Here is a 144,179-nt window from a genome sequence, read left to right as displayed (position 1 = left end):
ATTCGCATAGGAATAGTCCCGCTATCGAATTAAATTATTTAACTATATTTTTTAACAAAAAATAAAATAATAAACTGAACTGGGGTCCCTTTTTGTCACCTACATTGACAAAAAAGGGTCGATTTTTGCCGTTAAACCGCCCCATTTTTTCACGACATTTACATGACTGAAAGGGCTTAATTTTTTTTGTACTAACTTTTTCCAAAAATTTTTCTCCATAACGGGGGTTCTACTACTTTCAAAACACTTCTCGTAGCTACAATATTGTGTACAACAGTTTTGTATTTAAAGGGCTTTGCTTTTACTAATATAAAATAAAAATACAATCATAGTGGATTTTCCTTTTTGAAACCCCAAATTTGGGTTTTTTCAAAATTTTTTCATGAAATGCACATTTTGTAATTCTTTCATCAAAACCTGTGAAAAAATTTTACCTATTTTTAAATAAACAAACACCTCTATATTTATTGGGGTCTCTATTCCCCCCCTTAAAAACGTACTAAAATCCCCTTCCCCAAAATCTTGGGATATTCCCGCTTAAAAAGGGGTTAAAGTTTTTTAAAAATAAAATGGGGTGCAAAAGTTCAAATGAACACAAAGATTTCTGCATTAAGTTCGCCCTAACCCACACTTTATTTTTTTTTGGAAAACACGCATTTTTTATTTCATCATAACTAAACTGTATCCAAAAGTCAAAAATTTGGGGCAAACCCCTTTTTTGTCTTACTTGCATTACATCGTCCCATAGATTAGGGAAAGGTCAAAAAATTTTCAGGGGAAAGATTTTCCGATGAACAGAACTTTTTTTTATATTGCTTTTTTATTTTTTTCCTACGCGCTGCCATTTTCAACCTAAAAGGAAAAAATTTTTCCAACGTCATTGATTTTTTTTCCAACCGATAATCTAACTTCCATGTCCGAAAATTTTAACTTTTAAACTTTAAACATTTTTTTCAACTTTATCAGATGAAATTTTAAATTTTTAATGTCACCAAAAATTTTTTTTGAAACCCAGCTGGCGCCCCGGATTGTACTGGGCCACCGACGCCGGGGGTGAACCATACATAAATGGGGATGTTCTTTCCAAAGGGGTATTCATACTGGCATGGATTCTTTTCCCAATTTTGCTAAACAAGGGCGTAACTAAAAACTTCTGTCTTATCTGTGTTTCCGATAAAACCCCTTGGCAATTTTCAAAAATACACTTTCTTTTGTTAAACGGTTAGTAACTCGTCCCTTTTAAAATCCTGTTTGTCCCGTGCATAACCCACACTTTTCTCTTCATTTGAAATTGGTTTTTTGGGTTTTCGTTTTTTCTATTTTTTTTTGCCAAATTTTGATTTAGTTTTTTTCCGTACATAACGTTTTTTATTTTTCCCAGGGTTATCCAAAAATGCAAAAAAATAAGTCACCACAAATCACTTAAAAATCCTTTTAATTTCCCCCAAAAAATTTCATGTCTTCTCTCCCTAACATCCGTACCCAGAAAAAACAGTTCAAAAAGCAAAAATAATTTCTAACTCATAAATTTCGAAAAATATTGATATTATAAATACCCCACCCACTGCAGTAACCTGTGACATTTTTTTTCTTTAACCCCATGAATTTTTTTTTTTTCTTTTTTTCGACTAAGAAAATTTTTTTTTTGGTTTACCCCTTTTAACTTCAATGCCACTGTCTGTTTCAAATAAATGTATAAATTTTTGGTAGAAATTTGTTGACACAAATTTTTCTAACGACCCCCAAAAACCATTTTTAAAAAAGGGGGGTCAATACAAAAGGACACCGTAAGTGTTAGAGATTTTTAAAATATAATATTTTTAAACCAAAAACACGTTTATTTTAACTAGTAAAAAACAATACAGCTATGCTCCACATAACCCACAAAATAGTAGAGTACACGTTACTTCAAAATTCCCGATGCAATATCTCAGAATGTGCTTTGATATTTTTGATCGTTTTTTTTTTCTATGTTTTATTTCCTTACATACTACCTGTTCCACATCAAAACGTTTATGCTGGAATTAGTTCAACACCAAAAGTTAAAATAACCAGTCGATAAGACTTTCATTTTGGCTCAGTGCTAGCATCTGTCACATTTCACACGTACAGTTGTATGTTTCTTCTATTGATATTTGTCCAGAAGAAGATCTTAAGAAAGCACAGAATGGAAAGGACAATAACAGGCAAATTACGTTTGTTCATTGTAGTTAGTGAGATGTGCATTCTGCTCACGCTCATAGCACTGACTTAAGCATATTTCTAATACAAAACAAAATTTGGTGAAAATTTGATATAAGTCATCATATGGCGAAGAAAGCTTAAATTTAAAAATAAAGGGAATTTCGAAGAAAAAATCAAAAGGGCCTAAATTTATTGAAAAGGGGCACCATTCCAAAAATAACCGTATTTTTGTTTATTATATGTTTGACGTCGCAGGAATTTAATAAAGCCATTAAATAAAAAAGTAAAGACAGGTAAAAAAACAAAGAAAAAAAAAGGCCTTCGGGATTTAACCCCCGGGGTAACCCCGTGGATCAATTCCTACGCATGCATCTAACTCAAACCGGGGTAAATTAACAAAAACCAAAAAGGGTTTGTTTGTTTTCTTCTGACATGCTCTTTGACTATTTTAATAAATTTTATGTTTGTTTTATTTACCTGGGAGTATGTATGGGGCCTAAAAAAAAGCGGAAATTTTTGACATCAAATTGACGTCTAATGCCGCTTACCGGACCGCGCGCAACCATTTTTACGCAAAAAACGATTGTTTTCCTTCTTCTTTTTACGGAAATCAAATCGAACAGTAAAAAAAAGTTTTTTTTTGGGGGGCGCGCTTTTAAGTATAGGAACCTTGCAAATGAACATATTATATAGTAAAAGAAAATAAATTTTTTCATTTCCAACAGGAAAGGCAACATGTGATAAAAAGAATATTATTTTTCACAAAAATTTATTAAACACGTTAAATAAAATTGCATTTTATTTTTTTCTTCAATTTATTTAAAAAATTTTAAATATAAAAAGCACTCATGTAAATCCTTTTTTTTCCCAAGAAAGGTCACAGGAGGTGTATTGTCACTTACGGTAAACTTCATCTTTTGCCATTTGACTCATTTGTATAAATCGCCGACTAAAGTTTGGGGCTTTTTGGATATAAGAATAAAACCTTTTTTGAATTTTTCCGGTCCGGGGTCGAAATTATTGCGTCTGCCCTTTCAAAACCGGGGCAAAAATTTTGATTATTTTTTAATCTATTTTTTTTTTTTTTTTGCCCTTTCCTTTGATCTAATTATCACAAAAAAATCATAAAAAGCTATTGACTGGGAGGCGGAGCCAAAACCTATTACCTCCACGGGCGCCTAACGGTTTGGACGAAAAAACAATGCGACTCGTCCCAAAATTTTACCAAAAAAATGCCAAAAGCGCAGAATTGTGTTTAATTTTATATTTTATAAGTGGCGGTTTTAATAATAAAAAAGAATTATTGTTTTTTTGGGTTGGGGTCGATAGGGGTTTTTAACGACCTATAAAAGCGAATTAACCTGGGGCTGCCACATTCGCCCTTTATAAAAAGGCAAAAATTGTAAAAAATTTTGTGAAAAAACGCAATTTTTTCGGTTGGGCTAAACCTGCAAATCCCGGGGAAATTGTTGGAGCCTACCAACGTTTCCCAAGGTTTTCCGAAGATTTTATAAACAAAAAAAACATGCCTAACGCTTTTCACATAAAACACAAAAAACCAAGAAAATGAATATAATTTTTTGCCCCTCAACACATTAATTTCCATGAAATGGGGGTTTGTTTTTTCCTTTGAGTCATTTTTTTTTGAATTACCCTTTTTTTGGGCCCCGTAATACTTTACGCTTTGCCACGGAACCCATTTTTAAAAAAGGGTTTGTATAGTAACAGCACGAGCGCGAAATCTCTCTTTTTAACCACGTTTTCTCTCCTGTTAAAATACCCCCGAAAAGTGACAATAAAGCAGTTTTATGCTAGAATGACCGCAGGTCATTCAAAAAGTGTATAATTATTGCATACAAAAAGATTGGTAGTTACAAAACCTGTAATTATCAACAATCACCATATTTTATTTGATCAAACAGAATTATATATGCATTATAAGTCCACACCCCCCGTGTTTTTTAAGTACATCGAAATCTTGATACTTCTCTTTTACAACAGAAATTTTAAAATAATAGTTTTTTAACAAAAAAAATTGCTGATAAAAAATTTTTGTGAAAAAAATTTTATTCTAACTTTTTTATTTAATCAAATTATTAAAAGTATGTTCAAAGGGAAGTTATAATTTACTTCGTAACCATACCCCGGCGGTGACCTGCCTTTGAAACTAGCAGTACAAGATCACCACATATCCGGCGCTGATCATGGTCTGCACTTTTTTACCATTCATCAGTATTTTTTTCGTAAACCTCCTTTAACATTAAATGCAGGGTTCTCCCCAACTTTAAAGTGGCCAATTTTCATTATAAAATTTTAGCGGGGACGAGTAACTGCAGAAAATTTTTGCAGATCATTTCAGAACAAAATCGAAAAACATTCAGATTCGTTGAAACTTTTCGATAATTTTAAACATGTAAAAAAGATATTCTTTGTTTTGGCAGTCTTAAAGATCTGTATGAGGAAAAGTTAAAAACTTATAAACCAACTACTGATGAAATCAGTGAACTTGATATTCTCCCCAAAAAAGGTAAAATCGTACTTTAGATGAACTTTTCCTTTATTACTAAAAGGTAAAGCGTTGCGTCAGCTTTTTTAAAACAAAAGGGAAAACAGGCAAGTAGACCTTTTGAAGAAAGTGGAACTTGAACTTAATTTGCAAACACAGGCCTGTTAAAACCCCCTTTCGTTTTTGTAAAAACTAATTGAAAAACACTCTTTCAGACAACTAAACGTCATGTAAATGAACACAACTTCTCCCAAAAAAAAACCGTTTTGCTTACAAAAAAAAATTTTTTGCGACCCTTTGAACGTCTAAAAATGATTTAGGGGTGGAAAAAAAAATTACGGCCTAATTGCCAGGGGTCCAGGCCGCCTTTGATACTATAACCCTTCATTCCGTTGATGTGCTAAACAAGCAGTATGGCCAGATGGTTGACCTGTCTGCCCCGAATTTCGTAAGTGTAAATTCAACCTTTTCCTTTCCACGCCAGTTATAGTAGCGCCAAAAAGGGGAGTTGCTTAGCTGTGGCTCTATTGACAAGGGGGAACACGTTGATGTTTTTCCGAAACGATTTCATTTAGGGCTTTGCGGATGACCACACGCAATAAACGCAAACCATCACTTCAATGAAAAGAATCCCGGGCAACAGAAGGGGAACAATGTGCATAAAAAATTCAACAACTGGATAAAGGGAAAATAACTCAAAAGAAAACTTCCAAAACCGATTCACAATTCGGCCGAGCAACAGCCCAAAGCGTGTAACTGACAAAATATGCATTGGTGATGAGTAAAATCGGGAGCTTTTTTCGAATCAGTGCAACCGGGATAAAAACTTGAATCTAAAATACTTTTAAACGAAAGTAAGAACAGCGATGCCAACTACTTAAATAAAATGTACCAAAATATCTAACAAAGAGGCTGCCAAACTCCTTCTGTCATTGTGATATCCCATTTAGAATTGCAATTCTTTTTGTGGGTTTTGTTAAAAGCGAGGAAACAAAATGAAAAAGAATTCAGAAATGTGCAAAACTGTCCAAACGAAGAAAATATGACTGTTCCAAAAAACGCCTATAAACTTCTTTGGGCACCCACAAACCCAAAATCACATTCAAACCACCTACATGTATAATTTTTTCTCTAAATTCCCAATTCTTCAGAACTTCCATAAAAAAAACTTAAAAAGGAACTTGCGTTTTTAAAATTCCGTTACTTGGTTTCGTTTTCCTTTCAACAAGCGCAAAACTTCAGCGCAAAATTTTTTAGTACTGTTGGACCTAAACTCTGGAACGAATTGCCACTCGAAATAGGGAACTCAGCACATTTAGAGTTAACTAAAAGAAGTTGAAAATCATTATTTTAGAAATTACTTTTGGCACTTTTTAGACCCGGGGACTGGATTTCGAAGATATTGTGGTAACATAAACTGGATGATTTTTACCCATTCGAATATAACAATGATATCACAAAACAAAAAATACAGTTTTTGGAATAACTTTTTGACATGTCACAAAACCCTTTACTCACAACTAACAAACTAGCTTCTTACTTACTTAATATTCTAATATTTTTTTAAATCTTATCTGACCAATCTTTTTTAAATACTACTAAAAGTTTTTTTCACAATGATATTTTTCTCATTATTCAACATCTTTAAAGGCAGCTTTTTCTTTGTAAAACGCCATTGAATAGTTTCACGTAAAATGGGCTTTTAATCAAATAAAACATTTCATTTTAGGAAAGGGGTTTATTCCCTAATAACTGAAAATCGAAATACTCATCGCAAGTACAAACTTTTAAAACAATTATCAGTCTCAAAATTTAAGTCTAATTGTTGCACCAAAAAAGGGAGTACAAATTTCATGTTGTTGTTTTTTTTTCGTTTTTTTTTTCTTTGTTTTTTTTTTTTGAAAACATGAATAATTATTAAGTTTGTGTAGGCATAAAAAAACGGGTTTTATATTATAAACTCCTATTAAAATTTTAAATTTGGTCAACTTATCATAAAAAAAAACCAAAGAAAAAATTTCAATTTAAAGGTACAAAATTTTTTTAGGCACACTAATAATTATCTAATGATCATCGTCAACCATTTTCCACATTAGGTACATTTCATGCGCAAATTTTTTTCGCATAATTAATGGTCCAAGGGGTTTTTATTTTCAAATTAAACATGCCCAAAGTAACGAAAATATCTAGTTGTTTCAAAAATTTGCTATAGGCCTATTTCATTGTTTGCAAATACTATGTTCTTCAAAAAATGGGGAAAAAAAAAATCAATCAACAACCCCTCGTTTTTTAGAAAAGGGCGCGTTCAGTCAAGAGTCGCCCAATTAGAAAAGAATAATTTTTTTCAAAGGGCACAGTTTGATTGGGCCATTTGTAGGTTAAGTTTTTCGAGTTCAGTTGCCATCAAGTCAGACGTACTAAATTTAAAAGGGTTTTCCTTTTAAAGAGAATGAAAAATTACTGTACTCCCCTGAATTTTACGTCTGGAGGGGGCTGCGTATTCATTACTTTGATTGAACCCCAGTCTGCTATTATTTTGATTGCTTTTCACTATTTGTTTCCAAAAGACTTTTTTTAAACTTACTGACTAACAGCAGTATCTGTTAGTGCAATTTACGGCCAAAATTCCGCGCGTAAGTTGCTCTATGTTCTAATTTTTACTCTGTAAAAGGGGAGTACAACTTTCAGCAAACATCTTTAAAAACTGGTGTTAGCTGGGTTTGTAGGGACCAGAAATGTTTTCACGTTTTAAAACCTCAAGCAAAACATATGTTATCATTTTTCTTTTCGCACTCTTTTTTTCCCAAAGGGTTTTTCGTACAGCCGGGAACGGGGGTTTAAATTATTTTATGAAACGTTTTTCTCATACATCAAATTTTCAACTAGTAGATTTTAAAACAACATAATTTTTAAAGGGCAACTGCTGCATTTAACGAGTCAGAGAATAGATACATGTTTTTTAAAAAAAAAAAAAAAAAAAAAAAAAATTAATGAAAAATATTTAAAATTTAAACGAGCGAGCACTGAGAAGCGGGTTGGGCGGTTCTTGATAAATAAAAGTTCAATAAAGTGTTTTTCCCTTTAGTATAAAGAAAACCCTTTTTAAAATAAAAAAATACGAAACTTTCAACAGATACAGCCCAAAAATGTGATAAAATCTTTGCTGTAGATACAATAAAATATGTGAGATCCATGGCAACGAATACAATATGAAATATTTATCTGTCTATACTTAATACGAGCTTCCGGATTCTGATAAAAATTAGTTATGTCAAAATAAACTGATAAAATAATTAAATATTCACGACAACGTGTTTTAAATAACCATTTAAGCCCTAATAAATTGAAGGAAAATTAACATTTTGTCTCGTTTTGTTTTCATTTGTTTTTAATTGGCCAAGTAAAGCCACAAACAAGCCAAATTTTAGGGAAATAAAAATTAACCTACATTCGATGATCACAGAACCCCTCATTCTTTTAAAAAAGTAAGTATTAATTGAGGTTTAAAGGGGGATGTGTTTTAGCACAGATTTTACTGTCTCAATTTTTTTTCTTTTTTCTTTAAAGTTTAAATTTTTACCCTTTTTTTACATCGTGGATTCAAAACGAAAGAATGCCCATTTAAAGAAGAACGAAATTAAACTTTCCGGGGGAATGGTTTCTATAGATTGTCTCAGGTGTCTTTGCTTGGTAAGCGACTTTCGTTTATTGTCAAAAAGAATTTAAAGGTCCATAAATTATACGGAAAAAAAATTTTCCATGACCGTTTCTTTTATACCTCCCGCTAAATGGGTTTTTTCAGAGTTGACTCGACGAAAGATTTACAGAGTAAATTGCTTGGGGTAAAATATAAAACTAGGCACGCAATCATGTTACAAATTTCGTTGAAATTGACGTTTATTACAGAACAGTCCAAATGTAAGCCATTCGGAGGAAATGGGAAAATGCTTTTTTTAAATGTGGGTACTTTTAAAATACCAACAAAATGGATAATTGTGGGAAAGCTTTGGGTTTGGTAACTCTTCTAAGAAATTGCTTAGAAAAGCTCTCGGTAGTAGCTAGTGCTGTGTGAGTGAGTGTGTGTGTGTGTTAGTGTGTGTGTGTGTGTGTATGTGCGTGCGTGCGTGCGTGCGTGCGTGTGTATGCTCTCTCTCTTTCTCTCTCCCCCTCTTTCTCTCTCTTTCTCTCTCTCTCTCTCTCTCTCTCTCCCTCTTAAGGTAGCACACCATTAAGCTTCGCTCAATGTAAAGATGCATAATTTTTTAAAAGACACCAAAAAAAATCAAATCTTTTCATACTGAGTATTAGAAAATCGAATATTTTCGGTCTTCCCAATCCTGGGGGGGGTGTTACCTTAACTGTGCATTTAAAATAGTTCCAAATAGGGGAAAAAAATGAATAAGTTCCCCGGAAAAATTGCCCTTTTCCAAAAACACGCGGGAGTGTGTAAGTTTTTTGGGGTAGACGCAAAATCTCTGGAACGTTTTTTTATTTTTTTTGGGCCCTTTTCTTCTTTTCATCAAACAACTTCAACACAAGCAATATGAAAGCCTTTCTTATTTAACATTAAAGCAAGATTTCAAAATTTCAGACTGGAAGAAGTGTGCAAATGATATCACGTGCTCTTCACAGTGTGTACAGAATTACATGAAAAGATATGCCCAGCATAACAACTGTCCGCTGAAATGTAACGGATACATCGGGAGCTGTTTTTAGGTCCCAAATGGGGGCAATAAAACCAGGGCATCCCTCGGGAAAGCGTGCAAATGACCCGGGTGTAAAGGGCGTTGAATAAAATTAAAAGTGTTCAGATATTGTCAACATGTTGAATCCAAAACGTTTCTTTCAAGCGGGATTCCCTATCTCGAAAGAAAGATATTGAAATCTTAAATGGTTGATAAACTTAGGTTTTTCCCTCTGGAATTTGAAGATACATACCCTTTCAAGAACAAACAAAGGTTTAAAAAACATAAATCTTGTCTCCCCCGCTAGCCAACGTAACTTACAAAATATGTTTGCCGCCCAGTTATTATGCTTTTTTTTTCAATATCGTTTTTTTAACTTAAATTTTGACTTAAACCCATACTGTACATATTTTTTACAAGCATGAGATATTAACATTCTAATTGAAAATTTCTTCTGTTTTTTTAAGTTCGGCTTTTTAAAATTTGATTTTAGTGCACTACCATCAGACACTTCATCGGTAAAGTTAATAAAGGGGCAAAAATTCACATCACTTTACTAGCGCTACATCGGGTTTAAATTTGGAAAATTACGTCACAAAAAGAAATGTTCGTCTAACCGTTTAATCCCTCACAAGAAAATAATCTAAATTATGAAAACACAACACGATTAAAAAGACCTGCAGAATAAAAAAAGAAAAGTTTTGAGTGGGTCCTTAGATACATTTACACGGCAACATAGCCATAATCACCAAGGAGGAATAAAAACCTAGTTTGATCACCTTATAAATAAACGCTAAAGCTCAAAAGGGTTTAACCCTTTTGATATGCGTTAAAAATTATAATCAAGAAAAACAAAAGTACATTTTTTCTGGGAAAAGTGGTAGTAGCCCTTTACTTTAAAAAACTGGGGATAAAGGAAGAATGAATTATTCGCCGGGTATGCCCCCGGGTCTACTCAACTGTAGTCCATATTAATAATAGTCAATTTTCCCGACTAGTAAAGGCTATTTTCCAAAGCAATATCAACTTTTTTGATGCCGTTGTAAAGAAAATTCGCTGATGTTTTTAAGCTACTTTTTATCTTTAAAAAGTTTGTCGAAACTGTTTGGTAAAATAAAGTAAAAGATGTAAATTTTTGAGTCTACCTAACAATATACGTTACATCACGTTACAGTCACTGACCATGGCTTACTCCCATATAGTCAGTGCTCTCCCAGACTTTTCTACACAAAGCTAGTTTAACATGAATGAAGTAGTAAAAATACTTTTATATCGATCTAGAATCGACAGACGATTAAAGAGAAAAAAAAGGGGAAGTCAATGCTGGCACCCCGAACAATGAAACAAAGGAGAGTAGGGCAACGCACCTAAAACAAAGCACTGGTACGGGGCTCCTTTGGGATGACTTAACAGTAGCAACATGTTTCAAAACCCTTTTATTTTAACAGTAAATACAAAAACGTTACAAAAGCGCTCTCGGTGTTTTTTAAAATGCGATATCATTTTAGAAAGAAAAAAAACAAAAGTCTTGTGGTCCTACGCCATAAGGTTATCAGACATTCTCCAAGTAATCAGATCTCAAAAATTCAAACCCCGTTTATTTATGTTTTCTATGGGGTCAAGTTTTTTTTTAAAATTTTAATTGAAACTTTTCCAAAAATTACAAACTGTGGGAAATTAGTAAAAACAAAAGAATTATCAACGTAAATTAAAAGGAAAAGAAAATAAATCGAGAATCAACGACACAGCAATGCCCAACGTACGTACCCGAATGCACTTACCACCCAACACCCAAAAAAGTTTCAACTCCAAGAAAATTTAACACCTCAAAAGTTCAAATCCAAAGGGTTCTCAAAGAAAACAGACCCAAAGATTAAAAATTTTCTCCCAAGACTACAAAGTTTGCCAGGGTTTTAAGTTGTATGATAGCGTTTCGAAAAATAACGAAAAAAATTACAGTTGGGAGGGGCTACCAAAAAACAAAAAAAATAATATATTTTGACGTAATCAAAGCTACTTTCACGTTTTTACCACTATTTTCATTAATTTCTGATAAATTTTTCTTTTCGAAACGTTATTTTTTTAAAAAATAATAAAGCACACTTTAAGAATAGCCATGTGCCGACTTTCCCCAAAAAAAAACCAATTTTCAGAAAAATAGAAAATTTTTGACAAAAAAGGTCTGGGTCCCTTTTCCTTTTTCCCTTTAAATATAAGCTAGAAAACATAATTTTTAAAAATATTTCCCCTGAGCAGGGTTTCAAATATCGATAGAAAAAGAAAAATCTATTTTTTTTTTTCAAAAATTTAACCGATATCACATAAACACCAAATTTCACAATTTTTGGAGCACGGCTGAAAAATTCACCATTTTATGCGAAATCAACTTCTAGTTTTGCCGACCCTAGAAATCAATGTATTGTGCTGGGGTTCGTTTTTAGGAGGGGTGCGCTTTTGGTCGGGCATCCCTTTTGATATTTTTTCTTTGTTTGATTCACGACTTAAACTACACCAAAACATTAAAAGTGTTGCAAAACCCCCTTCTTTTAAATTCATGGGCTTTTGCCTTTTTAACTCCGCTACCTTGTTAAGAAAAGTTTCTACAAAAGACCGACACTGCTAAAACAACAGTAGAATCAGTGGGCCCCAAAAGGGGAAATAAACCCATCTACCCCAAAATCCTGCTTTTTTTACTTCCGCAAAATTTTTTAGAAAAAAAAAAAAGAAAATGTACACACAAAAAATTTTTTGAAGTTTGACAATTAAGGAAAACGGATCTTTTCTCGAGAGAAGACGAAAACGCCCCCTTGTGATGCTTTGATTCTATTTTGCTTATTTTGTAGGAGCGTTTTTTCAGGATACCCGCCTTTTTGAAAAAGTTTCTTTTAAAGTTGCTTTCAAAAAAAATTTTTTTCCAAAAAAAAATACTAAATCATTAAAATATGGCGATAATGTACCATTTAACCCAAACAATCGCTTTTAGCGAAAAAATATTTCTCCTTATTTTTTTCTGGCATTTCCTAAAAATTTTACGTAAGTTTTATAAAAGGGGAGGGGGAGGTTAAATTTTAAATATCTTAAAGTAGATAGTTTGGGGGGGGGAAATTTTTCCCGACTGATATATAAATGATAAACATAATTTAAAAAAAAAATTTTTAAGAATCACTTTTTTTTTACTAGAAAAAAACATTAAAAAAAGAAGAACACAAAATACAAAATTCACCATTTTTTACAGTTTTTTCTTAATAAATCCTTAGTCAAGGTGACCCCTCTTTTTTTTTTTTCCATTTAAACATTTAGTGTGTCATAAAGCGCAAAAAATTTTAAAATCTTAAAACCCTCAGAATTTTTTTGTACATCTAAATACATTTTTTTCCTCAAAAATAAAATGGGGGGGTAATTAAATGTCAACAATAAAAATAAAGAGATTTGTCAGTGACATTTAAAGCTTATATAATACTGACTACTTGTATAATATTTAACCTTAAACATGAAATCCATATAACATTAAAAGGGATATTAAGTTTTTTAAAGTAAACCACCATTTTTTTAATTTTTACAAAATTCAGAAATGCTTAAACACGGGGGAAGAAAAAGCCCCTAAAATTAAAACGAGTTCGGTGACCTATGTTTTTTCGCCCTTTTTGTCTTGGAAACTAATGTTTTTAAAGCTCAGGAGTATAAAAAATTCTTAAAGTTAGAAAAAAATCAACCCACCTCCTTAAAAAAAAATCAATTTTTTAATCGGGACACAATGTAGGCCAACACGAGAAACTTCACATCATGCAAACACCCCATGTGATATTCTACATAACTAATCACTCGTTAGGGCTTCTTTGATTCTATTTTTTTAAAAGATCAAATTTTAAAAAACTCTGTTTTATTAACGTTTCGGGCCCTTTTGGCCTTTATCAAAAAGACAAATTTCGAGTAAATTTCTACCCCATGGCTTTTTTTCATTTAACAACAATGTAATACAAATCCGGAAATGGGGTAACGTGTTAAATGTCACGCAAGTCCCGCTAAAATCGAGACACATTTACGATTTACGGGGAAAGCCAATATTTATCTTGAAAATAAAAACATAAGTCTACTTAATATAACATATTGAATCAAACATGTAACATAAAAATCGTGCAGATGCAGCAGGATTGCATGCATAACACTACATGGGAACGGTTTCTTAATTGGGACATTGAACAATGTACATATATACTAAAACAAATTTTCATGAAAACAGTAAAACTTAAACAAATATTTTTACTCAATTTTACATCGATATTTTAAAAAAATATAAAAGAAAAATTAAATATAGGAAATAAGTAATATAAATCGTCTTTACAAAACTTACAAAAAAGGAAAAAGTTAAAAATAAAGGGGAATAATTCAAAAATCTATCCATTTAAAAGAAATCAAAAAAGTTTTTTTATATAGCAAAATCCCCCACCAGTGATCTCCCCTTTCCACCGAAAAACGCAAAGGATCGGGAGGGAGGAAGAATCGCAGGGAATACATTACAAAAATGATTTAGACAAATGCGTTTTATACTGATGTGTCAATATTTATATTAAGGCTAAAAAAAGAAATCTTTTTTAATCGGTTCGAACTATTTTTATCGGCATATTTTTCATGCCTTCGGTCACATTCGGGGTTTTTTTGAAATGTTTTAAAGGAAAAAACCTTTACTTTTTAAAATTTCCATGATCGGTGGTTAACAGACCTAAAACTATTTTTCATGCAAATGACGCATTTTTTAAAAATCTATTGTATTTACATATGTTTGGAAATATCAACGGGCGTAGAACAATGTTTAGAGAACTTTTTTTATCAAAAAAAATATTGATTAACCTGAAAAACGGGGAAAAACCTTACGGATTATTCTGCCTTTCAGTGAAAACGCAGTAGAATGCTGCAAGCTCCAGAATACGAATTAAAGGGCCAACCGCTTCGCGGGTTTTAACCCAAAAAAAGGGAAATGTTTCTGCACATGCACGTTTTTCATTGAAAAAAAATTTTGTTTCTGCACAGTGGGGCCAACTGTTTTCCCATTGCCGGGTGTGAAGAAAAGTTACACAAAACCGCGCGCCTGAAACTTTTTTTTTCACATCTTTTATTACCACCGAGCCAAAAACTCAGGTGAGCTACGGAAACAACCCCCGTCCGGCGTCCGGGGTCCGTCTCCCTCCGTAAACTTTTCTTTTAAAAGACTCTCCCTAAAACCCTTGGGGCAAATTTTACAAACTTCACAGGAATGTTCCTTGGGGGAAAATCTCAAAAATTGTTTTAAAAAAATTGAATTCCACAAACTCGGGTTTCCCCAAAGGAAAAAATCAAAAAACTCTTCTCAAAAACCAAACCCTAGAGCTTAGAATTGGGGTGAACATTCCCAGTGACTTCTACCAATTTTTTTTTAAATCATACCCCGGGGTCAAAATTACCCCCCCGAGGAGTCTATAAATTTACATAGGGAAAATCTTAAAAAAATCTTCTTCTCAAAAACAAAGCCCTAGAGCTTAGATTTTTGACTTTAGCGGCCTAGTGGACCTCTACTAAAATTTTCAAATCATGACCCCCGGGGGCAAAATGACCCATAAAATTGCCCCGTCCCAGGGGGGACTTGATGTTTTATAATTTTATAGGAAAACTTCTTTTTAAAAAATAAACCAAAGGGTAATTTTAAAATTTGCATGTACATTGCTATGGGCCTCAAAAAAATTTTTTCAAATTTTGACCCCAGGTCAAATTGACCCACCCCGGGTTACTTGATTTACATAGGGAATCTTCAAAAATTTGCTAAAAAATAAACCCCAAAACCTAGATCTTAGATATTTGATAGGAACATTCCAGTAACTTTCTACAAACTTTGTTCAAATCATACCCCCCGGGGGAAAATTGACCCCCCCCCCGTGGGGAACTTAATTGCATCGAAAATCTTTTAAAAAAAAATCTAAAAATAAACCAGAAACCCTAAGCTTAATATTTAATATTAGATTTCCAGAGGACCCTACAAATTTTTCAAATCAGATCCCCCCCGTCAAATACCGCGCCCCCTAGGGTTACTTATTTTACATAGGGAAAAACTTCCCAAAAAAAATCTGAAATAAACTAGAAGGCCCCGAGCTTAATATTTTTGACATTAAAAGTGGATTCTACCAAGTTTGTTCAAAACATGACCCGGTCAAGCTAAACAAACTTCAAAGCAAACCCTTTAACCAGGGAGGATAAAAGGGGCCTCATGGCCCTCTTTTTATTTATTTTTTCTTTACAAATTTAGCAGGTCACACACCACTAGAACCACTCCTCCGCAACCGCTTTAAAATTAGTTAAAAATTAACTATCGATCAAAAAATTTAAACCCCATGACAAAATAGGGTGCAGCACGGTTTTCAAGAAATATTTTAGCTAGATAAAAATTAAATTAAACCCTACCAGCTAAATTTTTTATAAAGAACCATCCATTAAAAGGTCATACCTAATGGCGAAAAGTTAGTCAACTGCACGAACGTGATCAACTGTCGCAAAGGGAGACACAAACGTGAACCCCGCATGATAAGGGGTTTAAAGGGGTAAAAAGACACGAATGAAAACGGTAAGAAAAAAAAAGGGAAAATAAAAAAGGGGGAGGGGTGAAGGTAAATAACACCACTAACGTACAACACGATATACATAACGGGCAAACAGAAGTGTTTTAAGGAAATTATATAAAACGAAACAGACGGAGTGTTATAGGGAAATTGTTCACATTCATTAGAATGACCTGTCAATTAATTAATAAAAAAGTGATAGGAGCTATGCGCAGATAAAACTTAAATATGTGATGAAAAAATTGCATAGAACAACTTAAAATGTGACACTGTACGACAAAAGATACCCAAAAAAAAAGAATAAACCACTTTACTTTTTATAATTAACTTCCGAATTCGCAAAGATTACTATACGCATTTGACTGGGATTTTTTGGGCTTATTTCATGAAAAATTGATTATTAAAAAGACAAGGGGCTCAGTCTTTGATCAACTCCAGACGCGAAAAAATGGAAGGATTCAAATTAAGAACGCCCATTGCTTTCACTTTTTCTGAAATTAATTTTAACCACTGAAGCTTTTCATGACAAATCAAAATTTTTAGAACTGACGTACATACCTGCATTCGAGTCATCGGGAAATCATCACTCCACAAAAATGCAAGAAAGATTTTTTTCCTTAGTTGGGCTGATAATTGTTTTGCGAATAACGTCAGATCTCGCGGAAAGAACCGCCCCCTTGATGTTATTGCAAGAATATTATTTTTACAAAAAAAGTACCCCTTTTTTTTTCTAAAAAAATGCAAGTGGGGAAGTAAAAAAAATTTTCATCATTCACAGTCGAGGTAGCAAATGTCAAAGCTACGTTGGATGAATCAAAGATTGATAATTTAGGATTTGCTGGCGGAATAGTTTCTGTAGACTGTCTGAGGTGTCTTTGCTTGGTAAGTAAGCTCAGTTTATTGTCACATTCAAGTTATTGATGTTCTATTAAGATATATCGGTCGGATATTATGTTATGGCTGTTGCTTATTATCTCAAAAGTTGATATTGCATTTACAGTTCAATATAAACATTCAAGTAAACGCAGAAGTATATTGCTTCGCCTACAATATATAATAGGTACAAGAACGATTTTCTAAAAATGAGTTGAAATAATAAAAAGCAAAAATGCATGTTTGTTACAGAAGTTGTCAGACTGTAAAGCAGTCGGATGTGAAATGAGATTCAGTGTAATGAACTGTGGATACTTCCAAATTACACGTGCGATATGGACGGATTGCGGAAAGATTGGTCCAGGTACAGCCCTGTTGGTTTTTTTTTCTCGAAATTTCAAAACGTATCCCCACATTCAATTTTGAAAACCAAATTTCTAAAATATTTTTGTGATCTTACTACTTGTTTTAATAACATATGTAAAAAGGACAAAAATACAACCCGAAGTGTAGATGAAATACTGTAGAGCATCGCCTTAGCAAATTGGCAAAACCCCCATTAGGGAGTTTAAACTAGTTTACTGGCGTTAAATCTTTAACAGTCACCAGGAGGAACAGTGCAAAGGAAATTACTCACTCTCAGTTATATCCTTTACACACATGTTAAAAATATATGCAGTGAGGCAGATGGAATTCTACTGCAAGAAAAACATTGACAAGCTAACCGCAATAGAACTGACCTGACCTAATGTCACACACTAAAGGAAACCATTTATTTTTTCTTGAGTTTCTGATGGTGAGGGTGGTTGTGCTGTATTTGTATCATAATTACTTCCTCTTAATATGATCGTATTTTTTTCACTGTTTTAAGAATGCAGCTGTATTAAAAATAAGATTTTATATATACATAGGTATTTAAAAGCAATTAACATCTGTAGTTTGTAAGGTAGGCCAAATCAAATACTCACATTTTACTCTTAAACCTACGAAAGACCTGTTGAATATATTGCATACTGTTGGACATGTAGAACATTGATATCTGATCATTAGGTTATGCTGCTTTTGGGAAATATTTGTGGACTTCAAACGTTATGCACTTACTTACAGTTAATTCATTTTAGCACAAACAATATAAGAAGATTTTGATATTTAAGGCTGGAAGAAGTGTGCTGATGACGTCATGTGCTCTTCACAGTGTATACAGAATTACATGAAAAGATATGCTCAGCGTAATAACTGTATGTTGAATTGTGAGGGATACACTCGAGAGATATACGGGGGTCCGAACGGGTGCAATAATCCTACGACAATACCCTACTGGAACGCTGTGCAGAAAGTCCCCGGATGCAAAGGAGTTGAATAGAGTATACAATTGTACAAACGTTGTAAAATGGCACGTTCATTCAAACTTTTTTCCAAATCTCAAGCTATACAAATTTAGTATTTGTATCATAGTCTTAATGTAATATGTTAAAGGAATATAAAGGTGGAATAGTGCACGTATGATTTATCCATTCTAGCTATTATCTCTCATTTAATTTACAAACGTATAAAACACCGTAATACATTATTTCTTACTATGACATCATGTGAGCACAATTGTCACCGTTCTGCTATCCTGACCTAGGTATTCCATGTTGAAGATTGCTATAGAATATTACGTATCATTTTAGCTTTTCGACGTATACTGCCTATTTCTGTTTCCTTTCATTGAATGAATAAAACAATACAACTAATACATTGCATTAGAAATACATAAATATTCCTTTAAGACGATAATGAATTGTGAAGAATCGATGACCTCTACTTGAAATGAAATGTGTTTGAAAGAGACTGTCATCAACATGCGCATTTCATATATAAATTTTTTGGAATAATTTTTCCTGTCTGGAAGTCAATCAACACGTAAAACACTCCCAGGCAACTGCGTACTTTTATTCAAATACTTGCAAAACCATACTTCTTAAAATCTCAAATGACTTCGGAATCCAATAACTAAATCCTTCATTTCAGTGTCATGGAACTCATTTATGAAACCGCAAATTAACAGAAACTCAATTAATAATAATATTTGGACCTCTTTTATAATAACATTATTTGAATTTCTCTGCGGTTTAATTAATGCTCGGTTGAAATAAATACATTCTCTCTTTGGAAATATTTATGCTTATCAAATGATTTGTACCTCTCTGTGGATGAATTAATACCAGCAGTTATTGGTAATACTTGTATCAAACACTTGATATAATTTAAGACTAGATTAATTGCGAGCACTAATACATTCAGAGAACATTTACTGTGACTCAACACAGTAACTGCGAATAAAATATTCTACTATGAAATGAATATTCTTTTTAATCTTTACGACTTTTCCGTGTTTTTTCTTTCTTTTTTTTCTGCTATTACCCAGATCTGACCAAAAGTTTAACCGGGCTTAAACTCTGGAATCATGTCCAGTCGCAAATTTTTCTCTTAAATAAAAAAATTGCATGAAACTAAATTAAGAATGATGGCTTTGAAACTGTTCATTTAGTAGGTGTAATCCATTGGAATAAAGTTCTTTTTACACTACTAAAATATGTTTATTACCATGACAGTTTCGACAACGGTGTGTTGTCTTCCTCACATGAATCATACTACAATGATCGGCTATCTTCGGCCTTGTCCGTCAGTTTCCGGTTTCGTGGAAGAGCGGAGAGCGGGCACGGTCATGAACAGGTATGAGGGGGCGTATAGATTGTCCCACGTCTACGACCCTTTGTTCGTCGTTTCCACGAAACCGGAAACTGACGGACAAGGCCGAAGATAGCAGATCATCGTAGTATGATACATCTGAGGAAGACAACAGACCGTTGTCGAAACTGTCAGGGTAATAAACATATTTTAGTAGTGTAAAAAGAACTTTATTCCAATAAGAATGATGGCATAAGTAACATTTGTAATTTTGTAATCTTGCGGCTTTTATGTAACATCTCAAAGTATAATTTCCTAGGATAACAAGTTTGAAACATGGACCATTATTTATATCTTTCATTTACTTAAATTTTATTAAAGAATGATTCAGAGCTGATATATGAAGCTCACATTTCTTTAAAATGATTTTTTAAATCCGTCTGCCATTTTGTATGGAAACAACTGTGCTGATTTATATAATTTTGCCATATTAGATATAGTCTCTCAATAAGGAAATACCATTCAATAATGTTTATTCTGTGTCAAGATACAAAGAGGCAACAGTACCAACAAATATAACATACTGTTCACTGACATAATTTCAGAGTTTTAGAGGGATAAACTGTAACCTCGACATGTTCCTATGTTACAAGGCAGTGTAAATAAAAGCAATGATCGCCAGATGAATACCTCACACACGTAATAGCAACATCACCTTATAAGTGGTAAATATACTCAAGTAAAGATATAGAAATCAAAACTCAAGGAATCTTACATATATATACTTCAATGGCCATGTAGAAGCCAAAAGCAGCGGAAGAAACCCCTATAAGGTCATTTCCATAAAAATCATTTCATTATGACAAAGTATTAAATAAAAAATAAATATTATTGTTTTCACGAGATCTGCAATGCTGACATATTTTGCATTATTTCAGCCTAGCTGTAAAAGTTCATATTTCTTATCTTAAATCATGTGCCTAGTACCTCCCTCCACGAATAATAGGAATTTTTACTCCGCAAGTGTTTTTCTCTTCTACATGGAGAGTTTTCACTCACTTAAACACATTCAAGGGTAGACATTTATAGACAGAATGCTTGAAGAAACGTCTAAACTGCGTATTGAAAATCCCATGACGTATGGATTGATGGCACTGTTAAGTAGAAAAGACCTCCAAACAATCTGTTGGCCTGCATTAAACTCTTGATGAGCTTGCGTGTCAGACGTCATTTTCGCAACAACATTTAGAATAAAATACGGGACAAAACTAACAATACTAGCGACAGTTGTTACAATCATCATAACTGCTATTTTTCGTTCTAATTTTCTTGCACGTTTTTTCCTTGTGTCTTTTTCTGTACATGATTTATTAATCCGGGTTGCTCCATCACCGTCATTGATCTTTTCCATATTACTTTCGGAAGAAGTATCACTCTCTGCCTTCCTGTGTACATTTTGTGAAACTGTTTGGTGTTTTTTTACTTTTGTTACACTTCCCTTCATTATGCACATGCATTTCAATAGTTTCAACTCCTTCAGTTTTTGTGTCTGTAACTGTACCGGACATGCTTGGGTTTATTTATTCCATTGTACAGGAAATAGGTAGCTTTGTCTCTACCGTTGTACTGGATATGGTTTGATCTGTGTCTATCGTCGTACAGGAAGAAATTGTTATATTTGTTTCTTCAACCGTAGCTGATATGGTTAGCCTTTTGCCTCTCGCCTTCCGGCAATATCTAGATTTGTGTCTGCCACTGTATCAGAAATGGTTCGATTTGAATCTGTCACTTTACCGGAAGAAATTGTCAAAATATCTCGATCCTCGGCAGGCATTTTCTTTGAACTTGATTTGATGGTAGGCCTTCGAGATTTTCTTCTATGTTTTAGCACCTTTTTTGCAACAAACGAATATAAAATAATTATAGATACTATAATGATTGAAAATAAAAACAACTCAATTAACTGGGAGCTGTAAGCAATAGACGCCATTACTCCGTCCCTCGACTGCGCGCAGTAATAACCAGTTATTGATTCATTGTTACCAGCCGCTGTCAAATTTACTAGTACAGTGTCAAAAACAAAGAAATCTTTGACAGACAAAAGACCACACAATATTACAACTGCCACCATGCCATATTTTGCTGACTTAATTTTTACTTGCCAGGATTTCCGTTTGCAGATCACTTGGTATCTGTCTACACTAATAAACAAAAGAATACAACCAGAGTTATACACCATCCAGTGATTAATAAAGTACATAATTCTGCAGCCAACAACATTTCCGAATGTTAGCGTATAACAGAGTTCAATGATTTCATCACAGAAGACGAAACACGTCGCTAGTTCTGATACTGCTAAAGCGGCTATTAACACGTTGGTGGTAGTTTTGGCCGCTCTAAAACCATAATATACAACTGAGAAAAAGGTTCCAAAAATACCAAATAACATCACAATTCCTATATATGCAATCACCGGAGCGAACTCGATTATTTTCTGGTCATTAAGTTCATTCAAACGCTTGTCATTATTTTTCGATAAATCCATTTCCAATAAATGTCCAACATAAAATCTCTTACATAAATTGACTAAGGTGTCTTTCCAATTGCTTCGGCCTTCCGTTACCCAAAATGTAACACACAGGAAATTTATTGTTTGTCAGCATGCATGAGGTTATACAACCGGAATTAAAATTGCGTTATTTACATCCTCAGTTAAGATATCAAGTTTGACCGCATCCTCATGAAAGTATCAAAGGTAAGGAAGAATTTCTTCAAGGGTTAGGGTTAAGGTTTATGTTCCTGAACCTCTTTTCGTAGAATTATTCACTTACAAAATAGTCAAGGCCTTCTTTTTGGTTTATTGTCAGATTTAGCATATTTCAGGGTTCAGGTAAGCAGGAATTAATTATTCGGACCTCTAAACGACGCACCTAAAAGAAAGGTCTTCTTTATGTTCAACATTACAACGATCATTATTGAAATATATTGATACTAATATACTTTACTTTGTTACACAGAAAAAAAAATGAACTGGACGTTATGATGAACGTCATAATATGCTCTGACCGGTCCAAGAGTCCACCGTTGTTTACCATGGAATATTTTACATTACAGTAACACCAGTTTAATAATGTTTTTACCCTTAATGTATGAATCTCTAAGATTGTGACAAGAAAGCAAATATATCTAGAAGCAGATGTTAATATTAATTTAAGAGGTGAACACCGAAATGACGATACAGGTAATAAGCAGGTATTTGTGTTGGACCGGGGTAAACTTATTTCCAGTAAACATTTTCCTTTTCAAATCTGACGTTAATACTTCTTCAACTGTTTCCGTTGCAGAATGGATCAACATCACTAGTTTATACATCATCAATAGGACCATCCTTTGCACTAATCGTACTAACATGTTTTAGGCATACAAGTCTGAAAACACATATAGGGCTACTTTCTTGTACTAGTGTACAATGATTTGTGATTGCCGATAGATGTATTGTGGAACGTTAATTATGCACTCGAACACAAGGCGCGTTAGGTTGAAAAGTGCAATTTTTCGCATTCACCCCTCTAAAAATACTCCAGCGAATATCGTTTAAAAAGAAACACTTGGTTCTACATTGGTCAAATACTAGTATCAAACATAAATCGTTTCAATAATTTCTTCCATGTGAATCAATACACTTCAGTACTGAAACGATTTGTATTTGAATTCGATGTGCTTCATACATTGCATATGCCTTCTGGTTTAATTTTGTATGCTTAATCAGGTGTGGGATTCTATGAAAATTAGCTAAATCCGCAGACGAGATGGGCTAATTTGATGATTGTTCTCTGTTCTACTACTGCGCGACGTTAATGGTGTTTTTCTTGTTGTTCTGGTTTCTGTTAAGTCTACATAAGCTTATGGTTCCATAAGTTTTTATATGATCATGTTACGTGTATAAGGTATTCACCAGGAGAGGATTTCATTTAAACTAAACTGTGATATGAAAACGTGGTGGCTGTTAAAGTGTGAGTTTTGGTGCCAATAAACCAGTTTTCCTCACCAGTGGGCGTTGCTATTGTCTGTTTCAAGGCAATAGCCTTCGCTATTGATTATACATGTGCGTTTGTGTTCGTTTGTTACTTCTGTGTTTTTAAAATAATTATTACAATTCCTATGTTTAGTTACACTTGTACTGGGTCGTTGTCCACGTGTATACATTTACACGTACCCTTATTTATGGAGTGATGTATGATTGTGTGTGTTCTTTGAAGATGGATTTTCTTTGCTTTCTGTGACTAAGATTATCTGTTTCCCTTATTTAAAGCTATTTTGAAGGTATCGACACAACAAAACGCCCTTTCATGACCAAACGCAGGAAAAAGATACCGGGTAAAAAGACATTCAGAACTATCTATTTCGACTTGTTTGAAATTCGCGGCATTGCTACCAGCTAATGAAATGAATATATTTGTTTTTTACTCACTAATGGTTGTATGTCATTTAGATCTGATGTTTGCATTGCCAACGCTCTTTAAAACATGATGTTTGAGATACTTTCGTTTTCCAGGCGATATGGAGGAAGAAGTCTTCAAACAATTCTCTGTTTTGTGTTATAAGTATTTCCGAGTAACTGAAGAAAGTGGACCTGTTTTTCTCATTTGAGACGTCACATCCTTTTTACATGATACGTGTGGCTAAATGCAATGCACCGGTAGTGCTGTGATTTCTTCAATGGCGAAAACAGTCAATGTTGTAGGTCAATGGTTGTCTTTCATTGGTAACTGAGAAATCATGTCTGACATGAATTAAATAGTGTAAATTATTCAAAATTAAAGCTAGAAAACGGATCAATCAAATGAATGTTATAGTCTAACAAATAATATAGTACATTTTGAAAAATTGTTTAATTTTGGTAAAGATTAGTAAAACACATTAACAACCCTTTCTGGAAAGACGTTCTGTGTTCGTATTCTCATTTAATTGATGTCCTTCCAACTGACACAATGACTAAAATTCTAGATACGCAGCTGTTTTATAATCATTTGATACAAATCGATAAGAAACCTGTTAATATGAAATATCTCTACCAAAGAGGAATAAAGTTTGAGAAAGATATAATAAATACAGATGGCAGTATAATTGATCGAGTAGAAGTGGAAAGAAAAATTGATACGACTATTTATTTCCTTGCATTTGCAGCAATTCAAAATATTTTAAACAAACTTATGAAAACGGTAAAATCAAATAAAATCCGACCATGAGAATACTTTGCGTCTAAAATCATTTTTTATAATAAAGAAAACTGGACAGTTTCGTGTTGTGATGCAAAAGCGAATGGATGTAAATTTCACTTTCAAAGTGAGGACGCTAATTTCAGTAAGACAGTATGTTCAATGGATGTGTAAAATAGGTTTTCTTTGTCCGTTGTTGGTATTTAACTATCACATTTTAGTCACTTCTACCGTGAACTTGTAAAACCTTCCGCAAGATATTTTGCGGAAAGGTCTACCGGGAAATTTAAAAAAAATCGATAAAACATCGGACTATATGAAATGTCAAAATCGTAAAATATTGAAGTCCGACGTTTACTTATCGAACTAGTAAGAAGTGTGTATGTAACTTTCACTTTCACAGGAGCTGGTATTTAAGGCATGAAGGTAGTTATTCGCCGGATATGCCACCATGGTCTACTCGAATTTAGTCCATATAAATAGATTTTTCCCGACTAGTAAAACCTAATTTCATGTCAAATATCAGCTTTATTTATGCTTGTTTGTAAGAAGAATGTCTGCTGATGTTTTAAGCTACGTTATATGCTTCAAAAAGTTAGTCGAAGCTATTTGGTAAAGTTAAAGTAAAGTTTGTATTTCCTGCTGTCTACCTATACCATATTTGCGTTTCCAAACAATGTTTATTAAAAAGAAATTACAAACTCATTGTGTACATAAATGCGCTTCCCTTATTTCCAAACTGCTCTTATCATTCAAGAAAGATAAAACAAACAAAAGTGTCATTGTGGTCCTACTGCTCGCCAGGGTATCAAATGCTATTCTCTAAGTAATCAGATCTCCAATAGTTCAACTACAATATTATTTATATTTGCTATGTGTCAAGTCTTTTTGCTATAATTGTAAGCTGAAGCATATTTCCAAGAATTGCTAAATTGTGGTGATAAATTAGTAAATCAAAAGTAAATTAGAAGAATATGAAAATAATATTGTAAAATCAGACGACTACAGGCAATGCACATCGTACAGTATCAAAATGCACTTACTGCAGGCACAACACACAGAACAGTTCAACTCCAAACATTCAACACCTCAAAAGTTAAACTCCAAGATCATTCTCCAAGTAATCAGATCGCCAAGATTTTAAATTTGCTCACCTCCCATGACTAGGGTTTTTTGTACAGTTGCTAAATTGTGAGGCTTAATAGATAAATTAAACGAGAATTATTATTTGTTCTAGCAGGATTGGCATATAAGTGAGAACTGTTCTAGAAAGGTTCAGAATTCAAAAGCTACACATGTATACCATCTTGGATGTACCTCTACGTGTCGGTCTTTGGATTACAGTATGTTATAGCGTTTCGAAAACTAAAGAACAAATCTACAGTTGGCAGCAGGCAACAACAAATAATACACATTCTTGTCCTAATCAGTACTACTTTCTATGTTCACCAGTCTATTGTACATATAATGTTTGAGTGAATGTTTTCTTGACAAATCGTTATGTATTAAAAAATAAGGCTACTTATTAAGAAGAGCCATTTTGTCGACTTCCACAAATCAAAAACACAATTTTCAGATATATCGAATTATGTTTTGACAAATAAGAATCTTATTCTTAACTTAGTCTGTAAGCTAGAAGACGTACTTTAAAAAATATTTCTAAGTAGCTAGGTTCAAAGTATCGAGTAGAATAGAAAAATCTAATTATTTTTCAAAATTTAACACAATATCACATAATACAACTTTCACAATTCTTGGAGCAAGGGTTGTATAATTCTACACATTTCTGCGAAATCAACTTCTTGTTTAGCCGACCCTAGAAATAAAATGTATTGACGTCAAGACTTGAGTAATCGTGACACCAAAACATTAAAAATGTTGCAACCGTACTTCTTTAATTCATGGGTTGTTGTCTTTAAACTCCGCTACCTTGTTAAAAATGTTTGTACAAACGACCGACCTTGCTAAAACAACAGTAGAAGTCAGTGGGGTCCACCAAGCTAGAAACTAGACCTGTATCTACCCCAAGATCCTGCTGTTTCGACTTCTAAGCAGTTTTAAGATAAGAAAAAGAACTATACACGTGAAAATCGTCGGGAGAAGAGCAAATGCCCCGTTGCTATGCTTTGACTCAATTTTGCTTAAATGAAATCAAACAGTTTCATTTATCGGGGACACGTATGTAGGCCAACATCGAGAAACTTCACATCAGGCAAACACCCACATTTGATATTCTAAGATAAGATGATTTATTAATTGAGTCGGAAAGACAATTACAAGTAACATAAGCTCTGATGAGATTTTTAACCGACTATAAATTCTCCTTATGTACTGCTTTGATTCTATTTTGCTTAATAATCTATTTTAAAAACGCTGTAGCTTTTAATCTGTTTTATTAACGTTTATCAAAATGACAACTTTCATGTGAATTTTTCAATTCAACAACAATTAAAATACAAATCCGGAACTGATGTAATGTTGTTAAAAGTCATAGTAAAGTACCGTTAATGTCTAAATATATTCAGGATTTGCAAGGAATGTCAATTATTTATCTTGTAAGTTCTAAAATAGGTTGTTACATTAAATATTGAGACAAATATGTAAATTAACCAGACGTGCACATGCAGCACGACCATTTGCTTAACCTTTAACGTGTAGCTTTCCGTGTTACAGTGTTGGATTTAACGTCGCACCGACACATGATAGGTCATATGGCGACATTCCAGCTTAAATGGTGGAGGAAGACTCCAGGTGCCCCTCCGTGCATTATGTCATCATCCTCATCCGTGTTACAGTGGAATATTATAGTAATTAATATACTACAGTTATAATTATTATAAAAAGGAAATCTTAAACAAACATTTTGACTCACTTTTACATAAATCATAAAAAGATAAAATAAAATGTTAAATAATAAATAATATGAATCGGTCATTATAAAAGCTGTACAAAAATAAGGATAAAATAAGAATAAAGGGAAGTAATTCAGAAATGAAATCTATTTTTAATGAAATAAAGTAGTTTATCATTTAGCTTACTCCTACACAGTGATCTCTCTTGTCATTCGAATCAGGACAGGTAGAAAGAATCGCATGCAGATCTATATCCTATACAACTAGAAATCAAAGCCTTGAGATGTCTGGTGGTTGCGGGTTTTGCTAGAGTTATTTTCATTTTAAATGCCAATCTATAAATATACATTTATAAGAAACAAATACTAATGTGCCTCATATCTAAGATAAACTCTGCCTGACCTTACATGAACAGCTGGAAGTCAGTGATGTAACCATGGGCTGGAATACCTAATCATTGACAGATCTTATATAATCTAAATGGCCAGTGTGAATGGATAGTGGATGAATAAGAACTGCTTGATCATTGATAATTCATCCGCATTGTTCATGAATGGGACTACTTTGTGTAGCACATGAACAAATTCCTTTGGATATGATTTGGAATCAAATAAAGATGCTACATGATTGTCAGAAATACACTTAACTTTGGTAGCGGGATAAACCCGCAACCAAAAATGATTCAGATCGATCATATGCTGTTTTATTACTGACGAGTGCATTATGTATTAAGGCTAAACTAGAGAAATCTTTATTATACGTTTTGAACTATTTTTTCATGGCATATTTTCATGCGCTTCGGTCTGGGGTTTTTCTGAAGTGTTTTAAAGAAATACACCTTCGCTTTTCAACTTAGCCATGCTCGATGGATCAACAGACGTAAAAACATAATTTTAATGCGAAATGATGCATGCTTTAACCTTACTGTATTTACATGTGTATGAAAATATCAACCGACTGTAGAACAATGTTCAGAAAACAGTTTATATCAATAAGAATATCTGTCGATTAGCCCAAAAAAACGGGCAAAAACCTTACAGCGGATTATTCTGTCTTTCAGTGAAAATGGTTAGTCTGATATTTTTGCAAGCTCTGGAATACGGTAATTATAGATCTCACCACTTTGTGGTTTCAGCCTAAAAATCAGAGACATTCCTACTTTTCACAATAAATGGATGAATATTTTTGAAATTCAGAATTCAGAAGGGGAAGTAATTCATGGCTGGGTCTTTGAAATTAGTAATGATCCTTACTTACAATGGCTGCAAATAATAACTGTTCATCAAATTTTAGGAACAAACGTTCTGTTGTACAAAATGAAGATATCCAAAACAGAAATATGTTCTTTTAGCAAATTAGAAGAAGAAACATCGCTTCGTTTGTTCTGGGGGTGTACCCATATACAGTCTTTACTCGGAGATTTAACGAATATGTAAAAGCTTTGATGTAAAATTTTACGAAGATAATAAATCTTTTATTTTAGGATATACGAAAAAACAACAAGAAACTTTTACCATTTTGAGTCTAGAAATAAAAAGATACATATTTTTTTTTGTAAAAGAAAAGAAATAATTCCATCTCTGCAAGGGTTAAGAAATAGCTTAAAGTTTGCCTCTTCAGTTAATAACGAAACAGATAAAGCTGGGGAAAAAAGCTCACTGGTCACTTATAGAAAAGCTAATTTGTGAATCGTTGTATATAAATATAATTATATAAATACCATTATAAAGAAAGTCGTTTCTGTACGTGAATATGACTGTTTTGTCTTTTTTATATAGTAGTATATTTTTTGCGCTATGAGTTGAGGCCTCAGAACATAAACAAAAAAAACATAATTACATAATTATCTTCCCTGAACATTGTCATTGCGGAATCTATTTTTCCCATGTTTTTGTATTTTGCATTTAACTCAATTGTATGTGTGTATTTGTAAGGTTAACATGGGATGGTTTCCCGACACATGTCTAACCATGTGACGGGGAGAATAAACGGGGTTACCCATTTGGGTCTCAAACGAAAAAAAAAGCTAGAAAACGGTTTCCTATTAAATCGAGTTAAACATTTTACATTATGACGTAATAATAGCATGAGATTATCCTCAAGTGATTTTGGATGTTTAATAAACTGACAGTACTTCATTCGTTTGTTTTCTTTGTATTCTATTTATCACAAACAATGCACGTTAAAATATAAAGTGTCGAACCTTTTAGACTGTAGAAGTGTGCAAATGATGTCAGGTGCTGTGGACAGTATATACAGAACTAGCAGTGCATGCATTTTGGGATTTAAGACAAAATTAAATGTAATTTAAATTCATGTAAATTTTGAATGCAAGTACATTAAAGTGAATTAAATGTAAATTAAATTTCAAAATTTCCTTTCAATTTACTTTGCGTTTAATTTGTCAAGGAATTCCCAAATTTCCTTTGCATTTTTAAAAGATGCTCTTAAATATTATGAAATTTTTTATTTAATTGTAATTTTAGGAAAATAAATCTGATGATTTATTTGAATTTTAAAAATTTAGTGGATCTTAGTGCAAGTAAATTTTTAACGCTACTGATTGAATTTCACACAATGTCTGTATAAACAGAAACTGAATTTACCAAAATGTCATACAATCCCAAATTTAATGAAATTGTAGGACAATAAATCTGACGATTTATATGAATTTAGTGGAACTTCATGCAAGTAAATTTTGAATGCAATTGACCAAATTTAACAAAATGTCTGTATAAAAAGAAATTTAATTAACCAAATTTTCATGTAATTCCGAATTTAATGAAATGATTGGAAAATCTGATGATTTAAATGCATGAATTTAGAGAGTCTTCACACAACTAAATGTGAAGGTCATTTTGTCATAAAAGATACATATAACAGAAGTAATGTTTTTTGAGAAGTAAATAACCGGTCAATCCGGCTATTGTACAGTCTAAATGAGAGTGATTTCTTCAGACTCTTGGAACCCGCATAAATCAGCACCAGGTCATATAATAATTAGACATGGTGAGATATTCCTTACAAGATCATACGAGTAGTATAGGCATTGGTTTGGGGGTAAACAAACGGGCGCCATCTTGGATGACCTAGTTACTATAATTAGTAACTCATTTGCATATAAGAATTCGTAATAAGTGCGCGTGTGCGGCGGCCATTTTGAATTCTAATGACGTATTTATGAAAATGAGAATGTCTTGTATACTTATCTAGGGCGTGTTCGCGCACATCGAGGGTCAGCCCTACAGGTCACAATAGCCTAAATAGTTTCCCTATATATTCTATATAAAACTGATTTTTTTTCAAAGAGCTAGCAAACATAGCTTGACCCATTTCAGAGAACAAATCCTTTCCTCATTTTAAAGAGTTATGATAAAACTGATATAAAATGAAGAGAAAAGTAGGGGTCATGTATCTTCTAAGAGAGATGTCTCTGGTCACATTACTGTAAACTGACATCAAAATCACACTTCTGTGACTACTCATACTAAAATTGAGCTTGACTTCACCGAATACGACCTGCTCTCCCACGTTTCCTACCAAAATGTCAACAATACATCCGCAGTGAAATTTAAACAAAAACTAGCCTCAATTTAGACCTCTGTTAAGCGAAAAATTAGTATTCAAATACTTGACAGCCATTACAGACTAGGCCAGATGGCTCACACGCTGGTTCCTTTTAGTTTTTAGGCCGGAGATAACACGAAAACAAAGCTATACGCATGCGTTATAAAGAACTACTAGTATAAAACCCATTCGAAAGAAAATGTATAATATAATTACGTACTGCTGACCAGTCATTAAAACTATACAAGAATACCTATTTATAAAATGAAATTAAAAGACAAACTATTACGCACTCAACGGATGTAAAAATCGTCGATATCCACGCTAAAATGAACCAACACTTTTAGAATACAGATTAATACCGTCGTTTCTAAACATAAAATAGCCAATCAGAAGGAGGAAAACGAACCAATAAAACATCTCCAATAAAGTCGTTTTGACCGATGAAAACGTCGAAATTTTAACCAATCGACGCTCAATATTATTAACGAATGACATCGCGAATTCAGAAAGCGAATCGTATATAAGAGAGTGCACAGCCGTCATCCATTGGAATTCATACGGGTGACATGGAAAACTTTACCCTTAACACTTTCACCGGCGCGGACGAATTTTGCGGGGATCAGGCGTTCTCTTCTGCAAATGACAACGGTAAGTCTGATATGATCAGAGAATAAACTATTTTGACAGGCTTAAATCCGTACTATAACGTACAAATACGATGATATTTACATAGCGCGATTTATGAGCGCATTAATATAATGATTACAATTTCTTTAATAAACCCGATACGAAATACAATAGAAATAATTATTCATACAACTTACCAGTCCGGATAAATTCGCCTAATGAATCAATGGTTGAATAGAAATATCGTTTCACTACCAACAGCCGATCGGAATGCATTATTTTGACAAGCGGTAACGTTTTTCCAATACAGGTTGAGACACGTATCGCTTTACGTCTACTCCACGCTACACATATATCGATTTTAAACAGCGCCGTTAACGCTTTATACATAATTATAGAAATGATTATAGCAAAATGTCATGAATTTACCCGATACGAAAATAAAATAGAAGTACCTAATTTAATCGTTCATACAACTTACCTGTCCGGATAAATTCGTCTAATGAATCAAATCTTTAGATGGTTGAATAGAAATATCGTTTCACTACCAACAGCCAATCGGAATGCAGTATTTTGACAAGCGGTAACGTTTTTCCAATACAGGTTGAGACACGTATCGCTTTACGTCTACTCCGCGCTATATATTTATCTATTTTAAACAGCGCCGTTAACGCTTCATACATAAGTATAGAAATGATTAAAGCAAAATGTCTTTAATAAACCCGATACGAAAATGAAATACAAGCACCTAATTTAATCGTTCATACAGCATAAACCGTGATGTGCGCTTTACCTGAGATCCTTTAACCGAATGATATTTACCTGTAGAACTGGAGTATATAACACTTCGCTACCTACAACCAATCAGGAAGCAGAATTTTGACAAGCGATAGCGCGTAGTTTAACATTTGGCCCCATTATTGAGCGCGTTTTATAATTTCAATGTATAGCTTTATAAATACTAACGGAATTAAAAAGCTAGGTTATTGAGTTTATTTATTTCCTCTAACGGTTTTTAATGTGATAATAGAAAGGAATGTTTACTGTTCTTTAATACATAGATGAATAACTATTGACACGGCAGTCAATTAAGCACGATGGCTGTCTTACCTTACCTATCTGTTAGAAACGTAAAGTACAACATTTCTCTATTATGCTTGGAACGGCTTTAGCAGTGTTTGGTATCAAATGAAAGGTTTTGACGAGTACTATTGACAAAATGATTTGTTTTATCACATATCCAAAATGGCAGCGAATGAATTTACAGGCGAAGTATAATAAATAGAGCCAAAGCAACGTTCTGATTAGTTAATATAACTTATAGCATTGCTTTGATTTGCTAGCGATACGGCGCATTTTGATTGGTTTAAATTCTCAAAGGAAGGCTAGCTTACGTGTTAAAACTTGTCATTTTTGCGATATTTTGGTTCAAGCTGTTCGAAACTGGTATGTTATTTTATCAATTAGTGAAACGATGTTGAAGAAAATAAAATACAATAAAGGAATATGTTGTTTTATTTGTGTGCACCTACCGACGCTTCATCTTTCCGTTAAATCAAATTCGAATGTATAGGTTATAAATAACAAAGACATATTGTACTTTCAATCTTTTATTGCCAAAGCTTGTAACACATATACAGACTACATGTATCAACTAAAATAAGACACAATAAATTCATCATTCGACTTCTTGCGATACGCATCAAACGGTTTTAAAATGTCCTTCATTTTCGTCCGGAACATCGGTTCATAATGTAATATACGCAATACAGCCCGCATATGTTTGAATCCGTATCCTGTATTTGACTGAAGTTCATCCAATAACGCTTCTTTAACGCTTGCTCAAAATGAACTTTGTAGTGCTCCGGTCTATTACCTAGTGAATCGAAAAATTCGTCGGGCCCTCTTTTTGGAAAGTAAAAGACCACCCAATGTTTTCCTGATCCCTGGCTCGTGTCTGTATTCGAAATGACGTATTGTCCTCTACGTATTTGAAGTTGGTCCGCGGCGCATATTGTCACAGGGTACTCTTTTAACTTTTCCTCGAGTTCGTAGTTATTCATTTTAAAATGTATAGGTGTTTCCAATCTATAGTATCTTGGGTCATGCTTTCGCGATATTTCTTACGTCTTGGGCTGTCTAAATCACGACTCAAAGGTGTGTCCACTTTATACCTATGTCGCTTCAGATACCTATGCTTTCGTGACTGTCTTATTTCCGACCTAGCAATATCAACCGCTTGGGCTACGGGTGTCACAAGTTTTACTACGGGGAGATCTTCCCTTTTTGTTCTTGTTTCATTGCTTCCCTTTCTCGTTCCTCTTTTAATTCGGCCATTTTTCTTCGATATGCACCGCTTCCTACAAAGTAACGGCCCATATGAATCAGGCCGTACGTATCCGTCCCTCAGGTCTTTGAAATGTTGTATCCATTTTTCAGGGTCCGGTTTATCCGGGACCCATTGTTTTGTTTATAATCGTACACTTCTATGGAACCCATTTTGACACGGTGAAAGTTAAAGCACGCCAATCCTTTTTACAACGTTCATTCATCATCATCCGATTCTTGATCGTCATCACTTTCTTTATTATTATCCTCCATTGAATAGTCTCCTTTGGTTTTATGATCGGGCCACAACTCAACAAAAAGGTCTTTTCTAAGGGCAATGGCTTGCCGAATAGAGTCTTTGACAGTCATCCCGTGCTGATTTTTAAGTTTCTTAGCCGACTGTATAATCTGCTGCTGAGTAGGGTCGTTTTGTAGCTCATAAAAGTCGATTAGAAATCGGGCATAATTTTGTCTCAGTCTCTTTCTTAGTTCAGGCAGCACGTCATTAGCGGTGTGACGGTATGCGTCTTCAAAAGAGAGCCCTTGTTCCGTATAGTTGTTAACTTTAGCGCTGAATTGTTCTTTAATAGATTGTCTGAGGGGATACTGAAAACGCTTATCCCATATCTCACGGCGTGATCGCTCTTCTATAATCTCAACTTTTCTACGTTTACCTGGAGGTCCCTTGATCAAAGATCGTTTCTTTACAAAGCTTGTGACATTATTTCTATTTTCTGTTTCATCATCACTATCATCATCATCATCATCATCATCATCATCATCATCATGGTCATCATAATCCTCCTCCTCATCTTTATCCTTGTCATCATTTCTGTCAGATAAGTATCCTTCTCCATTGAAATAGTCTTCTTGTTTATATTCATCATTCGTTCGTTTTCTCTTTTCTGGATTGATCGCCTCGAAAATGTTTTCGCGTAAACGGTGTTGTTCTGGGGTGCTCGATTTTAAGTCTATTACCAAATAACCGTGCGGTCTTGATGTCGCTCGTTCAAACCGTTTCATAAAGATGTTACTAGACGAAGGGTAAATTCTTCTGGCCAATGTAGCAACTTGTTGTCTGTCAATAGGATTATTAAATAGCACCAGATACTGCGTATTCAAAGCGATATCTCTACAAGCTTTACCTTGAGGGAACAAATTTTGGGTGAGATATACGACAGATATGTTCCTGTGGTGACTGCCTTGGTAAAGAGATCAGCAATTCTTTGATCGCATTTAGCTTCAGTCATCAAGTCGTCAAAGACCAGCAGGTTCCTTCGATTAACATTTATATATTGGGAATCGTTTAGGTAGTCTGGAATACCGTGTACAAATTCGACCCCGGGAATTTCACGTCGAAGTTCATCATACAATGGTTGCCATTGTCCAAAACACCATATGATACGCTGAGGCTGAGGTCTTACAAGATTTGATGATAACAGTTTTCTTGTCCATTCAGTTTTTCCACTACCACTTGGTCCTGAAACGACCATAGAAAAAAGGATGTTGAAACGTGATCTCTCTCGAGATGTCCCATGCTTGTAATGGCGGTGAAAAACTGTCAGTGGCTTCGTCATTTCCGTGGACATAACGTTGATGTCTCCGCATGTTGTCGATCCTAGAGAAAGACTGATGGCAAACAGGACACTGATGCATTTGTGAAATCGATGTAAGTATCTTTTATCAAAAAGACACTGCTTTATTCTGCTTGCCATTCTTACGCTTTCTTGGGACAGAGGAGAAAGAAGAGGAGGAGGAGGAGGAGGAGTGGAGGAGGAGGAAGTGGAGGAGGAGGACGAGAGGAGGAGGAGTGGAGGAGGAGGAGGAGTGGAGGAGGAGGAGGAGGGGAGGAGGAGGAGTGGAGGAGGAGGAGGAGGAGGAGGAGAAGTGGAGGAGGAGGAGGAGGAGGAGTGAAGGAGGAGGAGGAGTGGAGGAGGAGGAGGAGTGGAAAAGGAGGGAGGAGGAGGAGGAGGAGGAGGAGGAGGAGTGGAGGAGGAGGAGGAGAGAAGGAGGTGTGGAGGAGGAGGAGGAGGAGGAGGTGGTGTAGGTATATACAGTAACTCGTAACCCCTTCAGTCATGGTTAAATTTACTTTTGACTTATATGCGTGTGATCCCTGTGCGACCAATCAAAATGCGCCGTATCGCTAGCAAATCAAAGCAATGCTATAAGTTATATTAACTAATCAGAACGTTGCTTTGGCTCTATTTATTATACTTCGCCCTGTAAATTCATTCGCTGCCATTTTGGATATGTGATAAAACAAATCATTTTGTCAATAGTACTCGTCAAAACCTTTCATTTGATACCAAACACTGCTAAAGCCGTTCCAAGCATAATAGAGAAATGTTGTACTTTACGTTTTTTAACAGATAGGTAAGGGAAGACGGCCATCGTGCTTAATTGACTGCCGTGTCAATAGTTATTCATCTATGTATTAAAGAACAGTAAACATTCCTTTCTATTATCACATTAAAAACCGTTAGAGGAAATAAATAAACTCAAAAACCTAGCTTTTTAATTCCGTTAGTATTTATAAAGCTATAAAACTGAAATTATAAAACGCGCTCAATAATGCGGCCAAATGTTAAACTACGCGCTATCGCTTGTCAAAATTCTGCTTCCTGATTGGTTGTAGGTAGCGAAGTGTTATATACTCCAGTTCTACAGGTAAATATCATTCGGTTAAAGGATCTCAGGTAAAGCGCACATCACGGTTTATGCTGTATGAACGATTAAATTAGGTGCTTGTATTTCATTTTCGTATCGGTTTATTAAAGACATTTTGCTTTATCATTTCTATACTTATGTATGAAGCGTTAACGGCGCTGTTTAAAATAGATAAATATATAGCGCGGAGTAGACGTAAAGCGATACGGGTCTTAACCTGTATTGGAAAAACGTTACCGCTTGTCAAAATACTGCATTCCGATTGGCTGTTGGTAGTGAAACGATATTTCTATTCAACCATCTAAAGATTTGATTCATTAGACGAATTTATCCGGACAGTAGTTGTATGAACGATTAAATTAGGTATTTCTATTTCATTTTCGTATCGGGTAAATTCATGACATTTTGCTATAATCATTTCTATAATTATGTATAAAGCGTTAACGACGCTGTTTAAAATCGATATATGTGTAGCGTGGAGTAGACGTAAAGCGATACGTGTCTCAACCTGTAATTGAAAAACGTTACCGCTTGTCAAAATAATGCATTCCGATCGGCTGTTGGTAGTGAAACGATATTTCTATTCAACATTGATTCATTAGGCGAATTTATCCGGACTGGTAAGTTGTATGAATAATTATTTCTATTGTATTTCGTATCGGTTTATTAAAGAAATTGTAATCATTATATTAATGCGCTCATAAATCGCGCTATGTAAATCATCGTATTTGTACGTTATAGTACGGATTTAAGCCTGTCAAAATAGTTTATTCTCTGATCACTATTCAGACTTACGTTGTCATTTGCAGAGAGAACGCCTGATCCCCCCAAAATTCGTCCGCGCCGGTGAAAGTGTTAACGGTAAAGTTTTCCATGTCACCCGTATGAATTCCAATGGATGACGGCTGTGCACTCTCTTATATACGATTCGCTTTCTGAATTCGCGATGTCATTCGTTAAATAATATTGAGCGTCGATTGGTTAAAATTTCGACGTTTTCATCGGTCAAAACGACTTTGTTGGAGATGTTTTATTGGTTCGTTTTCCTGCCTTCTGATTGGCTATTTTATGTTTAGAAACGACGGTATTAATCTGTATTCTAAAAGTGTTGGTTCATTTTAGCGTGGGATATCGACGAGTTTACATCCGTTGAGTGCGTAATAGTTTGTCTTTTAATTTCATTTTATAAATAGGTATTCTCGTATAGTTTTAATGACTGGTCAGCAGTACGTAATTATATTATACATTTTCTTTCGAATGGGTTTTATACTAGTAGTTCTTTATAACGCATGCGTATAGCTTTGTTTTCGTGTTATCTCCGGGCCTAACTAAACTAAAAGGAACCAGCGTGTGAGCCATCTGGCCTAGTCGTGTAATGGCTGTCAAGTATTTGAATACTAATTTTTCGCTTAACAGAGGTCTAAATTGAGGCTAGTTTTTGTTTAAATTTCACTGCGGATGTATTGTTGACATTTTGGTAGGAAACGTGGGAGAGCAGGTCGTATTCGGTGAAGTCAAGCTCAATTTTAGTATGAGTAGTCACAGAAGTGTGATTTTGATGTCAGTTTACAGTAATGTGACCAGAGACATCTCTCTTAGAAGATACATGACCCCTACTTTTCTCTTCATTTTATATCAGTTTTATCATAACTCTTTAAAATGAGGAAAGGATTTGTTCTCTGAAATGGGTCAAGCTATGTTTGCTAGCTCTTTGAAAAAAAATCAGTTTTATATAGAATATATAGGGAAACTATTTAGGCTATTGTGACCTGTAGGGCTGACCCTCGATGTGCGCGAACACGCCCTAGATAAGTATACAAGACATTCTCATTTTCATAAATACGTCATTAGAATTCAAAATGGCCGCCGCACACGCGCACTTATTACGAATTCTTATATGCAAATGAGTTACTAATTATAGTAACTAGGTCATCCAAGATGGCGCCCGTTTGTTTACCCCCAAACCAATGCCTATACTACTCATACGGTAAATAGGCAGACTAATTTTTCTAATCCGCCAATACCCTTGTCTAGCAGACACAAAGGTGACTGCAGTTAATTGGCAAGTTTTGTATTTTAGCGATTTAACTGCATTATGTTTCACAGTAATCGGAAATCTTCAGCAACTTTAACATTTTTATTTAAGAAATAATAAATATGTCCCTATATTTCATCAGTTAATAAAATATGGACAGGAGCAACTGCCGAACAACTGCCCATATTTTATTAACTAATAAAATTATTGGAACATATTTATTATTTCGATTCTAACCACGCAAAGTCTTCGCATTTTAAAGCACTACATTTTAGCTCAATACGTCATTTGGCTGGTCATATGCTATTATAAAAACATCCCCACGAATGGAAAGCGTTGCATAAAACGGAAAATAGGCACAAGACCACAGTTATTTGCCCTTGGTTGACAATACGGAAGTGGTTACGCGGAAAATAGTTCCTCTGTTTGATGGTGAATACTGGTGAATTTTTGAGTGAATGACCTGCAATAAATGGCATGATTTAATAGAGGAGATATGAAATAGTAGGTACAAGTACAATTTGACAGAATGAAAATGTCAGAATATGCATAACATGACTTTTTGATAGGGCCTGTTTTGCCTGTTTGCGGCCATCTAGAGAGTATTCTTCATACGCATGTGATTTGGTTCAAAATGGTGGAAAAAAGAGCCGGTCAACCCAATGTTTACTGTGGCTGGAATTTTTTCTCTTGGATAGTTCTGTTGAATTCAGGTATTTTTACAGGGGTTGGAATGCATGCAAAATTGCTATAGTGTCCAGTGCCTATATAGTACATATAGTAAAAATAACTGTGGTCTTAGGCCATTTTCCGATATTCAGTAAATTTTAATTAAAGTTTTAAGTAGTTACTGCTGTGAAAATGTTATTTTCAATAACATTTAAGGTCGGATATAGAAATCAGAAGTAAATACTTCATTCAAAATTTATATAGATCTATGCATTTATATACTGTATGCAGTTTCTAAAAGTAGTACACGTCACCTACATGATGGCACTGAAACTTACACGCCAGAACGTTGCGGCATATATACACGTAAACACTTGGGTCTGGAAGATTTATTTACTGTCAAAGTAGAATCTAGTTGACATCTGTGGTGCCTACAACACAGAAATTGTAAACTACGCCCATGACCAGATATAGATCTAGATGCACCGATGTTGAAGTTGAAACTTACCGGGCTGAAACATTTTCTTACGGTAAAAATATTTATAAACAAATAAATTCATCATTTAGAAATTTTTTGTTTCATAAAATTTGATGTACTTTTTATTACTACTACTTAGCACTGAAAAAGTAGAGTATTTAGTCTGCATATAACGGAAGCAGAGTAGAATCTCACAGTCATGTTACAATCGTAGGGTGGAATGGAACAGCTATATTTTTTGTAGATTCATGTATAGGCGATTTCGCTATAGCAACTGCTGCGGATCGTGTTGGAATTGACTTTGAATAATGTGGTATTTTGCTTTATATAGTTATTTACTTTTTCCCTTGTTTATTCGGCTGATATTTGTGTTTATTTACATTTTTTGGATTATCAGTTATTTATTTGTCATAATTATTTCCTAGTTAGTTCCCACAAGAATGCCTACATTATTTGTACACTCATTTCGATTGATTTGTAAACTTTTATTCATGTATTCATTCCTTCATTCTTTCATTGAATCATTCAATCAATCAGTCAATGTATCAATCAACCGTTGATTTTATTATTCATTCAGTCATTATTCTCAAGTGTCTATTTCCTTAATAAAATTTAGTATACAATCATTCGTTTAAAGAATGACTTATGTTTTAGTCAATCAGTTAGTCAATCAAACTATTAATCTCTAATTCATTCAGAAAATTTATTGATTTGTACTTAAAACATTTAGGTCAATCTTTAGGTCAATCTTACAACTTTTCATTTCCTATCATTTTCAGTCAGTCAGTCAGTCTATATTCATTTAATTAATTTTCGAAATATTCATACAATGAGTCAATCATTCGCTCAAATAATCAATCATCCATTCAATCAGTCTAACTTATAATACTTTATAAACATTCCGTCATTTTATTCATATTTTCTTTGGAATATAAGAGCACAGTTTACAGTGATGAGTCAAACACAAAAAACTCCTCCATTCTTTGTATTCAATTCATATCTTTTTAACAGTCGTTTTTTGCACTCCCGTGGTTCGTATGATTTGAAAAGAAAACATTCTGAGGAACATCAACCCCTGCGTAGCAGATTAAGGTGTGCCCACCTTGGGATAATCTGGGTCCCTGGTAAATAATGTTAAGGGTGTGTGTATGGGTGTCCGACCAGAGTGGATGGTTCAGAATGCCTCACAAGGGCCCTGTGCCCAGTTTGAGGTTACCCCATGGGTTAATCTCATCCAGTTTACGTCGAATAAAATTTGTATTATAACTACTTTGTTATTCAATTACTTCCCTTATCTGGGTCAAAATCTGAAGAAATCATAGCCACCACGCCAGTTGAGTTCTGTACATGTATCATTTTTAACAAATTTAATTTCAAATACATGTAAGATATAAAGTTTACTGGAATTTACGTTGTGCATTTGAAATATACTTAAAACAAATTTACTTCAAATTGTCGCAGTAAATTGGAATTATATTTTACACATGAAATCTAAGAAAATTTTATTTATAAGTAAATTCCAATTTTCATGCAGTGTAGATCTACATGCAAAGATACGCACAGCAATATAACTGTTTGATGAAATGTGACGGACTCAGTCGAGAGGTGTCAGCGGGTGATGAATTACCTCACGACAATACCCTACTGTGCAGACAGTAGGGATTTAATATATGTTAAAACTATTACGGGGATTTAAAGGACAAGGAAAGCCCGACAATAAGTTAATATCATATGAAAGCCATCCTCAAGCCTTTCATATCGCTGAAAGAATTTTTAAAATCGGGCCACTATTGAAAAAAATATGGCAGTTTGAATTTAAGAAAATTGCTTATCATGGAGGCAGCCATTTTGTGTATTTATGATGTCGTTTACACACTGCTGAATTTTTTATTTAGCAAATCGAGGGGTGAATGCGACAAAGTGCTAAGTGCATTTCATGAAATTTTACAGGAGAAGGAAAAAACATTCCTGTTGCTTTATAATTCTGACAGCTGTTGTAATATTTTTAAATCTGATTAAAAACATAGAGGATATTTGTTTGTTTGCAGTGAGATATCGAAATATATCATCACCGATAAGGGAGACAATTAAATATTTTCACGAAGGCGGAGCCTGAGTGAAAATATCAGAATTGTCTCCCTTATCGGTGATGATATATTTCGATATCTCACTGCAAACAAACAAATTTTCTTTTTATTTTATGCTAGTTTATGAAGAACAACGAATTTTCTGTTTATTACGTGCATAAATGTTCATATAAATCCAATATTTCATGACGAAATTCGGATTTATTTAAGCTAGCGTGTTACATATGATACATCCGCTAAATTACCATGGACACTTAGGCACATTAATATCGAATATTGGTGATTAGGTTCATTAAATCAACACGACGCCATTTTGTTTTTGTTTTTTTAAAAAATGCATTTAAATATTTTGTGTAAAAAATACACAGTCCGCGGCTAACAGAGACATTGACAAATACCGGTAGTTAAGTAGAAGCATATTTAAAACTTTTCGGGTCAATCCGTCAGTTCGTTGAATACCCGGAAGCTTGCTTTGTTTACCAAACACGCTGAAGGTCAGATTTAAAAAAACAACACTAAAAATCTAAACAACTGTGGAATATGCGTAAGTCCTTGGATAATCAAGCTGCAGAATTAAATATCATCATGGATTCAATAGAAATAGCTAGGAAATATTGATCTAGGAGCTGCATAGCATAACAAAATGGATGGAAGTTGGAACACAACTGGCTGGGCTTGGAGTTGAAGTGGGAAAGTTCTTCGACGAAAATGCTGGCATATTACGTAAGGTTGAGTTGATGTCTTGTGATAATTAACTAAGACAACAACCAACTAAATGTGCTGTCGCCAGTAAAATCTACCACACGATAGTGAACCAATGGAAAAAAGTAGAGGAAACACACATCTGTAGTTACATGAGAAGGCTAGCAACCAAGCTGAGAAAGGTAACAATTTAATTATATAGCTAGCCTGTTCTATACAGGATTGTCTAGCAGTTCATGACTCCTGTATGGCTTGAGTATTAGTATAATCCAGTAATTTTAAAGGCAGCAAAGGGAGGTAATTAAAGAATATATTTCAAGGGAGATAATTTATCTGGAAAAAAAAAGAAGTTCGGCACTGTGAGTGATATCGATTTATATCTCACTGCTATTTTCCAGTATTTCACCAATAAGCATAAAATAAAACTTTATTTTTTTAATCTAGTGGAATTTTTAAAGAAATGTCTGACAGAAAAGAAATTTTAATCAAAATGTCACTTAGAACTTTTTCGCACTCCAAATAGATACAAATTTGCAAAAAGGTAAGTGCGACAAAATTCTAAGTGATTTTATATTTTATTATTAAAGGGACATAAAATTAACCTTTTTGTACCCAGTTTTTTGTAGTGTTTGAAATGATTGAATAAAATGAACCTTACTAAAACCATGTCACTTAAAACTTTTTCGCAGTCATTTTTGTTTACTATTATAAAACTTTGTGACTTCGAAAAGAGTCTAAGTGACATTATAAGTAAGCCTTTACAATGTATAGGTCATCCAAATTTTTTGCTTTTGAGCTTATTTTTCTTTAGAAGGAAATATTTTTCATGTATCTATTAAAACAACATGGTGTTTGATGGCTGGACACAAGAAGTGGGCCCTTTAATTTCTTTCACAGTAATCAAAAGTAGTGTCCACTGTACAGAGCATAGCATAACGAATGAAACTGCTTTATCTGCTGATAATCATTTAAATAATACATGAAAATATTTATCACACTAAGAAACAACACATAATTGTTTTCCATTTTATTTATTTAAAGCTTTTAAACTTAGTAATTTCTCAGACTCACAATTACACTGAACAAAAATGGCTAGCCAATCACAATGTATCTTTATAAATTATATTCTTTGGCTTAGTTAGTGTATCAGTTTTAAGAGAATTATAAAAACTGTATTTCAGACATGATATTTTCCTCAGAGTTAAAATTCATGCATTCTAATATGACTAGCAATGCATTATTCATCACAACGTTATTATGTTAACATCATGTCAACATGATATTTAGCACCATTTAGTGCTTTCAAATTTGATTCAGTATTTTACCTAATAGCATTTTTATAATGAAATGTAACACTGCACAACTGTCTAGATTAATTTACGCACATACTAATCTGGTATATTCGCTTTACAGAATAATTTGCCATCATTTTCGCACAAATTGAATTCTTCCGCAAGACGTATTACAATTTCCAGTCCTGGTGTGTATAAACAAAGGAGCGCGATGACACGCCATGCATACACTGTGTATAACACAAGGAAACAGTTCCATAATATTGATCTAAATTTTACGACAAAGACATATTAGAAAGGAAATTTTCTATAGCAAAATTATTTATACAATCTGGCAGTAATAATCGTTCGAAATAATTTCACTCGAGCTGCGCCCTTATGAAATTATTACACCTGATGTATAACCACCTATCATGCATAAATAATGTTAAAACACTGCTTTGGTGTAAATTATTTCTTAATTACTGTATCACTAGAATTAAATATTTCTAGAAATATTTACAAATGTTGGACAGCTGGTATTGTTCAGTTTAATGCTTTGATTCAGTAAAACAGTTCTCTTTCAATAGCAAAATGTTTTTTCCTGTAAAAAAACTGCTTACAATAAATAAAGTTGAAATCAACATGCATTTTCCTATTCTGTACTTAGATTAATGTTGAGTACAGAAAACAGTGTTTCAATTTATTTTTTGCCCAATGAAGCTTCAATACTTTAATTATTGAGAAATATGCATACAAGTTGGAAAGCTTGTTTCAAGATCTAGCCTCTCAAAACAGTATAATTAAATATCTTAACCTGACTAAATAATCTATTATAAGAGTTAGTCTCAGTTATACTACACCGTATAGCGTTAACGGACGTTTAACGTATAACAAAATTTCCGATCCGTTCGTGTCCATTCGCATGCGTTTCTTTTCCGTTTCTCATGCGGCACCTGCACTCCTTGTTCTGCGAAATTCGTTCCATCCAGTGGAAGGTTTTGAGCATGTTCAAAATTTAGAACGTACACCACCGGACAAAGTTGTCCGTTAGATGTGTGGTAGCAATGCGCTGATATGCGTTTTGTTCGTTACTCGTGCGTTCCCTATTCTGATCTTGACCGGTTCGCATTCGTTCTTGTCCGGTGGACCTGATTCACGGCTGGACCACTACCGAATGATACAACGGATGTAACGTATGTTCAACGTACGATAACTGACAAGAACGTTTTGTCAGTTTCTCATGCGTTGCGCTTTTGTTTTACACGGTACAAGTCTGTTATTAGTACGGTGATATCCGTTAATTGAACATTGTTCGTCCTATATATATGCGTAAATCTTGCGGTCATTGTGTGTTTTATGCGCCCAATACACCGATCGCGAGAGCATCGAGCATTAGCGGGGAATGCCTTTCGTCACCGTATAACTTTCTGTCACAGTTTTTATATACATTTGGCGTCCGTTTACGCTATACGGTGTAGTGTGACTTACACATAAGGAGTTAATGTCAATCTACTCCACATTGCCATTTCTGTGCAGTGCAGGACATGCATACTAATAACATACACTACAAATCAGACTGTCATTGTGTAACATAGATTCCACTTTAATATTAAGTTTAGATGTTTCTTCAAGATATATTAATGATTTTGAGTTTTTATTTGGTTACAAATATGAAACAGTTTCCAGAGATATGGCTTTATTTTCAGTGTGGAATTGTCAATCAAATTCTCTGTGGCATGCTGGCATTAATCAACAGTCACTTTAGGTGACACTGAACCTTTTCAAGATCATTAAACTTTGATTCCAAAGAGTTCATTACATGTTCTATGAAATTCTCCAGATATCACTATAATTATACACGGCAGTTAACCAACAATAAGATAAGATACAAGTGTTCCTATAAATTTTCTGAAAGCCATGGTCATGCAGTCATTTCAGTTTCATCATTGTAGCAGTTACTGTAATGGCTGTGTTAAATGTCATTGAACACTACTGATGTAAAAGTTGTATTATACTGTACTGTTTGTAATCTAAAAAACTCATAACAATATATGAGTAAATTTATGAATACTTAAAAAGTACACAGATTTTCCTAAAAAAAACCTATGTTTTTCTTATCCAAAGCAGTAATCACCAGAAGCTCCGATATATGCATTCATTCACTGTTACTGGAGACATACAGAAAATGTGGTTAAGAAATTTCAAAAGACACCTGACAAGGTTTAAGTTAACAGTGAAATGACAAAAAGATGAGCAATCAATCTAAATTCCAGGCCAAGATGAACTTATTCGTATATTATTATTATATCATAAATAATTAACGTATGAAAGTAAAATATTATACGTCCACTCAAAACGATAACCGTTCGGGAAATTATCATAACCGAAATACACCCGTATTTTATAAATAAATGGTACTTTTGTAGGGTTTATTGCAGAACTCATTTGTATATAATATAAATAATTAATTTACAAAAGGAAAATAAAATATGATGATTTGTCAGTTTCCGCATATTAGTTGTGTGCAAAATTACACGATTGTTCTTAGTATTCATTACTATGTAGTTAAGTACTTTCTGTTGTGTGTGGTAGCAGTACATAAAACACATGACATGGTGCTGAAATAAGAATAAGGTCATTGTATTTGGCAGGCATCGTGGGTTCTCCCTTAGCTGTTGCAACCGAGTATACTGCTTGGATCAGGGGTAGTTCCATTTGTACACCTGACCCAAGAGGCAAGATTTACAACACGTTAGTCAGAATTAGTGCAGTTGAACATATAGAAATACTTTTTGAGTTCAAATAAGTATATTTCACTAATGTATACTTTTCCCTGTCCTCATTTAGATCAAAAATCTTGAGACAAATGTTTGAAATAAAAAAAAATCAGACAATTTCATCTAAAGAACTTTAAATGCATTCTGTCACTTAGCACTTTTTCACAGTAAACAATACTTGGTTTACAGCCACATGTTTACTGTGAAAAGTACCAAGTGAAAAAAAGAAGAATAAAAATCAACTGTGTGTCGAATAAAATAATAGTCCTTTATACCAGATACTGATAATGATATCATACTTAAAGAAAAAAACAATTAAATGGCACAATTATTGAAAAATATTTGTCACTTGGTACATGTACTGAGTGCAAACTTGATATAGTTCGGTGCGAAAAAGCGCCAAGTGACGTAAGGCACTTAGCACTGTGTCGCATTCAAATGGTATATCATTTTCACTTAGCACTTTTTGACCATTTTGTTATAAATTCATTTAATGACTTGCTATAATCTTGATATATTTACAGGACATGGGCAAGGTCATAAACACTTGATATATGAAAAAAAGTAATTTTTTCAAAAAATGTCACTTAGCACTGTGTCGCATTCACCCCTCGAAATAACCTTTTGAAATAGATAAATTTTATATGTTTCTTGAATGTAAGCTGTAAAACAGGGTAATTCCTTTCATTACAGCTGGAAAAAATAGAGAATTTTTTTTACATAAATAAGTAAATACAGTTCATATATGTGTCTGGAAATATAATAAATCCGCCATTTTGTTTTTTGTTGCCATAGGAACAAAATGGATGCCATTTGTATCAAATATTGAAGTGCTCATAACTTTCTCATTTTTAAGTCGATTTTGAAAATTCTTTCACTTCTTCAAATGATTAAAGAAATCCCAGCAGATGGAATTAACATCAAACAACACTGCCTTTCCCTTTAATATATGTTAAAACTTATTACAATAGCTTAAATAAAAAAGACGTTCTTTCTAAGAACGAGTCATGTTTCAAGCTAGATATATAAATTAGTATATAGTTTGATAAACAATTTTATGTTTAAGATGCAAAATAAACAAGTGCACAGATCTCATGAAAACTAGCCGCTTTTATAAAACGTAGCCGCCCCTCACGCTCGTACTGAAACCATACTGCAATATAAGTGTGGATGTGTTCATAAAGAATAAAATACAAAAGTATTTACTATTACAGACAAACTAAAACATAGAAGTAAACACAACTAGGGATATGCACAATAATATGGTTTAAAAAGCACTTCTTTTAGTCTGACATTTGAACACGTACAGCCAGAACCATGAAAAAACATGCCATGTATTACTTTCTACAGGCTGTAGAAATTCCTTCTCTTATACAAAATATTTATCTTTTCCAAGAGCAATAGCAAATTTTACTGCAGAGGTTACTTCTTCAAAAACTAACCACATAATGATTTTTTCCACTTCAAGACATTCAAGGGTAAACATTCACAGATTGAATGCTTCAAGAAACGTCTAAACTGCGTATTAAAGAATCCCATTACGTACGGATTAATGGCGCTGTTAAGTAGAAAAGACCTCCAAACAATCTGTAGGCCGACGTTGAATTCCTGATTATTTTCTGTGTCAGAATCGATTCACACAATCAAATTAAGAACAAAATGTGGAACAAAACTAACAATACTGGCGGCTGTTGTAACAATCATCATCACGGCTATTTTCCTTTCTAATCTTCTTGCACGTTTTTTCCTTGTATATTTTTCTGTAAAACATTTATTAATTTGCTTTCCTCCATTCTTATTGGTATCTCCCATGTCGCCCCTTTCACCGTACGATATCCCCTGTCCCTTTTGCGGAACAGTCGGTGTGCTTACGTTGTTAAAATTATCTTCATTATACTCATTTGTATCAAGAGTTTTAACTTCTTCTGATAGATTTGTTTCAGGCACCGTACCGGAAATGCTTACATTTGCTTCTAACACCGAACCGGAAATGGTTCTATTTGTTTCTGCCTCTGTACTGCAAGAAATTGTCAGATTTGACTCTTGAACAGTAGCAGAAACGGTTAGATTTGTTACTGCAAACGTACCTGGATTGGTTAGAGTTGTGTCTGCCCCCTCACCTGAAGAACTTGTTGAAATTTCTGGATTCACTACCTGTGTTTCAGACGTACTTGACTTGGTGATAGGGCTATGCGTTTTTATTCTATGTTTCCAGACCTTTCTTGCAACCAACGAATACAAAATAATCATAGATTGTATGATGGCTAAAAACATTACTAAGTCAATGAAACTGGCGCCGTACGCAATCGACGCCATAACTCCGTCTTTCGACTGCGCACAGTAATAACCAGTAATCGATTGATTGTAATCAGTAACTGTCAGATTTACTGGATAAACGTCGAAAATAATGAAATCTTTGGAAGACAGCAAGCCACAAAATATTACAATTGCAGAAACGCCACATTTTGCTGACTGAATTTTTACTTGCCAAAACTTTCGTTTGCAAATCATTCTGTATCTATCTACTCCAATGAACAGAAGAATACAACCGGAAGTGTACACCATCCAATGGTTCATGAAGTACATACTTCTGCAACCTGTTACATCACTAAATGTAAATGTATAACACTGTTCAATGATTTCACCACAATAAATGAAACACGTGACTAAATCTGTCACTGCTAAAGCAGCGATTAATACATTGGTGGTAGTTTTGCTGGCTCTGAATCCGTAATATACAATTGTGAAAACGTTTCCAAAAATACCGAATACCATCACAATAACTACATATGCAATCGCTGGAGCGAACTCGATTATCTTTTGGTCATTTAGGTCATTCAGACGCTTGTCATTATTTTTAGGTAAATCCATCTCCAGAGAATGTTCATTGACTTTTGTTTTGTTCAAATGGTTACAAAAAAAAGTGATTACAGAGGAATTTTATTACGTGACAGCATATGATTATACAATCAGGAATAAAATTTCTGAAATGATCTACTCAGTTTATAATTTCAACCGCATCCTGTTATAAATTTGCAAAATAATATTCCTACGTGAACAAAATAAAGGAAGAAATATGTTAAAACTTCCTGAAGTATTTTGGGTAGAAGATTGTACAAAAGAATGATTGTTACCAATTTTTGAAATAGGTCGTTCTTTTAAAAATAGTTCCATTTGTGAAACTAATTTTAACTTAAAAATATCCATTTTGTTAAAGTCTGAAACAAAAGAAATTGTAGAATTAATAAACCTTAATTGTAAACAATGTTAGCTTTTGTAAATATTAAGCTAGCCAGCGGCTCGTTTATTATACCGTATGATATAACTGAGATTCAAAAGATTTGTGAAGTACACATACTAGGATACCATCGACCATTTACACAAAAAGGAAACAACTTTCAATTTGAAACAGTCTCTTTGGGTTTATCTATTGCAGTAGCAGGTTCTCAGCTTGCCACTGCATTTGTAATTGCGCACACAGAAAGCAAGGCGAAAGACTACATGGGATTTGAAATCTTTGAAGTCTTTTTCCTTGTTTTTAAACAAAAATACTGTCGATATATTAACCCGATTGAAAAAAGCATGTACTCGCGTTAAAATGGTTTATCTAGCTAAATATTTTTGGCGGAGTGGTTTTGCTTAGAGAAAAACTGAAACTACAAACGAACAAATACCAAAAGTTGAAATACAAGTAAAACAAATGAAGATAATTATCAAACTTTCTCAATTTTACTATAATTCAAGTCTACGTAAGGTCATTTGGACCCATACTCCGATTTTCTATTACGTGATAAGAACAGACTGACACCGGAAAGAAATACTGGAATACAGAAATAATGTTTCCTTAAAGCAAATGAGCATTTCGGTAATACTGACAATGTTAACGTAAATCCAATAAAATGTACTGTAATACTGTTAATGTTAAACCAAAGTCAAAAAAGGACTGCAATATTTTAGCAATGCCTAACACTTTTTGGTTAGCCAGCACGTTTCGCTACAAAGGGCATATATGTTCGTCAGAGATGCATAATTATACTGAGTTTATTCAGCATGCCTTCTTATGTCAAAATTTGAACTTAGGCAAAATATCAGTTTTGTTCTTTCACATCAGGTAGAACTTAACCTGAATTTTGAAGAATATGCAAGGGGCTATATGATAAATGTGTGCGTTAAAGACAGGACTTTGTTTTTATTTTAAAATTTGTTAATCAGATAAGATCAAAATTTTAAGCCGTCCTGTTGATATCTACTCTTATGAATACCAATAATTGTAATAATCACCACCAGAAGATTAAATTCATGCAATATCCGAAATCTGATTGACCATCTGAACTCTGGTGTAATATTTTACATCGTTGTGATTTAACATTCTTGATAGTCTGTAAATAACAATCACTTTTCCTCTTGGCCTAACGAGAAACAACTGAACTCTTATTCAGTCCTTAACCAAAGCTGGAACCGTTTTCATCATCACCAGGACTTGTATTAATTAACAATTCATCTTTCCTTTGAGCAAACATCCGCCGTTCAAACTTCGAAACCAGGTCATCTGCAAATTAAAACAATATGTTTGATATTGCATATTATTAGCAACATATATGAAAATGTATCAGTGTAGCTTTCCCATCAAATTTTTAATGATTTCATCATTTGGTTCTCTTTCTATTATTTGTCCACGATAAGCATTTGTGCAGTTTTATATAAAAAGGCAAAAAAGCAAGGCCGAACAAGGAAGATTCAATAGGAATAGCCATGTTCATAGAATGCGCCCCTCAAAAAGCCCCTATTTAAGACTACTACAGGATGAGAGTTATAATACTAATAAATGATGCAAAAGCAAACAATAAGTAAAAATATTGTAAAATCAACACGTATATTGATATATCAAATTTGACAATGTTTTTGTCCGCCTGTCCATCCGCGAAATTTTACCAAGAAGGAAAAATAAACAAGGACAATGTAGTTTACCAGGATAATAAGGTAAGAGTAGATTTCCCGGAAGTACAGACCACAGCAAACACAGCCAGAGCCATACATGACAAAGTAGGCCCGCCAAAAACAGAAACCACGGTCAAAGAAAGGCCATAATACATTGCTTCTACGACGGGCGGGCATATCAGTGCAGCATCAAATAATTTGATATCATTACTTATAAGCAATTTGTTTTAATTAGTTTAATAAACATACAGTTGCAAAATTGTGTCTACTACTGGCGCAAATATGAATGTTTTTTTCATCACATGGGATATTTTTACATCGTTCAGATGCTTCAGTATTTAACCACGAGGACTAACGCCCTCGTGGTTCAATTCCTATGCCGCTCTGAACTCTAAACCGTGGTAAATTAGACGATAAACCACTTGAATGCCTTGGTTATTTGTTAAATAAACAATTGTTTCACTCGGGTGAGCGTAATTGCGTCATTAGTAGACCATATTTTTAAAGGAGTTCCTAGCAAAATGTATATTTAGAAATATAGTGAAATGCAAGTTGTCGACCTACCAGTTTTGAAGATGAAAATGATAGCGTCGACAAGTACAGCAATGCAAACATAATGTATAAGAACAGTGCACATGCAGTAATACCAATTAGTAGATGCAAGATGCAAGGACTATCCTTTATGTCGGCTGTAGTATAATGATATTTTCCCGTAAATATGTCGTAATTGTCTTTCGTTACCATGGGGACATACACGTGTCCTTCTGGACATTGATCTAGACACTGTCTATCTGATAATACCGGTTTGGTACATAGTGTCACATTGATGCACGTCGAACCGTTTAAAACCTGGTCGGACCCGCATGAGGAGACACAAACATATTGTAGTCCAGTATGCAAGATGAATTGTCTTTCAATTGGACATGCATATATATTTTTAACATCATCTATTTCGTCATGGCTATCAGGATACTGCACGTCCACCTGTAATATATATTAAAACAACGGCAGGATATATACTGTATAATGTACTTGCATTTAGAGCATATAAAACAGGATATGAACTGCACATAAAGTATGCAACATGATTTAAACCGTACCTGCTTCAAATATATAAAAATAGCAAGATATATACTGCACCTGCACTTCGAGTATATAAACACAACAGGATTTATACTGAACCTGCACATAAAGTATATGAGCCGCGCCATGAGAAAACCAACATAGTGCATTTGCGACCAGCATGGATCCAGACCAGCCTGCGCATCCGCGCAGTCTGGTCAGGATCCATGCTGTTCGCTAACAGTTTCTCTAAATGCAATAGGCTGAAAAAGTGAACAGCATGGATCCTGACCAGACTGCGCGGATGCGCAGGCTGGTCTGGATCCATGCTGGTCGCAAATGCACTATGTTGGTTTTCCCATGGCGCGGCTCATATATTAAGCAACAAGATATAGAGAATATTAGGTTGCTGTCTTTCTTCACTTAAGTTTATCCGCCAAGTTGGAATTAAGTTTATCCACCCGAGACTTGCCGAGTAACATATCTTATACATTTTATCATAACTATCTTTTGAATAACTGGAATGCAAGATACTTTGACACAGCAATAGATAAACTGTTGAGTGAAATATAAGTTTATAAAAACATAATTATTAGTTAAGGCTTAGTTGGTTTTCCACATTTTTATTTTAAAGACATTTTGCGCTATTAAAAGACGTCCTCATAATATAGATATGAAAATCTAAGACGAATATCTATCTAACTCTCTTTCGGGAATTATGGTCAGGAGTGCATGCCATAAAATTAGCGAAAAGGAAATGTTAAAATACTAGATCTACCTGGGAAAGTTATCAATAGATAGTGAGACTGAGAAAATAGAAGAATGTCCAAACTGGACACGGCTATGCAGATCATTCCAGAGTACTGTAAAAATAGAATATTTGATGTTATCCCTGCAAGTTTATTGCCTCCTATAGAAAAGAATGTCAGCATTTTGATTTGGATTGACGGAAAATGTAGGCATTTTTAAAATGAAGAGCAATGAATCGGGGTATGGGGACAAACATGCATTCGGTTATTTGGAGGCCGATTGTTGTGTTTTTTAACTATGTTTAAAGCCCATTTATTTATCCCACATTCTTACATTACGTTTCCATATCTACATATTGACATACAACAAAGATTTTTATACTGTTTGAACAAACAAAAACATAACAATTTTGGCTATTGATAAAACGTAGTTGTTAGAAAAAAATACAACGGAAGGTTAGTGATGGCAATAGTTTTAGTAAAAACAAAATGCTAACTGTTTGTAAGGAAAGATTTTTTAAACAGAACAACATCATGAGAATGTCATAGAAAAGACACCAGCAGATAGATAGTTATATACAAGAGGCAGCGTTCTTTGTTTGCTGCGTTTCCTGTTGGACATTTGTCCTTCTGTTTTTCCACTTTAAGTCCATCCAGGTCTTTATAGGTTATGTAATCTTGTTATGCCACTGAAACATCATGGCATTTTACCTAATTACCTAATCAACTGCATATGGCACAAGTCCCGCATGTATATTAATGTTTGTCACTTACAAGACCTTGTCAACGAATGTCAAATTAATTGAAGCTAAATGATATGCGTTTACTGACTCAGTGGAATTATAACAAAACACTTTGCATGTAAAATAATCAACCATATAACTGTTTTAGACACAATATCATACTTTTTTGCACAACAAAAACATTTAGGATTTATTCATTTGTGTTTGATTTACCCCTTAAAACATGGTTCCTATGTTTCTGTCAACTTACATATGGTAAAAAATTAACTTTTAACAAGCCAATAATAAAATGAAGTACCAGTAAGTAATTAATAGTGCAGATAATACAGTTTTGCTCGTATCAAAATGTCAAAATAGGAGCACTTTTGTAATACAGAACACCTGGTAGGATTAGTAAAGGTGCAATTATATTGATCTCTATTTCCTATGCCTACGCATTGCATCAAAAACTGCAATAAGATACCTGTTTGTTACGCAAGGTTTGTTATTTTGTAAGGTATCAAGATGACACTCCGATCGATACGGCGTAACTCGGGTAACAATTGATCGCTGCTGTATTCACGGGGGAGGAAGTGTCACACGAAGGATGGAGTTCTGATAACCTGTCATGTTTTCTTCTGATAACTGTTACGGAGTTCCTGGAAAACGTTACAGAGTTCGTCTGATTTCTGAATGACGTGCCAAGGAATCGTAGAAAAAAATGGTAATTATTTATCTTTAAATAAAGAGAATGGGGTGTAACACTAAAGTTTGATGATCAAGGTTGCCTGATGTCTTGTGCTATGCGTCAGAAAAAACTGTTTAGTCTAATAATCAGCCCCACTACTTTGAAAAGAAGACATTTTGAGTAAAATATCGAAATCGTTTGCTCATTCATACATATTATTCTTCTTATTCACGTTCTTAATCCGCAGCACATGCAAAAGAATAATTTTAGTGCAAAGTTGCAAACATATACCACTTTCTAACAATTTTATGCCCGATTTTTCAAATGTTACGGAATTCCGGTGATAACTCTGAAGATGTCACAGAGTTCTTATGATAACTTTTATTACTGCCAGGGTGTTTCTTGAGCTATGTTAAGATACTTTTTAGCTAATTTTATTATTTAAAAAGGGTGTTAACGATGTTCTAACGTAATATATTTATCCAAGGCACAGTATTGTGGTTATATAATGTACGGTATGAGTCTTTTGTAAAGTTTAAAACTATATGCAGTATAATGACATATATAGTAAAATACGAATAGATAATAAATGCAGTAAATTGTATTTTTTTGTTCTATCAATGGATTTGCTAATGTTCGTGAACAACGATTTATTGCTTTCCGTTTTGATTGTCACTGAATTGAAATCAAATCCATTATCTTTAATTTAGGGTACATCTATTTGCTGCATTTGCAGAGGCTGTCTTTTTCTGAAGTGGTTGATCGGATTAATGATAAAAAATAATGCTATATAGTATGATTTACTATGATAATTATAACTTTACCATCATAATTTTTTAAATCCTTCATATAGTTGACACTGAAAAAGTACAGTCACAATGCGACACTACACAACACAGAGAGCGAGCTAATCAATTGACATGAGTCATATGATGCTATAGCATATTTACCACAGATTCGAGGCAGATAAACCGACATGTTCGTAATGTGACTGGCGTTAATACTGCAGTATTTTCATTACATCTTACAGAATGCATATAATTTTCGATGCGCTGAATACTGCGTACCAAATAGGGGGTTGTCATCCTCATACATGCATATACTATTTGTCATATAGAATATCATAATAAGTGAATAATGTGAATTTTAAAGTGCTATCTAAATGCTATAAGATGAATAGAATGGCATTTTAGAGTTTAGCTGGAAATATTATAAAGTAAGAGAATTCTGCACTTTCTTACAATAGAATCCACAATGTAATTTCCAAGCCAATTAATTAAGAAATAATAAATATGTCCCTATATTTTATCAGTTAATAAAATATGGGCAGGAGTTCGGATGCGTAATAATTAAATCACGAGTGTGTAGCACTCGTGATTTAATATTCGCATCCGAACGACTGCCCATATTTTATTAACTGATAAAATTATTGGAACATATTTATTATTTCGATTCTAACCACGCAAATTCTGCGCATTTTACAGCACTACATTTTAGCTCAATATGTCATTCGGCTGGCCATATGCTATTACAAAAACCTCCCACGAATGGAAAGCGTTGCATAAAACGGAATTTTCCGATATATATTAAATTTTAATTAAAGTATTAAGCAGTTACTGCTGTGAAAATGCTATTTTCAATAATATCTAAGGTCAGATATAGAAATCAGATGTAAATACTTTATTCAAACCTTATATATATGCAGTTTCTTAAAATAGTACACGTCACTACATGATGGCATTGAAACATACACGCCAGAACATTGCGGCATATAAACACGTAAACACTTGAGTCTGGAAGATTGGAACATGAATTATAATTTTATTTTAGTAATGTCAAAGTAGAATCTAGTTGACATTCATGGTGCTTACAGCGCAGAAATTGTAAGCTACGTACACGACCAGATAGATGCACTGATGTTGAGGTTGAAACTTACCGGGCTGAAACATTTTCTTACGGTAAAAATATAAACAAATAAATTCATCAGTTAGAAATTGTTTTGTTTCAGAAAATTTGATGTACTTTTTATTACTACTGCTTAGCACTGAAAAAGTCGAGTATTTAGTCGGCATATAACGGAAGCAGAATAGAATCTCCCAGTCATGTTACAATCGTAGGGTGGAATGGAACAGCTATATTTTATCGTAGATTCATGTATAGGCGATTTCGCTATATGTTTATATAGCAACTGCTGCGGATCGTGTTAGAAATGAAAATAAGAGTATATTTCTGTAACTGTTTAACACTGTACATCATTTATGTGCAATTTGTATTTAAAAAATTAACCATAGTTAGCCAGATCATCATTATTAGCGTACACAGTCCCTTTAAAAGTAACATCTATCAGAATAACAAATATAACACTAAAAACTTATCATTGGAACTCAAAAACACACGTACCGTACATTATATAACCACAATACTGTGCCTTGGATAAATATATTACGTTAGAACATCGTTAACACCCTTTTTAAATAATAAAATTAGCTAAAAAGTATCTTAACATAGCTCAAGAAACACCCTAGCAGTAATAAAAGTTATCATAAGAACTCTGCGACATCTTCAGAGTTATCACCGGAATTCCGTAACATTTGAAAAATCGGGCATAAAATTGTTAGAAAGTGGTATATGTTTGCAACTTTGCACTAAAATTATTCTAGTGCATGTGCTGCGGATGAAGAACGTGAGTAAGAAGAATAATATGTATGAATGAGCAAACGATTTCGATATTTTACTCAAAATGTCTTCTTTTCAAAGTAGTGGGGCTGATTATCAGACTAAACAGGTTTTTCTGACGCATAGCACAAGACATCAGGCAACCTTGATCATCAAAGTTTAGTTTTACACCCCATTCTCTCTATTTAAAGATAAATAATTACCATTTTTCCTACGATTCCTTGGCACGTCATTCAGAAATCAGACGAACTACGTAACAGTTATCAGAAGAAAACATGACAGGTTATCAGAAGAACTCCATCCTTCGTGTGACACTTCCTCCCCCGAGGTATTTAGTTATCTAAATATGACTTTGTTGATCCGGTATTTTCCCCTCCTTGGGTAGAAAGGAATTCTCAAATATGAATTAAATAGCCCTGTCTGCATTTAATTAAACTCGCCTGTCTGATTTAAACCCACTGTTCCTCACGGACATTGTCGCATATAGTCTCAGTAGCTGTACATGTACCATTCAATGTATGCAAAAGGAAGTGAAAGAAACATTGACGCATATTTACCTCGTACACAATTCTCGGTCGCTTGTGAAAAAGTGTTTCCAAGCAAACAAATGACTGTAACAACAAATTTATTTGTCAACATCGTACAAAACGTTTTTAAACTCACTATACTCCTTTCTCAACATCAACAGTTTAAATAGTTTTTATGGTACAGCTGTGTAATGGCTGATGGTGTAACTGAGATGAAAGAAATGATGGATATAAATAGCTTAAGGCAAAGAATTCCACCATTACCGGATGGTAAACAGTACCGCTTTTTTCTGGTAGCTGCTGAGGAGGATCGGGACAGAGTTTTAACTATTAAGTGCAAACTTGAGCAGTTTAATGCAAAATGTTTATACGAAGCTTTGACAAATTCGAGTTCATAAAGACTGGAATGATTCGCTCGATCAAAATTGTCCTATTTGTGTCGCCAATGTTTTTGAGTGACAGTATGTGTGTTCTTCAACAAAATATTGCCTTAGCGGCATCTTTGGACGAGAGAATACCGTGCATTGTCCCAGTTTTACTTGAGGACGTAGAGGATATATCAGCTCTTGCTACCCTTAGATTTGTTAACGCAAAGAACTCAGATAATGACGACATATCGGAAGGTGTTGTCAAATCTGTGACTGGTTCAGGTACCATAAAATATTTTCTCTTTTTCTTTTTCAAAGTGTATATTATCAGTTAATTTCTAATACAGTAACTGTGAAATAGTTTAAATGCGTGGATACAAAATTTCGTGGTTTTTGGTTAAAACGGTTATTTGGTCACGATCATTAGAAATACACGAATTCACACTGGCCATAGCTTTATCAGATCAAGTGGTTCCAACGTTGTTTGAGCGGTGAATTTTACGCCGATCAGATGGAGAAATATGGCCGATACTACAAATTTCTGGAATTGTAAGTATGATTTAAAGGAATTTCTACCCGTTAAATAACGAATCAAATGAAAACGATGGGTGCACCTGGAGCGCAAATGTGTCTATATTTTAGCACATGTGTCTATTTAGCTGAGATTTGTGCCGTTTATTCAAACACTTCTGTACAGTCCGGCGGGGGAAGGAGATTTTTGACAGTTTTTGACAATTTCGCCTCAAATTTAGTGTTTTTCGGGAGCAAGTAACTGTTAAAACACCTTTTATGTAAAGGGCTACTTCTTAAAACAAAGTGTGTGTATTTTAATAGAATTATTCAGGGTTGTTTCTGAACAATCAGTCGAAAACCTAATGCAACGCCGTTTCGAGTGGGTCGCTATGCAACGCAATCAAGTGGATACCGTTCTGTGTCTTACTTGCGAAGTCTTATCCGTCTTTAAAACAGTCATTATTTTCAAAGCCTAACAATGAATAAATTAATTTGGATAGTTTTATATCATCATATTGATCCCGCCATTTCTAATATATTGTACTTTTAACATTTAACATATTTTTGCGGACATTGTCAAAAAAACATCAACACATAAACATAAATCAAGGATGAACATCGAACAATATCATTAAGTAAATAATAGTATTAGTTCGTTCAAATAAGAACCAGTTCACGGATATTTTTCTCCTCCACGAATGGTACTGAACAGCATGCCAAAAACGGGTTGACTCTTTAAATAAGTATAGTTACAGTTGGTTACTTTCAGTCCCTTAAAACTAATACATTGCGATTTCATTACTGATTTGTTGTGCATTTAAGCTGTCTATACAAAGCTTAAATAAAGTTTGGTCCATGATAAAAGTATTGATCAGTTGTTTGTATATATTTTCATTCATATTTTATTTTCAGAGAGATAAATCAAAGAGACCGTTAAAATTGGCCCAGGGAAAAGGCAAGATTTTATTGGTCATCCATAAAACAGAAACGATGTAACAAAACTCTACGGTCGCCGTTTAAAAATTAAAATACAAATGAAATACAGACACCAATGAAAAAAAAGTTTTGTTGGAGACAGTTAAATAAAACAACTGTAACACGTCTCTCTTAGTATTGCTAGTCCGTTTATTTTCTTTCACTGGTGTCTGTATTTTATTTGTTCATTTATACATTGATACCACACCCATTAAAATCCGTTCACTTTATCTGCGTCTATCGCTCGCTAACATTGCCTACTCGTGTATATTAATATAAAAATAAATGGTTGGAAAAAGGTCAGCGTACACCGTACGGTCCTGTATTAAGAATCGTTGTGTTCTTGGCATAGGGTGTAAAGTCATTTTTAATGATATATGTTCTGTTTATGGGCATAATGAAATATCTTTTTCGACAGTTTTTCGTTGGTTTAAGAAATTCAAATGTTGGTTAGTTTCAACAGAAGATGAACCACATGGCCGTCGGCCGAAATCAGCAACGTCTGTCAAGATGGTTGCAAGAGTGAAAGAAATAGTTGCTACTGATGCAAGATACACCGCTAGACAAATAGCTAGTATGGTTGGCATCTCATAAGAGCAGCTCATACAATTCTGAAACGTAATTTGAAAATGAGAAAGATCTGTGCTAGATTCCCCATCTGTTGACAGATGAGCAGAAAAGGGTACGTGTGCAATGCGCAAACTTGTTGCTTAAACAGTTTCCAAATTACAATGCACGATCTTTCGCATATGTCGTCACTGGTGACGAGACATTGGTTCACTTTTTTTGAGCCCAAACGAAAGATTCAGAACAAAATATTGGCAACAAAGTCTGGCAAAAGACCATGCATTGCACTAAAGTTCTTCGAAAACTAAAGAAATATTTCAAAACTCGAAGACCCGCAACTGGTTTGTCCAATGTCAGACTACATGAAAACGCGTCATCGCACAAGGCGTCTATTGTACAAGACTTTCTGAAGCAGGAAAAGGTTGTTGTGCTCCCTTTGTCACCCTCCTTATTCGTCTGACCTTGCCCCGTGTGACTTCTTTTTGTTCCCAAGGCGCAAATATACCTTTCTGGTCGAAACTTTGTGCAGCGCAAACACCTCGGTTCTGCAATATTCCAGTGTCTTCATCTATATATATAGTATACCTAGAAAATACTACGAAAAAGGCTTCAAGGATTGGATTAGAAGACTGAAATTTTGTAAATCTGTTAAAGGTGAATATTTCCAGGGGACCAAATAAAATTTTCATTGAAATCTATCAAGGATACATTTTTATGTGCTCAGATGCATTCATATTTGAACAATCCTCATAAAGAGTCAACCCGCTTTTGGCATGCTGTTCAGTACCATTCGTGGATGAGGTAAATGTCCTTGAACTGGTTCTTGTTTTTACGAACTATTACTATCATTTACTTAATGATATTGTTCGATGTTCACCCTTGTTTTATGTTTTTGTGTTGATGTTTTTGACAAGTCCGCAAAAATATGTTAAATGTTACACGAGCATAAAAATGTATTATATATATTTAGTACAATATATTAGAAACGGCGGGATCATTATAATGATATAAAGTCACTAAATTTATTCATTGTTAGGCTTTAATGACTGTTTTAAGACGGATAAGACTTCGCAAGTAAGACACAGAACGGTATCCACTTGATTGCGTTGCATAGCGACCCACTCGAAACGGCGTTGCATTAGGTTTTCGGCCGATTCTTCAGAAACAACCCTGAATAATTCTATGAAAATACACACGCTTTGTTTTAAGAGGTAGTCCTTTACATGAAAAGTGTTTTAACAGTTACTTGCTCCCGATAAACACTATATTCGAGGCGATATTGTCAAAAACTGTCAAAAATCTCCTTCCCCCGCCGGACTGTACAGAAGTGTTTGAATAAACGGCACAAACCTCAGCTAAATAGACACATGTGCTAAAATATAGACACATTTGCGCTCCAGGTGCAACCATCGGTTTCATTTGATTCGTTATTTAACGGGTAGAAATTCCTTTAAATCATACTTACAATACCGGAAATTTGTAGTATCGGCCATATTTCTCCATCTGATCGGCGTAAAATTCACCGCTCAAACAACGTTGGAACCACTTGATCTGATAAAGCTATGGCCAGTGTGGAATTATATCCATCCGATGGATATAATTCTTGTATTTCTAATGCAATGGAATTTCACTTATTCGTTGGATTTTATTTCGTGGATTGACTCAGCCACGAAAATCAGTCCGCCACGAATATTAATGTTTTCAAAATATGGTAAAACACGTTTATTTTAAACAATACATGTTAAGGTAGTTCTGCATGTTTGATAAACCGGAAGTGATGGCGTAAAGTCGTTTATCCGGAAAACGTAGAATAAAGCCTGGATTCGGCGTACAGAAATGAAAATCATTTTATTAATAAATGACATCTTGTAAATAAATTTATTAAAATGGCACTGTTACTATATTTCTGAAGTCAAAATATGATACGAAAACATGCGACACGTTAAATAATTCAAAATAAAGTCTGAAAATTAGCGTGATATATCCTGTTCACTTTAATCATGATCAATTATCTCAAAAATAAGCACACGGACCAATACATTTTATTTCACCACATTATAGGCCATATATTTATTTACAATTGATAGCAGTTTCATCAAAATCTACATTGTAGAAAAATTTCTATTCGCGAAAATGTTTTGAAAGTTATGATTTTTCCATAGTCTCCCATTATGATCAGTCGAGCAAAAAAATCATGCAAACGAACCTTTCCTTTATATTTGCTTAATTTTCTAGGTATATTCTGAAGTTTTAAAAAATCAGAATTTAGTCAAATTATACATTGTAGGAAAAATTTAAACCCAAACGTGCAGAACTACCTTAACGTTGACGTCATGCCGAACTACATGTTATGACCAAGAAAGAGTTTTACCGTATTTGATGACATATTAGAATCGGAATTGTATGTATACAGCAGAAATGACTTAAACACGAGCATGCCCGCATTCCATTGTTAATAATAGTAGCAATTTCATATTTTTGCTTTCAGATTTGTATGCGACAATGCTTCCATTCGAATGTGCAAGTGTATTTGCCAGATGTATGTATTTTAGCATGAACATTTTGTAAACAAGTTAGATTAAATTTAACAATTTAGAATCTACATCAAAATTAATTTCTGAAAAGGGTACTGGCTTAGCGATGCACGACAATGTCACATTTGGTCGAATGACGAAAGTTTTTCTATTTTTGATAAGAAGACATGTTATACTAAATGACCATATATTCATATGTTTTTCATGTCATTGAAATGCTCTAAAGTGCTGAAAATGAGGTCTGAATGTTTTGTTATTAATATGAAATAAATAAGGAATTGAATTGGTAGAAGGTAGTTGTTTCTTATAAAGGTAAAATGTACAGTTGTTATAAAGACTCTGTTGACCAGGAGAAATATCTTACTTCGTTACCTAGTTTATTAAGACTGTCCCTGATGCATTTTCGTACCGGTAACCATAGGTTCCCTATTGAAACCGGCCGCTGGGCCCAGTCATTTGTCCCACATGAAGAGCGCTAGTGTCGACTATGTCACTTTAACAGTCTTGTGATGAAATGCACTACTTATTAGAATGTCCCTTATTTATTGATAAAAGATCAAAGCTTATACCAAAAAGATTCTATTAAAGGCCGAATATTATCAAGTTTAAAGATTTATTATCAAGTACAAGGGGATCTGCTTTGACAAATCTTGCTTACTTTGTTAAAGATCTGATTGAACATTTTAGAAGGTTTTAACAAATTGCGTTAACTCACGTTCTTTTTAAACCCATTATCCATAGTAAATGTGTATCGCATTTTCATGAATTAAATCATTCTGAAATAGTATTTTTAGGCAATCAAATCGCGCGACTGTAATTCATTCATATAAGTAGATCGTCTAATACAAAGAAATTCTCGTGCGAAAGTACTTCTGTAGTCACTCTGTATTGAACTTAAGAAAACATTGTAAATGGTATAACTCTCTTCTCTTTTGTTAAAGGATTAATTTTCTACAACAGTACCCATATGACATGTTAATTGATAAAGTGAAAATGTTTTTATCACGTATTACTATTTAGATATTTCACAACCGATTGTCCATACCCATAATATATTATTTGTACTCTGCGGCACATCGTGTAGCAGAGTACCGTTGTACTCACGGACACTGATTTACAAACCGGTTTGACTGGTATTGTTTGTTAGAGCGTATAGTGAGATACGTAAGAGGATTAGATACATGTTTAAATCAGTTCTAGCGATACTCTCATTGTGGCGACATCGTTATACTCTCACCAGTAAGAAATGGATGCAAACATCGATGAACGCGTTGAGCAGAAGTTACGAGAGCACAGATCGTCTTTGTTGACGGACATGGAGAAAATAATAACTAAGATAAGTGATAATAATGCTCAAAAATTTTCAAATTTATTAAATGCTGGAATTCCAAAATTTAAGAGAAAGTCAAACGAAGAACAGTACAAGTACAATAGCAAAGTAGGCGTAGCTTTGGATGAAGCTGAGTCATTGTTATCTGACGAAAAAACGGACGAATGTAGTAGGAAAATAGCAGAAGGTTAGTTATTTAATTTTTATAAATATGTCATACATTTTACTGTTCAACCGTACTGTCAATCGATAAATTACACGAAATTTGATTGACAGGTGTATCTACCAGGCAGGTAATCAAGCAGTTAAATGTTTGACTTTTTAACGGGAAGTATGTTAAATTTATGAAAGTAACACGCGTTGAATATAACAATTATATCTTTGTGACACAATATATATATATTTCAGCAAAAGACATGGTTTTACACCGGCAAAAGTTAATACGACTGGCTGACAATTCGGAATTGGGATGGAGAGTCGTACACGAGTACGAATGTAATCCTCTTGCCGACAACTCGGATGACGAAAAGCGTATGATGCAGGCCGAATCAAGGGCCAATCGAAAGTTCAAGGCAGAGAAGAAGCGTTCGACACGCCGATCTTGGCCATACAGGAGACTCACGTCTACCGTCACGGCTCCACAGGCGACAGTCGCATCGACCACGCCCACGCAACCTAGACGTCCCGGGCTTTGTTTTGATTGTGGCAAGCCCGGACATTGGAAAGGAGCGCCGGAATGCGCAGCAAAGGCTTCCAATAACAAGATGAGTATAAATTTGTTATGTACATTAGATCAGAAAAATGACGGGCAGTCTAAAAATATGGGTCCGGAAGAGCCCACTGAAACCTTATCTCCTGTAGGTAGGTTGAAAGAAAAGTATCATAAATGGAAAGAGGCAACTGGAAGTGATTACATATTGAATGTTATTGATAAAGGATATAAATTACCCTTTAAAACAATTCCGGAAGGAACAATACTTAAAAATAATCGTTCAGCGAGAGAAAATGTTTCGTTTGTAGAGCAAGAAATTCAAGATTTATTAGATAAAGGTATAATATCAAAATCAGAAAAAAACACCAAAGGTAGTCAACCCCCTCACTGTAGCTATAAATAAAAAAGGGAAAAAGAGATTAGTTTTAGATTGCAGATATATAAATCCCCATTTACACCAATTCAAAATTAAATTTGAGGATATAAAAATAGCAGAGAAATTATTCGAAAAGAACTCCTATTTATTTACATACGACTTAAAAGGAGCTTATCATCATATTGACATTTTTGATGAGCACAGAACTTATCTAGGGTTTTCGTTCCCTGAGAACGGGTCCAAAAAATATTACGTGTTTAATTCTTTACCATTCGGAATAAAAACAGCTGGGCACATATTCACAAAACTGTTGAGAATAGTTGTTGCATATTTGAGATGCAGAGGACACAAAATCATTATGTTTTTGGATGATGGTATAGGCGGTCATAACTCTCTTATGAATGCAATCACTTCCAGTGATTATACAAAACAAACTCTCATTGATTTTGGGTTTTTACTAGCACACGAGAAATGCGAATGGGTACCGAAACAAAAGGTAACGTGGCTTGGTCATGTGTTAGATATGGAACATAATCTATTGTTCATTACTGAAAATAGAATACGGGGATTAGAGTCTTCCATAGAATCTCTTCTATATCAGGTCAGTATATCAAAACATAAATTAGTATCTGTTAGATATCTCGCAAGTGTCGTAGGACAGATCACTTCTGTACAAAGTGTCATAGGTAACAAAGTACGGCTTTTAACCAGATATTTATTTAATTGTATTAATTCTAGAGCCAGCTGGAATGCTCCAGTAATGATCACAGAAAACGCAATTGACGAATTACAATACTGGAGACAAAACGTACGTTCTTTAAACAAAAATGGTAAAAACATTGATAAGAAAGAAATATGCATGTATAACGTGTTTGCAGATGCAAGTCAATTAGGCTACGGAGGGTACGTAGAATTGAACAACTCTCAGTGCCCTTCAAAACATGCACTAGGTGATGACGTCATGGGGCGTCGCAAAAGTCAAGGTTTTGATAACCAGTCAGATGTTTACTGTAAGCATGATGCACAAGCAGGTAACGTATTCTCAGAAATTGAATACAAAGATGATAGCTTGTCCCCGGAAGCGGACATTATAAGTAATTCTGGAGTATTTGGAGGCGTAAATGCCGATCACGTATTCCCGGAAGTGAATACGATATTAGAATCCCCGGAAGTGGATAGTGGTATAGTACCAAACAGATGCACGTCCCCGGAAGTGGACAAAATTTCTAATATAACCTCGGAAAAGGTTGATTACAAACACTTACATCAACGTGAGTCGTTTAATACCAAACCGGAAGTAGTTGGTATTTCAACTGGTAGTGGTAAGTCCACATTTACAAATTCAGAAGTAATCGGATCATGGTCAAAAATGGAACAGGGCCATAGTTCGACTTGGCGTGAGGCCGAAGCCGTAAGTAGAGTACTGCGCTCACACGAAGAGGCGCTTAAAGGTTCTTATGTGAAAGTATACTCAGACAACAAAAATGTCTCTTCAGTGCTTTTAAACGGTAGTAATAAAAACAATATACATAAAATAGCTGTAGATCTGAATAAATTTTGTGATCAAAATTGCATTGTACTTTGTCCAGAGTGGATTCCACGGGAGCTTAACACAGAGAGTGACTATTTAAGCAGATGCTCTGATTCAGATGACTGGTCAATATGTCCGAGTATATTTAAGGAATTAGATCGTAAATGGGGTCCTCATACAATCGACAGATTTGCGTCACATTTAAATAACAAATGCAGTCGATTTAATTCCCGTTGGTGGGTACCCGGGACAGAAGCGGTTGATGCTCTAATGCAGTCCTGGGGCTCCGAACTTGAAGTGAACTGGTTAGTTCCACCACCTAGACTTGCATTAGCATGTATAAGAAAATGTCTGAAAGAAAAAGCTATTAGTACATTGACTGTACCAAAGTGGGTCAGTGCGCCGTATTGGCCGTGGTTGTTTGAAGAGCAGAGAGGATTCAAACCATACATACACGAGGTTCGAGTTATTGGCAAAAATTGCATTATTTCAGGCAATGGCAATAACGGCATTTTTGGAAAAAGTGTCTTACCATTTGATATGGTAGCATTCAAATTTGTACCATAATATATAGCATACGGTATAATAAGTTATCATGCAGTACTAATGTATTTATTTCTTTATTAGGTGTTGACTTAGTTACCACGCTGAAAAGGAAAGCCGATGAAGCCGGATTTATAGAGAACTCAACTCATATGGCAGAAAAGATGGCTAGTTACTTACTACAATCCAAAGCAGATAACACTGTAAATAAATATTTCAATTCGTTTACACAATTTGAAAAATTCTGCCACAAAAATAAACTCGTTTCCAAACCGGCACATCCTTTCACGGTTGGGCTTTATTTCACCAGTTTAATGGACGAAGGAAAATCTAATCACGTTGTGACATCAGCTTTTTACAGTATTAAATGGGTACATAACATTAATGATATGGAGGATCCGACAGAAAGTCCTGTTGTGAAACAATTACTAGAAGCAGCCAAGCGTACACACTCCAAACCAGTATGTAAAAAGGACGTTGTATCTACTCATGAACTGCATTCTTTGTGTTCCATGTTCATTGACAGTGATGATATATGTATTTTAAGGGACTTGTCTATGATTATGATTACGTACGCAGGTTTTATGCGAATTAGTGAGGTATTGAACTTAAAATGTAAAGATGTGCGTTTCAATGAAGATCACGTGACAATATATGTATCGAAGAGCAAAACTGATATTTATCGTAATGGTTCAGATATAGTTATTTCAAAGGGCAGCACTTCGGCGTGCCCATATGTCTTGTTACAGAAATATATGAACGCCGCAAATTTGAATGATAAGCCTGACGAATTTTTATTTAAACCAGCTTTAAGGTCGAAAAATGTTGTATCTCTTGTAAAGGTTAACAAGCCTCTTAGTTATACTAGAGCTAAGGAATGTATTGTAAGTAAATTAAAATTAGTTGCACCAAATAGAAATCTTGGTACGCATTCTCTCAGAGCCAGTGGTATCACAGAAGCAGCTAAAAGTTCTGATATCTCTGAAAGATGTCTAAAGAGACATGGGAGGTGGAAGTCTGACATTGCCAAAGATGGTTATGTTAAGGATTCAATTGAGAAAAGGCTCGCGGTTTCAAAAAAGCTCGATTTATAATAGCGTTAACAATTGTTCATACATAAAGAGCATTGAATTTGAAGATATTTCCCAATCTATACTTTGCTTGTTCTATAGTCGTTTCGCAAATCGCAAACGGAGTTTGTCTTTTGTTTGTAAGGAAGGTAGTTAGGACTATTTGTACTCTGCGGCACATCGTGTAGCAGAGTACCGTTGTCCTCACGGACACTGATTTACAAACCGGTTTGACTGGTATTGTTTGTTAGAGCGTATAGTGAGATACGTAAGAGGATTAGATACATGTTTAAATCAGTTCTAGCGATACTCTCATTGTGGCTTCAAATTCAATGCTCTTTTTAGGAGTAAAACGCACAAATAAGCGTTATGTATAATGAGTATTTGCAGGTTTACATACAATGTTCAAAATATTATACTTATTTAAGTGTTTAAGCCTATTTATCTGCATGTTTACGTACAGTATTTTTTTGAAAGCTTTAACAAACATGTGAAATTGTAATAAAGATTGTTTTTGTAGTGTATAGAAGTATAAACTGTCCGAGTATTCGGAAATATCCAATTTATATCAGTGTGCAGTTTATGGTATCACGCAAAGGTTTATTTAGGAAATACTTAATGTAATTGAAACCGTAACATGTAATGCTGTTATTTTATAGAGGAGGCACACTATTACAATATGTATTCATAAGTGTATCAAAATGTCATGAAACGAGAATATCCCGCCGTTTCTTGTCCGGAGAGATGTCCAAGCCAGCCGCGGGTACAGGGTTCCAGAGGGTTTTTTACTCAAAGAGTTTTATCTCTGGTTTTACCTGTGCAGCTAGAGGTCTCGTCGATGGGCATATCAGACATATATATTTTAACATTATAAACATGAAATTTTGTCACTGTTAATGTATGAAAATATTTGATGTCATTGATATCTTAAATTATTGTAACATAGTGAATATTACATGTCATTATTTCATACATATGAGTTTGGTTCACTATTACAGTGACTTAGATTTTACATGTTATTGTTCGCAATGATACTTGTAATGACTTCTTAACTCTTGTAATAATGTCGTCACAATATAGTCGTTTCGCAAATCGCAAACGGAGTTTGTCTTTTGTTTGTAAGGAAGGTAGTTAGGACATTGCTTTTCTATAATACTTATTTGCTCACATGTTATTGCAGGATACTTGTATTTTGTAATCTGTGTCTTCAAAATAAAGAAAATGTTCTGTTCTGTTCTGTTAAGTGACCTCTTGTTTGTAGCATATTTTTAATTTGGTTAAAAAATCACGTGCTGGTATGGTGGCTGATTTCTGCCATCTCGTTCCGGCGTGTTGGCACGTTTGCAGGGCGCCAGAACGCCAGGACGACAAATATACGCGCCAAGACGACAAACAAGGCATTTGTCGTTCTAGCAGGGGCGCCAACACGCTAAATATGGAAGTTGTCGTCATGGCGTTCTGGCGTCTTGGCGCGTTTGCAGGGCGCCAACACGCCAAGATGCCAGGACGACAAATTATACGTGCCAAGACGACAAAATTCATACTTGTCGTTTTGGCGCGTTCATTTGTCGTCTTGGCGTGTTGGCGTGTTGGCGCGTTGGCGGGGGCGCCAAGACAACAAGTGAACGCACCAAAACGACAAATATGGATTTTGTCGTCTTGGCGCATCTAATTGTCATCCTGGCATTCAGCCAAGACGCCAACACGCCAGGACAACGATTATACGCACCAAGATGACAAAATCCATATTTGTCAGTTTGGCGCGTTCACTTGTCGTCTTGGCGTGTTGGCGTCTTGGCGCCCCCGCCAACGTGCCAACATGTCAAGACGACAAATGAACGCGCCAAACGACAAGTATGAATTTTGTCGTCTTGGCACGTATAATTTGTCGTCCTGGCGTGTTGGCGCCCTGCAAACGCGCCAAGACGCCAGAACGCCAGGATGACAATTATACACGCCAAGACGACAAACAAGGCATTTGTCGTTCTGGCGGGGGCGCCAGCACACTAAATTGGGAAGTTGTCATCATGGCGTTATGGCGTCTTGGCGCGTTTGCTTAACGCCAAGATGCCAACACGCCAAGACGACAAGTGAACACGCCAAAATGACAAATATGGATTTTGTCGTCTTGGCACGTATAATTGTTGTCCTGGCGTGTTGGCGTGTTGGCGCCCTGCAAACGCGCCAAGTCGCCAGAACGCCATGACGACAACTTCCCAATTTAGCGTGTTGGCGCCTCCGCCAGAACGACAAATGCCTTGTTTGTCATCTTGGCGCGTATAATTGTCGTTCTGGCGTCCTGGCGTTCTGGCGCCCTGCAAACGTACCAACAAGCCAGAACGAGATGGCAGAAATCAGCCACCATACGCTGGCATCGAAACACTAAAACTACTTTTGATTTTAGTCAGTTTACTACTTTACAGTTTGAATCGGAGTTAGTGTTTGTGTTGTTAACGTTCCCAGTCATTTTCGTATTAACTTATCCATCCGATATAACTATATACAAGGCTATTAGCAATGTGTAAAATCTGGTTAGCAGCTAATGTTTATCATTTCGGAGACTGAAATATCTGCAAAGTACATTTACTACCATCGACCAGTTACGCAGAAAGGAAACAACTTTAGAGTCTTTGGGTTTATTTATTGCAACAACTGGTTCTCAGCTCGCAAATGCATTTGTGATTGTGCGCACAGAAAGCAAGGTAAAAACGCCTCCGTTGGATCCGAAAGCTTCGGTCTATTTTGTTGTTTGTAAAGAAAATTCCTATCGTTATACCGACCCGTTGAGACGAGCCGGAATAAAAGACCCGATTAGATCGGTACATTGTGGCGTTGGTGTGTTGCGTATCTTATTACCTTTTATCACAGGCGTTTGAAGCTCAATCAATAAAAAAGTATATGCAGGTTAGATCTCATGAAGATATAGTATCTCAGGTATATTAGGTAGATGGGATATGATGATGCATATATTTATTGATAGAGCTTCAAGCGCCTGTGCTTTTATAAACGGCTCAGTCAAACCGAACCTGCTAGTATTTTGCATGGTAGCGTTATATGCTACCAAAGGATCTTGTGAAATATTTGATTTATAAATTCATATTTTATTTTATACTTCGTTGGAAATGGATACCCGGTTGAGGTCCCCGTGAAACGGGAAAATCTGCTGTTGAATAGGCCCGTCAAGTACAGATTTTATACCGGTACCGAGTTCTGGGCGGTGATAAACGGCAGCAAAATGAAGGTTTGACAAATGATATGTTCACTATACTAAATAAAATATTGAACTGTTGTTTATCTAATAATAAACTCCAAACGAGCTAAAGCTATTATATCTTAACAGCACTAATTCGTTAATTAACATGTACATGATAACTGGTTTACAGATTTCTTGTTTTAAAACATAATGTCAATTAAGAAACAATGTACAGTATATATTTTATTTCATCATATTAAAAGGCCATATGATCATTTACATTTATGAACAGTTTCATTAAAATCTACATTGTAGAAAAAATCTATTCGCGAAAATGTTAAGAAAATTGCTATTTTCCCATAGACTCCCATTGTGAAAACTTGTGTGAGGTCCAATTTTTTCAAATCGGTCTATTGAAAACTCAAGCACACGACCCTTTTTTATTTGCTGAATTTTATAAGTTTATTCTGAAGTTTAGAAAAATCAGGGTTTAATCAAATTCTACATGGTAGACAGTTTTTTATCCGAACGTGCAGAACTACCTTAACAGAAAGAAGCATATTAGAACTCGCTATATCCTATACTAAGACGTTTGTAAATTCATCCATAAAATCATTTTTGAAAATATTTATTACGACTAGGAAATGGCATGTCAATGTTATAACAGAAGGCGCAACTATTCGTTCACCTGCGCATTCCGTATTTTATCAACTACATATAGATCTAAATGCCATCGTAAATTAAACCGTTAGAAACGTTTCCCCTTTTTAAACATAACTGTGCTGTTCTGGTGAAGTAAATGAAAATTTAAAATGCCTTTCCAAAGAAATAAAGTTCCTAGAGGTTCTATACGTTTGCAAATTATCGTATTATAAACATTTGCTAAACGCTAACATTTAAATGTTTTAGATTCCCGATGATCTAATCAGTGACGTTGTGAATTTCGTAAACAAACAGAGCATTATGAAGTCATACGACTTTCTGAAGAAACGAAACATTTGCTGCTGGGGATTATTTTTGTTGATTCCATTTACAGCATTGATATGTTGTTTGATCTCGTTGATTGGTGTTACATACACTAATACACGGAAAAGGCCTGATCGAGATATGCACAGTTATTTCTCTTCAGAGGGTTTTGAGTCCATTTTGCCAGACGTATGTCTTCAAGGTGGAGTAGTGATGCCTTTCTTATTGCTAACTTTAGTGTTGACTGTTCCGAGATTCTGCCACCGAGAACAGGTATGTGCCAATGTATCAAAAAGTTTGTAAACGTAATTTTTTCATGGTGAACTGCTTATTAAACAGCTGTGGTAAATCAAGTGATGAAACAGTCGTGGTAAATCAGGTGATAAAGAGACAAATACCTTAACAATACACAACACTTCATGTGTGATTCTGATTTTAATTAAGTCATGGTTTGCAACTGTATAAAAGTCTCTACAAGCAAATCACATTAAAATATATAGATAATATATGATATATATAGATAAAAACAGTAATTAAGACACTTCCTTTACCGTAGAGTTAAGTCATTCAGGGTATTAATTTTCACACACTCAAGAAAATAGTTCTTCGAAATGGTACTTTTCAAAATCTATTCAAGCAAGAGGCAGAAATACCTTAAGTAGTATGACACTAGTTTGTAATGATATATAACATTTCCTTCGTATGGTGGCTGATTTCTGCCATTTCGTGTGTTCTTGGGCGAGGCGAAAGGTCTAAGTAACGAAAACACGAAAGGTCGAAATAATGCTTATTTGTTCGTGTCGGCTGGTCGAAATGTCGAAGACACGAAAACACGAAAGGTCGAAAAGTACTTATTTGTCGTGTGTTCGCCTTTCGACTTTGGAGGCGAACACACGACGATACGAAACATTGAAGGAGAAATAACGAAAATTCAAGGGCGAACACACGAGCTTTTGTATCTTTCAATTTTCATGTCGGCGGGTATTAAAACTTCGTGTTGTCGCCCTTCTTTTGTCGCGTCTTCGTGTATTCGCCTTGAAAGTCGAAAGGCGAACACACGACAAATAAGCCAAATTTCGACCTTTCGTGTTTTCAACACTTCGCCTCGCCGACACGAACGCACGAAATGGCAGAAATCAGCCACCATACCTTTGCATTCTAAAATTGAATACTTCTTCCAGTTTAAGAAGCGGTAGTTATGAGATACATTTTTTTCTTGTGTTTAACGTCGCACTGACAGAATTATAAGTCATACGGTAACATTACAGCTTGTTTTATGACGGAGGAAGCCACAGTGTGCACCAAGGCAATATTTTATCACAGGCGGTACATGGGTAGAATCACCGACCTTCCGTAAGTTTGCTGTATAGCTTGAACCCGGCTCTTCCTTCCATGAAAACACTCTACACTCCAAGTGAGGTATCGAACTGACAGCGATGAGGCTTGTGTGTTTTGAAAAAGAAGGTATAGATACGAAGGTTAAGGCAGTTATTTCATTTTTTATGTGAACATCTTCTTCAGAGAGACTTAAAGGTCCAAAGAAAACTTTGCGAGAAGTTTTTGAAGAGATGTATCGAGAATGACGTCATAATTGTGTTTTCCGGAAGAGAAAACCGTCGTCCAAAAGTATCCTTTTTGCAATGGCGGATGTGTACAGAGTACACAAACGTTGTACATTGTTTTTGGCAATCATTAAAAAAAGATTTGACACGGGGTGCAAAACATGATTTAGCAATTAACTGTAACAGTACTAGTATACGGACATATACAGCAAACCTTGAAGTGTCCTATCATTCACAGGTCTGCTTTTTTGTTTGGTATAGACAGTATAAAAAGCCGACCGGAATCATTCATACACCAAAAAAATACAACGCATATATGTCCTTGTTTCCTTAGTTTTTCAACAGTATTTCAATATTAGAAGGTGGACACTGACTATATAGACTCCTTACCTGCAAGTAACTGACATCTTCCCCATGTGAGTAAGAGCTGTAATACGAATGTATATTGTGCAGAACATGCGCTCTTTCCGGTATTCGGACCTACGACTTAAATTCCCATTGATACTAATTGTATATTGTAATCAAATTTAGAACATATTCGTGGATAAAGTATGGGATTTACCATTTTTACTCCATGGTGGTGTTTTAACCACCACGGCCGTACTCGCAAGATGTTTATTTTGCTTTTTTGCTGTATTATATCTATATATCAGTCATTTACACAGCCATATATATCGCTGTATGGTTTTGTTTTAGGAGTGACGTAAGTCTGCTAGACCTATGCTGGAAGGTTCTGCCTACTGAGTTAACTGGGCTAGAATATTAAGTATAATATGAATCCTTAATTTGTCTTAGCTCCGTGTAGTTAGATATGCTTTTGACAAATGCCGGGTACGTACAATGTACAGCTTTTATATATGATGGTAAAGTTTATAAAATGCTCCTCCAGGTTCAGGTTTAGCTTTCGAACAGCGCCTTTATTCATAATGGTTCTGTTGGTATTAATGATTTTAGGATAACTTCAGTCAGCTGAAAAGATTAATCATGGTTACCGGTATTATTTATATTTAATGAACAAGAAATAATTTACATTTGATTTAGTTATATATCATTGTCAGAATGATTCACTTACTTACTTTTATAAAATATATTTTGTATCAAACAATAAACACGTTAATATTGGTTGACTTAACTGATACTTTATCTTAGATAATTAGTTGAATGGAATATAAACATGCTTTTGTAATTATGGAGTATTATTAGTTTCGGTTCAAAAGCAAGTGGTAATTAACAGCTGGCTTCATTCAGTAATTAAGGGAGTATCAGATAGACCATTTCTTACGTTATTTGCAAAAGTAACACTGTGTATTAATGTATTCTATTGGAACGTTTTAGAAACAATCTTGTCAAGAAACTAATGCCTTTCATTTCAGGACTTCCTTGAAAATATTATTCGTAGTAAAGGCTATACTGCTACAGAAGATAGTATGACACCTAAGGTAATTTTCAATGTTTTCATACGAACTACGTTTTAAATCCTATATTAAAGGGGCATTTCTGCAGACCTACCTCATTTTTAGGTATACACAATATTTAAGAAATAATAAATATGTGCCTATATTTTATCAGTTAATAAAATATGGGCAGGAGTTCGGATGCGTAATAATTAAATCACGAGTGCGTAGCACGAGTGATTTAATATTCGTACACGAACGACTGCCCATATTTTATTAGCTGATAAAATTATTGGAACATATTTATTATTTCGATTCTAACCACGCAAATTCTTCTTATTTAACAGCACTACATTTTAGCTCGATATGTCATTCGGCTGGCCATATGCTATTATAAAAACATCGACCGGAACACTTTCGAGAACAGTGTACCAAATTTTATAACACTACTGTAGTATTAGGCTAATTGAGTTGACAAATTTTGACAGAAAAGGCCGCAATTATTTAAACTAATAAAAATCTATCTTGCATAAGTTAAAAACCAATCAAAACAGTTTTAACACTTTCTGAAGCAATTTACCCATGATATTTTTGAAATATGCTGTCAAAATTTATATGAAATGTATCAAAAAGTTTATGTTTTGTTTGCAAAATTGACCACAGGTTTACTAAATAATTATGTCCATTAATTCATATAAATGTTTAGGTATATCAAGTACAGCAGGTGTATGAACTTTGCTAGTAATTAAGAAATGCCAATTTAACATCTGTCTTGGCCAGCGATCAAGTGCACGTGGCTCTGAATCAAATCGTACTTTTAAAATGTTACATACAACTTACATACTGCAGCATGTAGAAAACAAATAATTAAAAAACACATGCAAACTCTGGAGCAAAGTACATGTTTAATCAACTGATTAAAATCATTATTTCAAGAAAAAGTTAACTAAAACATCTGCAACTGAATGCCTGTTCTTATGATTTTAGGCGTAACAGAAATTAAAAAGCATAGCTAACAAAAAATTCAAGCTGCCTGTGGCGGGATTCAAACCCGGGTCGCGCGGGTGCTAATCCAATGCTCTAATCACTGAGCCAAAGAGTCAACTCCCTTACGCACTTGTCAGAAATTGGCTTTAAACGTTCGGGCTTTGCGTAAGCGACCATAATACTGTAAAAAGTCATTATGTTATACACGTATTTTGGCACGTAAAATCCGTGAGATAAACTTATATATGCCTCTGCTTATTACTATCTTTTATTCAGGACTATGCCGATACATTGATTGCACATCGAGTCGCAGAAATGTCAGAGATCATGTCGAAAAATTATGATGACCTTCCAGATGCTTCACACAACAGACATAACGTTAGAAAAGGAAAGATGTGTCTTTGTCAACAAATAGAGATAGATCTACAGATTGTCAGGCTCAGACAAATGAGCTTTTGTGATCATGCGGTGTCCGTCGTCCGTCCGTGCGTGTGTCCGTAAACTTTTGCTTGTGACCACTCTAGAGGTCACATTTTTCATGGGATCTTTATGAAAGTTGGTCAGTGTGTTCATCTTGATGATATCTAGATCAATTTCGAAAGTGGGTCACATGCCTTCAAAAACTAGGTCAGTAGGTCAAATAATAGAAAAACCTTGTGACCTCTCTAGAGGCCGTATTTTTCATGGGATCTGTATGAAAGTTGGTCTGAATGTTCATCTTGATGATATCTAGATCAAGTTCGAAAGTGGGTCACGTGCCATCAAAAACTAGGTCAGTAGGTCAAATAATAGAAAAACCTTGTGACCTTTCTAAAGGCCATAATTTTCATGGGATCTATATGAAAATTGGTCTGAATGTTCATCTTGATGATATCTAGGTCAGGTTTGAAACAGGGTCATGTGCAGTCAAAAACTAGGTCAGTAGGTCTAAAAATAGAAAAACCTTGTGACCTCTCTAGAGGCCATACTTGTGAATGGATCTCCATAAAAATTGGTCAGAATGTTCACCTTGATGATATCTAGATCAGGTTTGAAACTGGGTCACGTGCCTTAAAAAACTAGGTCAGTAGGTCAAATAATAAAAAAACCTTGTGACCTCTCTAGAGGCCATACTTTTCACAAGATCTGTATGAAAGTTGGTCTGAATGTTCATCTTGATGATATCTAGGTCAGATTAGAAACTGGGTCAACTGCGGTCAAAAACTAGGTCAGTAGGTCTAAAACTATTAAAATCTTTTGACCTCTCTAGAGGCCATATTTTTCAATGGATCTTCATAAAAAATGATCTGAATGTTCACCTTGATGATATCTAGGTCAGTTTTGAAACTGGGTCAAGTGCGGTAAAAACTAGGCCAGTAGGTATGAAAATAGAAAAACCTTGTGACCTCTCTAGAGGCCATATTTTTCATGAGATCTTCATGAAAATTAGTGAGAATGTTCACCTTGATGATATCTAAGTAAAGTTCAAAACAGGGTCACGTACCTTTGAAAACTAGGTCAATAGGTCAAATAATAGAAAAACCTTGTGACCTCTCTAGAGACCATATTTTTCAATGGATCTTCATGAAAATTGGTCAGAATTTTTATCTTGATAATATCTAGGTCAAGTTCAAAACTGGGTCACATGAGCTCAAAAACTAGGTCACTTTGTCAAATAATAGAAAAAACGATGTCATACTCAAAACTGGGTCATATGGGAAGAGGTGAGCGATTCAGGACCATCATGGTCCTCTTGTTTTTTTAGCTCACCAGAGCCAAAGGCTCAGGGTGAGCTATTCAGATCACTCACCATAAACTTTTACTTTAAAAGACATCTCCTCATAAACCGCTAGGCCAATTTCATCCAAACTTCACAGGAATGTTCTTTGGGTGAAGCTCTACAAAAATTGTTCAAAGAATTGAATTCCATGCAGAACTGTGGTTGCCATGGCAACCGAAAGGAAAAACTTAAAAAATCTTCTCAAAAACCAGAAGCCCTAGAGCTTACATATTTGGTGTGAAGCATTGCATAGTGGACCTCTACCAAATTTGTTCAAATCATGACCCCGTGGTCAAACTTGACCCCGCCCCAGGGGTCACTTGATTTTACAAAGGAAAATTTAAAAAAATCTTCTTCTCAAAAACCAGAAGGCCTAGAGTTTAGATATTTGACATGTAGCATTGCCTAGTGGACCTCTACTAAGATCGTTCAAATCATGACACCGGGGTCAAAATTGACCCCGCCCCAGGGGTCACTTGGTTTTACATAGGAAAATCTTCAAAAATTTTCTAAAAATAAAGAGATTTGTATACTAAAATTGCTTTTTAGCCCACCTGTCACAGTTCAAACATTTTCTAAAAATAAACTAGAAGGCTTAGAGCTTAGATATTTCACATGTACCATTGTCTAGTGGACCTCTACAAAATTTGTTCAAATCATGACCCCCGGGGTCAAAATTAACCCCGCCCCAGGGGTCACTTGATTTTACATAGGAAAATCTTCAAAACTTTTCTAAAAATAAAGAGATTTGTGTACTAAAATTGCTTTTGTGATCGCTCTTTGTCCGTCCATCCACAATTTATTGTGAACACGATAGAGACCACAATTTGCAAGCAATTTTGATTAAACTTGTACAAAACTGGTATTGGCATGATATCTTGGTTCCTTTCGAAAAACTGGCCAGATCTCATCAAGGGGTTCTAGAGTTATTGCCCCTTAAAGGGCCAGAATTTGCTATTTTTGTGCATCAACAATTTCTTGTCTGCAGCATAGGGGTTTCATTAATGATTTTATTTTAACCAAACTTGCACAAAACTTGTATCACCATAATATCTTGGTTCCTTTTTGAACTGGCCAGACCCCTTTATTGGTTCCAGAGTTATGGCCCCTGATAGGGCCAAAATTAGCTATTTTGACCTTGTCTGCACAATAGCAGCTTTATGTATGATTTGATTTTTACCAAACTTGCACACAACTTGTTACACCATAAGATCTTTGTTCCTTTCTTGAACTGGCCAGATTCCATCATGGGTTCCAGAGTTATGGCCCCTGAAAGAACCAGAATTAGCTATTTTGACCTTGTCTGCACAATAGCAGCTTCATTTATGATTTAATTTTAACCAAACTTGCACACAACTTGTATCAGCACAAGATCTTGGTTTCTTCCTTTAACTGGCCAGATTCCATTATTGGTTTCAGAGTTATGGCCCCTGAAAGGGCCAGAATTAGCTATTTTAACCTTGTCTGCACAATAGCAGCTTCATGTATGAGTTGATTTTTACCAAACTTGCACACAACTTGTGGCACCATAATATCTTGGTTCCTTTCTTTAACCGGCCAGATCACATAATAGGTTCCAGAGTTATGACCCCTGAAGTCTGTCTGTCTTTTTGTTAGCAGTTTCTCTTCCACTCTGTAACTCTTGAACCCCTTAAAGGATTTCAAAGAAACCTGACACAAATGTTCACCTCATTGAAATGACGTGCAGAGTGCATGTTTCGGATGGCTCACTTCAAGGTCAAGGTCACACTTAGGGGTCAAAGGTCATATTACTTTGTTTTGTGTGTTCTGCATTTGCGTTGTATTGCAGAGCTCTTGTTTTTATATGGCAGATCCTTCTTTTGTTCACTTACAGTATTCTTTTTTAATTGCTCCCCTTTTATGTTACTATAAATAGCTTATTTAGTAACTTTTTTGTTATTGGCCGTAAGGAAAAACCCAGACCATTTTTCTGTGGTACTCCATGTACCTCCAGTTTTTAGGTGTATTTTGACAAAACTTTACCTTGTAAGAATTTTTTTTTCAGTTTGGTCAGATTTCTTCCCTTTGAAATTACTTAATATTCAAAGATTTGATAAGTGTCTTTTTAGCTCACCTGTCACAAAGTGACAAGGTGAGCTTTTGTGATCGCGCGGTGTCCGTCGTCCGTCGTCCGTCCGTGCGTGTGTGCGTCAGTCCGTAAACTTTTGCTTGTGACCACTCTAGAGGTCACATTTTTCATGGGATCTTTATGAAAGTTGGTCAGAATGTTCAACTTGATGATATCTAGGTCAAGTTCGAAACTGGGTCACGTGCCGTCAAAAACTAGGTCAGTAGGTCTAAAAATAGAAAAACCTTGTGACTTCTCTAGAGGCCATATATTTCACAAGATCTTCATGAAAATTGGTCAGAACGTTCACCTTGATGATATTTAGGTCAAGTTTGAAACTGGGTCACGTGCCATCAAAAACTAGGTCAGTAGGTCAAATAATAGAAAAACCTTGTGACCTCTCTAAAGGCCATATTTTTCATGGGATCTGTATGAAAGTTGGTCTGAATGTTCATCTTGATGATATCTAGGTCAAATTCGAAACTGGGTCACGTGCGGTCAAAAACTAGGTCAGTAGGTCTAAAAATAGAAAAACCTTGTGACCTCTCTAGAGGCCATATATTTCATGAGATCTTCATGAAAATTGGTCAGAATGTTCACCTTGATGATATCTAGGTCAAGTTTGAAAGTGGGTCACGTGCCATCAAAAACTAGGTCAGTAGGTCAAATAATAGAAAAACCTTGTGACCTCTCTTAAGGCCATATTTTTCATGGGATCTGTATGAAAGTTTGTCTGAATGTTCATCTTGATGACATCTAGGTCAAGTTCGAAAGTGGGTCACTTGCCTTCAAAAACTAGGTCAGTAGGTCAAATAATAGAAAAACCTTGTGACCTCTCTAAAGGCCATATATTTCATGGGATCTTCATGGAAATTGGTCTGAATGTTCATCTTGATGATATCTAGGTCAAGTTCGAAACAGGGTCATGTGCGGTCAAAAACTAGGTCAGTAGGTCTAAAAATAGAAAAACCTTGTGACCTCTCTAGAGGCCATACTTGTGAATGGATCTCCATAAAAATTGGTCAGAATGTTCATCTTGATGATATCTAAGTCAAGTTTGAAAGTGGGTCACGTGCCATCAAAAAGTAGGTCAGTAGGTCAAATAATGAAAAAAACGTTGTGACCTCTCTAGAGGCCATATTTTTCATGGGATCTGTATGAAAGTTGGTCTGAATGTTTATCTTGATGATATATAGGTCAAGTTTGAAACTGGGTCAACTGCGATCAAAAACTAGGTCAGTAGGTCTTGAAATAGAAAAACCTTGTGACCTCTCTAGAGGCCATACCCTTGAATGGATCTTCATGAAAATTGGTCAGAATGTTCACCTTGATGATATCTAGGTCAAGTTTGAAACTGGGTCACGTGCCATAAAAAACTAGGTCAGTAGGTCAAATAATAAAAAAACCTTGTGACCTCTCTAGAGGCCATACCTTTCATGGGATCTGTATGAAAGTTGGTCTGAATGTTCATCTTGATGATATCTAGGTCAGGTTTGAAACTGGGTCAACTGCGGTCAAAGTAGGTCAGTAGGTCTAAAATTAGAAAAATCTTTTGACCTCTCTAGAGGCCATATTTTTCAATGGATCTTCATGAAAAATTGATCTGAATGTTCACCTTGATGATATCTAGGTCAGTTTCGAACTGGGTCACGTGCGGTCAAAAACTAGGCCAGTAGGTATAAAAATAGAAAAACCTTGTGACCTCTCTAGAGGCCATATTTTTCATGAGATCTTCATGAAAATTAGTGATAATGTTCACCTTGATATCTAGGTAAAGTTCAAAACAGGGTCACGTACCTTTGAAAACTAGGTCAATAGGTCAAATAATAGAAAAACCTTGTGACCTCTCTAGAGACCATATTTTTCAATGGATCTTCATGAAAATTGGTCAGAATTTTTATCTTGATAATATCTAGGTCAGGTTCAAAACTGGGTCACATGAGCTCAAAAACTAGGTCACTATGTCAAATAATAGAAAAAACGACGTCATACTCAAAACTGGGTCATGTGGGAAGAGGTGAGCGATTCAGGACCATCATGGTCCTCTTGTTTCCAGAAGGCATGCTTTATGTATAAAATGTCAACTGGCTTACATCCTTCTTATATAAATGAAATGTTTCTGCAAAAGCCACAAACAAATAACACATCCTTAACATTGCGTTCTAATACAAACTTAAATTTTTATATACTGTGAAATATTTAAAGGTAGTCTTTTATACTCAGGGCCTATTGTATTGAATTGTTTGCCAATAGAAATCAAAACTCATCTTCATTGTCATGTTTTAAATTTAACTGTATAAAATGGATCGACGAATGAATGGATTTTAATGCTAACTACATTTCATGTATTTTTACTTTTATTTTATTCATATATAATTTCTTCTTTGATTTCTGTTAAGTATTTATTACTATGATCACAATACTGTACATTCTAGTTGTTCATTCTAGTCGTTACTCGTAAGAGGGCCCCATGGAAGATTAGCTTTGCTAAATGGGTTACCCTCTTTAAATAAAGAATTTACTTACTTACTTATTTACTTACTTTGTTGTTCCTGTCCTTTGGACTTAGATATTTTTTTGAGGACTTAGATTTATTTTTAATTTCTCCCCTTTGTTGTTCCAGTCCTTTGGGCTTCATCTGTCAAAATTTTGCTCCTGTCCTCCTCTGACATTATTCTTCGGGCATGAAACTACTGGCAAGATTTGAAAATAATTTTATTTGAAGAAACTTTAAGAAAATTTCAACTATATTTTCTCATAATTCTTTTGATGGATCTTGATTATGATTTTTTGACCTTCTTGTCCTTAAGTGCAATGGTAACAGGTGAGCAATATAGGGCCATTATGGCCCTCCTGTTTGAAATTTAATCATTCTGTTCTGCAGTTCTGAGTTGCAGGAGCCCCATATTGTACAGCAGTAATCAAACTGTGGAAGAATGTAAGCATTGTAAAATAGTTTTCTTGAGTGCAGATTAAGACAGTATTTGATACACATTAAAAGATATGAAAGGGAGTTGCAATTCTTTAGTGTTTGGTCAACATTTTTTTTCAAGTTCAAGTTCTAATCTACATGTACGCCTTATTATTTTTTTTCAGTGGAGTGACTCAAAGCCTGATTGCTTAAGAAAGTTGTTGATAATTTGAAGGGCTGTAACGAGTACTCGGATATCCACAAATTCGACCAAAAGTTCGAGTACGGATATTCGTCATTGTCGAAATCGTTGGATCGCGATCTTTTTCTTTCATACATGCAATATGTAAAATTCTAATCAATAAAACTAAATTAAAGCCACATTAAACATCTTAATGAATTTTCTTGCACATCTAGGATGATTACGCGTTGTCAGATTCTAAACTGGATGTAAACAAATGTCTTAGGTAGAGTTAGCACATTGGTCTTATATTCGAACTATTAGATTAAAATTTAATTTGAAATCTGTCAAAACAGTGAATAAACAATTATCATTTAAGAAATTAGATTTCTAAATTCAATAAAAATTTAAATACGAAATTTCTTTCCAACAAATAAAGTTTTCTTATCAAAAAAATGCAAAACTGTTACTAAATATTGTGATATTAATAACCGAAGTCATATCGTTCATCTGCAAGAATAGCCAAACATAACAGAAAGCTAACCGCGGAACCTGACTTTAATTTATGAGCAAAACATTAAACACAAGTTAAAACTGTTATATTGAACACTATGAGAAATGCAAAGTTTAGATTCCATGCAGAAAACAGTTCTTATATAACAGTCTTGCATTTTTGTCTCATTATGTGTTGTTGCTAATGATCCGTGGTTTGAAGTGAATCGTCAGCCCCGACTCGCGGATCGGATTGGATCGCCACTTGTCAGACTATCCACAGCCCTAATAATTTGTCTGATTTAAATTGTTTTGTACATGATGTGATTTAGATGAAGAGAGATACATTTTTTATTTTTCTGAACATTTGGAATCATTGCATTTTGTTTGCACCATGTTTCAGTAATATTAATTTGTGACTGAAGTGAATTCTTGATTTCAGTGATTGTTTTGCTAAAAGCTGATATTGTTGTATCATCAGCAAACATATCAGTTTGTGTATTATCATTGATATGGAGAGGAAGATTATTTATGTAAATTATGAAAAGTAAGGGCCCTAGAACTGAGCCTTGTGACACACCTGCACATATTTCTTGTGCTTCTGATAAATGACCTGACAGACTAACTTTCTGGTATCAGTGCCCCATGTGGTTCTGGGATGATCTATGTATAAAAAGAATTGGAACCACCGTCTTACCCTTGCATGATCGTAAGAGGCGACTAATCGGGTCTTAACACTTGGTTTTGCTGTAACTCTGTGATTCCAGCAGGTATACAAATTTTGATTCCATACCTCATGTTTTTATTTTGATGTAAATGAGATGTGAAACCAAAATTTGTAGTCCTGTTTGGCGCCATATAACCTATACTGTGTTGGTGCGCTGTAAAACCCAGATCAAATCAAATTCTGTTATCAGCTAGTGAGATATGAGGAAACCCATTTAAGGGATTTAGAACAAAATTTATAGCATTCTAGGTTTATAAGCAGAAGTTCATGATTAATAAGGGTCAGGTCTAAAAAAATTGTACCTACTATGTTGTTGTCATTTATAGCCTCAATCCAATGGTCTTTAATGTTTGTCAGTGCTGTTTCACATGAGTGAAATTTACGAAATCCTGACTGATTATTTTCATTAAGATATAACTTCAAGAGATTTGAGACATGTCTTTCAAAGATTTTTGTGAGAACTGGCAGTATAGAATAATAATATCTGTCATGTGTTTACGAATCGGATAGAAATATCCGTCCCGAGGGCACCTGCGCATTGGGCGGTAATGAGGCTTGCCGAATTACCGCCCATGTGCAGGTGGCCGAGTAAACACATGACTGATATTTTTTCTAGCATATCTTATATAGGTTAGCATTTTATTCTAGCAGATTATTTTTCTTGCATACCGTATTTTACAAATAACTGGTAGAAATACTTTCTTTGTAGCACTCTTTCTTATAGTAGAGCGCGGGAAATTAACGTCTGGAAGCAGAAGTGACGTCATGATGTTTTGCATTACGCATCATAACAAAGTTCCACTTTAGTTATATCGTTTGTAGCGTAATGTTACGTTCTTACGGTAAACTAACATACTTTGAATCGAGAAATATACTAAAAGGAACAGAGAGAAACTATCAAGGCACCTGCTTTTTTTGTATTTTTACATAAACAATATATTATCAGTGCATTAACCACAAGTTGTCATTAACAGCACGAGAGTCATCTTGCATGGGGGGTGCCAGATGGGTTTTGCCGGCATGGGTAAAATCACCGGAAACGCCTGTCCGGTGTGCAAGAAATTGGTCTATAAATTACTTATTTCTGATTTTGAGCCTTTTTATGCCCCCACTTTGGGGGTGGGTGGGGGGGGGCATATAGATTTGGATTTGCCCTTGTCCGTCCTTCCGAGAATGTTTAGTCGCACCTAGCTCCAAAAGTATTTGATGTAGTCACAAAACTTTACAGGAATATTGGTCAACATGTGTAGTTGTGCACCTGGGGTTTCACGTCCGGATTCATTCAGTCATGTATGAGTTATGGGCCCTAATTTAGTAAAAATTGGTCATTTTAGTGTTGTGTCGCATCTAGCGCCAAAAGTATTTGAGGTAGAGTCACAAAACTTTACAGGAATGTTGGTCAGTATGTGTAGTTGTGCATCTGGGGTTTCGCGTCTGGATTCATTCAGTCATGTAGGAGTTATGGCCCCTGACTTAGTAAAAAATTGGTCATTTTAATGTTGTGTCGCACATAGCTCCAAAAGTATTTGAGGTAGAGTCACCAAAGTTTACTGGAATGTTGGTCAGCATGTGCAGTTGTGCACCTGGGGTTTTGCGAGTACGGATTCATTCAGTATTGAAGGAGTTATGGCCCCTGACCTAGGAAAAAATTTGTATCCTTTGTCATATAGTGGGGGCATCTGTGTCCCATGGACACATTTCTAGTTTAAAATAAAGGTGTTACTTTAGCAGTTTTGAAAATTGAAGGAAATATACCCTTGTTAATACTAAGATTAATAATTTTTTTTCTGCAATGGTTTTGCAACTATTTCAGCACTTACTTTAAAAAAATAAGGTTACAAACCATCAAGACCAGTAGATTTTCTTGGATTAAGTGATTTAAGTTCATTGTACCCCCACAAAACGAAGTTTGGGGGTGGGGGGTATATAGGAGTGAGCTTGTTGGTCCGTTGGTTTTCATGGTTTCCGGATGATAACTCATCAAAGACTTGACGGATTTAAGTAATTTTTGGTACACAGGTGTAACATCAGAAAATACGAGTTAGTCTTTTTGGTCAGTAGGTCAAAGGTCAAGGTCACAGTGACCCTGAACAGTAAAAGGGTGTCCGGATGATAACTTGAGAACACGTTGGCCTAGGATCATAAATTTTGGTACACAGGTGAAACAACTTGAAATACAGTTCAAGTTGTACTTTGAGGTCAGTTGGTCAGAGGTCAAGGTCAAATTGTCCCAGAACAGTAAAACTGTTTCCGGATGATAACTTGAGAACGCTTGGGTCTAGGATCATAATTTTTTTGTACACATATGTAACATGAAAAAATACAGGTCAATTAGTTGGTGCAAGGTCAAGGTCACAATGACACAAAACAGTTAAATGGTTTCTGGATGATTACTTGAGAATGCTTGGCCCTAGGATCATGAAAATTGATAGGGAGGTTGGTTATGATCATCAGATGACCCCTTATGATTTTGAGGTCAGAAGGTCACAATGATCTGGAACATTAATAGGGAGGTTGGTCATGACAAGCAGATGACCCCTGTTGATTTGAGTTCCAAAGGTCAGAGTGACCTGGAACATTAAACCTTTTCTGGACAATAACTTGAGAATGTTTGGGCTGAGGATCAAGAAACTTCATAGGGAGGTTGATCATGACCAGCAGATGACCTCTATTGATTTTGAGGTCAGTAGGTTAAAGATCAAGCAAGTTCGGATTTGATATTGTCTTAGTTCTGCGACAAGGCCATATTGTGGAAGTATAATTCGTCACTCCTGTGACAACTCTAGTTGTTTATGAAAACTTCTGTTATTTCTGGTATTACAAATTCCCCTGTGCTATTTACTTTATTGTAACATAGTTTTTAATAACTTCAAAGTTCTGTTCATTAAAGTCTACATTTATATTTGGCGCGGATTTGAAAACATTTGAGAAATAATAGTTGCTATTTGTGGGTTAGTGATTGGTAAGCCATGGTTATCATGAACTAAACATGTTTGATGGTTGACACTTTTCGCCAGACAAATCTTTGAGGTTTTTCTACAGTATTTTTGGATTGTTTTTATTGCTGCTGATGGCAGTTGCATAAATCAAATTTTTAGCTTGTGAAGTTAAGATTTTTACTTTTTCTCGCAAGTATTTATACCGGACCATGTCACCAGATGGTTTAGCATAATTTCTAGATTTTATCAGTTTCAGCGACATCAGTGTTGAACCAGTCAGGCTGATTGTGAGTTTTTACTTGTTTTTCAGGAGCATGCTCATTTAACACATTTTGAAATATTTAATGAAGTAATCAAGAGCATCGTTTGGGTCATCAAAAACCTCTAGGACAGACCAAGGTTGATTTTGGAGACTGTTTCTGAATTCAGCTTCATTAAAAATGTTTTTAAGACATCTTGTATTTGAAGTTATCTTGTGTGTTTCTGAACCATGTCTGAGGGTTTGTCTTTGTATTTACGTCCGCGTAGTAAAAACAGCACTGGGGTAATATTAATAGTTTGGAAACAATTTGAAACTATAGTTAGCTGGTCATGCTTAAGATTTAAAGATGGTGAATTATTGTTGAGGTTTTGGAATTTACTGTGGTGGGTTTATCCACAAGTTGCTGAAGATTATAGGAATTTAGAATATTATTCCAAGCATTGTTTGAAGTAATATTGTTCTCATGATTATAGTTAAAATCACCCCAAAGCAATAACTCTTTGTTTTCAGTAAAAACATAATCCAAGGTTTTATCCACATCATTCCACATTACTGGTGATCTGTATATATATCCAAGTTACAGCCTTGTCAAATTTATGAAGTATACATCCTATAACAGGGGCCTGGTCATGTAAAGTCATATCCGGAAAGTAACTCGAGAACCTTCTGACCTAGAATATTGAAACTTAATAGGATGATTGGACATGCAGACTAGATAACCCCTATTTATTTTGGGGTCACTTGATCAAAGGTCAAGGTCACAGTAGCCTGAACAGTAACTTGAGAACCACTAGGCCAAGAATGTTGAAACTTAGCAGGATGACTGGACATGCCAAGTAGATGATCCCTATTGCAGCCAACCATCAGTGTCTCTTTGACTTTCACTTCTGACCCCTTCTGACTTCTTTCCTATAATACGACTTTGCATTGGGGGAGACATGCACTTTTTAACAAAAGCATATGCTAGTTTTGATTTTAGTATTGTAAATTTCACCTATTTGGATGGGGATGTACACTAGGCTACATCTTATGGATATATGTTTCTGAGTTAATTCGGTTTGCAAGAACATGTAGTCATGTTGAGGATTTCAATGAATGTAACCTATATATTACAAATAAACTTCTTCAACAGGGCTACAGTTATTATAAATTACGTAAATACTTCGCTAAATTTTACTATAATGTAATTCAGATTTGGTTTTGAAATACAATAGCAATTTAAAGACTTCAACAGCCTTGTCAATGGAATGAATACTAAAGTCGAAAAAGGGGCATAATTTTGTACAAGGCAGTCTAAAAAAGACAGCTATATCCCCAGCCGCTGTTATGGAGAGTGGCTCAAAACTTGGACCTTGAGTTGTGACCTTGACCTTGAGACACCACGGCTGACTCTTAGATCTGTAAATTGTCTTGATGAGGTGATCATTTGATTCAAGTTTCATGATTATCCTTCAAGGGTTATAGGAGATACAGAGCAGACACAAAATGAAAGGCTCAAACATTTGACCTTGAGTTGTGACCTTGACCTTGAGCAGACATTGCTGACTCATGGGTTCTGCACATCGTCTTGATGAGGTGATCATTTGAACAAAATTTCATAAAAATCCTTCAAGGGGTTTATAAGATATAGAGCAGACACAAAATGTTATGGAAGAACGAAAGATGGATGGAGACCATTCTCATAACCCCCCACCACTTGTGGCGGGGGATTAAAATATGAAAAACAGGGTTATTGAACCTGCACAGTGTTTATCAGCACAGGACAATGGACAAACTTAGTAGTGAAGTTTCAATCCATTCCCATAAGTTTGTACAGAGATACCAGCTTACATATAAGAATTTAACCAAAAACTGCTTAATTGAAAAAGGTGCATAATTTTGTAAAAATCCAAAGAGGTATTAAACCTTTGCATTGTATGAAAAAGTGTGTGAAGTTTCAATCCTATCCCTAAGTGGATACTGAGATACCAGCTTGCATGCAAAAACTTAACCAAAAACTTTTAAGTGAAAAAAAGGGACACAATTTTGAAAAAAAAAAACAACAACAAAGTAGCTTAGTGCATGTCAGATCATGACAGTGAACAAGTGTATGAAGTTTCAATCCCTTCCCATTAGTTGGTATTGAGATATCAGCTTACATACAAAACCTTAACCAAAAATTTCTAAGTCAAAAATGGAGCATAATTTTGTAAAACAAAATACAAAATAGAGTTATGGAACCTGTATTATGTTAGTCAGTTTATCAGTGAATAAGTGTGTGAAGTTCCAATCCATTCCCTTTAGTGGTTACTGAGATACCATCTTACATATAAAAACTTGACTAAACCACAACGCAAATGCAGACGGCCACGCCAAAGCATGGGCAAGTCCAATAGCTCTGCTATTCTTTGGATAGTCGAGTTAAAAAGTCATAATGTATGACTGAAAACAACATTTTTCCTGAACAACATCAAACTTAGTGTGTTTTTCCAGGTTTACTTTTAAATGAATTCTTTATTTATAGAGAGTAACCTATGAAAGCCCTGGAGGAACATTTGACTGCCATACTTCCTGCTTTAAACACTTAGTCTGCTGGTGGCAGATGATTCTGCCTTTGCAACCAGTGCATACCAAGATCAGCCTGCACATCCGTGCAGTCTGATCATGGTCTGCACTGTTTGCTATTCAGTCAGTAAATTTTCAGTGAAAACCCCTTTGAATAATAAGTGGTACTGTCCAAATTGACAGATGGACCAGTCCATTATAGAAATATAGCAGGGTAAGGGTTAATTTCTGACTTCTTACTTCCTCCTAACTTTCAACTTCCACCTTATTCCAATTACATCATTTCTAAGTTCTAACTACCTCAATTCCAACTGCATAGTGCTGACTTCCAATTTTTTACTTCTAATCTATAACTTGCCAACTTTTCGTTTCTTACACAGTTTTCACACTTCTTACTTCTAACTTGACTTCTGATTAGTGTGTAAAGACTTAGATAATTAAGAAGTAAATAGTTGTCCATAACAGCCATACATGGACAGTACCTTAATCAAATCAAGTGTATACTCTTCTGAAGGGAGGTGATTACTGGAAATTATGATGAAAAAAATGATGACTTAATTAGTATTAGCAAAAGTAAATGCACTGGTAAACAGGGGCGTCGCCGGCTTTGAAAAAGTGGTCCGGCGTCCCGCGAGTGCCGAAGGCAGGAGAGGGGGGTTTGGGGGGTCTACCCTGGGAAAATATTTAGATTTGGGATGCCCTAAGTGCGTTTTCCTTGCATCTCGAAAGCATTTTCCATTAAGATTTTCAATCAATTTTATAACAGTTTTGAAGGATAGCTATCCGACATTTGCCCAATGAATGTTGATGTATTTCACTTTTGAGTGTCAGCCAATACAAAGGAAAACAACTATTTCAGCCCCTCTGTGAAACTCATCAGGCAGTGGCATTAATAATGAAGGCTTTATCATGATTCGAACTTGACAACTTGCCCTCTATGTGAGCAACAATACACACATGACAATAAGCAAGGTCATTAGTTTCATTGTAATGCAACCACAATCTATTGGTGAACCACGAAGGCTGAAAACTTCTGTTCACCAGATTTTTTTTACCAAAGGTGCCTTTCAGAAATTTAGATGTCTTAGGTTGATTTAAAATTTCAGGTATGTCCATTTTGCAGCAACAAGTGAAGCATACGGTTTCAGAATTTAGAGTAGATAGAAACGAAGTTTGTATTACTTTATAATTGAGATGTACGTTGGCATTTTATTTGATTTAAAGCAATTATTTAAGATTATTCAAAATAATTAGAAGAAATTAGCTTTTGGGTTAGTTTTGTTTTTATTATACCACGAAAAACACAATTGTTTCCAATTTTTTTAAACGACTATTCCTTTTTTCCATCAAAGCAATTATTATAGATTATAAAAAAAAATCGCCCTTTAGATCATACCGGATTAAAGATATATCAGATAAGTATTTAATTATGATAAATCCAATCCAGCAGGGTCGTTACTTTTGACACCACACGGGCAATCCTGATAATTAGCAAAGCAATATGCTCAGGCGACGGCCTTGGTAAATGGCACACACATCTCATGTCACTCTGTTAATTGACCTTGATATGCATCTGTCAACTATAAACATTGTAATAAATGAAAGAAGTAATGTTTAAAGTTTATTTAGAGAAATCAACATAGATAAAACGAAAGACAATATTTGCATTCACAAGAGTATAAAGTATAACAAGTTTCATCAAGTACAAAGTTATTTGATTTTACTTCTTAAAAGTTTCAAACCAGAATATAAAAAGATAGGGACATTCATTACAATTTAATATGAGTGCAGGAGTCTGACCTGTGTAGAACCATCCAACTTTCATCATAAAACCAGGTGAATGAGTTCCTCACATTGAAGAATTCTACATGGATATTTCAAGTAAAGTCCAACTTGCTCAAGAGGCCACTTCTATTTAGAGTCTACCTGCCATTAAGAGACCACTTTTTCAGTTCCTTTTTTATGTTATCAAAGAACAAGTTATGTTGAACAAGCAAATTCGATGAATTGGTATCCCCCACCGAAAGGGCTTGAGGTGAGGAATGGTAAAAAAACATTTCTGGCAAAAAGTTATGGATGTTACCAAAAAGCAAATAATTTCATAAGTCAAAATCATTTTAATAGAAAATGAATGCTTTTTTTTTGGGGGGGGGGGGGGGGGGGGGGGGGGACTGATGAGGGTACAAAATTTCACCTGTTGATTATATTGATGGAAAATTAAAAATGAAAAAAAAAAAAAAGAAAAACTGGGTGGGGGATGGGAAAGACCGAGTGGAGAGTGAGGTTGGGGAATGGTACAACTCCGCATGCTAATAAATATTCATGGAAGGTTTGAAAAAGAAATAATAAAGGAATGATTTTTTTTGGGGGGGGGGGGGGGGGGGGGGGGGAAGGGTGATGACCAGGTGTGGGTACAAAACTTCACATTTTTATACTAAAGGTTCATGGAAAAGAATGAAAGAAGTTTAATGAAATTCTACCAATAGGTTGGTTTGTTATGTACAAATTTGTAGATTTTTTAAAAAAAGGGCAATAACTCTAAGGAAAATTGACCAATTGAAAAAAAAAATGACCGGCATCATTGAAGTATGTTGGTTCATATTTATTTCAAGTTTCATGAAATTCTACCAGCTTGTTACCGAGAAATGACTGTAGATGTAGATTTTTTCATTAAATCAAGGGCAATAACTCTAAGCAAAATTGACCGATCCGACAAAAAATTTAACGGGCATCATCGCAGTATGCTGGTGCATGTTTATGTCAAGTTTTATGAAATTCTACCTGATAGTTACTGAGAAATGGCTGTGGACGGATATTTTGGGCAGTTTTCATTAAATCAAGGGCAATAACTCTAAGGAAAATTGACCAAACCAAAAAATAACTTGACGGGCATCATCGCAGTATGTTGGTTCATGTTTATTTCAAGTTTCATGAAATTCTACCTGCTAGTTACTGAGAAATGGCTGCGGACGGACAATGCCATTTCAATACCCCCCTCCCAATTTCATCGGCAGGGGATAATAAAGAGACCATGTTTTTGCCTCCATATTGGTGGTCCTTTATGCAAGTTGTACTGTAGTTTTTCACCCAGCTGTATTCAATTCAATTCAATTTTATTAGTAAGATAAATTTATTCCTTAATATATATGTCATGATACAAACATTACAAATATCACATTAAAGCCCTGCTCCTGTCCTACCTTTTAACCTTGAATTGTCACTGAAAAAGCATGAAAATCCTGATATGTACAGTGACGCCTGTCAAAATAGAGTCTACTTTATATCAACTGGCCATTAACTGTTCCCTATTGTAACACACAAAAGAATTTGAATAGCCGCGGAGCAGGGCTTTAAGAACAGCTCCCAATACAAGCAAACATTCAACTGTATCAAAGAAATAGCTGCACGTTATATCTCTAACTGTTTAAAAAAAAATAAACCTAACCCTCTTTAACATACATATTCCACAGGATAACTTAAACAAGAAGGTCATGATGACCCTGGATCGCTCACCTGAGTAATATGAGCTACATGTTTCAAATGTCAAACTGATGATAAAATATTAAGAATGTCAGTAGGTCACATTCATGGTCAATGAAATTTGGTTTTACAATTGGTGTGCAAAACTGTATGTCATCAAAATTTCAAGGCTGTATCTTAAAAAACAAAGTAGGTCAAGGTCACAGTCAAGTGACATATTACTTGGGGTCATCAGCTAATAATAATTAAATAGTCTTGGAAATAGGATCAAATGATTTTTTAAGTATTTTTTCCTATATAACTCACATAATAACTAAGTGGGTGGGTGGCAGGGGGGGGGGGGGGGGGACAGGGTGTGGATACACAAATGGATAAAAACATTCATGGAAAAAAAGAAAGAAGTTTATAAAAAATCTACCATTTATTTTATTATTGCTTTACGTAGTTATGTACAAAATTGTGACTAAAGTGCAATGGCTAGATACTGGAGAGATCCTTATGAAATTGATAGTGCACTTCCACAATTTAAATCAAGTTACATAGTTTTAGGTCAAATATGTCACAAGTCATAAAACAGAAATTGCCGTTATTATAGTACTTTATTTAAGTTAACTCTAGAAACTAAGGGCCATAACTCTAGTGTTACTTAATTAAGCAATCAACTTCACATGCTGCATTTCCTTGTAGTAGTGATTATGTATATGAAGTTTCATTAAAATATTCCAAATCACTTCCTAGATATGGCTCCAGATGGATGGACAGACAAACGGAAAGAGCAGACTTTTATTGGAACTTTCTTTTGTTATATTTAATGCAGTATAAATTAAAATAAATTAAAAAATAATAACAGATATCTCAAATGTGCAGAGCCTTAAATCTAGAGGCACAATTATAAATTTCATTTCTGTCATTTTAATTACAGTAACTAGTTTTTAAATTAATCTTTGAACAAGCATGCCAAAATGACTGATTCATTGGCCTTAAACTCTAGAATTCTGACATTTGCCTTGAAAAAATTTAGCAAGAGAAAGAATAGAACTTGAGACCAACAATTATTTGAAAAAAGAAAAATATTTCCAAGATAAATACCACTAATAGATTTAGCCAGGCAGAATATGCAAATATACGAACTCAACACAGTTATATCCCTTATACAGACTAAACAGTCTTAAATCCACTTTGAAATTTAATCCCATTAAAAGACCTTGCCACTGTATTTTATAAATTAAACCCACTAAAAGTCATTGCCACTGTGTTACAAACTGAACTCACTAAAATACGTTGTAACTTGCCACTGTATTTTATAAATTAAACCCACTAAAAGACCTTGCCAGTGTTAATTAAACCTACTAAAAGAACTTTCCACAATGTATGTTACAAAATAAACCCACTTATAAATTAAATCAAATTTTAATGGTAACTCCTGTGACAACAAAATCTAATCCTGCCACTGTTTTACAATATCACTACTCTAACTACAGTCTGTCCATTGTTTAAAAAAAGCAATTTTGAATTTAGTATTCAAACACTGTGTTTTACAAGGTAATTCATTCACCATTCACTCATTGTGTTTTACAAGATAATTCATTCAACATTCATCCACCCTTTTTGCTCCGTAATTCAATCATCATTCATTCACTGAACATTCATTCACTATATTTAACAGTGTTATTAAAAAAAATCAGTTACCATTTATTCTATGATCCTTTATACTTGAAACATGTCAAAATTTACCTACATATTGATATTTTAACAAAAATTTAATCACTGACATTAACCTTTATTCTACCATGTCATTCCTATTTCTTGAAATTTAGATAAAAAATGTTCAAAAATCCAGGCAGTGCAGCTGTTGAAAAAAAAATGTTTAAAGCACGGCGAGGCCAAAACTTCCCTTAAAATATTGTGATATGGTAGTTTTCTGAAACCAGTTGCCAGTATTTCTTTCCTCATCCTACCATATCACTAACATAAGATTATTAAATGCAAGAAGTGGTAGTTTTACATGTTGACCTGTTGCCAGTTACTATCATAATGATTAAATAACTGGCCCATTCTATCACAGACCTATAAAATGATTCTTATATGATAAATGATAAAATAATGCAACAGAATAATTAAGAACAATGGTTTAAACTGTAAAATGCTGAAAAATTTGACAGCTAAACTCATGTCATTCTTAACTTGCTAGAAAACTTACAAGTTGTGGATTTTCTCCAAACTTCAATGGCTTAACTTGCTACATTATCATGTGCAAGCACTATGACATGGTAGTATTGCATCCTTAAGACTGTCAAGTTTGACAGTGGCTAGAATAAACAAGAGGACCATGATGGTCCTTAATCGCTCACCTATCCCCACATGACCCAGTTCTGAACTGAGTATGACCTTGTTATTTCTATTATTTGACATAGTGACCTAGTTTTTGAGCACATGTGACCTAAATATCATCAAGATAAAAATTCTGACCAATTTTCATGAAGATGCATTGAAAAATATGACTTCTAGAGAGGTCACAAGGTTTTTCTATTATTTGACCTAATGACCTAGTTTTTGAAGGCACGTGACACACTTTTGAACTTGACCTAGATATCATCAAGGTGAACATTCTCACCAATTTTCATGAAGATCTCATGAAAAATATGGCCTCCAGAGAGGTCACAAGGTTTTTCTATTTTTAGATCTACTGACCTAGTTTTTGACCGCACATGACCCAGTTTCAAACTTGATCTAGATATCATCAAGGTGAACATTCTCACTAATTTTCATGAAGATCCATTGAAAAATATGGCTTCTAGGGAGGTCACAAGGTTTTTCTATTTTTAGACCTACTGACCTAGTTTTTGACCGCACGTGACCCAGTTTGGAATTTGACCTAGATATCACCAAGTTGAACATTCTCACCAATTTTCATGAAGATCCATTGAGAAATATGGCCTCTAGAGAGGTCACAAGGTTTTTCTATTTTTAGACCTACTGACCTAGTTTTTGATGTGACCCTGTTTCGAACTTGATCTAGATATCATCAAGGAGAACATTCTGATCAATTTTCATGAAGATCTCTTGAAAAATATGGCCTCTAGAGAGGTCACAAGGTTTTTCTATTTTTAGACCTACTGACCTAGTTATTAACCGCACGTGACCCAGTTTCAAACTTGACCTAGATATCATTAAGGTGAACAATCTGACTAATTTTCATAAAGATCCCATGAAAAATATGGCTTCTAGAGAAGTCACAAAGTTTTTCTATTTTTAGACCTACTGACCTAGTTTTTGACCACACGTGACCCAGTTTCAAACTTGACCTAGACTTAATCAAGGTGAACATGTTGACAAATTTTCATGAAAATCCATTGAGAAATATGGCCTCTAGAGAGGTCAAAAGGTTTTTCTATTTTTAGACCTACTGACCTAGTTTTTGACCGCACATGACCCAGTTTTGAACTTGACCTAGATATCATCAAGATGAACATTCTGACCAATTTTCATAAAGATCCCATGAAAAATATGGCCTCTAGAGAGGTCACAAGGTTTTTCTATTTTTAGATCTACTGACCTAGTTTTTAACCCACGTGACCCAGTTTTGAACTTGACCTAGATATCATCAGGATGAATATTCTGACCAACTTTCATAAAGATCCCATGAAAAATGTGACCTCTAGAGTGGTCACAAGCAAAAGTTTACGCACGCACGCACTGACGGACGGACGACGGACGCCACTCGATCACAAAAGCTCACCTTGTCACTTTGTGACAGGTGAGCTAAAAAAAGTATACTACACGTCCAAGATCAGCTGCCAGTCTCTATACAAGCCAAAAAGCCAAAATTTCTGGCAGTCTTTTTGCAACAGTATCTCATAAGCAGTCAGGAAGACATGCAAAATTTCTTGCACACAGCTCAAACACACTTTATTTGTTTATATACAACTTACAAAAATAATTAATGATGTTAATTTTCCTATTTTCTACAGCAACTGTATTATTCCTATATCTGAAATTTAGTCCAAAAATGAATAAATGTTGCCAAAAGTGCCCTTATAGGTGAAATGTGGTGATATGGTACTTTTCATGAAAAACCTGTAGCCAGTATTAAACACTTAGCATTCTTCTACCATATCCCTAAGGCCGAAAAAAAAAATTCTTTGTTTCCGGTAACATGCTAAAAACAATTAGGGTAGGTAGGTCGGAAATTATCCTTTTTTTTGAATTTTTTTTTTTTATTAAGGGAGACTTTTCGGAAATTATTTTTGTGTCAAAAAATGATTTCAAATAAGGGGGTTATGCCTTTTGAGCATCAGTAAGTTGATTTCTAACATCACTGGCCATGTTTAAAGCATAAAAAGTGCAGTTTTGCAACTTTTTGTTAAAAAGTTGAAAAATATATTCTCCAAGGCCATAAAAACATTTATGGTCGGGCCAAAAATTTTAGGGTAGGTCGGGATACCGGAAACAAACAACTTTTTTTTAAGCCTTACAGCTAAGATTATCAAAATATTATGAAGCATACAAGAAACACAAAGAAACTTTATTTTATTCTTAACCAGTTTATTCATAACTGGCTTTAATGTTACCAGTATCAAAGTCCTAATATTTAAGCAGTGTCCAAAAACTTTAATATTGTATAAACATAAAAGAATGATATGACCTAAGATGCAGCCCTCTCTTGATGATAGATTTTCACCAAACTTAGCGAACAGCCTGGCTACAATTGTTGCACACATACAATGATATGACAATACCTGTTACCTTGTTATGTGATGAGGGCTGACTTAAACACAATCATACAATGCACATTCACACAAACAGTGGCAGTAATAAAAACCTTATGCTACCTTACCATCCCTATCTACTGAAATTTAGTCCAAAAATACATGGCCAAAACCATCCTTAAAATGTGGTGATATGGCAGTTTTTTGAAACCAATAGCCAGTTTTTTTTTCTTTTTGCCTTATCCTACCATATCCCTAACATTGGAATATTTACTAAATGCAATAAGTAATAGCTTTTCTTTCTTAACCTGTACTCTGTTGCTCATGGATTTTGTTGAAACCAACCTGGCTACAAGCATTTACAAAATAAACTAGAGCTATCACTGTAGGTGATGAATGTTGAGGCAATAAACCATTGGCAGACAGCTTTCTTTAATCTCTTAGTATAAGTATTACATACACATTACAACAGATACAGAGGCACATGGAAGAAAAGCTATGCAAGGAGGTCATCCCTATGAAGTATGAACTAGTTGATGAAAATGTATTGTTTGTAAAAAATATATATACAGATATGTGTAGTGTTTACATATACTTGTGACGTAGGTGCTATATCATGTTACACTGCCTGCATGCTGTTTAGCCTCTTTGATACTTGAGTAGTAGTTGCCTAGCTCTCGTAGTAATAAAAGTGTAAAAACAATATAGTGTTGCTCTATGAGTTTTAATAAATAAATGGCATATTAAGACATTGGCTATGAGCCTGTGCAAAGAGCATTGAAGCATTACAATGGCGACGAGATGAAAATGTGATTTAATTAAAAAAAAAGTGGAATTCGGTTTAATCTTAATGTAAAATCTGTGTAAGACACTTGTTTACATAATGACGGGACTTACGCCGTTTCCACCATTTCACGTCAAAGAAAATTCTAGCAATGTGGGTGTCCGATGGGAGACATACATAGAAAAGCTAGAAAACTTATTTAATGGACTCGGAATTGACAAGAACAAACGAAAGAAAGCGTTACTTTTGCACTATTCAGGAGATGAAGTGTTCGAAATTTACAAGACATTAGATCTTGGACATGCAGATGATAACTACGCTCAAACGAAATCCGAACTTGACAAATATTTTAAACCGCAGAAGAATACAGAGTTCCTCCGATACGAATTTGGCAATCCCAGACAAAATCAAGATACTATAGACTCATTTGTTACACGTTTGCGGCAAAAAGCAAATGATTGTGAATTCAAGGATAAAGAATCTCAGATCAAAACTCAGTTTATTCAAGGATTACAATCGGAAAAACTTCGAAGACGATGTTTGGAAGAAGGAAAATCACTGCAGGAATTAATAATAATGTGTAGGACTTCTGAAATCGCAAATGACCAAGCACGTGCTATGGAAGAAAAACGCGAAGACGTATCTAAAATAAATCCTAGAAGACGTCGCCAATGCCGTCAACGTCCTCAACGTCAATTTCCGAATGAAGATCAAAGAAACCCAGCGAAGCGTGATAAAAACTGTCGGCGATGTGGCGGAAAATTTCCACATCAGGGCCAGTGCCCGGCGTTTGGAAAAACTTGCCTAGGCTGTGGGAAGCCCAACCACTTCAAAATTGTTTGCCGTTCTGGAAAAGTGCGATCATTTCAAGAACAAAGTGATTCAGAAAATGAATGCTTTGGATTGAATTCGATAATTAACAAGAAACCGCGTGTGAGTATGAAAATCGGCAACACAAGAATGGATATTACCGTTGATACAGGAAGTACCTTAAATACCATGAATGAGCGTGAATATAACTTGTTAAAACCTAAGCCAAAATTGGTAAAATCCAATGTGAAAGCCTATGCCTATGGTCAAAAGCAGCCTATACATTTCATAGGGAAATGTGTGTGTTCTGTAGAAAGTAAAGATAAAATCACAACTACGGAGTTTCATGTGGTGAAAACAGGTGAATCCTTATTATCATACCAGACTGCTGTAGAATTGCAAATCGTACCTGTCATTAATGAAGTTCACGATAAAACACAGGACATTGTGGACAACTACGCTGACCGATTTCAAGGTGTCGGGAACTTAAAGGACAAAGAAATAAAGCTCCACATTGACAAAGATGTAGCCCCTGTTGCTGAGACACACAGGAGGATTCCGTTCAATATGAGGAAAAAAGTTGAACAAGAAGTTGAACGACTCGAAAGAGAGGACATAATCGAAAAATCGTCAGGACCAACGCCTTGGGTCTCGCCAATAGTGTGCGCACCGAAAGAAAATGGACAAATTAGGTTATGTGTCGATATGCGTGAACCAAATAAGGCTATTATTAGAGAGAGACATGTCACACCCACCATTGACGAAATAATTGCAAAAATGAACAATGCAAAATACTTCAGTAAACTGGATTTAAATCAAGCGTTCCATCAGATCACTCTTGCAGAAGAATCGAGATATATAACGACGTTCTCTACGCACATAGGATTATGGCGGTACAAAAAACTGAACTATGGTGTGTCAGCAGCGCCCGAAATTTTCCAGAATGAAATAAGACAAGCGTTAGATGGATTGGAAAATGTGATGAATATCGCAGATGACATTATTCTGTATGCAGAAGATGAAAAAAGCCATGATCAGTTCCTGGAATCATTGTTTCAGAGACTGAGAAACAAAAACTTAACTCTGAATAAAAAGAAATGTATTGTTGTAAATTTAGCAGCTAGTCTTATTAAAGTTGATTTATTAATTGATTCTACTGATGTGAAACTTTGACCTCTGCTACTAGAGATGTCATTCACCAGTTACCCTCATAAATTGCTTGGGACTGGAGTGTGTATCATTTTATCAGGGTATGTTGTCATCATGTACCATCGTAAACATGTCTGATCTGTTAGAGTTAGAGGTTGCTCCATATTTGGGATGGTACCATCAGTCAACGGTTATCCTCATAAATATTAGGGGTAATCTTTGTCTTTCATCACTATGATACACTCCAAATATGGGAGGGTACCTGCTTTTGTATATAAACCTAGGTCAGAACTAGGGAGGGGATTTCTTTACTTTTGGCTCGGACTTTGAAAATGACAGATCATAGAAACAAGAAATGAAATACTTTACAGTTATAATTATAAGTGACTTTAGACCAGATGAATGAGAGAATTATAATTTTGACAACATTATTTCCATCATTTAGACTATTTATCCATCACATAATAAACTGATGTAGTAAACTGGATTTTAAGTGTATTTTATCTATGGAGTATAAACACCCTCACCCGAATCTACGTTTTTCAACAGTATCTTCAAAGTGAATCAAATCAAATTCTATGGATACATATTCTCCGATCAGGGAATATCTCCAGACCCTGAAAAGGTCACAGCTATTAAGAAAGCAGCCAGTCCAACGACAGTAGCAGAACTACGAAGTTTTCTTGGCATGACGAATTATGTGTCGCGATTTATTCACGACTATTCTACGCTGACTGAGCCATTACGCAAAATGACTCAGAAAGGAATTAAGTGGCAGTGGACAGAAACAGAAGAAAGTGCGTTTGTGAAATTAAAAGATGCATTAACTAGTGACACTGTAATGTCATATTATGATCCGAGCAAAGAACTTGAACTTACAGTCGACGCTAGTGGTGTAGGGGTTGCCAGTATCTTGAGCCAGGAAAATAAGATAATTGCGTACTCAAGTAAAGCACTCACTCCAGTACAACAACGATATAGCCAGTCAGAACGAGAATGCTACGCTCTGGTGATTTCTATTGAACATTTCATGTACTTATTTGGAAAACAGTTCAAATTGATCAGTGATGCAAAATGTCTTGAATCAATCTTCAACAACCCAAAAGCTAACCAGCCACTGAGATTTGAAAGATGGAGACTTAGACTAGTTGGCTATGATTTTCGCGTCCAATATAAAAAAGGAAGTGAGAACCCCGCAGATTTTCTCAGCCGTCATCCATTAGAAAACACTGAAAGTGAAGACACTATTCAATATATCCTTGCTGAGGAATATGTACGATTTGTGGCTGAATGCGCCGTGCCCAAAGCTATGAAACTGGATGAAATAGCGTCCGCAACAACTGATGACAAACTATTACAAACAGTAATACAGTCAGTGAATTCAAATAAATGGGATAAAGAGCTGCGAAAGAAAAACAAAACTTATGACTGTTTCTTTAGAGTTCGTGAAGAATTATCAGTGGTCCAAATCGAACACCATACAATTCTGTTACGTTGCACGCAACTAGTCATACCAGAAACAATGCATCAGAAGGTCATTGACATCGCCCATGAGTCACATAGTGGATTAGTAAAAACAAAACAATTGTTACGGGAAAAAGTTTGGTTCCCTCTCATTGATCAAAAATGTGAAAACACTGTGAAATCATGTATGACATGTATGGCCGTTGATCCGCGAAACCCAACAGAACCAATGAAGTTGTGCACGTTGCCAAAACGAATTTGGGATGAAATTAGTGTCGATTTTTATGGACCTATACCGAATTTAAATGTGTATCTTATGGTCGTGATTGACGACTATAGCAGATATCCGTTCGTAGAAACATTGCACAATATTTCAGCAGCAACTGTCATCCCAAGACTAAGAAATATATTCTCTATGTTTGGAATACCCTCAGTTACCCGTTCCGATAATGGTCCACCATTCCAAGGACAAGAATTCGCAAACTTCGCAGCAGAAATGGGATTTAAACACAGACGAATCACCCCATTACATCCTGAAGCAAATGGAATTGTAGAAAGATTCATGAAAACACTGACAAAAACTGTTCTTGCCTCACACATTCAAGGACGAAACTTGAAGAAAGAACTGAACACGTTTCTATTGAACTATAGAGCTGTACCACACACGAGTACAGGACTTGCGCCCAGTACACTTATGTTTGGAAGGAGTATTCAAACTAAGTTACCGGAATTTAAACCTAAGCGGTCGGATAGATACGTAAGGAAGCGTGATGAAAATTTGCGCACAAAGAATAAACTGTATGCTGACAAGAGGAAGAAAGCACGACCTGTGCATATGAAAGTTGGTGATTCGGTGCTTCTGAAACAAAAGAAAGAAAATAAATTATCTGCACCATTCAGTTACAAGCCTGGAGTTATTGTGAACAAAAAGGGACCAATGATAACTGTAAAACAAGGAGACAAATTTGTTACTCGAGATGTTTCTCATTTCAAACCAATTTGGAAAATACCACCAATGGCACCGGAAGTTCCAGCCAAACCACCCGAAACCGTTGTACCACCTCGACCGAAGAGGAATATTTCAAAGCCAATTCGTTACCGGGATTGATATTAATGGAGTGAAGTGTACTAAACTATACATAAACATGACCTCTCATTGGAATTTGATTCATAAAAAAAACAACAAAAAAAACTGGAATTTATTCTAATAAATTACGATCTAAATGCCAGGCGTATATGCTATTAACAGTTAGACCACACCGTTGGATGTTATTTGAAAATAATTGGCTTGAAAATAAACAGACGCATGTTGTTGTAAATAACTGTTTCAATTATCCGATAAGCGCGTATTTCAAGTTGAACTTTACATTATGTTGATAAACCACAATTACCTTTGGAACATTTGTAGGACATGAAAACGTGAGAACATTTTGAAACATTTATGAACTTTGCCGGAACACTACACTGTAAACTTGCAAAATTTGTGAGAACTTATTTTACCAGTGCATAATTAACATTTTTAAATTTTAAGTTATGACAAATGTTTTAATACTAAATTTTACATTTATTAAAGAATAGATGGAACATTAGAAATTTTGATTAATTAGAAACTTCAATTGATTAGAAAAACTAATTTTGTAAATTGAATTTTAACATGATTTGAACTGATTGATTATTATAAAGAAATTGATTTTCAATTTATTAAAGAATAGATGGAATGTAGTGTTTACATATACTTGTGACGTAGGTGCTATATCATGTTACACTGCCTGCATGCTGTTTAGCCTCTTTGATACTTTAGTAGTAGTTGCCTAGCTCTCGTAGTAATAAAAGTGTAAAAACAATATAGTGTTGCTCTATGAGTTTTAATAAATAAATGGCATATTAAGACATTGGCTATGAGCCTGTGCAAAGAGCATTGAAGCATTACAATATGGTGTAGCAACAATGGCTGATATTTCCTTTCAGTTCGTTAAACGAAGATTACAGTGGCTGAAAACTACATACTGACACCTTTTCATTGCCTGACACCTTTAACATGGCAATTCTTAAAATTAAAATTGTACTCTATCAATGTCACTTCAATTAACCAAATTTACTGAAGCATTACTCACTATGTAATGAAAATCAATTAAGAAATACCATGAAAGATCTAGTAATTAATGAAATAAAATTATTATAGGGCACGAAATTCATCCTATAATATACTCTTTTTATGTCCCCTACCTCCCTAGACCCAGACCACAACAACAAGATTTTATTGCAACCACTATCCTGCTCATCACATTAATTTTACATATCTGCCGTGGTGAATCTATCTTATATGCTCAGATTTTTTTCTTCAACATTGTCTTTATCTTATTTGGGTTTTATAGTGCACCAACACAGTATAAGTTATATGGAGCCAAACAGGACTACAAATTTTGGTTTCACATCTCGTCAAACAAAGGTAATTTCGTACCATTAAATTTTATTTCTAATGATGGCTGTAATTCTAGAGCCAAGATAAAAATTTCTTGCAATGACTGCAAAAGAAAGCTTTAACATTCGGCATAAAGTCTGTTCCTAATTACATATATGGTCATAAATGTGGCCTCTAGAGTGTTAACTAGCTTTTCCTTTGATTTGACCTAGTGACCTAGTTTTTGACCCTACATGACCCAGATTCAAACTGGACCTTGAGATTATCAAGAATAACATTCAGACCAAATTTCATGAAGATATAGTCATAAACGTGACCTCTACAGTGTTAACAAGCTTTTCCTTTGATTTTACCTGGTGACCTAGTTTTTGACCCTAGATGACCCAATATCAAACTCGTCCAAGATTTTATTGAGGGTAACATTCTGACAAAGTTTCATTCAGATTGGGCCAAAATTGTGACCTATTTGAGTGTTAACAAGCTTTTCCTTTGATCTGACCTGGTGACCTAGTTTTTGATCCCAGATGACCCAATATTGAACTTGTCCAAGATTTTATTGAGGGTAAAATTCTGACAAAGTTTCATTCAGATTGGGCCAAAATTGTGACCTCTAGAGTGTTACAAGCTTTTCCTTTGATTTGACCTGTTGACCTAGTTTTAGACCCCAGATGACCCAATATCGAACTCGTCCAAGATTTTATTGAGGGTAACATTCTGACCAAGTTTCATTAAGATTGAGTCAAAATTGTGACCTCTAGAATGTTAACAAGCTTTTCCTCTGATTTGACCTGGTGACCTAGTTTTTTACCCCAGATGACCCAATACCGAATTTGTCCAAGATTTTATTGAGGGTAACATTCTGACCAAGTTTCATTAAGATTAGGTCAAAATTGTGACCTCTAGAGTGTTAACAGTCAAACTGTTGACAACGGACGGACGGACATCTTGAGCACTTTGTGCTTACGTGAGCTAAAAATCTAACAGAGGTCCTTGTGTACATCATCAGGAACGACAACTGTTACTGGCATAAATGATAAGCTGTACAAGAGTTACCTAACTAATATCACAGTTACATTCTATTATGACATTCTTATCTCAACACAAAGCAGGAATATTGCACACTTATTATAAAACAATATGATACAATTTATAAAAAATAAAAATCTGATTACTTAGCAATTTTCATTCATTAAATGAGCTCCATGTTGACTGTTATCTTTTTAAGTTTTATGTTATTAGGAAGGCTATTCCAGTAATTGATAGCTTGATAATAAAAAGTAGTAGACGTGAAACTGAGGTACATGAAATCTGTTAATACTATGTCTACAATTATAAGACTTTCTTAGAGACAAGCTAGAAATTATTATGCAGATAAGCTGGACAACTTGTTTTTCCCAAAGATTTTGTGAACATGATTCAGTATTAAATGTTTAACTCTTGTTTTCAATATTTAGCCAGCCAGTATAAAAAACTGCAACTTTTCAGTATCTTTGATAATTATAACCACAAATAAACCTGACAACTTTGTTTTGAGTCACTTGTAATCTATTTTTTTAAAATTTGTAACCACTGTACAAAGATGAAGAATTGTAGACAAAATGACATTGTATTAAAGAATTACATGTATAGAGTTACATAACACAATTTGAATTTCCAATCACAAATGTTATTTTCTACTCAAGATAATGAAAATTTTGGTACCAACTTTGTCATGAGTATTAAAGGATAGCATTTTCACATTTTAAACAAAAAGCTACAATTTTACTTCATAATGTAGTCATTGCTTGAAAAATGCCTCAATCTTCTAATATCCTCTTAACATATTTAACCTTTGGCAGGCCATCCCATTTTTTCATAATAAATATGTCTGTCAGCTATAGGCATTGTACCTGATACCAAGTAGTGTCATAGCAAGATCTAACTGTTAGTGTGACTGGTTTAGGGAACAATTTCCAGAACACTGGTAAGAGAATATGCTAAAGAAGAAATACAGCTGAAAAAAAGTGTTTGTTATTTTTGTGCATGGTGATGCTGAGACAAGAGTTGGAAAATCAAACTGTCTTCCATTTTGGAAAATCACTTTAGGATCTTTTCAAGCCAAATACACAATTTCTCTACTATCGACTGAATACCAGGTACCGATGTGTTGGACTATTGTGCTTTTTACAGTCATAGTGTCTGAATCTTCCATGCAATCCCAGTGATCCTTTGTGCCGCTGGTGAAATTTCCTTTTAGTCATGACACAGATATCTATGTTACAGCAATTTGTGTATTATGTAGCTTTGTGTGGGATGTTTGTGGCATATTCCGCTTTCAAACTAAATAAAGAAAAAATATTTGAATTCACTGTATATCACTCTATTATACGAGTAAAACTGACCAGTACTTTGACAAAGTGTATAAAATTCAAACTAAGACTGATATCTTTAAAAGTAGAAACAATAATTATTTTTATTTCTTTAATTTGTTGAAAACCAATGAATTTCTGTCAACTGAAAATCAATTATAATTATATGTACATAGACTGCCCTGAAACAAAATATTACATGTTATCTCACCAAAACACAGATAATGCTACTAAATTAGTATTAGTATAAGCCCTTTAATCAAAAAGCTCACAGGGAAGACTGGGCTTGCTAAACTGTACAAATTCTTTAAAGTTGTTATTATTTTTATTATTATTATTAATGTGTATGGCAAATGCAACCGGAGTCTCACTCTGCATATCAATTCACTTGATACTGTAATGGATGTAATAGTATAAAAGAAAGCATTAAAAGCAACTTACTTAGGTCACTGGTTTCTAGGTTAATAGTGGTAATTGTTGCCCCCTCCTATAGTACGGTAGGTTTGAAGTTGCCACAAGGAACTGCATCTGGCAATTTCTCAACATCAACCTCCTTTTCATGGCCTATTCCTGTAAAGGAGATAGAAGAAAATAAACTTTGTTGCAACTATCAGTTTCTGTATGTTCCACTTCAGAAAATTTACCAGCTGATATCTTGAGTTAGTTGCAATCTTTATTTTGTAAAGAAAAAAAGCCTATAGTAAGAAAAGATACAGATCTACTTCAGAGAAATCTGCCCTTGCAGAGATCAGTTTTCTCTACATGGATGTTGTTAACACTGGTGATACTATAACACCAGTCCTTACATAAAGTGTAGGTCAATAGTTTAATGTTGTATGACCAGTCTGTATTCATTACATGAATACTGGACTAATTTGTCAAAACTTAAAAAAAAAAAAATGTGAAAATTTATTTCTGAAAATAATTTTGACTATTGACTGGCAGCCATTAACTAAGTGTAAACTATTATTCTCCTTATATTTATCATAGGTCAACAGTTATATGAAAATGTTTTTCTGAAGTCATGTTATAAAACATTTAATGAGTGGCTTGGCAGTCAATAGTCAGAACTGTTGCCCTCAGTCCTTCAAACTTGACTATTGACCAGCCAGCCATTAACCCTTATCCTGCTGGACACAAATCTGATTTGCGACCAGTGTAGATCATGATCAGCCTGCATATATGTGCAGTCTGATCAAGATTTGCACTGTTCGCCATTCAGTCAGCAACGTTTTGGTTAGCACCCTTTTTATCAGTAAATAGCACTGTTCAAACTAAAAGATGGACAAGTTCATTATAGAAGTTTAGCAGGGTAATGGTTATACAAATTTTCTAGCTGTCAAATATTCCTCCCTCCTGTTACTTATCTCTCCTCATATGTAGAACATTCCCATCTTAATTTTTTAAGTTGATTTACACCTAACATTTCAGGTTGTTTTTTTTCACTTATATGAGCGGTACTGATAACCGGTACCATTCCCAATGCCAAAACTTAAACCAAAGTGTGGATACAAAAGGACACAGAAGACAATGCTGGGTCAAGTAGGTTAGCTCTTCATATTAAATTTTCGTACAGTCGAGCTGAAAATAAAATAACAAAACTAGAAATTGCTTTTGTAACAAAGCGCATGTCTCCCCAAATGCAAAGTCCTATAGGCAAGAAGTCAAAAAGAGACACTGATGGTTGACTGCAATAGGGATCATCTACTTGGCATGTCCTGTCATCCCGCTAAGTTTCAACACTCCTGGCCTAGCAGTTCTCAAGTCACTGTTCAGGCTCCTGTGACCTTGACCTTTGATCAAGTGACCCCAAAATAAATAGGGGTCATCTACTCTGCATGTCCAATCATCCTATTAGGTTTCAACATTCCAGGTCAAGTGGCTCTCTAGTTATTTTCCGGAAATGATTTTACATTACCAGGCCCCTGTGACCTTGACCTTTAATAGACTGACCTAAAAATCAATAGGGGTCATCTACTCTGCATGTTCAATCATCCTATGAAGTTTCGACATTCTGCGTCAAGTGGTTCTCAAGTGATTGATCGGAAATTGATTTCCATGTTCAGGCTCCTGTGACCTTGACCTTTAACAGAGTGACCCCAAAATTGATAGGGGTCATCTTCTCTGCATGTTTAATCATCCTATGAAGTTTCAACATTCTGGTTCTCAAGTGACCTTGACCTTTAACAGAGTGACCCCAAAATTGATAAGGGTCATCTACTCTGCATGTTTAATCATCCTATGAAGTTTCAACATTCTGGTTCTCAAGTGATTAATCGGAAATGGTTATCAATGTTAGGCCCTTGTGACCTTGACCTTTAACGGAGTGACCCCAAAAACAATAGGGGTCATTTACTCTGCATGAACAATCATCCTATGAAGTTTCACGTTCTGGGTCGAGTGGTTCTCGAGTTACTGACCGGAAACGGTTTTCCATGTTCAGGCTCCTGTGACCTTGACCTTTAACAGAGTGACCCCAAAATTAATTGGGGGTCATTTATTCTGCATGTCCAATTATCCTATGAAGTTTGAACATATGGGTCAAGAGGTTCTCAAGTTATTGATCGGAAACGGTTTTCCATGTTCAGGCCCCTGTGACCTTGACCTTTAACAGAGTGACCCCAAAATCAATAGGGGTCATCTACTCTGCATGACCAATCATCCTATGAAGTTTCAACATTCTTAGTCAAGTGGTACTCCAGTTATTGATCGGAAATGGTTTTCAATGTTCAGGCTCCTGTGACCTTGACCTTTAACAGAGTGACTCCAAAATCGATAGGGGTCATCTACTCTGCATGAACAATCATCCCATTAAGTTTCAACATTCTAGGTCAAGTGGTTCTCAAGTTACTGACCGGAAACAGTTTTCAATATTCAGGCCCCTGTGACCTTGACCGTTGACAGAGTGACCCCAGAATCAATAGGGGTCATCTACTCTGCATGACCAATCATCCTATGAAGTTTCAACATTCTGGGTCAAGTGGTTCTCTAGTAATTGATCGGAAATGGTTCAATGTTCAGGCTCCTGTGACCTTGACCTTTGACGGAGTGACCCCAAAAACAATAAGGGTTGTCTACTCCAGCAGCCCTACAACCCTATGAAGTTTGAAGGTTCTAGTTCAAATGGTTCTCCAGTTACAGATCAGAAATGAAGTGTGATGTACGGGCGGACGGATGGACGTTCCTACAGATGGACCTTTATTGGGTATTTCTTTTGTTAAAAAGTACCCAATAAGCAACAAAAAGTACCCAATAAACACTACGGAATGAATGCAGCGAAGTAGAATGTCTGTGATATGCACAACTAGGCTTTTGTACTGATCACTCCTGTGAAGATCCATCAATATCTGTCTAGCAGTTTGATTGGTGAAAGCCAGACAAGATTTTTCTATTTTAAGCTCTGGTGGCTATTTTGTGCAGCGAAGTGGTATGTGCCAGCGATATGCACAACTAAGGCTAGTACTGATCACTCCTGTGAAGTTTCGTAGAAATCCAGCCAGCAGTTCGACCTGTGACAGGCGACAAGAATGATGTTCTATTTTTAGCAATACACACAACTGCTCTTGGTACTGATCACTCCTGTGAAGTTTCATCGAAATCTGGCCAGCAGTCTGACCTGTGCAAGCTGAACAAACTTTAGACAGAAGATAGATGAATGGACAGACAGATGGCAAAGGCAAAAACAATAATCATTGCTGACCTTAGGGGAGACATACCATAGTTAATCAGGCGAGGTAATGGATTAGCTTAAACGTTTGACTAAATACTCACAACTTCTGGTTTAAGCATGACTGGGTGAATCTGCAACAGCTCTATAAACCCGCCTTTCTTTGACGTATCTTGAAAGCTAAGCAAATGTCGAGTTACTGGCTGGAGTCAATATTTTCATCCACATTTCCCTTATTGACTGTTAACTTGTGATATTTTTACTTTTTGCACCATCATTGTCACCTCTACCTCTGCCGATATTCCTTTACCATCTTCTGAAACAATTTCAGAATTTGTTGACAAACAGTTTTAGTCGTGTGCTTTAACTCATTTTGCATGCATGATGCATTAATGCATCATCCCACAGTTACCAGTGTACTGCATTCCAATCCTTGGCGGTATTGTTATCTACATTTGACTAGCATATGCTGCGTAAATGTGTCATTTCAATATAGCAGTAGCTCTACATTCACACAAGACAGTAAATTAGCTCTAAATTCCGAGTTACACGTTCAGCCATCACATTTTGCAGGTCTTATATTATATTAAAATCTTTTAGGCGAACCAATCAAATTTTTTGTTGCGTAACATAAAAAACTGGCAGTTTTGAAAACAAGCGGGGCAATATACGCCCGAAGGGTTATATCAGAAGAGGAGGATGGAATAAAATTTAAAGAACTTATCTGTTGAAGCCCAAAGGACAGGAAGAACAAAGGGAAGAAATTTTTAAAAAACTCTAACTCCACAAAAAAATCCTTACAAGGTATAGACATGTCAAAATACACCTAAACTAGAATGTGTCTGTAGGACACAGGGTGTGCCCCACATTGGTACATTTGTCACAAATAAGGGGCAATAATTCAAATGTTTGCAGTGATAATTGTTTAGCCTAAACAAATATTTTATGAAAAGAATTCATTATTCTAGGCCATATATTTTTGAGCTATGAGCATCACAAAACAAAAAATCCACTATTTTGGCTATTTCATGGGCCATAACTCTGTAATAAGCACAAAGATACTCAAGAAGAATGCAAAGTGTGAAAGGTCACATCATGATATTAAAAGACTCAAACAAGGCTTCATGAATTTACATTAAATACTTTTTGAGCTAGGCACATAATTAGACGAAAATGTGCATTTTTTTTACTATTTCAGGGGCCATAACTTCAAAAATAGGGGGTGGAGCCAGCCAAAAAAAAAAGGAGGTGTGCAAGTTTATATCATGGTAAAGACTTATGCAAGATTTCAACCATTTATGTTAAATACTTTTTGAGCTAGGTGCATCAAAAGGTGAAAATGTGCATTTTTGACAATTTTAGGGGCCATAACTCTGAAAATAGAGCCAGACAAAAAATAGGAGGTGCGCAGGTTCCTTTCATGACAAAGACTCATACAAGGTTTAATCAATTTATATGAAATACTTTTTGAGAAAGGTGCGTCACAAGGTGAAAATGGCCATTTTTGCCTATTTCAGGGGCCATAACTCTAAAAATAGGGGGCAGACCAAAATAAAAAAATAGGAGGTGCACAAGTTCATACCATGATTAAAACTCATGCAAGGTTTCATGAATCTATATCAAATACTTTTTGAGCTAGGCGTGTCACAAGGTGAAAATGTGAATTTTTGACTATTTCAGGGGCCATAACTCTAAAAATAGGGGGCGGAGCCAGATGAAATATAGGACGTGTTCATATCATGATAAAGACTCCTGCAAGGTTTCATCAATTTATATCAAATACTTCTTGAGCTAGGCTCGTCACGAACTTTGGACGGATGGACAGATGGATGCACACCCATACGATTCATGTATTAGGTGGTCATTCCATTGTTTGAAAACAATAGAATGACCACTTAAGGAACGAAAGAATTAAGTGGTTACGGAATGAATACAAAGGATTTCTATTGTCCTAGGCCACACCTCCTACCACCTAAGGTACCAATCGTTTGCTCGGACGGACACACGGACAAGACCAAATCTATATGCCCCCCACAAGAAAGAAAAAAACCCAGTTAATACACCTATTAACATGCTATTTATAGAACAGTTATATATCATACAAGGTCAACAATATACAATCATCGACTTTCATAGGTTGATATCAGGATTTATCAACCCGAAAAGTTATATTCACGAAGGCAAGGTGAATATAACTTTTTGAGGGTTGATAAATCCTGATATCAACCTATGAAAAAGTCAATAATTGTTTTATTACATGAATAAATGTATAGTCAGTCTTGTTATTACAACTGTATCTTTAATAAAGAAATAAGGAATAAATTTAGACCAAATCAGAGTGATATTGATTTTCTAAGCACCTACTTCAATCTATTTTTATTTTCGTACTATTTATAACCCAAGATAAGTTGATATGATATGTACTTATTACTTTTCAAACCATTTTCAGCCAATCAGAGAAACAATAGAATACAGTCATGTAATAATACAAGACAGTTAATAGTGCATTTTTACCCAGGTGCTCCCAAGGAAGCTATACACAAGGTACCTACCCCTGTTGAATCCTGACAAAAATAAAAAAAATGATTTTTGTTGCAAACTTTGTTTCAACAACTTTGTTCCAACAGATTAACTAACAATGAACAATCAAAACAATACAGGGAACTTTAAACCTCTAGCCTGCTAGCGACAAGTGATTCTGTCTTGGCGACCAGTGTAGACCAAAATCTATTCAGTCAGTAAATTTTCATGGAACACCCTCCAAATAATAAATTATATTGCGCAACTTGAATGATGGACCAGTCCACGTTAGAAATTAAGCAGGCTAGAGGTAAAACTGGAAAAAACTGCTTACAAACTTATTTGCTCCATTTGTACGAGGAACCTACAATGAAGCAGTATTCATTTTTTTCTTTTAAATTATGTTACTAACAAGAGTGCCAGAATGTTACAATATACGCCCGTCACAGCAAATTTCTTAACTCTAGCACCTGTATTTGCAAATGGAATTTTAATGTTAGTAATTATTGTAATTCTATTGTTTTTCTTAAACCACATAAAAACTCCTTACCAGGTAGAGATACCTTAAAATATACCTAAAATTTGGAAGTAACATCTTTGTGGTACCACAGAAAAGTGGTCTTGGTTTTTCCCTACGTCAATTACAAAAAAATTACAATACAAGTTATTTATAGTAACAACTAAGGGAAGTTAATCTTAAAAAAAAAAAAATTGTAAGTCCACACAAAAATTCTTACCAGGTAGAGATTGATCAAAATACACCTCAAACTTCGATGTAACATGCATGTTGTACTACAGAAAAGTGGTCTCGATTTTTCCCTACGACTAGTAATCAAAAAGTTACAATATAAGCTATTTATAGTAACAACAAAAGGAAGTATTTCTAAAGCAGGGACCTGCGCATGACACTTCGTCTCATGATGGTGTACAATTGTGCCAAGTTACATCAAAATCCCTCCATGCATGAAGAAGAAACGCTTCTGACAAAGTCATTCTTGTATCTGACCTTTGGCCTCTAAGTGTGACCTTGACCGTAGACCTAGGGACCTGGTTCTTGCACAAGACACTCAGTTTTGTGGTGTTGAACATTTGTGCCAAGTTATATCAAAATTCCTCCATGCGTGAAGAAGAAATGCTCCGGACAAAGTTTTCATTTTTGTATTCTTAGACCTAGGGAACTGGCTCTTGCACATGACACTCCGTCTCATGATGGTGAACAATTGTGCCAGGTCTCATCAAAATCCCTCCATGCATGGAGAAGATAATTATGCTCCAAAGTCATTCTTGAATTTGACCTTTGACCTCTAAGTGTGACCTTGACCTTAGACCTAGGGACCTGGTTCTTGTGCATGACACTCCGTCTCATAATGGTGAACAACTGTGCCAAGTTTCATCAAAATCCCTCCATGTATGAAGAAGATATGCTGCGGACAAAGTCTGTGGATGCCGCCCGCCCGCCTACCTGGGGCGTTCCCATAATACGTCCCGCTTTTCAAATGGGCGTATAAAAATTCTGTACAGTAATTCATCCAACAAAGTATTTTTTATCAGAAAAGAAAACAGCAAAATAAACCATAAACATTTAATTGGTAACACGAAATTTTCAATACTGAATTTCTGTACTTTACGCTTGGGTCAGTCTAGATTTGACTAAACAATTTTAGAATCTTTTTTTAGCATTCTGCTTACAAAACTGTTAGTTTGAGACAAGCGAATGAAAAAGCTAGCAAATGTTCAGATGACTGATACAGGGAACATAAATGGTAGGGAAAGCTTAGCAGGATCATGCATACATGCAGCTATTTTTTTTAGCAAAGGTCAAGTCCAACCTTGGAATGGATTTCAAGCAAGGGTTACACATTTTACGTGTGTATGACACTTACAGCATGATCGGGATCCTTCAATGCAGAGCTGTGGTCAATGAGAAGATGTTTCTGGGCCTCAAGTTGAGTTTTGAGGCTATTTAGTCTGTTCTTTACTCTCGATCTGTAGTTCAAGGGTCTGCCAGGTACCAATCTCACGTTACAAATAACTTCGTTATCTGTGGTTATCTTTTTGTAAAGAATTTAACTGGAAAAAAAGTAGTAAACATTTAGTGTAAAAATATATATTCTTATTATAATAGTGAATTAGAAAAAAACAACAGGGATACAAGTACTGAGTACTAAGTACTTCGATTATAAAATGAATAACACTACTTTCTCTTTTTTAGAAAAGCTGATGTATATTTAATCTACTTAAGAAAGAGATGCCCAAAACTTGCAAAGACTTTGTTCTTTCCCACAAATATCTTTTAAATTCAGTTAATTTTGCTTCACAGGACTTTGAAATTTGAAACCATTTAAGTGGTCTGGAAGCTTTTTAGTGGAGGAAGAACCTAGGTGCTTGTATATACATTATTTCAGACTAGAGCAGATATCTAGACAGAACCATCAAACGTCTACAACCCAGCTTGATGGGCTTATCATATAAAAGAAATATCCTCTTACTAGAGTTTCAAAACTCTCAATGGTAAGGGCCAAGTGATTCAAAGTTGGCAACCTTATTCATACAATTAGTAAGTGATTTTGTATGTAGATATTAAGTTATACCTGACTATTACACTGCTGTATATTGTCAATGTTCAGTTTGAGTCCGTTATGAAGATCCTCTATAGTAGCCATCTTGCTCGACATTTCCTGATCTTGTTCCACTCTGAATACATAATGATAAAATATTTTACTGAAAAACGTGCATGACATATCTTTTAAACTTTTTAAAAAATCATTCTAAAATCATATATAAACATTCAGTGATATAAATTGTACCTAAAATAATCATGAGGAAATGAGAAACACTGTATGATTAATTTCTATTTAGAGAACAGCACTGATGCAACTCTATAGAACTTTACCAAATATAACCTCTTTATTTCTTTTACCTGTTCTGTGCACATAACTACCAGTTTCTCAACATTTATTTGAGGTGAAAGATGAAATAACTTCACACACAAAATCTTTTATCTATTAAAATGTCACAGATAGAATACACAACATCTTAAGATAAAATTCACAACCTTGTGATCCATAGAACAACGCTCCCTACTAATCTAAGCACTTGGGCTCTTTTCAGTCTGTGTCCTCTTACTGAGTCCCTAAAACCCTACACAGTAAAAAAAACTTACTCATGTTCCTCTAGCCTGGACCTGAGCTGGTTGAGGAGAACTTGTTGGTGTGAGCTGTGGTTCTGTAGAGCTTTAAATCTCTCTGCCTCATTATGTCTCTCGTCCAGCTCAATCTTCATCTTGTTGTTCTGTTTCTGATACTTGCTGATCTGTTTCAACATTTGTCTGTAACATACTATGTTCAGTCATGCTTGATACATTTTTCTGCTTGTAAATTTTATAACAACAAATTTTCAAATGCAGTTTCCATAAAAATGCTATGTAAACAAAATGACATTACGAATATCTTGTTTTAACTATTACATTAAAACTTCATGTATCAATATTTGATGTTCAACAAATGCAGAGAGTTACACAAAGTATAGTGAAACAAGGCTCATTTAACCATGGACAGCTCGTGCCTCTAAACTGGGATAACGGGCCATTTTAGTAGCCCAGAGGTGACTAGGGGGCCGTTTATAAACAAGGGGCCATGGCCCTGTTTTTTTTGCCGTAAATGAGTCACAGGGCCTCAGGGGAGGTAAAAATTGTGTTTTCAAGAAATGGCCCATTAAACAATGTGTCCGAAACTAGGGGGGGGGGTGGGGGGGAGACCCTTAAGGGGCCATTTTGGTTGATCAGCAGATTATTGGGGGCCATTGTTGACCCTTCTTGGCCCCTTAAAAAATGGCTCTTTGGCTGTTGGCCCACTAAATGGAAGTAGTGGACCGTCCGTGCACCCATGCTCACTGAACCCCTTTCCTGTAATCCAAACCAGTTTCATTATATCTGCCAGTGATTGGAAACCCGGGAAAACTCACACTCCCACTGCCACTTTTAAGTGGTGTTTTAATACAAAGTAACCTTGTTTGAGAAACCATGTCCATCAACAGACCATTGGTTTTTAAAGACCACTCCTAATTTCCTTTTTGTGTTGTTTCAGAATAAAGCACCATTGTTTGATCTTCCCTTAGGAGGTCTCTTAATGCAAGTCATACTATACTTTTTAGATAAATAAGTAGCTTACTCTTTTTCAGCTGTGAGCTGCATGATGGCTTTACTTTGTTCTCTGATTTTGTTCCCCAATTTCTCATTGGCATGTCTGAAAATAATATGAGCCGCGCCATGAGAAAACCAACATAGTGGCTTTGCGACCAGCATGGATCCAGACCAGCCTGCGCATCCGCATTATGTTGGTTTTCCCATGGCACGGCTCATATATAGATGTATAACTAAACACTTGAAAACTAAGTTTCTGAACATTTCAAATATATACTGTAATAACAATATGTCTAGACTAGCCACTAGACTGATAAAAATGTATTTCTACATTTTTCCTTTTTTGATGAATTTAATTTCATAGAGACAAAAGCTGGTCTATTTTAGAGATTTTCACAGAGGAATGATGTTGAATTTATCATGGACATAGAATATAGACTGGCTCAGTTCACTACTTTTAATCATAAAAATGTAAAAAAAAAGATATATCATAGTCTAGGAGCTAGTCTACAATATGTCTTAAACAGATGATTTAGTAAGCTGCTTCTGAACACAATCTTGACAAAGTTTTATCCAGAGTCAGTTTTTTCACACTGGATCCATAATAGCTGCCACATACAAGGCAAACCAGCCAGGCAATCATGTTTTTGGTATATCAAATTGATCTGAAGGAATTTGGTAAAGGGTAGGCTATGAAACATTTACATAAAATAAGATTGAAATTTCTGTGATGTAACGTTTATGGGCAAGTACTGTCAAAGCAACTTCTTGTCCATGGTGACATTTAATCTGGCTATTCGTGTAGCATATGCATGGTGTAAAACAACTTACTTTTGTTCCTGTATGCAGGTGTTTATGTTCTGCACAACCAGTTCACTTTCTTTGTGCAGTCTGTCCCCATTGGTTCTTGACTATTCCAGGGCCATTCTCAATCCCTTTATCTCCTTATTTGCACTGTGGTAATTATGTCTCATCAACTCAAGTTCTAACAGTAACTTCTCAGACTACAATTATATAATTTCAGATACAAATGAGCCATGCCAAGAGAAAACCAACATAGTGGATTTGCGACCAGCATGGATCCAGACCAGACTGCGCAGATGCGCAGGATCCATGCTGTTCGCTTTCAAAGCCTAATGCACTTAGAGAAACCATAAGCAAACAGCGGATGCAAAGGCTGGTCTGCATTCATGCTGGTCGCAAAGCCACTATGTTGGTTTTCACACGGCGCGGCTCAAATATTAACCTATACCCATTTACCATTCTATCATTAAAAGACTGACACTTCTATCAATCAGAAAATGAATACTGTGAAATCATTAATATTCGTGGAGGACTAATTTTCGTGGATTTCGTGTTTGAGTCAATCCACGAAATTTAATACCAACAAACAAGTAAAATTCCCATTCATTTTATGTTAAAAAATTGAAATCCACGAATTCATATCCCCATGAAATTGCTGTTCTGACCAAAACAACGAAATTTCATGTCCACGAAATAAAATGATTTACAGTACATCACCAGGGAAGTTTTCCTTTCATTCAGAAATCCTTTTTCTTTACCTGGTAGTCATTCATAAAAATACATTTTCACATACTGCTCTTTTCAAATACACAGTTTTGTAGTTTCTGGTATAAGTACTGAAGCATCTAACTTATCAAGCTTCAAGAAATGTTACTTTTCTGGTAGTTTATAGGATAAGGAAGGAGTTATGAGCTGCTGAAGTTACAAATGTTTACAGAACTGACATGTAACAACTCTAAATACACATTCATTTTCAGAATTCAGAAAATACTGTTTAAAGTTAAAACTCAATAGACCTTGTATAGAAAAAATATATACTCATATCATTACACTTGGTTTAGTATTTTTCTTGTAAGGCACTGAGTTCCACTTTAACAACAACTAATTCTTCCCCCTTTGCCGAGAGCTCCTGAAGACCTTGGCGGTTCCTGTCCTGTTTGTTTGTTTGTTTTGGGTTTAACGCCATTTTTCAACAGTATTTCAGTTATGTAACAGCGGGCAGTTAACCTAACCAGTGTTCCTGGATTCTGTACCAGTACAAACCTGTTCTCTGCAAGTATAACTGCCAACTTCCCCACATGCATTATCAGAGGTGGAGGACAAATGTTTTCCGACACAATGTCTTATCAAATCATCATGGAGAACATACGTCCCGCCCGAGGATCGAACTCGCGATCCCGCGATCTGCAGACCAACACTCTCCCTACTGAGCTAAGCGGGCGGGCTCGGTTCCTGTCCTGGGACATAACTGCTTCCTTTTGCAGGTCATTGTACTTCATCTTGAAATTTTGGAGCTAAAATTCAATATTTCAAATAATCATGAATAATTTACAAGTGATTTTATTAAATAAGTGACAAAATAACACTGACATGGAGTGCCATTACCTTTGAATTAGGATCAAAACCTGTGACCCTGAAATTGGAGGTAAAGACTCAAACTGGATGAAATACATCTTCTTTTCATACTTAACAAGTGAAGTTTCATAGCAACACCTTGAAAAACTTAAATGTTACAGTTGGGACATGAAGTATTGCTAACTAGCAACTTTACTGACAGTGCAACTACTACAGCTGCATAGATAATAGAAATAGGACTAACTAAATAATAAACAAATCAGAAATACAAATAACTCAACCGACAACAAGAATTGAAATACAAGTTATCTAAACATTAATGAAGGAAGTAAAAATGTTAAACCCAAAACCAAATATGACGCAATGTCAATTGGTAGAATTGGAAAAATCCATAATCACAACAAATGGTTTTTACCTCCACTCTCGGAGACTCGGTAGATGTCTTGCATCTTCTTTAATTCTTACTTCAGCTGATGTATCTTCTGTTCATAACTGCTCAACTGTAACAATAAACAACACATATTTCAAAAAGTTAAACAGGAAAACAGAAACAGACATCAATTGCTTCAGTCATCTAAATCACAACTTTTCTCAAGCAGCCAGATCATAATCACAGAACTGATTAATCAAAAAATGAAAGTTTCTTTTGATTCCAAACTGCTGAAAACTTGCAATCAGACAAGACTCAAGCAATCTTTAACTTCTGGCTTTGTCCTTAAAAATACTGTGACAGTCTATTGCTGTCTAAGTCACCTCACCACTTCAAACCCTTGGATAGGTCATGCCCGGGCTTCATTAGGTAGCACTCTTGACTTTTAATTTTCAAGTATGGCTCTGGTCAAATTCTTCAATCTTCTATACCAAAATATACAAAAAACATAAAATCATTTATTACAACTACATTCTGTATATCAAAGGGAGGTAAATCCTGAAAGCTTACATCTTCAGACATTGCCTGGTTCTGTTGCTGTGTTCGAGAGACCTCAGTCCTCAGCATGGCCACTTGCTGGGACATGTCCCCAAGCTGTTCCATAGATTCCTTGTGGTTACCCTGCACTGTGGTCAGCTGTACTTTCATGTCATGTAACGGCTCTTCATTGTCCATCAACTGAAAATTTTATACAGAATTAACTCAGAATTCTCCAACACAGATGTACTGGCAGTAACACAAAATATAAATCCTGGGAAAAAATTGCCTAGTTTCAAAATGGTACCAAAGACAAGAATTATTCATAGCGATTTTTTCCCTATTTTTCTAAACAAAAGGGCCATAAAGGCCCTGTATCGCTCACCTGACCTATTGACCTAAAAATCATCAAGATTAACATTCTGACCAAGTTTCATTAAGATATGGTCATAAATGTGGCCTCTAAAGTGTTAACTAGCTATTCCTTTGATTTGACACCATGACCTAGTTTTTGACCGGACATAACCCAGATTTGAAATCAAGTTTAACATTCTAAGTTTCATGAAGATAAAGTCATAAATGTTGCCTCTAGAGTGTTAACAAGCTTTTCCTTTGACTTGACCTAGTTTTTGATCTCACCTGACCCAGATTTAAACTTGACCTAAAGATCATTAAGATTTACATTCTGACCAAGTTTCATTAAGATATGGTCATAAATGTGGCCTCTAAAGTGTTAACTAGCTTTTCCTTTGATTTGACCCGGTGACCTAGTTTTTGACCCGACATAACCCAGATTCGAACCTGTCCTAAAAATTATCAAGTTTAACATTCTGACTAAGCTTCATCAAGATAAGGCGTAAAAAAAAACAAGAGCTCGTGGAACACGAAATGCCCCCCTTGATGCATTCAGTAATTGCACAAGGAACAGAAATTATAAGCTCACTGTAAACAAAAGTTCTACCAATCTGGTTTAATCTGACCTTAACCTTTACCCTAACAAGAGATTACAGAGCGATCTTGGCGCCATCCACTGAGCCATTTTTGAATGTTCCAAATTTCAAGACTAGCTCAAGCTCAAAATCAAGGTCAAATTTCATTTCGGTACAAAACAATGTGCATGTTGTCCAAATTTGAAAGTGGTGGCTTTAGAAATGTGAAAGTAGGTCACTAGATCAATTTCAAGGTCAAAGTTCATTTTGGTAGACAGAACTATGCATGTGCTTCAGATATGGAGGCTGTAGCTTGAGAAATGTGAAATCAGGTTACTATCGAAGTCAAATTTCAATTCAGAACACAAAAATATGCAAGCTGTCCAAATTTGAAGCCTGTAGCTTCAAAAATGTGAAAGTAGGTCACTAGGTCAATCTCAAGATCAAAGTTCATTTCAGTACACAAAACTATGCATATGGTTCAAATTTGAAGGCTGTAGCTTGAAAAATGTGAAAGTAGGTCACTAGGTCAGAATCAAGGTCAAATTCTATTTCGGAACACAAAACTATGCAAGTGGTCCAAATTTGAAGCCTGTAGCTTCAGAAATGTGAAAGTAGGTCACTAGGTCAATCTCAAGATCAAAGTTCATTTCAGTACACAAAACTATTCTTGTGGTTCAAATTTGTAGGCTGTAGCTTGAGAAATGTGGAAGTAGGTCACTAGGTCAAAATCAAGGTCAAATTTTATTTCTGAACAAAAAACTATGCGTGTGGTCCAAATTTGAAGCCTGTACCTTCAAAAATGTGAAAGTAGGTCACTAGATCAATAACAATGTCAAAGTTTTTTTCGGTACACAAACCTATGCATGTGGTCCAAATTTGAAGGCTGTAGCTACAGAAATTTATGGTTACGGACATGAAGATTCTTAAGTTTTTTGCTATATAAGTCTATATAAACCAGTGACCCCTAGGGCTGGGCCATATTTGACCCTAGAGGAATAATTTGAACAAACTTGGTAGAGAACTACTAGATGATGCTACATTACAAAATATCAAAGCCATAGTCTTTGTGGTTTGGACAAAACGATTTTCAAAGTTTTTCTCTATAAAAGTCTTTGTAAACCATGTGACCCCCAGGGCGGAGCCATATTTGACCCTATGGGAATAATTTGAACAATCTTAGTAGAGGACCACTAGATGATGTCACATACAAAATATCAAAGCCCTTGGCCTTGTGCTTCTGGACAAGAGGTTTTTCAAATTTTTTTCCTATATAAGTCTATATAAACCATGTGACCCCCGGGGCGGGGCCATATCTGACCCCAGGGATATAATCTGAACAATTTTGGTAAAGGACCACTAGATTTTACTACATACCAAATATCAAAGCCCTAGGCCCTATGGTTTTGGACAAGAAGATCAGAAACCGTTTAACTGTTCCTGGCCAATGTGACCTTGACCTTTGACCTAATGACCTCAAAATCAATAAGGGTCATCTGCTGGTCATGGCCAAGCTAACTATTAATTTTCCTGACACTAGGCCTAAGCGTTCTTGAGTTATTGCCCGGAAACCATTTTACTGTTTCTGGTCACTGTGACCTTGACCTTTGACATACTGATCTCAAAATCAATAGGGGTCATCTGCTGATCATGATCAACCTCCCTATTAATTTTTGAGACCCTAGGCCTAAGCGTTCTTGAGTTATCATCCGGAAACCGTTTAACTGTTCAGGGGGGCCCCAAGCGTTCTTGAGTTATCACCCGGAAACGGATTGGTCTACATTCCGACCGACTAACATCTGCAAAACAATATACCCCTCCTTCTTCGAAGGGGGGCATAAAAATTGTTTGTTTCCGGTATCCCGACCTACCCTAAATATTTGGCCTGACCCTAAATGTTTTTATGGCCTTGGAGAATATTTCTTTCAACTTGTTAACAAAATGTTGCAAAACTGCACTTTTTATGCTTTAAACATGGCCAATGATGTTAGAAATCAACTTACTGATGCTCTAAAGGCATAAGCCCCTTATTTGTATTCATTTTTTGACACAAAAATAATTTCCGAAAAGTCTCCCTTAATAAGAAATAATTCAAAAAAAAAAAAAATTTTCCGACCTACCTACCCTAATTTTTTTTAGCATGTTACTGGAATCAAATAATTTTTTTTTTTAGGCCTCAATGGCATGTTTTGAAATTCTACATTAGCACTAGAGAGGGCTCAGAGCAAAACTAGTCAATGCTTATAAATATAAATAAGTCTGAAGATTTAAAATTATTTCAAATCCTTTTAAATAAAAACTTAATGTAAATAGGGCTGGGACAATTTCAAAATTTTGAAACCGGTTAATCTTTTGTTTGAAATCGAATAGAACAGGTTTATCAGCCGCCATGTGGAAAATGTTGTTTTTCTTTCCTGACAACCGTATCTCCATACTTCCAGCAGCTAACTTCATTAGAAACTTACAGACTTTATTGTTTGCAAGCTGTGTGACAACTAATAAGTCATATTTTAGTGTATTTTAATAAATTTCGCCCCCTTAATGCAATAAGAGCTGTCGGATGACAGCGCGCTCGACTATTCGAAGAATTGACTGAAGAATGGAGTCAAAATATTTCTACAGATATTCAGACAAAAGAAAAAATACATTAGACAAACAATGTTCCTGTATTTGTGGATTTCACTAAGTCTTGCACTAAATGGCAATGTGTGAACCAATTAAGTCCAAAAAGGGCCATTATTCAGCCAAAATAGTTGTCACAGTTATGCACTCTTGCCTACAGATAGAAATCCTGATGATAAACAAGTGTTCAAAGTTTAAAAGCCATATGTCAAATAGTTTTGACAAAATGTGGACTTGTATGAAATCAGAATCAATTTCCAAGTGCAAAAAGGGCAATAATTCAGCCAAAATATATGACAGAGTTATGTACTCTTTCCTACAGATAGAGACTATTATACTGAACAAGTGATAAAAGTTTCAAAGCCATATGTCAAACACTACACAAAATATGAACTGGTACGAAAAACTTAACCAAGATTTCTAAGTCAAAAGGGGCCATAATTCAGCCAAAATCCTTGATGAAGTTATGTACTCTTGCCTATAACTGGACATGGTGATGGTAAACAGGTGTTGAAAGTTTCAAAGCTTTATCTTCAAAGACTTTGTCAAAATATGAACTGGTACGAAAAACTTAACTCAGATTTCTTAGTCAAAAAGGGCCATAATTCAGCCAAATTCCTTGGTGGAGTTATGTGCTCTTGCCTATAACTGGACATAATTGGTGATGGTAAACAAGTGTTGAAAGTTTCAAAGCTTTATCTCAAAGAGACTTTATCAAAATATGAACTGGTACGAAAAATTTAACCAAGATTTCTAAGTCGAAAGGGGCCATAATTCAGCCAAAATCCTTGACGGAGTTATGTACTCTTGCCTATAACTGGCCATGGTGATGGTAAACAATTGTTGAAAGTTTCAAAGCTTTATCTCAAAAGAACTTTGTCAAAATGTGGACTGGTACGAAAAAATTTAACCAAGGTGTGACGCTGACGCCGACGCCATGGTGAGTAGGATAGCTCTACTTATTCTTCGAATAGTCGAGCTAAAAAGGTACCAAGTGCCTTCTTTTAATATCCATATGCTCATGGTACCTTTTTGCATTAAGGGGACGTTATTTTAAATATATCACGACATGCAAATCCGAGACTATTGATTGTCTTCAGTAATGTGTTTTAGCGGAAATATAACTTGGATCTATGTGCTGGTCAAAAAAATGTATGAAGATAAAGTACGACTCATGATGTTTATTGTTTGACAGCGATTACTGGTTTTACAAAATTGAAACTGGTTTCACCTAGTAATCGAATCGGATCCGATTAACCAAGTAATCGTCCCAGTCCTAAATGTAAACAAAGAATTTATCAAAAGTCGAATGATTTCTATTCTGGAAAGTACAATTATTTAGCTAGTAACATTAACAAAGAAATTTAAAATGGATGGATGTTCTGTCTGCACACAGTCAAACCTTAACTTTTATGGATATTTCAGTGAAATAGATCTGTAATAATTGGTACATTAATATTCTGCATCGGTGCTACTTTTTTTTATTATCAAATATGTATCTGAACAATCCTGGCTATCTGACTATTTAACAGTCTTTTTGTAATACTTAAATGTATTTCGACACTGAGTGTATGGGGAATAGACATAAATGCAGTTTGGGGTATAGCCCTTACCCTGCTAAGTTTCTATAATAGACTTATCAATTTTTCATTTGGACTGTGAGTACCATTAACAGCTAACAGTAGTGTTTACCATAACTGAATGGAAAACAGAGCAGAACATCTGTGCAGTCTGATCATGATCTACACTGGTTATAAAACCAGAATTAATAATGTCCAGCATGATACAGTACAGAACCTAGATACTGTCATCATTTTATTTTGCTGGCATGAAATTTCGTGGTTTTGGTCAAAATGGAAATTTTGTGGGGATATGAATTATGTGGATTTCAACTATTGAACATGAAATGAATGGGAAGTTTAACTGTTCATTGGGATTAAATTTTGTGGATTGACACAACCATGAAATCCACAATAATCAGTACCTAGACTAGCCACTAGACTGATAATAATATATTTCTACATTTTTCCTTTTTTTTTTTGACGAATTTAATTTCATAGAGACAAAAGCCATTCTATTTTAGAGATTTTCACAGAGGAATGATGTTGAAATTATGATATTGGACATAGAATATAGACTGACTAAATTCACTACATTTAATCATAAAAATGTAAAAAAGATATATCATAGTCTAGGAGCTAGTCTAATCAGTACCCCATGAATTATTATTGATTTCACAGTATCCTTTATGTGTGTATAAAAAAATGAAGAACATTGAAATGTACAGGAGGTAATGCTGTTAGAATAACATTTGATTATACATTTCCTTTTTGTCTTTAAAAAGAATTTTTAAAAAATAGTTATCACTTTTAGACAATTAACTGCAACTTAAGTGGTTGGTAAAAGTAAGACTTGTACTATATTTCTGATAAATAAAAGTCTGGTAAAAAATATATAAGCCCACCCGCTTAGCTCAGTAGGTAAGAGCGTTGGTCTACGGATCATAGGGTCGTGAGTTCAATCCTTGGGCGGGGCGTATGTTCTCCGTGACTATTTGATAAACAACATCGTGTCTGAAATCATTAGTCCTCCATGTGGGGAAGTTGGCAGTTACTTGTGGAGAACAGGTTTGTAATGGTACAGAATACAGGAACACCGGTTAGGTTAACTGCCCGCAGTTACATGACTGAAATACTGTTGAAAAACGGCGTTAAACCCAAAATAAACAAACAAAAAAATATATGCAGCTAAATAAAACTTGCTAAATTAATAAGGACTAAAAAAAATCTTTGTTTCTGGTAACATGCTTAAAAAATAGGGTAGGTAGATGTAGTTCTGTTTTTAAATGAAAAAAAATGCAAAAAACTTTGTAGCAATTAGCATTAGAACTTACAGTAACTTCACTTCTTTTGGCAATGGCAATATGCTTTAACCTTTACCCTACTTTTTTCTATATTGGACTGGTCCATCATTTAATTTGGGCAGTACCACTTATGATTCAAAGGGGTGTCCACTTAAAATTTACTGACTGAATAGCAAACAGCGCAGACCAGGATCAGCCTGCACGGAGGTACAGGCTGATCTTGGTCTGCACTGGTCACAAAGACAGAATAGTTTGCCGACAGCAGGCTTAAAGTTAAATGTTCATTGTGTGTACTCCCTAACTATCTGCAGCAGTTCGAATGTAAACAGCTTTTTAAAACAAGAGGACCATGATGGTCCTGAATCGCTCACCTCTTCCCACATGACCCAGTTTTGAGTATGACGTCGTTTTTTCTATTATTTGACATAGTGACCTAGTTTTTGAGCTCATGTGACCCAGTTTTGAACTTGACCTAGATATTATCAAGATAAAAATTCTGACCAATTTTCATGAAGATCCATTGAAAAATATGGTCTCTAGAGAGGTCACAAGGTTTTTCTATTATTTGACCTACTGACCTAGTTTTCGAAGGTATGGACCCTGTTTTGAACTTTACCTAGATATCATTAAGGTGAACATTCTCACTAATTTTCATGAAGATCTCATGAAAAATATGGCCTCTAGAGAGGTCACAAGGTTTTTCTATTTTTATACCTACTGGCCTAGTGTTTGATTGCACGTGACCCAGTTTCGAAACTGACCTAGATATCATCAAGGTGAACATTCAGATCAATTTTCATGAAGATCCATTGAAAAATATGGCCTCTAGAGAGGTCAAAAGATTTTAATAATTTTAGACCTACTGACCTAGTTTTTGACCACACATGACCCTGTTTCAAACTTGACCTAGATATCATCAAGATGAACATTCAGACCAATTTTCATACAGATCCCATGAAAAATATGGCCTTTAGAGAGGTCACAATGCTTTTCTATTATTTGACCTACTGACCTAGTTTTTGATGGCATGTGACCAAGTTTCAAACTTGACCTAGATATCATCAAGATGAACATTCAGACCAACTTTCATACAGATCCCATGAAAAATATGGCCTCTAGAAAAGGTCACAAGGTTTTTCTATTATTTGACCTACTGACCTAGTTTTGATGGCACGTGACCCACTTTCGAATTTGACCTAGATATCATCAAGGTGAACATTCTGACCAATTTTCATGAAGATCCATTGAAATATATGGCCTCTAGAGAGGTCACAATTTTTTTCTATTTTTAGACCTACTGACCTAGTTTTTGACCGCACGTGACCCAGTTTCGAACTTGATCTAGATATCATCAAGATGAACATTCTGAACAACTTTCATACAGATCCCATGAAAAATATGGCTATTAGAGAGGTCACAAGGTTTTTCTATTATTTGACCTACTGACCTAGTTTTTGATGGCACGTGACCCAGTTTCGAACTTGACCTAGATATTATCAAGGTGAACGTTCTGACCAATTTTCATGAAGATCTTGTGAAATATATGGCCTCAAGAGAGGTCACAAGGTTTTTCTATTTTTAGACCTACTGACCTAGTTTTTGAAGGCACGTGACCCAGTTTCTAACTTGACCTAGATATCATCAAGGTGAACATTCTGATGAATTTCCATGAAGATCTTGTGAAACATATGGCCTCTAGAGAGGTCACATGGTTTTTCTATTTTTAGACCTACTGACCTAGTTTTTGATGGCACTAACCCAGTTTCGAACTTGACCTAGATATCATCAAGATGAACATTCAGACCAACTTTCATAAAGATCCCATGAAAAATGTGACCTCTAGAGTGGTCACAAGCAAAAGTTTACGGACGGATGCACGGACGACAGACACCGTACGATCACAAAAGCTCACCTTGTCACTTTGTGACAGGTGAGCTAAAAATAAATAAATATGAATTTATGTTTCATTACCTCAACATTCTTGTATGATTTGACCAGCTATATCTGCTCTACCACGTATCACAGTGAATCTACTATATGTTGAGATACCATCTGTCCGAGTTGGTGCTGGTAGTTTGTGGGATTCTATCTTTCAAGCTGGCATTTTTCTTGTAGCATGTGACAATTTTCATCATCCGCCCTTCCTCGATTAAGCAGTCTGATTCTTCATCCATGGGTGTTTCTGCTAATAAGAGTGTTAATGTTTTGGAACTTAGGCATCTAAAATCATGGTAAAAGTTACATGGAATACATTAGTTAAATCCTCTTAAGCTAAAGTCTAAATCAATCATCCTCCACCTGTAATTTGAGAAGAGAAGTTGACATTTACCTGTGAGTAACAGGTAAACATATCAATTAAACCTTTTATAAACAAAACTACAAGTACCATTATAAACAACAATACCTACTAGTGCCTATCATTTGGTTTGGAAATCAGTCTTGTAGCCTACTACTTACATTTCCAGCTGTCACATTCAACATCTTTTGTCTTCTGTCTCTAGAAACAGTATAATGTAAGAGACTTGTCATGTTGTTAAAGTCATTATTATTACGTTACATTCAATGTTTATATACCCAATAGTTTTCCCTTACATACTGCTACAAATGTCATTCCAGGTTTAATATTTATTCTATCTTATATCCTGTATAATACTGCATAACTGTATCCATATGTTTAACAAAACTCGTATAAACTTACAAATTATACTTTCCTGAAACACACTTTAGTTTTATACAATTATAAACTAAACTAAGTATCCATTGCATAAATAAAACACATTTTCACACTAACATATTTGGTATTAATATTTTTTTCAGCTTATTTTGCGGCCATATTCTATAACACTACTTCAATATACAATTCCATTCAAATATGCAACAAGTTCTTTTTACAAACACTTCTAGATTATCAATCAGGAATAGATGGGCCAGGTCAGAATGGGACAAGACAGAATGGGGAGGAACAGGAATAGATAGGACAGAGATTCCCAACTCCACAAAAAATATAATTTTCAGTAAGTACCCATTTGTTATTCTTTCATCACTTCAAACACTACAAATGAATACAGTCTCTTTTTGAAAACATTCTTCATTTTTTCCCAGGGAAAATCCACACCTTCAACAATGGTCAGCAAATTCAGCAAATATGACTGAAACAAAGAAAAGAATTTTACCTATCAAACAATTCTTTTTCCATACTTCTCAAAATACAGCAAGAATGTAACTTTCAACAACTGTACATAAACCTTCATTTGCTCATGCAATGTGGTTCCAGATTTAATAATCATTTGTCTTTTTGTCTTTAGGTAATAGACTGTTTCCATAATAATATTATGAACAGCTCGAAAAACAAATGTTTTTAACCTTTTCTATCAAATATGTATCTACTTATAAAGAAGTGTACTTTTACCACTTCTTACAAAGTGTTACCATAGTAAGTGTCAATTGCATGAATAAAACATATTTAAAATTATTCTATTTATACACATATTTTCTCTTCCTTTATTTGGGCCATGCTCAACATTAATATTTTAATTCTAATATGCTATATTATATATTATTTGTACAATCATACATGAGTTACCCATCAGAAATGGGATGGACAGGGTCAGGATGGCTTAGGATAGGCATGAATGGGAAGGAACTGGAATAGACTGGACAATGTTTCCATCCCCCACAAAGTATCAATTTCAATGATTAACATTTCATGTTCTTTCTTCATTTTAAACACTACAAACATCATATATACATTATACAGAAGTTTACTTCTACCACTTCTTATAAAGTGTGACTATAGAAAGGGTCAAAAAGTGTCAACTACATGAATATGACATATTTTCACACAAACATATTTCATATCAAATTTATCTATTTACACCTTTCCTCTGCTTTTAATGCAACTATGTTCTACATTAATATTTTCATTCATGTATGTTATATTATATATTATTTGTATGAACATATCAGGACAACCAATCAGGAATGGGATGGGCAGGGTCAGGATGGAATCAGAAAGGATGAATGGGAAGGATCTGGAATAGACAGGACAGTGATTCCCACCTCCACAAAAAATATCAATTCCAATAACATTTTTAATTATGTCACTTTTTATAACATTTAGATGATCTTTCCTTACTTCATATTAAATCCTTTCTATTGCACTTTTATATTCCTTTTCTGCTTCATAATAAAGTCCAATCAATCACTGACTATACATATGAACGGGACATAAAGTCAGTTGTCATTGGCAGTCTATTGACCTTTTCTATCATATATACATTTTTACAAAGAAATGTACTTTTACCACTTCTAATCAAGTTAAACTATAGCAAATGTTCATTGCATTAATAAGACATATTTTCACATGAACAATTATTTCACATTGAATTCATTTATACAAATCCATTCTATGTTTATTTTGTTCCCATACTCTACACAAGAGTGGTTCCAGATTCAATAATTATTCCATATAAGATAATACACTGAATCCATAACAATATTATAAACGTCTCCAAAAACTCATGTTTTCAACCTTTTCTATCATATACATATATTAACTTACAAAGAAGTGTACTTTTATCAATTCTTATAAAGTGTTACTATTGTATGTGTCAATTGCATGCATAAGACACATTTTTATACTAACATATTTCATATCAAATTCATCTATACACATCTCTCTGCTTATTTTGTGGCTATGCTCTATATTAATATTTTAATTCAAATATGATATATATTATCTGTACATTCATATCTGGATTTCAAACCAGGAATGGGATGGGTTAGGTCAAGATGAAATGGGGTTAGGACTGATGGGAAGGAAATGGACTACAAAGAACACAGATTCCCACCCCCACAAAAAGTATCAATTCCAATGATTAATTTTTTTATGTTCTTTCTTCACTTTAAATACTACAAATGAACAGTCACCTTTTTCACAGACACTCTTCGTACTTTTCTGGGGAAAATCCAGTACTTCTTCTTTGGCTTGCCTTGACACGACACCATTTTCCTGCTTCAACTTGCAGCTCAAACTGAAGAAAAAATGGACTGGTATATGTACTGTAAATAAGCATGGCAACATGAAATATAAATTACTCCTGTAATTCTGCATATGTGTACCAAGTAGAATAACATATTACCTTTCAATTCTTTTTCCAGACTTTTCAAAATATCGTTGGAGTGTAACTTCTGAAAACTGTACAAGTGTGGTTCCAGATTTAATAACTATTCCACTTCAGATAATAAACTATTTATAATAATATTAAGAATGTCTCGAAAAATTCATGTTTTCAACCTTTCTTATCATTTACATACATCTACTTATAAAGAAGTGTACTATTAACACTTCATATAATGTGTGAATATAGAAAGTGTCGACTGGATGAATAAGACATGATTTCACACTAACATATTTCATATTAAATTGATTTATACACATCTTTTCTCTTCTTTATTTTTTGGCCATGCTCAACATTAATATTTTAATTTAAGTATGTTATATTATGTATTATTTATACAATCATATCTGGGTAACCAATCAGAAATGGGATGGGCAGGGTCAAGTTGGAATTGGATAGGATGAATCGGAATAAATGGTATAGACAGAACAGAGATTCCCACTCCCACAAAAGTATCAATTCTAATAATAAACATTTTTAATTATGTCACTTTTTATAACATTTTAAATGATCTTTCCTTACTTCATATAAAATCCTTTCTATTGCACTTTTATATTCCTTTTCTCCTTCATAATAAAGTCCAATCAATCGCTGACTATACATATGAATGGGACATAAAATCAGTTGTCATTGGCAGTCTATTGACCTTTTCTATCATATATTCATTTTTACAAAGAAATGTACTTTTACCACTTCTAATCAAGTTTAACTATAGCAAATGTTCATTGCATTAATAAGACATATTTTCACATGAACAATTATTTCATATTGAATTCATTTATACAAATCCATTCTATGCTTATTTTGTTCCCATACTCTACACAAGAGTGGTTCCAGATTCAGTAATTATTCCATGTAAGATAATAGACTAAATCCATAACAATATTATAAACGTCTCCAAAAACTCATGTTTTCGACCTTTTCTATCATATACATATATTTACTTACAAAGAAGTGTACTTTTATCAATTCTTATAAAGTGTTACTATTGTATGTGTCAATTGCATGCATAAGACATATTTTCATACTAACATATTTCATATTAAATTCATCTATACACATCTCTCTGCTTATTTTGTGGCAATACTATATATTAATATTTTAATTCAAATATGATATATATTATTTGTACATTCATATCTGGATTACAAATCAGGAATGGGATGGGCCAGGTCAAGATGAAATAGGGTTAGGACTGATGGGAAGGAACTGGACTACAAAGGACACAGATTCCCACCCCCACAAAAAGTATCAATTCCAATGATTAATTTTTTTATGTTCTTTCTTCACTTTAAATACTACAAATGAACACAGTCACTGTTTTCAGACATTCTTCATACTTTTCTGGGGAAATCCAGTACTTCTTCTTTGGCTTGCCTTGACACTTGACACCATTTTCCTGCATAAACTTGCAGCTCAAACTGAAGAAAAAATGGACTGGTATATGTACTGTAAATAAGCATGGCAACAAGAAATATAAATTGCTCCTGTAATTCTGCATATAAGTACCAAGTAGAATAACATATTACCTTTCAAACAATTCTTTTTCCAGACTTTTCAAAATACTGTTAGAGTGTTACTTCTGAAAACTGTACAAGTGTGGTTCCAGATTTAATAACTATTCCACTTCACATAATAAACTATTTATAATAATATTAAGAATGTCTCGAAAAATTCACGTTTTCAACCTTTTCTATCATATACATACATCTACTTATAAAGAAGTGTACTATTAACACTTCATATAACGTGTGAATATAGAAAGTGTCAACTGGATGAATAAGACATGATTTCACACTAACATATTTCATATTAAATTGATTTATACACATCTTTTCTCTTCTTATTTTTTGGCCATGCTCCACATTAATATTTTAATTCAAGTATGCTATATTATGTATTATTTATACAATCATATCTGGGTAACCAATCAGAAATGGGATGGGCAGGGTCAAGTTGGAATTGGATAGGATGAATTGGAATATATGGTAAAGACAGAACAGAGATTCCCATCCCCACAAATGTATCAATTCTAATAATTAACATTAATTTTCCAATTATGTCACTTTTTATAACATTTAGATGATCTTTCCTTACTTCATATTAAATCCTTTCTATTGCACTTTTATATTCCTTTTCTGCTTCATAATAAAGTCCAATCAATCACTGACTATACATATGAATGGGACATAAAGTCAGTTGTCATTGGCAGTCTATTGACCTTTTCTATCATATATTCATTTTTACAAAGAAATGCACTTTTACAACTTCCAATCAAGTTTAACTATAGCAAATGTTCATTGCATTTAATCAGACATATTTTCACATGAACAATTATTTCATATTGAATTCATTTATACAAATCCATTCTATGTTTATTTTGTTCCCATACTCTACACAAGAGTGGTTCCAGATTCAATAATTATTCCATGTAAGATAATAGACTAAATCCATAACAATATTATAAATGTCTCCAAAAACTCATGTTTTCAACCTTTTCTATCATATACATATATTTACTTACAAAGAAGTGTACTTTTATCAATTCTTATAAAGTGTTACTATAATTGTATGTGACAATTGCATGCATAAGACATATTTTCATACTAACATATTTCATATTAAATTCATCTATATATATCTCTCTGCTTATTTTGCCATGCTCTATATTAATATTTTAATTCTAATATGATAAATATTATTTGTACATTCATATCTGGATTACAAATCAGGAATGGGATGGGCCGGGTCAAGATGAAATGGGGTTAGGACTGATGGGAAAGAACTGGACTACAAAGGACACAGATTCCCACCCCCACAAAAAGTATCAATTCTAATGATTAAAATTTGTATGTTCTTTCTTCACTTTAAATACTACAAATGAACACAGTCACTTTTTTCATAGACATTCTTCATACTTTTCTGGGGAAAATCCAGTACTGCTTCTTTGGATTGCCTGGACACTTGGCACCATTTTCCTGCTTCAACTTGTAGCTCAAACTGAAGAAAAAATGAACTAGTATAAGTACTGTAAATAAGCATGGCAACAAGAAATATAAATTACTCATGTAATTCTGCATAAATGTACCAAGCAGAAAAATACTACCTTTTAAACAATTCTATTCCATATTTTTCAAAATAAAGCGAGAGTGCAACTTCCAAAAAAGCTGTACAAGCGTGGTTCCAGATTTAATAATTATTCCACTTCAGATAATAGACTGTATCCAAAATAATATTATGAACGTCCCGAAATTCATGTTTTTTCTATCATATACATACATCTACTTATAAAGAAGTGTACTTACACTATTTTATATAAAGTGTGAATATAGAAAGTGTCAACTGCATGAATAAGACATATTTTCACACTAACATATTTCATATTAAATTGATTTATACACATCTTTTCTCTGTTTACTTCGTGGCCATGCTGTACATTTGTATTTTAATTCAAATATATGCTATATTATATATTATTTGTACAATCATATCTGGGTAACCAATCAGGAATGGGATGGGCATGGTCAGGATGAAATAAGATAGGATGAATGGGAAGAAATGGTATACACACAACAGAGATTCCCACCCCCACAAAAAGTATCAATTCCAATGATTAACATTTTTATGTTATTTTTTCACTTTAAACACTACAAATGAATACAGTCACTTTTATGGGTCACATTAACATTAAGATATCCTCTCTTCACTCTGAGAAAATCCAGTCTGTCCACTGCACTTAAATAAAATCCAAGTCGATTGCACTTTGATGTTTCTTCCTTTCTCCATAATAAAATTGAATTAATTGCACTTTTATGTTCCTTCCTCATGTTCTTTCTTTTCTTCCTGAGAAAATCCAGTCAATTAGAATTGGATGTTGTTTCTTCCTGTCCTGAAACAATTTAATTCATAACACTTTGATAATCCTTCCTTGCTTTATGTTAAATCCAGTTAATTGCACTTTGATATTCCTCTACTGCTTCATAATAAAGTCAAATCGATCGCTGACTGTACATATGAACGGGACATAAAGTCAGTTGTCATTGGCAGTCTGTTGATATGGAAGAAATGCAAATCCTCACAATCCCTGATTCCATCTCTCAAAACACAGAGGAACAACCATCATCTTAACATTGCCGGTACAATGTTGCAGACCAGTCGCTCCAAAAAACGCCACAATCTAGCGGACATATAGACACCGGATTGTCCTCGAAGGCAACGTTAGCATGTCTCAATCAATAGTAAAGGAATCTGTCAGGGCTTTGCACCTGTAGCAAAAAGCAACTCTGCCAATCTTTTGAAGCAACATCTACTCCCAAGTAGTCTCCAGTCCATTGCACTTTGATGTCTCTTCCTTTCTTCATACTAAAATTCCATTTACTGTACTTTGATGTTCCTTTCTTGTGTCATAATTCAATCCAGTCCTCTGCACTTTAATATTCATTTCTTGATTCATAATAAAATCCTGTCCACTGCACTTTGATGTCCCTTTTTTGCTTCATAATAAATTCCAGTTCACTGCATAATAATGCTCTTTCATACAAAGTGATATAATCTATTCAAGTTTGATGGTCTTCTTTTGCTGTCAAACTTTTTTTGTTCTTTCTTCACTTTAAACACTGCAAATAAACACAGTCACTTTTTTCACAGATATTCTTCATACTTTTCCAAGGAAAATCCAGGACTGCATCTTCGGCTTGCCTTCAAAGTTGACACCATTTTCCTGCTTCACCTTGCAGCTCAAACTGAATGAAAATGGACTGGTATAAGTACTGTAAATAAGCATGGCAACAAGAAATATAAATTACTCTTGTAATTCAGCAAATATGTAAGAAAGAGAAAAACATAATTACCTTTAAAATATTCTTTCCAAAATATCGCGAGAGTGTAACTTCCTAAAAAAACTGTACAAGCGTGGTTCCAGATTTAATAATTATTCCACTTCACATAGTAGACTCTATCCATAATAATAATATTATGAATGTCTCGAAAAATTCAAGTTTTCGACCTTTTTTATTATATACATACATTTGCTTATAAAGAAGTGTACTTTTACCACTTCATATAGTCTGAATATAGAAAGTGTCAATTGCCTGAATAAGACATGATTTCACATGAACATATTTCATATTAAATTGATTTATACACATCTTTTCTGTTTATTTCGTGGCCATGCTCTACATTTATATTTTAATTCAAATATATGCTTTATTATATATTTTATGTACAATCATATCTGTGTAACCAATCAGGGATGGGATGGGCATGGTCAGGATGAAATAAGATAGGATGAATGGGAAGAAATGGTATACACACAACAGAGATTCCCAACCCCACAAAAGGTATAAATTCCAATGATTAACATTTTTATGTTAGTTTTTCACTTTTAACACTACAAATGAATACAGTCACTTTTATAGGTCACATTAACATTAAGATATCCTCTCTTCACTCTGAGAAAATCCAGTCTGTCCACTGCACTTAAATAAAATCCAAGTCGATTGCACTTTGATGTTTCTTCCTTGCTCCACAATAAAATTGAATTAACTGCATTTTTATGTTCCTTCCTCATGTTCTTTCTTTTCTTCCTGAGAAAATCCAGTCAATTAGAATTGAATGCTGTTTCTTCCTGTCCTGAAACAATTTAATTCATAACACTTTGATAATCCTTCCTTGCTTTATGTTAAATCCAGTTAATTGCACTTTGATATTCCTCTACTGCTTCATAATAAAGTCAAATCAATCGCTGACTGTACATATGAATGGGACATAAAGTCAGTTGTCATTGGCAGTCTGTTGATATGGAAGAAATGCAAATCCTCACAATCCCTGATTCCATCTCTCAAAACGCAGAGGAACAACCATCATCTTAACATTGCCGGTACAATGATGCAGACCAGTCGCTCCAAAAAACGCCACAATCTAGCGGACATATAGACACCGGATTGTCCTCGAAGGCAACGTTAGCATGTCTTAATCAATAGTAAAGGAATCTGTCAGGGCTTTGCACCTGTAGCAAAAAGCAACTTTGCCAATATACTGAAGCAACATCTTCTCCCAAGTAGTCTCCAGTCCACTGCACTTTGATGTCTCTTCCTTTCTTCATAATAAAATTCCATTCACTGTACTGATGTTCCTTTCTTGAGTCATAATTCAATCCAGTCCTCTTCACTTTAATATTCATTTCTTGATTCATAATAAAATCCTGTCCACTGCACTTTGATGTCCCTTTTTTGCTTCAAAATAAATTCCAGTTCACTGCATAATAATGCTCTTTCATACAAAGTGATATAATCTATTTAAGTTCGATGGTCTTCTTTTGCTGTCTTTAACTTTTTTGTTCTTTCTTCTCTTTAAACACTGCAATGTCACTTTCTTCACAGACATTCTTCATACTTTTCCAAGGAAAATCCAGGACTGCATCTTTGGCTTGCCTTCAAACTTGACACCATTTTCCTGCTTCACCTTGCAGCTCAAACTGAATGAAAATGAATTGGTATAAGTACTGTAAATAAGCATGGCAACAAGAAATATAAATTACTCTTGTAATTCAGCAAATATGTAAGAAAGAGAAAAACATAATTACCTTTAAAAAATTCTTTTCAAAATATCGCGAGAGTGTAACTTCCGAAAAAAATGTACAAGCGTGGTTCCAGATTTAATAATTATTCCACTTCACATAATAGACTATCCATAATAATATTATGAATGTCTCGAAAAATTCAAGTTTTCGACCTTTTCTATCACAAACATACATTTGCTTATAAAGAAGTGTACGTTTACCACTTCATATAGTGTGAATATAGAAAGTGTCAATTGCATGAATAAGACATGATTTCACACGAACATATTTCATATTAAATTGATTTATACACATCTTTTCTGTTTATTTCGTGGCCATGCTCTACATTCATATTTTAATTCAAATATATGCTTTATTATATATTATATGTACAATCATATCTGGGTAACCAATCAGGGATGGGATGGGCAGGGTCAGGATGAAATAAGATAGGATGAATGGGAAGAAATGGTATACACAGGACAGAGATTCCCACCCCCACAAAAAGTATCAATTCCAATGATTAACATTTTTATGTTATTTTTTCACTTTTAACACTACAAATGAATATAGTCACTTTTATGGGTCACATTAACATCAAGATATCCTCTCTTCACTCTGAGAAAATCCAGTCTGTCCACTGCACTTAAATAAAATCCAAGTCGATTGCACTTTGACGTTTCTTCCTTTCTCCATAATAAAACTGAATCAATTGCACTTTTATGTTCCTTCCTCATGTTCTTTCTATCCTTCCCAAGAAAATCCAGTCAATTAGAATTTGATGTTGTTTATTCCTGTCCGGAAACAGTTTAATTCATAACACTTTGATAATCCTTCCTTGCTTTATGTTAAATCCAGTTGATTGCACTTTGATATTCCTCTACTGCAAAAAGCAACTCGGCCAATATTTTGAAGCAACATCTTCTCCCCAGTAGTCTCCAGTCCATTGCACTTTGATGTCCCTTCCTTGGATTTCATAATAAAATTTCATTTACTGCACTTTGATGTTTCTTTTCTTAATTCATAATTAAATCCAGTCCACTGCATTTTAATATTCCTTTCTTCCTTCTTAAAAAAATCTCGTCCACTGCACTCTGATGTCCCTTTTTTTGCTTCATAATAAAATCTTGTCCACTGTTCTTTGATGTCCCTTTCCTGCTTCATAACAGAATTCAGTTAACTGCATTATGATGCTCTTTCTTGCAGCCTGCAATGGTCACAATAAATTATTACATCAAATACTACAAACAAAAACATGTACATAGTGGGTTTTTTTTAGGTTTTTTTTTTTAGGTTTTTTTTTTTTTTTTTTTTTTTTTTTTTGTATTTTTTGTAAAAACAACAAACACACAACACACACTACCATACAAAACGAGCACACATGACTTTTCACACATTCTTCTTTTCACTCCTGGAAAAAAACCAGTACCGTGCAAAGAAGATAGTTACCATAAATACTAATTTTGCAGGGTCCTGGAAATTGCTGGGTCCTGGGAAAATCCAGTACTGCATGCAATTTTTGCCATTATTAACAAAGCCTCCTTGGCTAATTTAGTATTGTCTTTTAAGTATATATAGTACACATACTGTTACTGGTAACATATAACACAAGCTTCCAAACTCCACATACACAAACAACATACACATACAACAACAATCACATCACACACACTACCAACAAAACAAGCACACATGACTTTTCACACATTCTTATTTTCACTCCTGGAAAAAAACCAGTACCGTGCATAGAAGATAGTTACCATAAATACTAATTTTGCAGGGTCCTGGATATTGCTGGCTCCTGGTAAAATCCAGTACTGCATGCAATGTTTGCCATTATTAACAAAGCCTCCTTGGCTAATTTAGTATTGTCTTTTAAGTATTTATAGTACACATACTGTTACTGGTAACATATAACACAAGCTTTCAAACTTCACATACAAAAACAACATACACATACAACAACAACAATCACACCACTTAACTAAGAAATGGTTTCAAAAAACTGGCAAGAAATCTGACTGTTTGGTATACATTTAACACCTTGAATAAATGTAGTTTGGACATGACTTATAGATAGATATGATAATGGCTGATGATAATGATAAATGATAAGGATAATGATGATAATGAATGATGATAAAATAGATGAAAATGAGGAGGAGAAGGAAGTGGATGATGATGATGACGATGAATTGATGATGACTAGATGATGATGATGATAGATGATGATGAATAGAGATGATGATGATGATGATAAGCAGATGATGATGAATGGATGATGATAATGATGAACAGATGATGATGCTGGATAGATGATGATGATGATGATAATGAGTAGATGATGATAAATGGGATGATGATGATGAAGATTGGATGAAGATTGGATATGTGATGATGACTGATGGACATGAATGATTAGCAGTGATGCCAATTCTGTTTCCTTGGAAAATCCACATTCACCGGTGGGTTTGCCCAACTCCCCTCCTAAGACCCTGACAACTATCAGCAAACTTTTAGTCTTTTAAAATAAACTGAGAAATGGTCATGATTATAAAACATGCTATATTCAAGTTTATTATTATTATTATTATTAGTAGTAGTAGTAGTAGTATTTGGTTATCAGAGATGAGCTGTCATCTTCAGTCATGTTCTGCAAGAGCTGAGCAGGCTAAAGTGTTGGTCTGTAGGCATGTTTCTTTGTCATGACCACAGATTCACTTCCCGTCAATCTAATTTCTCTTTTAAGAGAAAAAAGACAGCCCCCAACGGCAAGGAAACAGCAGCCATGACCAGAAAAATGCAAACAAACCATCACATAAGCCTACTCGACCAACGCAGAACATGATGGAAAATAAGAGTACATCTTTGATCATGTTCTAAATCTTGATGCTGACAAATGGCGGAGGCGAAGGAGGGGAGGGGGGATTGGGACTAACCAACAAGTGTCTGTAGAAAAATCAAGTACTGATGACTAAACAGATGATGACGATAAATAGAGAAGATGATGATGAATAGAGCTGATGGTGATGAATAGATGATGATGACGATGAATAGATGATGACTAGATGATAGACAATGATTATGATGAATAGAGATGATGATGATGATGAACAGATGATGATGCTGGATAGATGATGATGAGTAATGGATAAATGGACGATGATGATGAAGATTGGATGATGATGATGAATGGATGATGATAATGAAGATTGGACGATGATGATGAATGGATGATGATGATGAATGGATGAGGATAATGATGAATGGATGATGATGAACAGATGATGATAATGTATGATGATGAAGTAGCTTAATGTTAAAGTATACTAAACACCCTTATTTCTGTCATGTTCTCCTCAACCACAAGAAGGGAGGAGGTGTGAGGCCATTGGCTAATCATAGGACTTAACCCCCCTGCCCCAAATAATCTGCATAGGCACATGAGGTCGACGGGGCCTAGTTGACCTGCGTGGGACAAAAACCTGTACATCTAACTCTGGCCTACCCGCAGGATTAACCTCTAATCCCTGAACCACCCCTCCCAGAGACTCCCTGTCTCTGGTGTTCCCTGGGAATACCTGGGATACCTGTGGCACAAAAGGAGCGGGTACCTCTACCTCTGGGACAAAAAGAGGTGGGAGAGGCACCTCTACCTCAGGTACAAAAGGGAAAGGATCCACCTGGGGTACAGGACCCACCTCATGCTCCACAGGATGGACACCCTGAGGAGCCCCTTCCCCAATACCTTCGACGTCAGCGGCGGGCGTATCCTCTGGGATTACCGCAACATCTACAACAGGACGGACGGGGTCCTGGCTAGCGAAGGGAGTCACCTCAGTAGACAGCTCCTCCGTCACAGCCAAAGCAACGACCTCATCACTACCAGGAGGTAGTGCCCTCATAGCCTCGGTCACCTCAGTACCTGAAAATAGAAAAAATACATAATAAGAAAAAAGCAGCCTTGATTTTGTACACAATGCTCTAGTCATAAATTGAATCCCGAAACTTATAAAACTGTTGTAACAAGACTTTCAAATCTATCATCTGTTAAATATCACATAATGATGAGCCTTCAGAGAACAAATTTTTAATACCAGTACCCCATTAACCAAAATAAGGAAATCATTGTGATAATTATCAGCAAAAGCAGCAAACTCTTCAGCAACAAAAAACAACAATCACCTTAAACAATATACATGTAAACAATTCCACATTTTTACAATCTTGGCACATTGTTCATACTAAACAAATAATTCCTGGTTATTGATATGGAATACAATGCCATTAAAATCACTAGCAGCAACCACAACCAATTCCACATTTTAATCTTCCTAAGAATATTCTCACTTTCAAATTGATAGCACCTTGTAAATTATCAGAAATTTTGTTTAAGTATCATCATCAGCATCACCTCCATAAGTTAGCAGCAGTAACTGCATCATCATCATCAGCAGCAGCATTAAAATTTCTGAGAATAATCTTGATATTAAATTGACAATCATTATGCGTAGTAAATTATTTAGCATTGTGACTTTCATTCTATCATGAACATCTGATGATCAT

The 144,179-nt window shown here is 34.9% G+C and overlaps 5 protein-coding genes and 1 long non-coding RNA gene across 10 annotated transcripts; 5 read left to right on the top strand and 1 right to left on the bottom strand.

Moving 5' to 3' along the window:
• Positions 1-16,736: 16,736 nt before the first annotated feature.
• On the top strand, positions 16,737-18,551 carry LOC123535675 (invertebrate-type lysozyme-like). Its single transcript, XM_053528956.1, has 3 exons — positions 16,737-16,841; positions 17,085-17,196; positions 17,987-18,551. The coding sequence occupies exons 2-3, from the start codon at positions 17,118-17,120 to the stop codon at positions 18,193-18,195; spliced, it is 288 nt and encodes a 95-aa protein (XP_053384931.1). The 5' UTR covers positions 16,737-16,841; positions 17,085-17,117; the 3' UTR covers positions 18,196-18,551.
• A 39,575-nt stretch (positions 18,552-58,126) lies between these two features.
• LOC123537448 (uncharacterized) lies at positions 58,127-63,146 on the top strand. Its single transcript, XM_045321166.2, has 2 exons — positions 58,127-58,805; positions 63,067-63,146. Exons 1-2 carry the CDS (start codon positions 58,517-58,519, stop codon positions 63,144-63,146), a joined length of 369 nt encoding a protein of 122 aa, XP_045177101.2. The 5' UTR covers positions 58,127-58,516.
• A 1,025-nt stretch (positions 63,147-64,171) lies between these two features.
• LOC123537285 (uncharacterized) lies at positions 64,172-69,827 on the top strand. Of its 3 annotated transcripts, XR_006683506.2 has the most exons (3): positions 64,172-64,629; positions 64,851-66,338; positions 67,689-69,827. XR_006683506.2 is itself a non-coding variant. In XM_053528345.1 (2 exons), exons 1-2 carry the CDS (start codon positions 64,359-64,361, stop codon positions 65,555-65,557), a joined length of 978 nt encoding a protein of 325 aa, XP_053384320.1. In that variant the 5' UTR covers positions 64,172-64,358; the 3' UTR covers positions 65,558-69,827. The 3 variants fall into 3 exon arrangements, 2 of the variants coding, with proteins under 2 accessions (XP_053384320.1, XP_045176887.2); XM_053528345.1 differs by having other exon boundaries at positions 64,851-69,827; XM_045320952.2 differs by having other exon boundaries at positions 64,180-64,629; positions 64,851-69,827.
• On the top strand, positions 67,769-68,698 carry LOC128545876 (uncharacterized). Its single transcript, XM_053527869.1, has one exon. The coding sequence runs from the start codon at positions 67,769-67,771 to the stop codon at positions 68,696-68,698; it is 930 nt and encodes a 309-aa protein (XP_053383844.1).
• A 1,969-nt stretch (positions 69,828-71,796) lies between the features above and the next one.
• Positions 71,797-99,397, top strand: LOC123536917 (uncharacterized). The gene is made up of 7 exons (XM_045320421.2): positions 71,797-71,915; positions 72,777-73,106; positions 74,355-74,459; positions 75,191-75,226; positions 75,769-75,834; positions 77,053-77,233; positions 99,342-99,397. Exons 1-7 carry the CDS (start codon positions 71,910-71,912, stop codon positions 99,395-99,397), a joined length of 780 nt encoding a protein of 259 aa, XP_045176356.2. The 5' UTR covers positions 71,797-71,909.
• Positions 99,398-106,445: 7,048 nt separating this feature from the next.
• LOC123536772 (uncharacterized) lies at positions 106,446-143,597 on the bottom strand. 3 transcript variants are annotated; one of them, XR_008368075.1, is made up of 13 exons: positions 143,362-143,597; positions 129,846-140,820; positions 121,494-121,661; positions 120,969-121,053; positions 120,029-120,492; positions 119,006-119,178; positions 118,203-118,277; positions 117,197-117,361; positions 116,625-116,727; positions 115,917-116,103; positions 111,618-111,829; positions 108,288-108,416; positions 106,446-107,817 (listed from the first exon to the last, which is right to left on the bottom strand). It is a non-coding gene; the product is annotated as an uncharacterized LOC123536772 (long non-coding RNA). The 3 variants fall into 3 exon arrangements; XR_008368077.1 differs by having other exon boundaries at positions 111,618-111,826; XR_008368076.1 differs by lacking the exon at positions 119,006-119,178.
• Between the last annotated feature and the right edge of the window lie 582 nt (positions 143,598-144,179).

The sequence above is a fragment of the Mercenaria mercenaria genome, chromosome 17 (assembly GCF_021730395.1).
Source record: "Mercenaria mercenaria strain notata chromosome 17, MADL_Memer_1, whole genome shotgun sequence".
NCBI classification, from domain to species: Eukaryota; Metazoa; Mollusca; class Bivalvia; order Venerida; family Veneridae; genus Mercenaria; species Mercenaria mercenaria.
This window is presented reverse-complemented; position numbering and strand designations above follow the sequence as displayed.

Coding starts and splice junctions, on each gene's coding strand:
- LOC123535675 (XM_053528956.1), top strand. CDS start 17,118: ATGAGATTCAGTGTAATGAACTGTGGATACTTCCAAATTACACGTGCG. Junction 17,197..17,986: donor TTGCGGAAAGATTGGTCCAG/GTACAGCCCTGT, acceptor TTGATATTTAAG/GCTGGAAGAAGTGTGCTGAT.
- LOC123537448 (XM_045321166.2), top strand. CDS start 58,517: ATGTTTATACGAAGCTTTGACAAATTCGAGTTCATAAAGACTGGAATG. Junction 58,806..63,066: donor CAAATCTGTGACTGGTTCAG/GTACCATAAAAT, acceptor TTTTGCTTTCAG/ATTTGTATGCGACAATGCTT.
- LOC123537285 (XM_045320952.2), top strand. CDS start 65,889: ATGTTTTTGGATGATGGTATAGGCGGTCATAACTCTCTTATGAATGCA.
- LOC128545876 (XM_053527869.1), top strand. CDS start 67,769: ATGGCTAGTTACTTACTACAATCCAAAGCAGATAACACTGTAAATAAA.
- LOC123536917 (XM_045320421.2), top strand. Junction 73,107..74,354: donor GATTCTGCCACCGAGAACAG/GTATGTGCCAAT, acceptor CATCTTCTTCAG/AGAGACTTAAAGGTCCAAAG. Junction 75,227..75,768: donor ATGCTTTTGACAAATGCCGG/GTACGTACAATG, acceptor CTTTCATTTCAG/GACTTCCTTGAAAATATTAT.